General features: G+C 39.0%; 1 protein-coding gene across 3 annotated transcripts; it reads right to left on the bottom strand.

Moving 5' to 3' along the window:
• Positions 1-31,583: 31,583 nt before the first annotated feature.
• Positions 31,584-98,038, bottom strand: LOC149203509 (uncharacterized). Of its 3 annotated transcripts, none has more exons than XM_089403475.1 (9): positions 97,778-98,038; positions 97,423-97,583; positions 95,914-96,552; positions 91,764-95,332; positions 91,414-91,683; positions 91,093-91,173; positions 32,553-32,664; positions 32,202-32,268; positions 31,584-31,964 (listed from the first exon to the last, which is right to left on the bottom strand). In XM_089403475.1, exons 2-9 carry the CDS (start codon positions 97,520-97,522, stop codon positions 31,910-31,912), a joined length of 4,893 nt encoding a protein of 1,630 aa, XP_089259601.1. In that variant the 5' UTR covers positions 97,523-97,583; positions 97,778-98,038; the 3' UTR covers positions 31,584-31,909. The 3 variants fall into 3 exon arrangements, with proteins under 3 accessions (XP_089259601.1, XP_089259600.1, XP_089259602.1); XM_089403474.1 differs by having other exon boundaries at positions 95,836-96,552; XM_089403476.1 differs by lacking the exon at positions 95,914-96,552 and having other exon boundaries at positions 97,778-98,035.
• Between the last annotated feature and the right edge of the window lie 46,141 nt (positions 98,039-144,179).

Consider the following 144,179-nt stretch of genomic DNA (forward strand, 5'->3'; position numbering starts at 1 on the left):
CACAGCCCTTCAGTGACTCTCGTCGTCACCAACAACAACCCTCCAATCAACACAAGCCCCCTGTGACTCGTGCAAACCCCTACAACACTACGCGACTACCCTAGGCACATGAACAGTCTTCGTTAAGCCGATCAGGGCCTACAGGCAACTCGATCTCTCCTAGTGAGTCCTATCAACAAGATATCATTCCGCCTAGCCGTTCAAACAATTTTCATGCATTGATATGAGACCCTTCCGCAAGGTAACACTACGTGGGAGCTAGTTTCGCTTCCTAATGCGATTCAACCGTGTCTGCTAATAGCATGAGTCTGCTTCCCAACTCTCCTAATATGCCTGTGACTCCCCAGGTCGTGATTTAAATCTCTCATCTTAGAACCCCTATTGTGTCCCTGCTTCCATTTTTCACGAGCTACCAAACAAGTTTGCCCACAATCTGAGTTCGTCCCCCTTTGATGAATGGTGGAATCTAGCAGTTTGTATATGGACCAATGTTGCACGAAGCGGGGACGAAACGGAGACGTTTTTTGGAAGCAGGGAATCAGAAGCATCATTTTCCAAAAATCTCCAAAAAGACAAATGCAAAAACCTTAAGTGAATTCGATTTCCCTTTTTAAAACTCCCTTTGTTATTTTCCCCCTCTTTTCTGAAATTCAAATTACTTTTCCTGCTCATTTTGATTTTTAAGTGACTCCTAAAGTTTTGCACTTTTCTCAACGCCACTTTATAATGTCCTTTTAAAAACTATTTGACACCACTTAACAAAAGTTGCTTTAGCCCCATTGACCTTAAATAATTACTTAATTGCTTTGTCTTTTCCACCACATCTTGCAAATGCTCAAAATTGGGGACATTACAGTCCTCCCTTCCCAAGTATTGCTTGTCTTCAAACCAAATATAACCTATATGTCAATACCTAGATCCCAAATATGCCTATAGAAAATTCCCATATACCCCTGTTGTACCATCCTGACACCACTAAATCCAATATCCCTGTCATCTCTTGAACAATTCCTATTCCCATTTTCAAATTGAACCAGAAATTTCCAACTAGTATTTCTTATTATCCCCTCATAGTCAATTATCAAATTGTATAGGAATGTCATTACATTCTCTGTTAATGATCCTGATTCTTTCATTCCCAATTTTTGTCTGAATGGACTTTCTCTAGATGGTAAGTAATGAATAAATGTCTCGCACATAAAAACATGGATTGCTCTCATAATTGCGCGAACTTCAAGCAAATCATCTTCCTCATGTGGATCCCCCCCTTGACAATTTGAAAGAAGAGAACCATTAAAATGGAGGTGTGAAGTAAACCTTTCAAGCCAATCACTACCAATATTAGTCCTCTCTAAACTACAATTAAGATTATCTTCATCCTCACATGACATCTGCTCCATTTCTCCCCAAAGATTCATAGAAATCTGAATTTTCCTCTTTTATAATGCCATGGAGATTCAAGCCAGCGGCATTAAAGACCCTCGACACCATAGCACAATTCCAATCAATATTTATAGCTTGTGCTAAGAGCCTGGCAACAAAGGTCAAAATGCTTTTAACATCACTGGGATCACTTGCCCCTTCCTCTTTTGAACTGTTTATAATTAGCTTTCCAAAATTCATAGTATCTACCCGCTTAAGCACATGAGCAGCAAGTCCACCAACTAGCCTCAAATGGTAATCAGACTGTCTCAGTAATAATAGTTGTCTAGAATCACAATCTTTTGGATCTTCCATTGAAGTGTGTCCATCACAATTTAAAACTCCGACTCGACCGAGGGTAGACTCCGACTCAGTATCGACTCGGCCGGCTCGATTTCAATGACTCGATCATTGTAAAAAATACATTAAATATTTATTTTTTTATAAAAACACATAAATTTAAAGATTTTCATTCATGTTTCCAAACACACAACATTAGAATATAGATAGAAGACAACATATGATCAAAGTTGGCTCATGAATATATCCATTATATCAAAATGGCACCTAAACCACCTTCTGGTTCATTTCCCTCACCTTCGATTGAGGCACGCCATTCACACAGCAGGTAAGCTACCCAGTTTTGAATTCAATATTATTGAATAGTGAAAAGCGTGAAGCGCTAATCGAATGGGTCAGCTTGAGGCTGATGAGCATGAGGGGGAGCACTCATTCTATGGGCCACTTCTTGAGGCATCTGAATTAGGGCTCCAGTATTCGATGCCTGTCTCTGACTTCTTATTTTATCCCTCAGGATGTCGAGGGGATCTATAAGTGGGAGACTCTTGGAAAGCTGTGACCCAAAGAGATTTCAAGGTGGAGTCATGGGAGGTAGCCCCACCAGATATACTAGCAAGCTCTTCTAAGGCCTCTGGGGCATGGCCCTGGATGAGTGGATTCTGCGGATCTGTGTCCTCACCTTAGGTAGAAGAGGCACCTCCAGACTCTCAACACTTTCCAGTTGTCTGCTGCTCTGAGGGTGTGTCAATCCGGGCCTTCTTAGAACTTGCAGCTTCGACCTCCTCCTCTTCTCTCTTTCTTGTCATTTCTGCTCCTTGGGTCAGGGCCACATCCCCGACCTCGTCATGCTGTATGACTTCCTCCACCTGAGTGTTGCTCATCCCTCCTACCTCTTCCAATCCTTTCTCCTGTTGCTCTGTCCTACGCTCCTCTTCCTGCCCTACAGCCTCCTGATGATACTCTACAAGCTGCCTATATAGAGCCTTTTCTATCCAAAGCTACATCTAAGGTCATCAGTCACTATATTTTAGTACAGCGCCATGTGCCAAGCGAGCCCATCCAAAGACAGCATATCCATAGATAGTTGATGATGACCTGTAGCATCATACATAATAGATCCGTACGCCAATCTAAGACAGGTTGTACCAAATCAAAAATGCCTAATATGAAAGTGACTCTATATGAGAGTTAGTATGTTCTAAAAACGCTATCTAGTCTGTCTTAAGGGTCATATGCCATAAGCAATTGACCCATAGCTTCCCCGTTCTAATGGCCTCTCCTAAGAAATTGAGAAATGCAAATCAAAGGCACTTTGAAAGGGTCATTGCTCGCAGTAGGAAAGGAGATAACACCTGTAGTTTCATATATTGATCCCCTGAAATAGACACCCATTTACCCAATACACGCCCATGTACTCCCATCAAATTGAGGAAACTCACCCCGATGAGCGCCCGTGAACTAATTCCCAGCGACATTTGAGAAATTCCCATCTCACGCCCGTGTACTCCCAATATACTACCATAGAAAACTGTAGAGCGTACACATGTTTCAATTACACACCCCGCTATCCGACACCAGCCACTATGAAACCCTGACCCATGTGACAAGAGCCTGTACAAAGCGCGCGTCAACAAAGACAAACAAACGTGAGTTACGTCCGGGAGAATCAATCATGACTGAGAGCCGCAATGCTCCCCCAAACATATCATCATTATAAAGCGTAATACCCACCGGGCTTACCATCATGAGAACGAAAGCATGACCGACACCGAAAAAGACATCATGCAAGTATAAAGTGCGACGTCCCCGCTCCCTTAGAAACTGACAAACTCATGCATCTACTAATCCACTCCATGCCACTTAGGAATAAAGAGCCTCAATGCAGATTGGTTAATAACTAGCAGTACAGGAAGCATCCATCTGAACCACTAGTTCGAAAGCAAGCTTCAGATTCTCTAGTTGCCTGAGTGGAAGTATTTGACTACCATTATCTAAATTAGACTTGTGCTCATTGAGTTTCAAAGCCAATTTATGGAGGTGCATATCCAATCGCCGTATTAGTTGATGTGCCATGGGATAGATGATATGGTTTCCGCTATGTGTTTTGTATGGTAGGTGCTCTCGGGGCGGGGTCTCGTAAGGGGTGCTTTCCTCAGTCAAGCAAGTGGCTTTCGCCCTGTAGCTTTTCTAATGGTGTTTGTTCCAACCAACGTCAATCTGTCATATCTGGCCAGTGTTCGATTTGTCATTTCAAGTGTGCCCGTGAAAATGACGCCCTATCTTTTTTGGGGGCCACCCTATCTTTTTTGAAACAGCGTGCTCCGTTATCGAGTCCGTATCTGCTACATGAATGAGTTTCTGAACAATAGTGCCATTTGCTCTCATCCCTAGGGCGTTTCTTTTTATGTGTGTTATGGGTTGAAGTCCTCTTAATGGCATTGGAGCGAGTTGTGTGAGGTAGTAGTGCCTGGTAGGGTTTCTCTTGTCCAGGCTCCGATCACTGCCTATATATGTGTTCCCTGTGGTTCTTTCCCTCCTTATGTGCTGTATGTGCTAATGCTCAAATAGGTGTAGCTGCGGATTTGATGAGACAGACAAGCTAAAAGGTTCTCCACGGGTCGACCAGGCAGGCATGTAGTTAGATCCGAAGTAGGCGCTTCTAGAGCGGCCATAAGTCCGTAACGTACTGGTAAACAAGCCACCATACCCAGTCCATATAGCTAACCCAACGAATCCAGTCATATAATCCAGCAGCCGGTAGTCCCAGGTATGCGGTGACCTACCTCCCTATCCTACAGTTCCAGTCATCAGGTCAAGCCAACAGGTCTGGCCAACGGCTATTCTAGTCAGCGATTATCTACCGTAAGCCCAAAAGCCCATGCGGGTTAACTTCTTGTTATTCCAACGGCTAGCATTCCACCTTCAATCCTTCACTCCGAATCTCCCCAAGCATACTACTGAACACCCCTAACAATCTACACCGGAGGCACTATAATGATGGCCTACCGGATGTCGCACTATAACTTGATCTCTTACCCTTCGCAAACCCATAACCTCCTGTTATCCCATGTTTTGGGTGGAAATAATAGCAAGTCCTTTATCAAGCCAAAAGACAAGCTGCTATTGGTTCTGGCTATCGATTGCTACCAGCTCCGGATCATGCATTCCAGCCTGGAAAAGACCATGGCATTAGGGAGCAAGCATTCCATCAATGTACCAGCGGAGCCATGACCGAAACCATACATGTAGTCATTAGCGCTAGATCTTACCTACATTGAATGAAACAAAGAAGAGGGCCTTTTCCCCTCTGAGGTTTGCCGCATCACTTGATGGAACCTAATTTCTTTCTGAATCAAAGACAGAATCTTCTCTCTTTTTGGTTTTTGGCCAACTCCCTACGCCTTATGGCTGCTATTATTGCCTGGATTCACCTCGATCGAACATGACTGAAATAGGCGGCGAAAAAGGAACATGATGAATGTCAATTTGCTTTCCGAAATTGTGACAAATGGTAGGTGCTCCTGACAGCAATGGTACGGAATATACTAACGTGTTCCATATCGCGAAACAAGAGTTCAATGGATGGTAGGTGCTCATGCGACTGACCATTTGAGAAACGAGTAGGTGGTGCTTCGGAGCTGGACCAGTGAGCTATTAGCTATCTTGAAAGGATGACTGCCCGAGCCTACCTTCTGGTTGTCACTGCCCGAGAACTACCTTACAGGACTATCTCTGACCCTGGTGGGGACACGCCCGAAACGAGGTGTACTAAGGGGTTGTTTCACTTTGGGTTTTCTATCTCTTTTTGTTCCCCTAACCGGACCATAGTGGAATGGGTAACAAATGTTAGGTGCTCGTGACAGCGACGGGGGTACGGATTGATACGTTCCATATCGATCGAGCATTCCTGGAATAGGCGTCAAATGGCAGATGCTAGTTACCGTGGATAAGACTATGAATTCAGGCTGGTGACTCATAGTCCATTCCGTCGCAAAGTGGCTTCTTCGACTTTTGTCTCTCAAGTGTCCTAGTATACTAAGAACTAGTTCACCTGTGTCGGTTTGAGGCTCAGGTTACTACGCCCTCCCAATGCTTCGTTTTTTCTGGAAGTTGAACCTTGAATGCCAGATTCACTTTTCTGTCGATTCATTCAATCACGAGATGGGCCTGTTGGGTGGGAGATCCTATGGGTCAAAGGTGTCCCTGCCAAGGCTTTTAGTGCTCTTCTGTGTCCTGATCCCTGCAGGCATGTGCATCCTCCCATGCATCCAATGATTCTTCTCGGCATTTCCATTGGGCCCCATCCATCGGGACCACACCCGAAATGAGGTGCACTACACCAGATTTCACTTGGGTTTGTCCATATCTTTGGTCCACCCTCCCTAATGAATTCATTCTGTAGTAAAATGAATGATCTTCATGCAAAATCAGAATTGTTGTATACCTCTTTTTTCACCCCATTCTGCTTACTCCAGTAAGCCAATAGCTTACTCAAGTATGGAAGTGATAACCTTGTCTTATCTGGTCGGGCTCTCAAGAATATCTCAAAGGGAGGACCGACAGGGTGCGTAAGCACGCTCGACTAATAAGGCCGCCATCGGCTCGACTGATAAGGAGAGGAAAGCCCGTCCACTATATTAATAAGAAGGGGCCCTCCCGCTCCGCTCTCACTCGCTGGCGAAGTCCAATGGCGAAGTCCAACGGCTGAGTCCATCCAGCATGGGAAAGCCAGTCATTTATAGGGTGGAAAGCCTATCTAAGGTGGGCTATAGATGAGTGACAAATCTATAGATTAGTGACAAATTTGTGGGCATCCAGCGCGCTATCTAGCCAGTCTATCCATTATAGGCCGGTCATTCGTGGGCCTTGTATTAGCCAGTCATTCGTTAGTCATTCTCTCTAACCGGTCTAACACCCTTCACCCTTCACAACTGGGGTTATCCCCTTCACACATTGATCTATCGTACATCAATCTATCTCGTACATCGATCTATCATCAAGGTTTCTGAGAAAGGGACTGGCTCTCGTATCTGTAACTGATTAGCCTAGTTATTGAAATGTTGATGAGCCGTTGATGAACCCTTCACCCTTCCATCCATTTGGGCAAGGGAAGGAGATCATCTCTTTATCTCTTCATTTTGGCCTCCGATGCCCAAGCGGGGCAGGGGCAGCATACTCGTGGTATGGCCTGATGAGCCTGTCGGGGAAGGGTCTCTGATGAGCTCCCCCCGGAGGAAGACTTGATTGAGAAGGATAGAGTGATACATTTTGGTTGCGACTTGTTACATGAACTACTACCCGAAGAGTTTGAGAGGCGTTTGGTCGCTCTTTTAGGGGGAGGATAGCCACTCCTGAGGCATGTGTTTTTTGTGGATTGAACAATATCTCCATTTATGCCACACTGATTAGCGGGCGTCGAGAGACGAAAGCCGGCTCGCTTTCTTGGTTTCGGTTCGACCATTATATAAGGGGGGGGGTGTCTCTGTTCTTATTCATGTCACCGAATACACCCCAATATTTAGGCCAATAATTGAGTTGTTTCATTCTCATTCTTTATATATGTCATTACGCTTTAGCAAAGACAGACACAACTCCATAGATGTTTCTTATTTAGACCCCGCTCCTTATCGCAGGTCTCCCCTCGGTCAATTGCTTTTGGCCTTCGATGGGTGAATGCTTTACGGCTTGGCTGGCTCGCACTTCTCCCTGTGGAGTTATCCCTTCTGTTTTTCACCTTGTTCTCCTCATCTTGACGGGAAAGCAATAACGAACCTTTGTCAGGCGAGCCATCCTTCCTTACCAACTCCACCCCTGCCCCTGGTATTGGCTGGTATTAGAACCAACTCCACCCTGGAACCGAACCCTGCCTATTGGTATTGGAACCACTAAACCAACCCCTGGTATTGGAGCAACCTGACCCCTGACTAAACCCATTTATGCGCCTAAAGGTCCTCGACTAAGAAAGAAAAGGTCATTTATGCTTTAGGTCGAGGGAGAGGTCACACTTATGGATAGGTCGAGGGAGAGGTCATTGTAGCGCGAGCATATTACATTCATATTACATATGTAATATGATCGATAGGTTAGGTCTAGGTCAATTCCGATTTCTTGTGATTCCGATTCGACATCCTCCAACCAACCGGTCATGAATCACCCGCATTCAGGTCAAACTGATTTCTCGCGTGATCGATCATATTACATACGTCATTTTGATCTCGGTCATGAGCTAACACATGTTGGTCACCAGCTATGATGGTGGTGTTATGAGCTACGCTGGTGGTGTGATGGTGAAACCAAATAGACCTGAAGTCGGTTGAGTGCTCGATCTGGCAATCAAGCGTAAATTACCTGTCCCGATCAATCAAGCGTCAATGTCCTCGACCAATCCAACATGGATGGACTTCTCTCCCGTCGATCTGGGATTCATGCAGGTCATTCTTATTACTGAAATGAGAGAATTGCTACTAAATGGTATAGAGATGGACTACTAGCTGGACCACTAGGGACAGAATGCATGGTGGTACTGCCCTACCCCAGTGGTAACCCAATGCCTGTGAGAATAGGTATCGAATGCTAGGCGGTCCAGTGAGAATCTCATTCCAGTGGGTAAGCCAGTTATACACTTCTCCGGATTCATGCGGGACTGATGGATGTTGGCTGGATGGTGACATTGGATTTTCCGGATTGTTGCTGCTGCTACTGATGCCTCCCTACTTAGCTTTGTCCCTGTCTCTGTCTCTATCCCTGCTTACTTATGCGGGCTCTGCACCAAGCTATTGACTGACTGTGGGCAATGGCCTTGAAACTATTGGTTTTGGATTTGGATCTCCAACAAGGTGAACCACTGCCTATGTCCTTGCCTATTGTGCCTCTGTACCCACCTTTGTCTCTGCGGGATCAACGGGCTATGCTTCCACTCCGGCTGTGAACTTGGATTCTGGTTTTCTCACCTTTGGTGCTGGATCGACAGAAGCAACTGCTTCATTGACTGAACCAACTGGATCTATAGGGGAACTGGATCACGATGACGATCATCAGACTCTTCACCATGATCACTAAGGTCAGAAGAATCTCGATCTCTAAACTCAGTATCTAGATCTAGCTTTCGAAAGACAGAATCTGGCTCTGTAAGGTATGCTGCTAGGCAATATGGTTGTGGGTAAGCTACTGGATATGCCCATTTCCCTACGTGTGCTTCAAAAAGAGAATCTACTGCCTTCTACATATACCTATACCTTTGGTTCTACTCCTACCTATGCCTCTCCTGCTGCTGGAGAAACAATAGCTGCATGGCTTGGCTTAGATGGCTCTGTAGCTGGATCAACTGGTTCTGCCCAAAAAAATAGAGAGAATCTATTTTCTTATCCATTCTATCTTATTCGGATAGGATAATAATAAGCCCTACCCAGTTCCATGTCCCATGGTTGGTGAATAATGCGCATCATGATGTTTGGTAGATTATTGCAATTTCTGCCCTGCGGAAAATCTAAAAAATTAAAAAATGACCACCTAGCCCTAACCAAATTCCATGAAATTTTTTGTGCGATCTAGTATGGTAATATACATTAACCCTAGACACTATGACTCAACCAAGGCCTCACCACCAAGCCGTACCCCGGATTTGGGGTATATTTGGAGGAAAAAAACTCAATTAATTATCAAGTCCTAGTAGGTAGATGATAATTAATTAAGTGAAAAACACCTCCCAGAGTAATACTCACTTGATGAGAAGGTCCCAAGCTACCTAGGTATGTCACATTACTCAAAACTCATCATACTAGCATCACTTATTACAATTCCCTACAGGGGTGTGGAATCTGGGTACAACAGAAAATAGTAAGAAGAAGTAGAGTTTAAAAACTCTGATAATATGATGATGACTGATGGTATAAGCATCCTTTGGTACATCCTTGGTCATGGAGTCTTCAAATAATCCTCAGGTGCCACTCGAGTGGTCAATAGGCACAAAAACACTCGGGACAGAGGCCCACTGTCACCACAGCCTAAGTCCGCTACTCTTCTCGGATTTTCACCAGTGGGAGGAGTCCCAGTATAACTCACTTGTGATAAATGTCTCTATGATAGGCTTGAAGTGAGGTAGCTCATTCGATGGAAAGTTTCAACAAAGGTGCAAGCATTGGGAGAAGCTATAAAGACTTTCCACAAAACATCCATTTATTTATACAAGTGTTATGAATTCAAACTACAAATAACAAAGCCCCTCTATATGTCTAATGTGCTAGGTAACCCACCCATGGTTTTAAGCCAACCATGATAGCTTTAAAAAATAAATAAATCTCTCTCCTAATCCCACGCAAGGCTAATGCCATGCATGTGTGGGGGCTTACAGAGGCAACGTTGATGCCTCTTGTGCTAGAAATGTAGTAGAGGGCCTCAAAAATCATGATGAAGAGGGTGATGCCCTCCTGATGCTACAAAACATCTTCGGGACTCCTATTTTGGCTTTGGGGCTCCAAAATGGTCTCATGGGTCTCCAAATGGCTAAAAATCAAGTCGATGCTCCATCAATGAGGGCTAGAAGATGACACATGCCCTCCCATGTCTCCCTAGGAAAGACAACCTCCTCTGGGCCTTGGATTAGTTACAAAGTGTCGAGTGTAATGTGTAACCAGCTAGGGTTCCTGGTACAACTGCATCATCATCTCGAATAATTGGGCAACGAACAAGCAAAATATGGTGTTGAAGAAGCCCATGGTGTGGTGCTTGGATCCTGTATAGGAAGGCCAAGTACAATATGAAAACCCACCTGCAATCTTGTATATGATCCAATGTGTCTCCTCATTGTCAAATACAATGATTCATTAGTGCAATTGAGTAAATAAGCTCGTTAATCAAGGGCATAAATGGACACTTCATAGTGGGTTTCCCTTTCAAATTTGGGGCTTTGAACATGTAATAGTGTTACCTTCTTGGGCAGGAGTGGTTAATGAAGGACCCTATTAGGTGGTTTCAACCTTTAAGGGAAAGACAGGTCCAAGTTACATCTTTCAAATGGCAGGTGTCATGTGAAATAATGATGGAATGGAGTGGGGACAAAGGGAAGGCTCCAAGCCACATGTCATGGTACAAGGGTAGCTATGATGAGGAAAGCCCACACCTTAGGTACACGAATGTAGAAGGGAGCAATCTTGGCACATGAGTTACCATGGCCTTTTTATTCCACCCTTCTTCATATGCCTTTTTCCTTTCATTGATTTTTCTTCATTTTATTGCTCGAGGCTCCAGAGGATGAGAACATGATGCATATGATGTAGCCATGATTACCCCCTTAAGATGGGGCAGTTCATCACCCACCAGGGGTTGGGACATACATGGGTTTCTTAATGATTCATGGGGCACTCATAGGGGCCCTAGGAACCAAGGTGATGGCCATAGTGACAAGGGGTAGAGATCATGTTTGGTATTTTTCCCACGTGCTACATTGTATTGTCTCAGCCATATTTTGCATTTTGTTGTACATTTCCTTTTGTATGCGTCCATATTATGCTTTTATCTTTTTTTTAGCTACATCAACCTCTGGGGCATCGTTTGAGGCCCGACCCATACATGTGGACAAGGGGAGGGGGATACCAAAGCCTTGTGGACCCAGAGTGGGAAGACGATGAAATAGGGCATGTAAGGTGCGGAGGGGAGCGAAAAATGTGGAATAGGAAAACAGGACCACACAACCAAAATCAAGGTCTCCCATGTAGTGCCCTTCCTAAATCTAATGGCTAATTCAGGATTAACCCCCCTAGTTAAGGTAAGGGAATAAGAGTACAGTCAAAACCCTTCCTTCTTCCAAGTCTCCTAGTGATCCAAGCCCAAGTATGCCCAAGAAAAACAAGCATAAACACCCAATTACATAATGAAAAACCATAGATTTGGCATTGGATGGCCCACCTTCAAACATACGATCATGATAGATGAGCGAGGGTACACAACGGTTAGCTCAAGTGGCGGACATTAATTAGCACTTCAAAGCTATTAAGTGGCTATCAAGGGGTTCTTGTTGTCGGTTGAAGACAAATATAGGAGAAAAAATTCTCCTATGGGGTCACCCACAAGTGGTGGGTAACAAACACTCCTCCATATCAAAATATCATTTGCAGACTACGATCTCCCATTGGTATGTGATCAAAACGGTTCAGATCTCAATCGATCTATGCATGATTATGCCAAGACCCTCTTAGGGCCCAACAACTGCTTCAAACTTGTGCCAAGGCATAGACTAAAAATAAAAAATAAAATATTCTTGAAAATTACCAATGCCAAAACAAATAAATCACCAACCCTCAAGCACGCCCTTCCAACTCAGATCGATCCACAAATGTTTAATCACAAAATGACTCAAACCGATTTCACTTGACTCATAGTTGAGTGATTAGATGCATTTATTTATACACAAACTTGATGACTAACCATGAGCAAAAACCATCTGTGATCTTTGATGGTATTCCCAAACTGACCATGGACAAATTTAACCAGATCGATAAATAATCTTTAACTGGGGTGCTTGGACCAAATCCAAGTTACGATCTATATATATATATATATATATATATATACTTTTCTTGTGTTGTATTAACCTGATGGACCACAAACTCCATAATCAATGCATTTCCTTCAACAGATTTAACCATAAATATTTAACTATGATACCCACGTACTAGATTAATTAATGAGATAGTTCCTTTGGACCAGATTGTTCCATGAAGGTATTAAAGCAATGTGCAACCTTTGGACCATTTCCTCTTAACAATGATTAATATATTCATAATCCAAATCAATGATGCCTTAGATAATGTGTTCCATTCTTATGTACTTTTCAATCATTGGTGACTAGGCAAATTCCTATGCCAACCTAACTTTGCATTGCTTCTACACTAGGTCAAACATCAAGAATGCAACAGGACCACGAGCCAACCACAAGCCAACACCTAGTTGACATCAATGCCAACCAATCAACCATCCATAAAGCCAACAATCTCCCCCTTTGGCATTGATGTCAACCTACAGCCTCATCCACCAACCTGATCTTCTTCTCTGCAAGTTGATTGAACATTGTCCCCTTTTCTGCTAGTGGTTGTATCCAATCTCCCCTTTTGACATCAATGGTAAAGGGTGGTGTAAATCATAGAGGCTCTTGCTTTGAAGCACCATGCTAACAGACTGAATATATCAAGCTTTTGTCTCTATTGATGAAGCTCCCCCTAATCATGTAGTGGAGCTTCAATATTGTGCAAATATCACAATCCTTTGGCCTTGTTGCCATATGTAAGAGGCTACTAATGATATACAGGACATTACAAGGTTGCGTAATAAAATGAAATGGCTAAATCTTTGAACCAAAAGCGCATGTGAAATTATGACATGATCATCCCATGCATACATGAACTACTCTATCACTAGCCAATTGTCGAAAAGAGTAAACTTAAAGTACAGGGCTACAGTATTGCAGACATATGTGCTTTACATGACAGAAATATAGATAAGGACTATTATAATGTCAATGAGATATTGTTGAAGGACATACATATAAACAAGAATTAGTGAAGACTCTCATACTATCATCATACAATCGCCTCCCCCCGAGGTCATGCTACTTTGTCCTCTTTTGTTGATGTGTTTGTTGCTACACCTACCTTCATTATGCTGATGCCATATGCTCCCCCTGAGGTAATGTATGGAAATTATATTGGAGTTGATTATGGAAGAGAAGAAGCAGGAATCATCCCCAAGCATTGTCGAAGATATTTGAAGCAGTCACAGGGAAGAGGTTCGGTAAATAAATTTGCTCACTTGAAGGGACATATTCCAATTTTACTTTCTGATCCAAGACTTATTCCCTGAGAAAATTGTATTTAATTGGGATGTGCTTAGACTTAGAATGCATAACTGGGTTTTTAGATATGCTAATGGCACTGGTGTTGTTACAGAAAATACACATTGGTTGTGAACAGGTAACTTGAATATCTTGTAGAGATTGAATCATCCAAAGTAACTGTGCATAGCATGTTGCAGCTACAATGTATTCTGCTTCAGCAGTAGATAAGGAAATAGAGGTTTTCTTTTTATTGAACCCAGAAACTAAGCACTGCCCTAAAAAGAAGGCTCTTCCGCTAGTACTTTTTCGATCATCAATGCTTCCAGCCCAATATGCATATGTATATGCTTGAAGTGTAAAATATGTATTCTTTGGATATCATAGTCCAAAGTCTAGAGTTCCGTGCAGATACTCGAACATTCTTTTGACTGCTTTGAGACGAGTCTCCTTAGGATTTGCTTGAAAGCGTCCACTATGCCAAATGCATGCATAATATCTGGTCTAGTTCTTGTAAGATAGAGTAAACTGCCAATCATAGATCGGTATTCAGATTGATTGACTACTGGGGAGTCATCGTCTTTGCTGAGATTACACCTTGTTACCATGGGTGTCCTTACAAGTTTATAGTCTTCCATCCCAAATTTCCTTAAGATATCCTTGAGATATTTTGTTTGAGAAAGAAAGATGTCATCATTTGTTTGATGTACCTGTAATCCAAGAAAGAAGGTTAGTTCACCAAGTAGAAACATTTCAAATTCCTTTTGCATGGCTGTTGCGAACCCTTGACTCATCCAGTCAATATTGCTACCAAATATGATATCATCAACATAAACAACTACCACCAAGAGTTTATCTTTGTCTATTTTGATATACAGGTTGCTATTAGTGGATCCTTTCTTGAATCCCTGTTGCTGAAGATATTTGTCAAGACGGTAGTACCAAGCTCAGGGAGCTTGCTTTAGCCCATACAAGGCTTTCTTGAGTTTACATATGAGATCCTTGTCATTGCCAAGAATAAATCCTTCAAGTTGCTCACTGTAAACCTCCTCTTCTAGATCCCCGTTCAAAAAGGCGGACTTAACATCCATCTAATATACTTTAAATTTGCAGAAGCTGGCAAATGTTAAGAACATTCTGATGGCTTCAAGGTGGGCCACTGGTGTAAAGGTTTCTTCAAAATCTATTCCTTCTTGTTGTTCATACCCTTGCAGACAAAACATGCCTTATTCCTAATTACTTTTCCATCTTCATTTAGCTTGTTCTAAAATATCCATTTGGTACCTATTACATTTTTAATATGTGGCCTTGGAACCAAATCCCAAGTATGGTTTTTCTCAATTTAGTTAAGTTCTTCATGCATGGCTTTAATCCAACATTCATCTTGACTTGCTTGATGCACATTTTGAGGTTCAATTGTAGATAGCAAAGCTAGATGACTAGATGAACTGCCTTCTAGTTTGCACTCCAGCCTCTTTATCACCAAGTATTTGACTTTCAGGATGATTTTTCTACACATACCTGGATGGAATCTTTTCTGGATCATTTTATTCTCTATCTTCTTCCTCTAATGCTTCATCTTCTTCTTTCCCTATAATTTCTTTGATTTCATCATCTGGAGGTTCATCATCAGATTATGTTTGTCTTTTGGACATACAAATCCTTCATCTATTGTAACATCTATGCATTCAATAATTTTGTGAAGTCTTTTATTGTAACATTTGTACCCCTCGCTTTTGGAAGAGTATCCGAGAAGAATGCCTTCATCTATCCTTTGTTCAAATTTGTTAAGTTTACCATCATTTCTTTTCACATAACATTTGCTTCCAAAGATCTTACAATACTTCACTGATGCAGGTCTGCCTTACCACAATTCATAAAGTGTTTTGTCTTTGTTAACCCTCACATGGGCTTTATTGGGTGTGTTGACTTTTGTTTGTACCGCTTCTCCCCAAAAGGTATGAGGCACTCCAGATCCATTGAGCATTGCACGAGTAATTTGTTCAACAGTTCTGTTCATTCTTTCAACAACTCCGTTTTGCTGAGGAGTTTTGGCTATAGAGAACTGTCTTTTGATAACATTCTGATGACATAAATCAAAGAATTCATCTTATATGAATTCATCTTAGATCCATTTGATTTTCAACCAAAGCCTTGAATATCTTAAATTTCTCAAAGGCCTCATATTTAAATTTTAGCAAACTAACCCAACACATGTAAAAATCTCTGTTTTCCCACCCCGGTTTTCAGTTTCTCCTTATTTTTCCCATGTAGTTAAATGCCCATTCCCATAACCATACATTTAACAGACTGAAAAAAAAAAATACTGCTGAAAACACAAATTCTGGAAATTTTTCAGAATGCTGGAAATTGCAGAATTAAAAATCAGCAATCAAAAACAGCCATTAAAACACATTAAAACACTGATATTTTTGGTCAACTTGACCCTAGAAAAACCCCCTACAACTCTTGGGGAAAACCAGTTTGAGAGCTCTTCTTTATTTCTGAAAATTGCCTTTTTACAGTGAGAATTATTCAGCAAAAAATCAGCAAGCAAATTTACAACTTATCTTCTTTCTCGTGCCTCACAGCAATCTGGAAATTATAGCAAACAGGACAGCAATAAATGCTGTACGGCCTCCGTTTTGTGTGCAGAAAAATCAGCAAACTGCTCCTCGATTTTTGTGCAAAAATCTGCCTTTCACTATGTGCTGAATCAGCTGTACAAATCTGCTCAACTGCTGCCTTGGAATGTGTGCCAAGCTGCTGTCTCCTTCTCCTCCCTGCTCAGAAATCTCTCTTGCTCTCTTGCTCTCCTTCTCCCAATCTGCTCATGAAAGAATGAATGACCTTTTCCTCCTTTTCCTCCTTTAATATAACTCAAAGTGACTTTTGGGTGATCCAAGTGACTTTTGGGTGATCTCTAAATCCAATGGCTGAAATAGATTTAGATCAATGGCTGAGATTAAATGCTCATTTAAATCTCACTTTCTATTTTTTAGTTCACCCCACTTTAATAAAGACCCACTTAGTCATTTATTTCCAAAGTCACTTTTCCTTTCTAATTTTTCATTTACTTTAAGATTAGACTTAGTAACTTTATCACTTAAAGTCACTTTTAAATTAGATTTAACTTTATAAAATTATAAAATCACTTTAGGAGAAAAATTAAATTCTTTTGGACATTTTTCCCTAGGCCAAAGATCAAAGCCTAAGGGAACCACCTGTCCTCCGGTACCAAATTTCAACACTCCCTCTTACCGAGGAAGGTGTTCCTCAACACACCCATCTTGTCTCTGAAGTAGACATGCTTGCCCCGTGGTAAGGCTTTGGTAAGAATATCTGCAACCTGCTCATCAGTGGAAATATACTCAAGCTTCACAGCTCCCTTCTGAACATAGTCTCTGACGAAATGATATCTGATCCCGATATGCTTTGACCTGTCATGAAATACTGGATTCTCCGTGAGTTTAATGCAACTCTGATTATCACAGTAAATCACTGAAGGTCTCAACGGCTGACCAAATAAGCCAAACAACATCTTGCGAAGCCAGATAGCCTCACAACTAGCTAGACTGGCTGCCATATACTCTGCTTCCGCTGAACTTAGTGCTACTGATTGCTGCTTCCGGCTGAACCATGACACTACTGCTGAACCCAACCCAAAACAACACCCTGAAGTGCTCTTCCTATCAGAAGCACAACCTGCCCAATCAGAATCAGTGTATCCTGCCAATCTCACTCCACCTCCCTGCCTGTAGTCCAGACCATAATCCACTGTCCCCTGCAAGTACCGCAAAATGTGTTTTGCAGCCACCCAGTGAACCTTCCTAGGCTCACACATAAACTGACTCATCGTGTTGACTGCAAAACAGATATCTGGTCTAGTGTTGACCAAATACATCAAGGAACCAATCAGCTGCCTGTACAATGTGGGATCCACCAACTCGGAATCCGAAGCATGAAGCTTCTTCCAGTTGGTGATCATCGGTGTCGACATGGGTCTACAATCCTCCATGTGGAATCTGCTAAGGATGTCCACAATATACTTCCCCTGCCCCAGGAAGAAATGCCCCTCCTCCTGCCACACCTCCAAACCCAAAAAGTAATGCATCAAGCCGATGTCCTTCATCTCAAACTCCGCCGCAAGATCTCTCTTGCAGTGCTCTATGAGTCTCTCTGCACCTGTAATGATCAAGTCATCCACATACAGCACCAGAATGAGAGGCTCCTCACCAATCACAATAAAGTAAAGGTTCGGATCTGGCTCACTCTTTGTGAAACCCATCCCCTGCAAGTATGCATCTATCCTGGAGTACCAAGCTCTGGGAGCTTGCTTCAGGCCATAAAGGGCCTTCTTCAATCTGCACACATGGGACTCCTTCCCATGCACCTCAAAGCCCTGTGGCTGCTCAATGTACACCTCCTCCTGTATGAAGCCATTGAGAAATGCGGTCTTCACATCCATCTGGTGGATCTTCCAACCCATCTCTGCTGCTATCGATATAATGGAGCGGATCGAAGTATATCGAGCCACGGGAGCGAAGGTCTCCTCATAATCAACTCCCTCTACCTGGGAGAACCCTCTAGCCACAAACCTCGCTTTGAATTTCTCAATGCTGCCATCTGCAGCATGCTTTACCTTGTAAAGCCATCTGGAAGTAACCACGGATTTGCCCTCAGGCCTCGGCACCACCTCCCAAACATCATTCTTCATGATAGAAGAATACTCCTGCATGGCCTCTCTCCAGACCTGCTGGCTAGCTGCCTCCTCATAGCTAGAAGGCTCAGAGTCAAGGATGCTGGTAACCATCGCCATATAGCTACAAAACCTCTCAGGTGGTCTACTCTCTCTGACCGGCCTCTTCGGCTCAGCAACAGATGTGGCATCTCTCAAGGTGTCCTGAAGCCACTTGGGCTTCCTCTTCCCTGAGCGCACTTCTCCCACCAGAGAATGAAACTCCTCCTCATCATCATCAGTAGCCTGAACTCCTGACTGTCTGTCTGCTGTCCTCCTGCCTGCACCTGAACCTGTAGAAGCTGAGGTACCGTGTGAACTGTCCATCAGTGGACTCCCTAGTGAACTGCTCTGCATGCTGCCCGGAGCACCACGCCTCTGGCTCGGTGAGCCACTGCTCACTGATGGACCTGACATCCTCATAGATGTACCTCCGGATCCTCCTGATCCCTGCCCACTGGATCCCTGCGACTGACTCAACTGCTGCTGAGGGTCTGGCTGATCCAGATACTCTAACTCCCGTGACCTCCTAAAGGCCCTGTCCTCCTCGAACTTCACATCCCGTCTGACAACAACTCTCCTCTGTGCAGGAATGTAAATCCGAAAGGCCTTTGAGGTCTCACTGTAGCCCACAAAGATACCCTTCTCTGCGGTGGGCTCTAGTTTGGTCATCTTCTCCTTGGGTATATAGGAGTATGTTATGCATCCAAAGATATGAAGATGACCAATATCAGGCTTCTTCCCAGAGAAAGCCTCCTCCGGAGTCATGTGCCCCAAGGCACGATGCGGACTCCTGTTCTGCAAGTAAACAGCTGTGTTGCAGGCTTCTGCCCACAAGAACAATGGCAACCCCTGATCATGTAACATGGCTTTGGCAGCCCCTATGATGGATCTGTTCTTTCTCTCTGCAACTTCGTTCTGCTGGGGGTTGTAAGGAACAGTGAACTCCCTCCTAATGCCTGCCTCCGCACAATAGTCAACAAACTCTCCAAGGGTGTACTCTCCTCCATTGTCCGACCTCAAGGACTTGATCTTTCGACCTGTCTGAGTCTCCACAAGAGCTCTGAACTCTTGAAACCGCTTGAAGACCTCACTCTTGGTCTTCAAAAAATAAATCCAGGTCCTCCTGGAGTGATCATCAATGAATAACACATAGTACTCATATCCACTCAAGGAAACATGAGACATCCGACCGCTCACATCGGAATGAATCAAATCAAGTATCCCCGTCGCTCTGCTGTCACTGCTGGGAAAAGGGGATTTGGCAAACTTGCCCATCGCACAACCTCTGCAAGTATCAAAGTGATCAGTACTGAAATCTGGCACACCTGTAGTGATCTCCCGCAATGTCCTCAAGGCTCCATGATACATATGTCCCATCCTGCGGTGCCAAATCTCACACAGCTCAGAACTGCTAGCTCTGTTGTCGGTACTACTGCTCAATGCCAAAAGGGGTTGGAATGCAAACTTGTACACCTTTGCATGGCATACACCTATCACTCTAGCTGAATCAGCTGGAGTGCCCCTGGGATACATCAACACCTGTCCTCCCCTGAACAGTACCTCATATCCTCTGTCCTCCAAAGCTAAGACGGATATGAGGTTCTTCCTCATCCCTGGCACATAAAGAACCTCTGACACCTTCAAGGGAGGTTTGGACTCCCTCTGAAATGTCACTGTCCCCACCCCGACTGCTCTAACAACTCTGTCATCACCGAGTACTACCTCGATATCAGTGCCACTCTCTGAAAGCTCTGAGAAGTACTCACGGACTCCTGTCATATGACGTGAAGCCCCACTGTCCACATACCAAATACCTGAAGATGCTCCGCTAATCGAGGGAAAAGCATGCTCCCTCTGAACCTGTGTGGCAGGTGATCCTGCACTAGAGGACTCACACGTAGTGAACGCAAACTCCCGGTCAAAACGACCTGCAAAGTCCTCAATCTCTGCTGAAGCTGCCACGTCCTGGTTCTTCCCCTTCTTCTTCTTCTTCTCCGGACACACAACTGCATAGTGTCCCATCTTTTGACAATTCCAACACTTCACCTTGGAATAGTCCTTCTGTGTGTTCCCCTATTTACCTTTACCTTTGCCTTTGCCCCCACCACTGCTTGTGGAAGCCTGCTTCTTCCCTTTGCCTTTCTTGCCTCCTGCCACCAGTGCTACGTCCTCATCCTGCTCAACTGGCTTGGCTGCCCCAAGCTGTCATTTCCTGATCTCTGTCTGAATACAATCATCCCAAAACCTCTCCCATGTGGGAAGGGTTTCACGTGCACAAACCCCATCAACAAAGTTCAACCATGAACGGGGGAAGCCATTCACTGCAATACGCACCAACTCAGTGGATGGAATGGCCTCTCCAATCGCTGCCAACTCATCTCTCACATTGGTAATCTTTGTGAGATATCCAGCTGCACTATCATTCCCCATCTTAATGTTCTTCAGCTTCTCCTTCAGGACCATCTTCCGGTTCTCATTGGTACTCTGGTAGAGATTGGACAATGCTGTCCACATCTCATGGGCATTGCTCTTTCCTCTCACATGAGGAATGCAATGGTCTTTGATTCCGTCTAGAATCAGCCTCTTACCCTTATTGTTCTTCTTTTTATACTCAGCCAACTGAGTAACATCAGTGGGCACAACAATAGGGTTCTGTGCGGTATGCACCATGATATCCCAGACTTCTGCCTCCTCAAAGATACTCTGCATTCTCTCCTTCCAAACACTGTAATTTATATGCCCATCCAGCCTATCCTCCACCCTCAATCCCAATGACATCCTGCTGTCCTAAAACTGAAAAATAGCACTGCTGTAGTAAAGATAAAACTGTTGTTTATGAAAAAATCAGCTTGCTAGAATTTTCTGAGTGAAAAATCAGCAACTGTAATTTTTCCTTTTGCTGTCCCAAACTGCCCTTCAGCACTCAAGCTTTGATACCATGTAAAAATCTCTGTTTTCCCACCCCGGTTTTCAGTTTCTCCTTATTTCTCCCATGTAGTTAAATGTCCATTCCCATAACCATACATTTAACAGACTGATAAAAAAAAAAAAAAAAATATTGCTGAAAACACAAATTCTGGAAATTTTTCAGAATGCTGGAAATTGCAGAATTAAAAATCAGCGATCAAAAACAGCCATTAAAACACATTAAAACACTGATATTTTTGGTCAACTTGACCCTAGAAAAACCCCCTACAACTCTTGGGGAAAACCAGTTTGAGAGCTCTTCTTTATTTCTGAAAATTGCCTTTTTACAGTGAGAATTATTCAGCAAAAAATCAGCAAGCAAATTTACAACTTATCTCCTTTTCTGTGCCTCACAGCAATCTGGAAATTACAGCAAACATGACAGCAATAAATGTTGTACGGCCTCCGTTTTGTGTGCAGAAAAATCAGCAAACTGCTCCTCGATTTTTGTGCAAAAATCTGCCTTTCACTATGTGTTGAATCAGCTGTACAAATTTGCTCAACTGCTGCCTTGGAATGTGTGCCAAGCTGCTGTCTCATTCTCCTCCCTGCTCAGAAATCTCTCTTGCTCTCTTGCTCTCCTTCTCCCAATCTGCTCATGAAAGAATGAATGACATTTTCCTCATTTTCCTCCTTTAATATAACTCCAAGTGACTTTTGGGTGATCTATAAATCCAATGGCTGAAATAGATTTAAATCAATGGCTGAGATTAAATGCTCATTTAAATCTCACTTTCTATTTTTTAATTCACCCCACTTTAATAAAGACCCACTTAGTCATTTATTTCCAAAGTCACTTTTCCTTTCTAATTTTTCATTTACTTTAAAATTAGACTTAGTAACTTTATCACTTAAAGTCACTTTTAAATTAGATTTAACTTTATAAAATTATAAAGTCACTTTAGGAAAAAAAATTAAATTCTTTTGGACACTTTTCCCTAGGCCAAAGATCAAAGCCTAAGGGAACCACCTGTCCTCCGGTACCAAATTTCAACAACACATTCTAATGTTGTCATCAATCAACAACATAAAATATTGCTCACCTCAAGGAGATTGCTTCCTCATTGGTCCACATAATTTTGTATGGATCAGCTCAAGGGGGTATTTCTGAAGAATATTCTTTCACTTTGAATTGAACCCTTGACTACTTACCGAATTGACAGGTTTTGCAGATGCTATCTTCAAGTGGTATGATATTTGGCATGTCACGAATAGCACCCTTCTTGCTTAGTTTAAAAAATTGACTGAAACTGAGATGTCCCAGCCTTTTGTGCCATAGCCAGCTTTCTTCAATCTTGCTTAAAATAGCAATGCTCAATGTCACCTTCTAAGACATATACATTATCTGGAGTTTCAGTTGCTTTGTTGAGATCATTGATGTCAAGCCAAGATGATTGAGCATGAAGTTCAATAAACCAGGATTATGGAAGTTGTTCTAGAGATCTGTAAGAAATAGAACTGCCAATTATTGTTGGTGAATTTGATATTGGAAATCTTATAGATGCATTGCATGAAGATGAGAAAGGGGGGCATCCAAATCCATTTCAGTTGATGAGAGATATGAAGTGTGAATGATATGCCACATATCAACCACAGGTTATGACCAACCAGCAAAGTGACCAAGTCCAAAAATTGGCAGTAAATTTTATAGTGATCCATCTATCTAGATAATCGAATGTGGCATACTGTTTCAAAGTGTGTTGATTTCTTTATTCATCTTACGCGGAAAAATAGGTATTGGGAAAATGAATGCCTTTTAACAAATGGTGTTTTGAGTGTTAATTGCTTCCATAAATACATATAGACATTTTTAGGAACCGTGAGCTGAACAAATACATTAATTTCTCCAGGCTCAACAGAAAAATTATTTTCCCACGCTGCAGGTCTGCTTTTTGTTCTTACCTTTCATGGTTTCGTCTGAGCTGCACGAGAAGACCTAAGTCAATCAATTGATGTCACTCTGGTTACCACTTGTCTCAGATATATTATGATCAGGACTTCTTTTTGCCAATTGACAGATTGATCTGTCCATTAATTAATCGACTTCAACTTTGATGATTTGGGGTCAACTTCATATAAATCACAGGTCGGCTCCCAAAAAGTCACGACGATTCAGCCTGTACAAACTAATATAAATAAAAGACCTCTCCATTTGTTAACTAACCTCGTCTGAACAGGAAGAGTATATTTCAGATTTGAAGAAGAGATTTCAATAATCTGAAGAAGCAATCCAAGGAAAAGAATCTTAGATACAACTCTCTGAAAAGAACGAACAATTAAGACAGCAGAGGTCAACTCGTGGAGAAATGAGTGTTTTTGTTCAGACATTTGAATGATTTTTTGAAAAGATTTATGGCACAAAACTCGATCAAGGAAGAGACATAGAATTTGGTGACCTAAAGGAGCAGAGAAATTCATGGATCAACTAAGGAAGCAATTTGGTGAAGTGAATCACAGAGGAAGTAAACAAATTCGTGAAGGAAAAATCGCAGGGTTACCAAGAAGTTTCGACCTGTAACAGAAGATTATCAGTGGACAACTAATTGAAGAAGCAATAATCTTGGTGAAGGAGCAAAGACAAATACTAGGACGTGAGGAAGGAACATAAGTGCGAAGAACAAATCTGGACATCTATCTGTAGCATATTTTCTCTATGATACAGTGCAAAGGTCCTGTGACTTAGTATGCAGATCTGAAGCACCATTTCTGTGGCATCATCCTAATTTGGAAGCTGATATAGAGGACGTGTTTCAACTCTTTTGTAGACCTCATCCCTGTGACATATCTCTGTTGTATAGTGTGCAGTCTAAAGTAGAGTGGCAGGACACTCTGGTCCTTCTTAGAGGTCAAACCTTCTATAGTATGTCCTCTGTGGAAAAGAGCCTAGATCTGCAATTCTCTGTAGAAGGAAGCCTAGATTCTCTGTAACGGAGTCCAAGTTTTTGTGTGAATAAAGGTTGTAATCAAGCCTGACATCAAGTCGAAATTGATTATGATATGAAGTTATAATCTAAACTCAAGTTCCTGTAAAGTGAAGGTTGTCACCAAGTCCTAGTTGACTGTGACCTTGACCAAAACTGCTCAAACCAGCTTTTGAAGAGTTTTCGTAGAAAAATATTTATGAGCAGACCTTGTTGTTCTTAGCAGTGTTTGAAGGTCTTTGTTGTAGCAGACTTGGAGCATCGTTTGAGCAGGCCTTGAGGAGTGAGGAAGTTTTCAATTTAGCACACTTTGAACTAGCTCTTGAAGCAAATTATGGTCCAGCATTTTAAGAAGTCTATGGAATGAGACAAGCCTTGAAGCAGACCTTGTAGTATTTTGGAGTGACCCCAGATCAAGAACATTCAAGCAGCTGTTGGAGATCATGGAGCAGCCCTTTTGGAGACATTTGTTGAGGTAGATTTTGGAGCAGTATGTGAAACATTATTGGAGCTTCATTGGAGACCTCTATCTAGGCCTGTTGAAGAAGTGTTTGGAAATCTTGAAGAAATATTGAAGCCACCTTGAAGGATTGAAGTAAATGGAGAGGGTTGGAGCCCTGGAGGATTGGAGTCCCCATACAAGGTTGGAGCCTCGTTGAGACAAGGTACGAGCCTGGATTGATTTTTGAGGATTGGAAGCCTCATAAGAGGTTGGAGCCTCTTTGAGACCAGGTAGGAGCCTGGATTGATTTTGAGGATTGGAATCCTCATAAGAGGTTGGAGCCTCGTTGAGACCAAGTTGAAGCCTGGATTGATATTTGAGGATTGGAGTCCACATTCAGGGTTTGAGCCTTGAAGAAGTCTGAATTTTGTTGTATTTGTTGGAGCATGAATTTTTGTGAAGGTTTAGAGTAAAGGATTGGAATCCTCATTGTTTTTATTAATAAAATTAATTTTTATTCTATGTTTTGTGTCCTGGCGTAATTTGTGAAAAGATCTTAACTGGCATAATCTAACAATTGAAACAAATATTGATTCACCCCCCCTCAATATTTCCAACAGATCAGCTCAAGGGGGTCTTTCTAAAGAATATTCTTTCGCTTTGAATTGAACCCTTGACTACTAACTGAATTGACAAGTTTTGCAGATATTATCTTCAGGTGGTATGATATTCAGCATGTCACGAATAGCACCCTTCTTGCTTAGTTTAACCAATTGACTGAAACTGAGATGCCCCTGCCTTTTGTGCCATAGCCAGCTTTCTTCAGTCTTTCTTAAATAGCAATACTCATTGTCACCTTCTAAGACGTATACATTATCCGGAGTTTTGGTTGCTTTGATTACGATTTTCCCTGTGTCCAATTCTTTGACCACACATCCTTTGGACATGAAGATAACTTCATGTCCCTAGTCGCACAAGTGGTTGACACTCAACAGATTATGTTTTAAGCCATCTACAAATAAGACATGTTGGGCCTTGGTTTTACCTCTTAAGACCATAAATCATTTTCCTTTTATAGCAGCAGGAGAATTATTACCAAAAGAAACATTTCCTTCCTAAACTTCATTAAAGCAAACAAATTTATTTCTATCACTTGTCATGTGTCTCGAATAGCGACTGTCAACATGCCACAAATTCTCTTGATCCCTAGCATATAGACCTAAACCACATTTTTCTGAAGAGGAAGTCTTCTTTTCCCATACTTTAGGAGGTTTTGTCTTTCGATCATGCTGATAAAAAGGTATAATCTGCTTCTGCATTCACTTTTCTCGTGTCCAAAGTTAGTGCATATAGAGCATTCAATTTCATCCATAAGAGGAGAGAAATCATTATTAAGGGACTTCCTAGCCTCCATTGACTTATTTAGATCATACTTCGCTCTTGCTTCTCTAGTCTTAATAGTTTCGTATGCTACACAGTGAATAGCTTTGTGACCAAAATTATGACAAGCAAAGCAATGACCATAGAAGAAATATGAGTACTTGGGAGTAAAGAATTTCCTTGGCTCTTGATTGTAGAAAGATTGCCTTTTTTATCTTGGTTGCCTCCTTTGTTTTAAGTTTGTCTGGCTTGATTCTTCCTGCTTTTGTTGAGCCTTGTTGCTTTGACCATTGAATCCCTTTACGGCATTGGCATAATTTTTTGGACCTGTGTCTGTTGACATCATAAGATCTAAGTCTTTGTTGTTTTGATTCTGAGTTGCACTGTATCCAAGATCTATCTTGATTAACGGAGAACGTTGATCATTAATAATTTTCTCCAATGTTTCAAATCCCTTTGCAAACTTGAGATTTAGGTTTAGCTGAGACTTTGCTTTCTCAAGTTCTTTCCTTAGTCCTACAATTTTTTATAACAAAATTCTCGCAATGCCTCTCTTTCTCTTGAAGTTGTTTCCTTCGTACTTCCTGCACTCTTTTAGCTTCTTATAGACGAACCTTTAACTGGGCCATTTCTTCAACAAAACTACTCTCTTTCTCTTTATACACTTTGATTTCTTTTTATTGGTCTTTTTTAAATTTCTAAGCCTGTCAATTTCTCTCAATGCATCCATCAAATCATTTGAATCACAGTTATCTGATTAACTTGCTAATTGGTCATCAAGAGCCATGAGGAGTTTGTAATCAAGGTTAGAGTCAGGGTCATTATCTACCTCATCATCAGATGAACATTCACTATCTTCATGAGAATAAAAACTCTTCTTTTTAGAGAAATTCCTTTTGGCATTTTTCTTAGAGGTTTCTTTCCCTTTTCAACATTATCGTTGTATGACATTTAGCAACATAGTGACCAATCCTTCCACAATTAAAACACTTAAATGGGAGCTTACCTCTTAATTTTATGATTTTCGTTTGTAGCTTGTGACGAAATTTACCTCCTCTTTATTTGAGATATAGTTGGTGTTTTCAGATTCTTGTTTTCGTTTGCCTTTGCTTGTAGTTTTGCAGAGCATTTTCTCTGACTTCTGATTGGTCCACTTTTGTCCTCATCTCGTATGCTATCAGAATCCCATGGAGCCTTTCTTGGGATAGCTGGCTCAAGTCCTGCATTTCTTCAATTGCTAAAACGTTGGCATTGAACTTGGGAGTTAGTGACCTTAATATCTTCTCAACAATAATAGAATATTCAAACTTGTCGCCAAGAACCTTCATAGCTAAGTTGCAGGAAACGTGGCCCTAGGGGGCGTTTCGCCAGGGGAAACGAAACGAAATGCGTTTCCCCGTACCGTACGGCCTGGAAACGCGTTTCTGGCCGTACGGCCACGTTTCCCGAAACGGAAATTTGGCCGTACGGCCGGAAACGCGTTTCCAAGCCGTACGAGCCACGTTTCCCCAAAAAAAACATTGGTTTTTTAATTTTTTTTTTCTAATGTAGATCTCTTACATTTGTTTGCCCTAGTGTTGATATGCAGTTCATGGTAATGTTAAATTCTTAAAGTAAAAGTGATATTCTCCTTTATTTTTCATTTTCATCCTTTTACTTAAATTTTTAACATTACCATGAAATGACTCAGGATGTTTGAGAGTGGTTTCGCCGTCAGTGGATTTCATATGGAGAAAGTAGAATTTTAGATCTTGCTCAAAATCCAGCAGACTTATCTGTTTTTCAAGATTTCAGGATTGGGGGGATTTCAATGTTTCCATTGGATTTTATCATGTACTAGGGTATGGAACTTGTATTTAATCGAGAGAACAAAGCCCTCTATGCAGGGGAGACTCCCAATAATCAAGAGAATGTAGGGTACTAGGGTATGAAACTTGTATTTAATCAAGAGCACTAAGGTCATTCGACTATGTAGGAGGAGACTCCCAATCAACCACGAGACAAAAAATTAGAAATTTCTCGTCGCTGATTTTGGATATTTCTATTTTCATTATGTGATTATTCATGAGTAAATGTGATGTAAATTTAGATACTTATAGTCTATGCATTGACAATTGACAATTTTATCATAATGTAATAAATTAGAATGTATCATATATGCTTTATGATTGCACATATTTCTTAAATTCCTAATATATATATATATATATATATATATATATATATATATTCGCGTTTCCCCGTTTCCAAAATTTGGGGAGGTCGCGTTTCGTATCGCTTCCCATTTCGGAAACTCGTACCCGTTTCCCCGTTTCGTGCAACCTTGCTTCATAGTATTTACTACTTCATCTACTATGGGGAGAAAATTGGTTACACTTTCATCTTCATGCATCTTAAGAGTTTCATATTGAATTCTATATGATTGTTGCTTTGCACTTTTTACCTTTGTATCCCCTTCATAGTTTACCAATTTGTCCCACATTTCTTTTGCAGTTTCGTACTACATTACCTTCACAAATTTTGATTCTGCAAGACCTCCCAGAATAGCATTGACTACTTTGGCATTGTTTTCATATTTCTTCTTGCTTGCATCATCTGTTGGGGTGGATCTAGGCTTCTAGTACCCACTTTCTACTGCTTCCCAGACATTAGCTCCAAGAAATCTCAAATAAGACCTCATTCTAATTTTCCAAAATGTGAAATTCATTCCATTGAATAGATGTGGCTTGCTTGAGAGGGCTTCGTCCTAGCTGCCCATTTTGCAGGATCTTCCTTCTATGATCAAGTTATTTCTTGAAGGACCTACTCTGATACCAATTGTTAGAAATACTAAGAGGGGGGGAGGGGTGAATCAGTATCTCATGCAATTTAACTTTTACTCAATTTTCACGCCTTTTACAATGCTAACTGGCATCACATTATTGCAGTAAATAGTCCATGTAAATCATAAATATATGTGAACTAAAAGCACAACATATCAACAAGTCAACACACATCATCACATAGAGATATTAGATATTAGGTGGAAAACCCAACTAGGAAAAACCATTGTTGTTGTTGTCTTTGTCTTCTTTCTTATTATTAAAATTTGTCTTTTACATCATACACTGGCGCAAGCTTCTACCAGTGCGCAGGCTCCTACCTCCTAGAGGACACCACCTCCACTAATTTCTCCCTCTACTACTAGAAGGAAGCCACTACTACCTGATCAAATTCTGCGGCCAACACCGGAAGGAAGCTACCACTCCCTTACTAAAGGTTCCAGCCCTCGAATTCCCGTGGACCTCATTTCAAAATCTTTCACACTGGATCCACCTACAACAAACTCAAATCTTGTAGGCCGCATTTCATCCAATTTTCAAACTGGACCCATTTAGATTTTATAGCTCAATTACAATTCTCAGCGGAATCTGAAACCTCTGCTCACAAATACCAAATCAAACCAAGCTCAACAGCATCAAGTGAATACAAAACCAAATCCTCTCTTTAATAACCAATCTACTCACCAATACTGTTCATAGTACATACAAACTCTATGATATGAAACTTCTCAACAACAGACAAAAATACATATACTTTCTTTGCTCATGCAATCAATCCTCAGACACAAACTCTGTTACTCAACTCAACCACAGCTCAGCAGCATGCATCACACTCATCATACACAAGTCACTCACTAATACATCCATAGCATCATTACATCAATCAACTATGTTATCAAGACACCTCATCACTCATGTAGTATACATTAATAATCTGCCCATGAACCAAGACTTTGCCCTCTGTTCAAGACATACATCATGGTGATTCCAACAACACTGGACATTCAGTACAACGGCCATAAACAAGCTGTGCTACAACAAAACCCTGCAATAACACATTGTTAGCACATAATCATCAGGTATGTCTTTGAACTCATATGTAGTAGCAATTTACACCTACAATCTCTGCTCAGTAATGTGTATTGATCTCTGCACCTCTCAGGACAATGCTTAGCGCTCTGCCACGGCTCCCTGCAATCATACTATAAGAATATATGTTTTGCTACTAGGTCTCTGGATCAGATCTCCCGCATATTCTGAACCTCAAAACAAGGTTACAATTTATATCAACAACAACAACCAGCAATCTATACAAAATATATCCTTTAATATTTAGCCCCTGTAACACACTTGTCAGCTAGTCGAATAAGACAAACTCATCATACTGAGATCAACACATCTTCAAAATCATGGTAATTTACTCCTTCTAGGGACTGAAACGCCCCATCCAACCTGTCTTCATATTGTAGACTGCTTAAAAATGCTATCTTCACAAATCAGCCATGGCCACAAACCCAGTTGCAAAATTTTAAGAAAATAATTATGCTACCATAAAAAGGAAACTCGCTACTACAAACCCTCGTGATTTCAAATTTCTCTCTCAGAGTCTTCTAGATAGCTCTAATACAATGTTAAATTGCAAATACCAACCAGATTAATTTTCACACCAATTTATTTTATCCCCAACAATATATTTATTTACCCAAATAAACATTGAATCACCGAAAAATAAAATCACTGGTATTTTTAACTTCTAGAAATAAATATATGCAGTGAAAATTAAATCAGAGAGATCAATCATACATTGCAAAAATAATTCACTCGCAACAATTCTCTGCCATCTATTAATCAAGAAAATCTGGGCTTTCGACCCACAGAGATACAAGGAAAAAAAAATATCTGGAACTTGTAACTCAGCTCCCACAAAATGAATTCGGCCTCAAGGAATTCAACCTCCGGAAGAAATCGACCTGAAGAAATCGGCCCAAATACTCAGCGAGAAAAATTGACCTATGCCCTCCTTGTGTACCACTACTACGCACTAAGAAAACTCGGTCCTCCAGCAACTCAGCCTCCTCTAGATCAAATCGATCTCCCTCCAAAAACTCAGCCCTACAATCTCCTCCACTCAGCCTCCCGGATTCGCCCTCAATCCACTCGCACTTCCCCTTCTCTGTGCTTTAGTCCACTGAGCCACTTGCACTAGAGAAAAATTGCTCTCTATCCATGATGACTCACTCACTTGTGTTCTATGTGTCTTCACCTCTTCGCTAAGCTTCCTGTATAGTCTTCATTAATCCCAAATCCCTAACCCTAATCTCCCTTCTAGAACATCTAGGACATCAACGATTGAGATTATTTCTAAGTCACTTAAATAATTAAAAAATTTATCCTTAGAAAATGACTTAAAAGTTAATAGTACAAAATAATTAATTGACTTTACTTATTGTACTTTTCCTAAGTTAGACTTAGGAAAGAAGATATAAATCGCTTACTCCACCAAGCAAGCACCTAGAAGAGGCAATACATCATCTCCCACATGCTAAGACACCAAACCTATGCAGGAGACCTTCCAAAGCTACCACAAACTTCAACAGGTAGTTAGATGGACTTCATCAAATTCTGAACATTGTGCATTCACTTAAATTATCATAAATCTCATTTCAACAACCAGGGGAAGCAAAAATATATTTATTTATTTTACATTTTAAGATATAAGAGTTGAGTGCTATAAAACAGAAACCTATGATCAAAGACAAAACAGTTAAGTATCGAAATGTCAATGAATTGATAACTAAACGTTCCCAAATTAAAGAAAAGAAAACAGCAGGATTTTACAACATAAAACCTACAAAAAGGTACAAGATATGGAATTACTTACATAAAGGTAATTACAATCTCAGGGTAGAGGAACAGAAAGAGAATTATTGTTTGTACAGGCATACAAGCATACTGCTTGACAAAGGCAAAGACATATTTTACTTGCTAGCAACAAGCTGATCAAAAGTATTCAACTATACTTTTTCATAAACAAAGTTTTGCATATACAACATAATAGTTTAGAACACTCGAGCATTTTACTTGCTGTCATTATGACCGCTGCCTCGAATGCATTCGTTTCACATGATCTGTAAAAAGTTGATCTCTGTGGAAAAACAAACACCCAACAGATAAATGATACTTACCCTACTCAATACTTTCCATTTCCAAGCTACTAATAAACAAGATTACTTATGACATGTGAATGTTAATTTTTAAGAGATGTAGTTGATAAGACATGAAAGTCTAAGTGATAAGAAAATATCAAATGATTCAACTCGGGAATGTATAATCCAAAAGTCAGGAAAACCTTTAATAGTTCTTAAACATGGTCTTCTCTTACCTGGAAAAATCCAGACTCTGAACAACAATTCCATTCAATAAAAACTCAGGGGAGTAAACCCTTACACCTGCAGGATGAATAGTTCTCTTTAGTTTGTGCCAGCATGGATGCACAATGCACATGCTTACATCAAAGTATCAATCTACAATACTATCAATTAATTTAGGTTCTGAAGTCCCCAGAAAACAATAGTACTCTGTGATGATGCAGTACCCTGACAAAGACTCCACTGTGTTTACGTAAATGTTCTCAGTGGAACAGAGTTTTTCCATTTAGATCTTCCAACAATAGAAGCTTTTGAATTACCCTTAATTTCAGGAGCATTTATTGAATTTTTGCACTTTACCATACCTTTCTCAAGCAGAGGAATGCAAACTTCATAGTCTTCTTCACAAGAAATGGCAATTAAGTTCTCCATGTTTTCGTCTTTCTTACTAAAAGCTCCTTTCAGGCTATTTAAAACCTGTCATAAAATCAACATCAAAATCAACCCATTAAATCAAAGTTTATGAGAAGATACTTCAAATAAATTCATCCTCTGTCTTTAGTAGTAGTTCATCAAAGATTATTTGGATGGACTTAAACTCATTGATTAGCATCTAGCAGATACTGGATGAATTGAACAATCACTGAAAACTTTTTTATAGGGAAAACCTGAGAAAAGCTTCCAATAGTAGTGATGTGAATATCCAAATGGGGCATGTAATTCCTTGGCCTAGAAAGTTTTTTTTCCCTACTTTTGTATAGCTGAAAGAGTGCAGAGTAATTTACAATAAGAAGTTTTTCAGAAGATCAATCATCAATCCACTATCAGAAATTCTCGTCTAACAAATCAAAATCTATCTTCTGGTCCTTATCCAATTCAGCTACCAGTGCTAGATATGTTTTCAGGGTTTCTCAAAACATTCAAGCATGTCAACAACTTCTACTACTAGTTTTCCAACTTTAGCATTTTACATAGCCTCCCATTGCTAAAGCTGATATCAATCAATGGAGAAAAGCATCTGCAAAATTCACAAATAATTTGTATTGCCTTGTACCCTGCCTAGTAAATGACAAGCCGTAAACCCAGTTACAACATTTACCAACAACTTATTAAAAACACATACATTGCTGAAGTTCCATATACATTTAAATCTAAACTGTATTGTAAGAAGTAAAGCAAAATCATTGTTACTCTCATCCACATCTTCATCTCTCTCATTCTCATGGACTTTGAGACCAAAAATAGATCTAGAAAATCAAATAGCTTCTAATCAAATAAGGATGCAATTCTTTTTACCACATCCCTTAGAGTCTTTCCAAATACAAATGGCCTGCCCATCTCCAAAGATCTCTTGAATACCATTTGTTACATCATATGTTGTATGGGGTATCCAAGGACCAATTCATGACACTTTGCAGGACGACACCGATGGGCTTTCTATGTCCCAATTGCAGAGCTAGGGGACACTTTGTTATTGCACATGTTATCTTGTGCTGCCTTCATTGCTTACCTGACCATTGGCCAACTAAGGGGGAAGGTAACATTGTCACAAGAAGACTTGGCAGTATTATTTTCATGCTCCTTTAATCACTTCAGCTTATTAGATTTATTGGTCATATAGTGATCACTGGTGAAGAAATCTCCTATCTCCTTATCTTGTACTCATGATACTCTTGTTATTATTTTCCACTGTTGATAATATCGGCGATATTCGAAAAGATCGCGATATTTTCGGCAAAACGATATATCGCTGAGAAAATATCGCGATATTTTCTGTTTTGAAAATATCGCGATATTTTCTGTTTTGAAAATATCGCTATATTTTCAAAATATCGGCTATGTTTAAAAATTTGAAAAAATTATTTTTTATGCTTGCCGATATTGCCAATAAGATGTTTTCTAGACCCTCGCCAATATTTTGCCGATACCGATATTTTCAACACTGTTATTTTCTCTTATTTCATGTGCATTCAAGCCTTTCCTAGTTCTGGTGTCCTCTAGAGTCTAGCCTCGCTGTGTATTTCCTAGTAGTGTGTTTAAATACATATACCATTTTATCATCCATCCAACATTTGTGCCTAGGTACTGCTTATTATGTCATCACCTTTCCATTTTGTCCATAGACAATTTTCATATTGCACTCATATTCCATCATTTACCCAATCATAGATGGCACGATTCATATTCAGCCATTTCCATATAGTTTTCCTTCATAACGTAACTCACATTTGGCATATTTTAATAAAACCCCTTTTTCCATGTCACCGTGCCAAAGAGGATTGTTGATTAATTAGACCCAATCCCAAGGTTGAGGTGCTATGTTAATTGCATATGTTATTGTCGGATTTTCAACCTTATTCCCTCAATTCCAATTTAAAAAAATAACTGAAAAAAGACTAGGAAATATAACTCATTGTGCACAAGGAACACAACTTGAGGGTAGCACTCCCTTTTGGCGCACATGTTCAAGCAAGTCACATAAACAAAAAAGAAAAAAATTGGAAATTGGATGCCCTCATGTAAAATCATTGTGATTATTTCAGTCTAGTTCACGCATACACATGCCATTTGGATGAGTCATTTAATTCCTTTGGCATGCATATTGAGAAGTTTGTTGAGTCCAAACGTCTTTGAGGGTTAGTAATGCATGCACCCTCTTTTTCATGTCCACTTCCTATTAGTTTTTCCATGAACCCAGCACCCAATATTTAATTCCAAGCAATAAATTACTAAATAAACACAGCTAGATTCCTAACAAAAATATTTAGCAAAAGCAATTAACGATCTGAATCACATGAATCACAAACAAATTTATGCCCAACAAATCAATTCATCATTAATAAAACTCAAAACTTACTTGGGCTCTCGTCCTAAGATAATGGCCCAACTAAGAAAGTACAAATACAAAAATTACCTTGGGTCTGATCCAACAGATCTGCCCTAGATCGATGTTCGATCTCCCCGTAGATCTAAATCTCTAGCCTCTCTGCACTCCCTCAAATGCAACACACGCTTACTAAGATACTGCTCTCAATCTTGTGTTGTCATTATGTGTCTTCTCCTCTCTTCGGCCTTGCTTTCATAACTTTACATTGAGCCAAAACCCTAACCCTAATCTCATATTGATTGACAACAGAGATTAGATCTTGACTCACTTGAGATCGATGGCTAAGATTAAAACTTATTCACTAAAGTAAATTACTTTACTTTTCCTAAGTTTTATTAGCTCAATAAGCCAACATATTAATATGTGTTTTTTCCTAAGTTAGACTTAGGCTAAGTTACATTAGCAACTTTCTCAACCTAAAGCAAGTGTTCTAAGGAGATGTGGGAGACTTTTGCACGCCTAGACACAAGGTTTGTGCAGTAGTACCACCCAAGCTACAAACATCAACACTTCCACCTCATTAAATCACTTCGTTTATTTCCACATCTTCTATATATGCTATGTTAGGTGATGCACTCGACTAGATAGTCAACTCTTAACTTTGAATTGGTTTTGTTCACATATTGTTTTAACTTTGAAGAGGATATTTGGCATGACACTTGAGCAGCACACTTACTATTTTGAAAAGATTCTTCACAGATTCCTAGATTTGGATGGTGTAGTCATCACATGGATAGTATTATTTTAATCCATGGACTTGGCCACTAACTATTTTGAGAATAGTATGACTCCCTTGGCTAACTACTTTCTATTTGGAGACATTTCATTGTTGACAGGGCTTTTGACCTATCTTGGAGGGCACACCTGTTCAAGACCAGTGTTTCTATTTTGGGAGGTAGCTGCAATTGCTTGGCACCAAACCCTGTTGAAAATTTGGTAGCTCAGGGATGTGTTTCTAAAAATAGAAAGTCTAAAAATAAAATTTCTAAAAATAGAAAGTCTAAAAAATAGAATTTCTAAAAATAGAAAATCTAAAAATAGAAAATCTAAAATTAGAAAGTCTCAAGATAGTAGATCACCTTGCATCAATTGGTAATCAAGTATTGTAAATGAAAAATCACTTCTTATCATTAATCAATCCTAATAGTTCAATCTCGACTTAATATTTTATCATCAATATTTAAATATTACTATTATTCTTATGATACTATTATATTATTATTAAACATAAATTCAAGTCAATCGATCATGGCTCTCAATAATGTTCTCTTACACTCTCATTATTGGCATGGCATATTCCTCTTACACTCTCACTAATCCTCTTACATTCAATAAAAGCTCGCAACAAAAGATTCCTCTTACACTCTCATTAAAGCATGTCATGAAAGATTCCTCTTACGTACTCTTTAATGCATATGTTACACTCTCCTTCTTAATGGCATAAATTACAAGGACATGCATACCTTCTTAATGAGATAATTTACATTTCCTAAATGGGCATATGTTACTCTCCCTCTTAGCATGTGAGTTACTCCTCCTTTACGGCATGGATTCGTTGTTCCTCTTGTTGTCGCACAGAATGTCTAGGCACCGCAACAACGGCTCAGATCGGGAGTTGTCACGCTGATCCCCAATCACACCATTGGAGTTGTCTCCCAATAGCACACTAAGGGGGGTAGACCCTATGGAAATGGAAAAATAAAAGATTAGTTGGGAACCAACCAACCTAGGAGACACAGCTAAGCAACCAATACTTGTTTTAGATTGCACAAGATTTTAAGGATTCAAAATGATTTGAAGAAAGTGATATCAGTCCCTTGTGGAGTCAACTATCTTGTGAAGAAAATAGAGTTCAAGTAAAGGATGGGAAACTGTTGCTGAAATGACTCGACTGTCTCATATGCAAATGCAAAATTTAAAACTATGTAAAATGCAGGGGCTTGGTTAATTTTAGTTAAATGAGGGCCTAAAATTATTTCTGAAATATGTCTTAAATGTTACTTAACTTAAGGCTCATAAGGTTGGTGATCTAAATGTGAAAGCAAATAATTATATCAGCACTGCAATATGTAAAATCTGCACAAATAATTACTGAAATGCACAATGGACTGAAATGTAAGATGCTGGAATAAAACACCTTTAAATTCAAAAATTCATTTGCATGAAATACTCAATCAAGATCATTAGATGCATAAATAAAACTATATTAGTCCTACTTGCATAAGCATGTAAAAAACAAATGAACTTCAGAAATTAAACTAAATGTTTTAAACTCAGATCACATTAATGAAATATCAGTCTAATAATCTACTCTTACATCAAATGTTAAAACCAACAATATATTCCAAAACAGCAGTCCGGTAATCATGCAATATTCAGAAATTTCTATGTATAACAGCAGAAAAATTTTAAATGACAAAATGATAACTACAATTTAGAAAATTTATGAGTTTAATTCTTTTTTATCTATTGATGTATTTGAACTAAAAAACTCAAAAATAAACAATTGAACAGCAGTAAAACAATTTTCAGTAAATCTGTTGTTAAATTCAGAAAATTTCAAAGTTTAATTCTTTCTGATCTATTGACGTATTTGATCTAAAAACTAAGAAAAATACTGAAAACAAAAAAAAAAAAAAAACAAAAAACAGTGAAATAATATTCAGAAAATAGCATGCAAAAGTTTCTGAAAGTAATTATATTTTTGAAATGTAATGCAGTGAAAGATGCAAATTAATTTGCTGCTAAATTTCATATAACTAAAATTTTATGTCAGTAATAATCTTGCTTTCAATTAGATCAATGAAAGAGGTAAGAGTTTAAAGGATGTGCACCAGTCAACCCCTAGGGGCTTGAAGACACTTGAAGATGGGTTGCCCAAGTCACTGAAAATTCTCCAATGCAAATGCCAAACTCAGAAATTTTTTGTTAAAATTTGTTAAATTTTTTAGGGAAATTTATGGAGAAAATTTAGTGATGAAGGAGGGTGAAGAAAGGGAGGCTGAAAGGAGAATGATGGGAGGCCGTAAGGAGGTGGGAGATGGCCAGCGCAGGGCCTCAAGGCCCTAAAAAAATTTGCCCACGATCTTCTTGCAATTTTTCTTCAACCTGCAAACAAAATGGAGATGCCCTCTAGGGCTTAGATCTCTCTCCGAAATCCACAAAAATCACTTGCAATTTTCAAATTTTTTCCTGCACAAATAAAAGACAGTGTTGATCACTACCGGTCAACTGCCCATAGCAGTACCCCCCCTTTTCTTTGCAAAAAATGGTAGTGCTTGATCGACATGTCCGTGCCATTCTGCAGTCATCAACAGCTTGATCAATTTATGTTGTAAACCCAGTCTGCATGTAGAAATTGTAAATAATCTTAGCAGATATGAGTCATGTCTGTAAATTGCCTAGGTGGACCTAATTTTCTAAGTGATAATCTACGTCCCGGAAGGTTTTTCGTCTCACCGATCCATGATCGGCAGAGTTTTCCTTCAGCCTAACCCCAAAGTCGGGATGGATTTTGTCACTAGAATCTTAGGAGAATCCTAGTGTGTTAATCTGCTAGATTATAGTTATGTCGCAGAACTGGGTAGTTTATGAGGGTCTATGTCAAATGGGTTTTTCCCCTTAAGATGTAAAGTTGTAAAAGTCATTATGTAAAGTGTCTTGAGGGTTAGAAAATGTTTTAATCCCTCATAAGTTTTAAGTCTTAAGTCCTAGGTCCTAGGTGATTTTTCCAAAGGCTAAGTTCGAGGATCCATTTAATTAAAAAATTAAAAATTGAAAAAAATTTAAACAAATAATAAAATAAAATAAAAAATAATAAAAAATTAAAGAAAAATTATAAAATAAAGCAAAAACCCTAAAAATAATAAAATAATAATATTTTTGAGTAAATAAATGCAAAATTTCATTTTTTAATGAATTAACTAATTCGACGGATGAGATTAAGAGATATCTTGATTCTCATCGACGGTCGAGATCATTTCAACATGGATCACTCGAACTAGCCGTTGGGAATTTTTCCTTTAAATAGGGTGCTAGGGGTCATTTGAAATCATTCGATCTGTGAGTATTGTGCTGAAGAAGCTCTCTTGTAAATTCTTTTCTAGTGCTAATAAAAGAAGACTTTGGGGTTCAAATCTTGCTGGTGTTACTCTCTGGAAGTGCTGTGAGCTATTTTATTTTCTGCATATTTTAATTTTCAGCCATTAATAACAGCTTATTATAGAGTATTGTGAGCACAGGTATCTTGTTCACTCGCTAGGGTTTGAATGGTATTAGGGTTTCTGGAGTAATGGCAGGTATCTCCATTGCTTTTTGAGATCTAATATTATTTTCTCTCTCTTTACTGATGGTTGAAGTAAGCTGTGCAGGAAACCCTTATTGAAGAAGATTAGCGGTTGTTTGGGAAGTTCTCGGCTGAACCAGCCAACTCCCGCAAGCATTTTTTTTGCTAAGCCCAGCTGGTTTTGATCTTGGGTCTATCATTCAGTTTATTTTTCGGAATTTGCATGAGAGATTTTCTGAAGTTATTCATAATAAATCTGAAACTTTTGATAATATTTCTGCTGTTATTGCTAAATCTGGCTATTAAAAGAGTCAAACGCTGTAATTCTATTTAGATCATCTAGGGTTTAAATTTTGTGCACATATTATTAGGGTTTTTTCCTTCCTTTGCAGGTTATAGGTGCATGTGATTGAGAAGTTTAGGGGTTTCATCAGGCAAATTTCGAGCCGGAAATTTCAAATATAAATTTTGTGGAGAGCTGCAGTTTTTTGTTTCTAAGGCAATCTATTTTCTGTGGTATGGAGCTCTCAGTTTCTTTAAAAGTCTGGCTTTGGACCTGTGCTCCTCCATTTACTGTTGCTATTCCCCTCCATCTGCAAAATACACAGCCAGTCTCCTATTTCTACGCAGGCCTGCCATACATTTATTGTTAAGTTCCAGAGATCTCATTCCTGGTACCCTTATATACAGCTTTCTCCTGCGCAGGACCTCTGAAACTGCGCATATTTCCCCAGCATTCTTGGCATCTAGCTTGCGTTTAAGAAAAATGACCCGCAGCTTCCTCTGATTACCTGCGCAGCAAGCAAATAAAATTTTTGTTGGCTCGTTTTGATAGCTGGCCGTTTTCGTGGGCACTTTCTGGCGTTTAATCTTCAACGTACACCTTTTGGTCTTATCGTACCTCCAGACAACAACCACGCCCTGCCCTCCTCACCTGTAAAACTGCGTATGGATGTCGCTGGGAAAATTGTGTAGCCCTGCAAACGTTTAGGGTCTTTCCTTCGAGGTCATCCGCAGACAGATATGAGCTCATCTCATCATGCAGACGGTGCTTCACGCAGTGGGCGTGCTGTGATCTCAGGTTTTGATTCTCATTTATTTGTTCTGATATGGCGTGGACACACTGTGTGTGAGCATCAGGTAAGAAAAGCATCGCTTGAAAACCTTTCAACGTGAACCATTTCTCTCCAGTGAACGCCAGGTAAGAAATCCGATCTCAATCGAAATCGTTCCATTCAGCATGCTCAGGTGATTTTTAACGAAGTTTCGGTTTCCCTTTTTTTTATTTTATTTACTCTTTTATTTGAATATCGTAGATCCATTTCAGTATTTCGTTTCCCTTTATAAAAATTTCAAAAAATAAAAAGAAATTCGATGCATTTTAGATTTTTTGTGTATTAAATTTTCTAATTTTACTATTATCTTTAACTTAGGTTTAAGGTTTGAATTTTCTTTTAATTAGTTTTGGGTTTTAAAATAATTTAAGCTTTTAGGATTTTAAAAAAAGTATTGTTAGGGTTTAGAAATTTAACCTTTGATTTATTTTATTTTTTATTTTTAATAGTTAGATTTCATAAATTTAAAAAAAATAATAAAATAAACAAAAAATAAAAATTTTAAGTATAGATTTAGATTTTATTTAGTTTTAGCCTAAAATCTTTTGCCATATTTGAAAAGCATAAAATATATTGTGGGAAATTTTTTCCAGATTCAGTTTTTCTCGGGACATTATCACGTCATATTTTTCATGCTGGGGATTTAAATTTTCAATTTATGCACACGAATGATCATCTTGAAGATTTAGCTGCATGAATGTGATATCTGGTTAATGATTCATGATTTGCGTGGTTGTTTAAAGCATTCATCTCTTCAAAAAATTTAGTTACTGGATATCGTCATTGAGCTTTGGTCATTATAAGAACTTTGTGGTTTTAACAGATATCTTGCACTGTTCTAGTTATTTGATGACAAATGATTGTTGTTCATGGTTTATATTTTTACATCATCTAGCAAGTAATCGTTTAAACATCAATCTCATAAGGCACTGGTCTTTTAACTTCACAAAATCCATTTAGTGCTTATCATATCGTGTCTCCCAACCAACTGGTCGACAATTGGTCTTCATCACCTCATAGGGTCTACCCCCCTTAGCCGCGGGAGACAGGCTTAAACGGAGAGATCGGGGATCAGGGTGACAACCCCCGGTTTGAGCGTTGTCGTGTCAATCTGTGCAACAACAGACAGAAAACCCCAAAGCATGTATATACAAAAATATGAAATACCCAGAACCCCAATGAATTAGAAATTTTCTATTTACAAATCTACAATAATATTCTACATATCTAACAGATCTGCAGATCAAAGCCCTCTATTAGCCAGATTTAAACAAATTTTGCACAATATTTAGAAATAAATTTTAAAGAGGCACAAGCGCAAAAAAAACCTTGTAAGTAAGATATTCTATAAAATGACTTCAAAAATTAAAAAGACAGTTGGTTCTTTTAGATTCTGCAAACTAAGAGTCAGTTGGTCCAGCTGAGGACTTCCCCAAACGCCCAAATCTTGAATGATAACTTCTGCACACTTAGATCTGATTGTTAAATTAATAGAGATTTAAAAATGATCATAAAATCATCAAGAAATAGAGATACCTACTACTATCAAAATCAAAATCAAAATGATATTCTAAAAACCTAGAAATATCTGCAAGATACATGTACACAGATCAATCCTCAAAGGCTATTAACCAGCAAATGCAAATAAAAGCAGCAAAGTATTAAGAAAAATATTACCACATAAATCTGAAAGAGCAACACCACGATATAAAACCCCAAAGTCTTGTGTTTTATTAACCAGAAAAAGTTACAAGAACTTTCTTAAAACAAGCACACGATTCAGACATCAGATCCAAACAATGGAGAGAAGGCTCTCATTTATAAAGAAATTCTCCAACAACTAGTTGGTTTGATCCCTGTCAAAGCAATCTCAACCATTGATAAAGATCAAATAATATTTTAATCATAGACGTTGAAATGAAGTTACTTTTTGAGGAAATTCGAATTTCACTTTTAATTTCCTTTTAATTAACTCAAAAATGATTATTTTGAGTTAATTGCCGCAAAAAATTGACTTTGACTTAACTACTATGGCCCAAGGGTTCAAAATATCTTGAAATTTTCAATATTCCCTTGGCCGGGGACCTCCAAAAATTAAAAACTTTAAAACCCACGAATTTTAAATGTTGGATAATTTAATTTTTCCTAAGACCTAAATTAATTAAATTTCTGGCTTTAGCATTTTAATTTGTTTTAGCCAAAAAATTTAATTAATTGACTCATGAGGGGGTTATTAATTTTTACTACCCTCTAATATTTAGCCATGGTGTCTAACTATGAAGGACCATGCACTAAATATTTTTTACATGAAATATTACATTTCTAACCCATGAAGGGGGAACACCCGTTCGTTATAGACCCTCAATAATTACCCATTTCTGCGACACAAAATATGATCTAGTAGACTAAGTGACTTGTAATAAAATAATCTAACAAAATAGTTAGAATTATTCACAAATCACTTTTACAAAGACTCAATAAATAACACTAGGAATCATTTAAAATCCTGATGACAAAATCCACCCTAGCTTTGGGGTGAGGTTCGAAGGAAAAACTTTGTCGATCATCCGTGTTAAAAACACACATGAATCGGTGAGACTAAAAACCTCCTAAGAGAGAAATCATCATCAAAAAACTAAATTTACCTATGTTGTTACATACATTTGCCTTACTAGGATTACAAAATGCAGAATGGGTTTACAAAACTCCAGTGTGCATATAGCTAATAATGATGAATCTGTGGATCATCTGAGTGCTCATACATGATGCAAATCCATGCGTGAAATATGTATAGCTATGGGGAAGTTGACATGGAGTGGTCAACACCTCTTATATATATTTATATATATGTGTCTCATTCTTCCTCCCCTCACTACTTGTGCATTGTGAAAGAAGAATTCGAACTTGAAAGAGAGTTGAAGAAGATTGTAAGAGAGAGACTTGAGGAGTAAGAGCAGAACTTGGTGAGCCAAGGTTTATTCAGTGCTTCGGTGTTTCAATGTTGACCGAAATGTCTGAGATTAAAGTGGATCATGATGGAGTTTTCCAAGCGGTGTTAAAGAAGAAGCATTTCTTCTGCCAATGACATATGACTGATGGATAGTGGTAACTTATAGAGGTTAAGAGGGAGCTAACAGTTTCTTTCAATCCCCATTAAAAAATAAGTATTATCAAGTCTTATGTTTTTCTTTGTGTCACTGCTCTTGTTTATATTTAACTTTATAGATCATTGGTTATTCTTCTTGCATGAGTACTTGAATTATTCTTTCACTAACTTCTTGATGAGGATGCGATCAAGAAAAGGAGATCCTAAAAATCATCAGGGTGCAGAATAGTGTAGGAAGAGTAAACTCCAAGAGAAGTTGGCGCAAGGATAATGAAAAAGCCACTCTCACATCTAGAAAAGAAAGAAAGACCTACCCTCATCATCAGGCATACTTTCATTATGTTTGTTTACTTTGTTACTATTGCTCTTGCTCTTGTTTTGAGATCAACAAGTACATTTGATGAATGTGAGAACCAAGTCCTTTGTATCGAGAGTGAAGAAGATGTCGATCCATCCCATGACTTGAGTAGACATGAAGTGAACAAGAGCTCAAGACTTCTAAAAAGAAGTTGGAATCAAGAAAGAGACCACTATACCATATAACCCAGAACAAAATGGGCATTGAAGGATCTTTGACTGCCCTATCTATTTTCATATGACAACGGAAAAGAGTACCAAGCTAGAAGCTTCAGGTGAGAAAGGTATGGTTGTTGGTTATTGTGAAAATTATAAAGCTTATAGAATATATGTGTCTGGTAAAAGAACTATAGAGTTTAGAAGAGATGTAACATTTGGTGAAGATGCAACTCTTTGAAAAGTCATAACACTCCTCCTGCTAATGTTGAAAGACAGGATGATGCCTTGGATGCACAAGAAGATCCCGAGCCTGAAATTGATCATGTTGATGAGCCCATGGAGCCCATGGATACTTTGGATCCTCCTCCATGTGATCCTCCTGCTAAAAGGAGACTTTTATGGCTTCGTGACACCCTTCAGGATGCTGATAAGCATGTTGTACCTAGAGGAACCTTCAGAGAAAGCAAGAAACCAAGTAAGTTCCAAGGATATGTTATAGCCATGATCAACATTATTCAAGTTAAGCCATGCACTTTTGAAGAAGTTGTTAAGGCTCAAGTGTGGAAAGATGCAATGGCTGAAGAATATGAGTCAATCATTCATAATGATGTATGGGAAGTGGTTCCAAGACCCCAAGGTAAATATGTTGTGTCTTCTAAATGGCTGTATAATTTTTTACATGGTATTAATGGCAGTATCGAAAAATATAAAGCTAGATTTGAGGCCAGAGGGTTCTCTCAGAAAGAGGGAATAGACAACGATGAAATCTTTGCACCTGTTGCCCGTTATACAACCATCTGATCTATTGTGGCTCTAGTTGCTAGCCAAGGATGGTCCCTTCACCAAATGGATGTTAAAATTGTTTTTCTACATGGCTTCCTCAAGGAAGAAGTATTTGTGGAGCAACCACAAGGCTTTGAAGTACATGAGCGGAAAACACGTGTGTAGACTGAAGAAAGCCCTCTATGGTTTGAAGCAAGCTCTAAGAGCTTGGTATGCCTGCATTGATAGCTTCTTGATGAAGCTTGGTTTTAGCAAAAACAATGTTGATCCAAATCTCTACTTCAAAACAGTCCAAGGTATGCCTTTGACTTTGGTATTATATACTGATGACTTATTCTTGACAGGTTGAGAACCCTTTACCCTCCAACGTAAGAGGGAGTTAGCTTCTGAATTTGAAATGAAAGATCTTCATTTGATGCACTACTTTCTAGGTCTTGAAGTATGGAAGAAACTTGGTGAAATTTTCCTTTCTCAAGGAAAATATGTTGTCAAGTTGCTAGAAAGATTAGGTATGACAAAATATAAATCCATGAATACTCCAATGGAAATGAACTTCAAGAAGTTGTGTGGTGAAGCTGCAGGTTCTAATTTGGCAAATCCTTTTGAGTATCGACAACTGATTGGGGCACTGATGTTCTTAATGAACACTAGACCAGACATATGTTTCGCGGTCAATACTCTGAGCCAATATACAATTAAGCCATCACATGCACATTCGAATGTTGCAAAGAATGTGTTGAGATACCTGCATGGGACCATCAATCTTGGATTGAAATATACTATTGGTGATGTAAGACTACATGGGTACTCTAATGTTGATTGGGTTGGTAACTCTACTGACAGAAAAAGGCACATCTAGGTGTTTCTTCAGCTTAGGATCTGCCACGATATCTTGGATGAGAAAGAAGCAAAAGCTTGTAGCCCTCAACATGGCTGAAGCTGAGGCATTGCTGCAAACATGGCTAGCTATGAGACAGCATGGCTAAGGAAGCTCTTTGGAGAGTTGTTTGAGCATGTTATAAACACAGTTGTAATTTACTATGACAATAAGATTGGGATTCGACTTGCGGAAAATCCCGTGTTCCATGACAAATCCAAGTATATTGAGATCAAATATCACTATATCCAAGATATGGTGCAGAGAGGAGCAGTAAGGCTCCATCATATTGTGATTGATGATCAAATAGCTGACATACTTACCAAGCCTTTGCTGAAAGGGAAGTTCTTGGTTTTCAGAGCGCAGCTTAGACTAAAGGATCTGACCCTTCCTAGAGAGGGTGGTCATGGATGACGAGTCTTGGTTGTGTGAGATCCTTGTCATGTGTTGACAAGTGGACCCCCCCAAGCAAAGATGAGACTTGGTTGTGTGAGATGCTTTTCATGTGTTGACAAGTGGATCCCCCTAAGCAGAGATGAGACTTCGCTGTGTGAGATCCTTGTCAAGTGGGTTATCCCCCCAAGCAAAGATGAGACTTGGTTGTGTGAGATCCTTGTCAAGTGGGTTATCCCCCCAAGCAGAGATGAGACTTGGTTGTGTGAGATCCTTGTCAAGTGGGTTATCCCCCCAAGCAGAGATGAGACTTGGTTGTGCGAGATCCTTGTCATGCGTTGACAAGTGGATCCCACCAAGTAGAGATGAGACTTGGTTATGCGAGATCCTTTTCATGTGTTGACAAATGGATCCCCCCAAGCAAAAATATGACATGGTTGTGTAAGATCCTTGTCAAGTGGGTTACCCCCCCAAGCAGAGAGAGACTTGGTCGTGCGAGATCCTTGTCAAGTGGGTTATACCCCCAAGCAGAAATGAGACTTGGTTGTGTGAAATCCTTGTCATATGTTGGCAAGTGGCAATCCCCCCAAGTGAATATAGGGTGATAGATTAATCTCCCCTATTGTTGACGAATATAGGATGGTAGTCAGATCTCCCCTATGATGATTCTTCTTCATTAGAGTGAGACATCATTGGTCCAGATTATACAGAGTAGAGATGAATAGAGATGTGCAGAGAAAGCAAAGATCTTTTGTTGCAAAAAGAAATTCCTCCCTAGCTGAGAGGTAGTGTTGAAAATTTGGCAACTCGGGGATGAATTTCTAAAAAGAGAAAGTCTAAAAACAAAATTTCTAAAAAGAGAAAGTCTAAAAACAAAATTTCTAAAAATAGGAAGTCTAAAAAAATAGAATGTTAAAAAATAGAAAATCTAAAAATAGAAAGTCTAAAATTAGAAAGTCTCAAGATAGTAGATCACCTTGCATCAATTGGTAATCACTTATTGTTGATGAAAAATCACTTCTTATCATTAATCAATCCTAATAGTTCAATCTCGACTTATATTTTATCATCAATATTATCATTAATATTATTATTATTCTTATGATACTATTATATTATTATTAAAAAGAAATTCAAGTCACTCAATCATGGCTCTCAATAATGTTCTCTTACACTCTCATTATTGGCATGGCATATTCCTATTATACTCATTATTGCTCTTACACTCTCTTACACTCAATAAAAGCTATTATAAAAGATTCCTCTTACGCTCTCATTAAAGCATGTCATGAAAGATTCCTCTTATGTACTATTTAACGCATATGTTACACTTTCCTTCTTAATGGCATAAGTTACAAAGACATGCGTACCTTCTTAATGGCATAAGTTACAAAGACATGCGTACCTTCTTAATGGCATAAGTTACATTTCCTAGATGGGCTTATGTTACTCTCCCTCTTCGCATGTGAGTTACTCCTCTATGGCATGGATTCGTTGCTCCTCCTATATATATGTGCCTCATTCTTTCTCCCCTCGCTACTTGTGCATTATGAAAGAAGAATTCAAACCTAAGAGAGAATTGAAGAAGATTGTGAGAGAGAGATTTGGTAGAAAGAGCAGAACTTGGTGAACCAAGGTTGATTCAGTGCTTCAGTGTTGATTCAGATGAAGGGGAGGTTGATTTAGCGTTTGCAGCTGCTCTTCATGCTACAACTTCTTCAGATTTGGGTGAACTTACTCATTCTCTTGATCTCTCATTGTACTATGTATCTCTGTTGAACAATTGATTTCAAATAGAGGAAGAATATGGTTGGGTTTTTCCCTAGTCACTGGATCTAAATTCTTTGTGTTTCATTTTGTCTTGGTTGTCTTCTATTGTGCATTTGATTTATGTTCTATCTACAATTGCTTATCTAATATTATAGCATAAAGAAGTTTTGTAGTAAGTGATTGTTACAGCATAGAACTTCAGAATTTCAACAAACCCAAGGGCACACTTCTCTTGAGCATTATTTTACAACTATTTGGAAAATCTCTCTTAGGCATGCACCTTAGTGTAAAAAATTCTTAGGTCCTTGTAGCCCCTCCGATTTTAGTTTTTTTTGCACATGAATTTTAATGCCCACAACCTATTTAAATGTAGCTGATATATAAGCATAAGTGTGCATTCAAATAAAACACTGCTAGGCTACAACTACTCTTACATTTTGCTTTCAGCTGATAATAGACAACACAAGCACACACACACAATTTATGACACTGATATTTTTGGTCAATCTTTGACCCTGGAAAAACCCACAAGGGGAAACCAGTTTGAAGGAGTTTTTATTTGCTTATAATCTCCAAGAATTTACAACATTAAATTACACATCAACTACCTATCTCTCCCTTGAATGTGCTAACTTCCTAGAAGTTCGAGCCACTGTCTGAAACTTGTGCCACTTCAGCAATCTCTACCCCTAGAACAGCATGCCACTGTCAGACTTCTTCTCTTGAATTTTGTTCCACAAACCAGCAATGAATGCACTGGAAACTCTTTAAAAATCATGCTAAGACTCTCTCTCAACCCCTAGAAAATTGCACTAAAACTTTGCCTGCAACTTTTGGGAATTCGTGCCACTGGTTTGACTATATAGCCCTCGAACTTTGTGCCACGAGCTGATTGTTCAACCCTCAAAATTCATGCCACACGCTGCCATTTTTCTGCCTCGAAAAACTCAATGTCAGACCTGCTCTTCTTCCTTGATTTGTGTGTAATACAGTCTGATATTTAATGTTGTATCTACCTTGAAATTTATGCCCTCGGACCAAAGTTTCCTCCTAGATTTTCAGGAATGTCTCCTTGAAATATGGACCTATCCTTGCCTCGATTTTTGTGCAGGAAACTCTACTCTCAACCTGAAAATCTGCACCGGAACCCTCTACCTATGGTCCTATTCCTTCTCAGAATCGTGCTTCTCTTCCACCCTATAACTCAGCATGTTGATGGTCTAAGCCTCCTCGATTTGTGTGTTGTGGAATCTCTCCAAGTAGTTGTAGATTTCTCTCCTTGAGCAAATGGTTGTCTCAACCACTTCACTTCTCCTTCTCCTCTTAGCTATCTCAGCCTCCTCTAGTAGAAGCTATTTCAGTCTCCTTACTATCTGAGCCTCCTCTTGTAGAACCTAACTCAGCCTCCTTACTCTCTCAGCCTCCTCTTCTCTTCTTCTCTTCTCCAACTCTACACTTGAAGAATGAGAACTCTCCTTTGCTTTTTCTCCCTTTTTAGTCTCTCTAATGAAGAGAAGCCCTAACCCTATGAACAATGGCTAAGATTAGATCTCAGCTCTTCTTGATCAAGGGTGGAGATCTAATCTCTCATTGACCCCCTTTTCATGTTTGTCCCTTCATTAATGAGCCTCCCTAGTCACTTTATTAAGTCGTTGTACCTTGTACCTTTTTCCACATAAAGTAACTTTAATAATATAAGGTACTACATACTTTTTGCAACTTATAAAGTGACTAAAAGTCACATGACTTTAATAACTCATAAAGTCACACACTAAAAAGGTGTCTCATGTGTTTTCCTAGGCCAAAGGCAAAAAGCACTAGGGAACACCTTGGTACCCTTTTTCTCAACACTCCCTCTTACCGAGGAAAGGTGTTTCTCATCACTATCATCTTATCCCTGAAGTAGACATGCTTGCCCCTTGGCACCAAGTTGCCATTCACGGCATATTTGATCTTGTAAAGCCATCTAGAAGTCTCACCACTGACTGCCCCTTAGGTCTCAGCATTATCTCCCACACATCATTCTTCATGATGGAAGCATACTCCTCCACCATGGCATCCCTTCAAATATGCTAACTCGCAACCTCCTTGTAGCTAGATGGCTCGGTCTCCACAACACTCGCCACATAGCCACCCAACCTCTCTAGTGGTCTACTCTCCCCCACTAACCATTATGAACATGTACCTGTGGATCCGAAACATGTAGTGTGCTCCCCTGCTCTGAAACCTTTTGCTCTACATGATCATCCTCCCGTGACCTCGTCAAGGCGCTAGTAGGCTAAAACAAGAACTTGTAAAGTATACCATGACAAACGCCAATCACTCTAGCGCAAGCTATGCTAGATCCCCAAGGATACATAAGCATATGTCCATCCCAAAACACCACTAAATATCACCTGTCCTCAATACTAGACATTGAAATCAGATTCTTCTTTAAACTTCAGCCCTGGAACAAATAGGAACTCTGTCACTTTCAAGGGAGACAATGACTCCCTTTGAATGGATACAATCCCCACCCCTGCTGGTCTGACCTTGGAGTTATCTCCAAGCACCACCTCCAAGTCTATATCCCTCTCTGCAAGACTCATAAAGTGCTCTCTCACTCCAGTCATATGGCAGGAAGCTCCACTGTCTACAAACCAAAGACTAGAGGAAGTAACACTAGTGGCAATACTCACCATTAAAGCAAACTCTATATCAAACTTGGTGGAAAACTCATCCACCTCAGTTGATGCTACAACGCCCTTCTTCTTCTCCTTCTTGTTGGAACACTGAAAAGCATAATGACATATCTTATGACAAGAAAAGCATCTCACTTTGCTTATGTCCTTCTCGGACACCTACTCTCCCTTCCACTGCTTGGCGCCACTCGTGGACCCCTTCTTCTTCTTCTTGCCCTTAGCTGCGAGGGCAACATTCTCCTCCTCATCCCCACCACCATGTTCACTATCACTTGCATTCCTCCTGGTCTCCTCTTGGATGAAATCATCCCACATCCTCCTCCAACCAAGAAAGTGCTCTCTAGCAACAATGCCATCTATGAATCCATCCCACTACTTGGGAAAACCATCCAATGTCGTCATGACCAACTAGTCCTCAAGGATAATCTCTCCCACTGCAACCAACTCATCTCTCACCTGTGTGATCTTGGTAAGGTATGAGGTCACTGTGTCAATCTTGGTCATCTTGGTGTTCTTTAGTTTCTCACGCAACACCATCTTCATGTTCTCATTGTTGCTCTGGTAAAGTTTTATCAAGAATCCCACATCTCATAGGCATATCTCCTTGACACATGAGGTATAATGTAGTCTTAAATTGCATCTAGAAGGATCCTCTTAGCCTTCATATTCCGCTTGTTGAAATCTGCCAACTAAATTGGATCAGTGGGTGGTTGTATTGCACTATCTACAATATCCCACATCTCAACTTCTTCAAGAAGTAAGACTATCCTCTCCTTCCATGGGCCAAATTTTCAACCCCGCTCGGCGTATCCTCCACCCTCACAACAAAAACCATCTGACCCTCTCAACCAACACAACTTCCAATCAATAAAAATGTGCAAACACCTCCCTCTCAACCACAGATCTCTGTTATATAGGCCGGTTTTTTGTTTGTTGGCCACTGTTATTGTAGAAGGTTCCTTGCTTGTCACTTTTATCAGTTGTGGGTTCCCACTGCTTTGATACAATGTAAAAAATTCTTAGGTCCCTGTAGTCCCTCTGGTTTTAGTTTGTTTTGCACATCAAGTTTAACGCCCATGACCCATTTCAATGTAGCTGATATATAAACATAAGTGTGCATTCAAATAAAACACTGTTAGGCTACCACTACTCTTACTTTTTTCTTTCAGCTAATAATAGACAACACAAGCATACACACACAATTTAAGACTGATATTTTTGGTCAATCTCTGACCCTGGAAAAGCCCACAAGGGGAAAACCAATTTGAAGGAATTTTTATCTGCTTATAGTCTCATAGAATTTACAGCATTAAATTACACATCAAGTACTTATCTCTCCCTTGAATTTAGTGCCAACTCCGTATAAGTTCAAGCCACTGTCTGAAACTTGTGCCACTTCTGCAGTCTCAGCCCCTAGAACAATGGGCCACTGTAAGACTTCTTCTCTCAAATTTTGTGCAACTGACCCAACAATTAATGCGTTGGAACCTCTTTGAAAATCATGCTAAGACTCTCTCAACCCCTAGAAAACTGTGCTAAAACTCTGCCTGCAACTTTTGAGAATTCGTGCCACTAGTTTGAATGTACAACCCTCAAACTTTGTGCCACAGGCTCACTGTTCAGCCCTCAAAATTCATGCCACAGAATGCCCTTTTTCTGCCTCGAAAAACTCATTGTCAGACCTGCACTTCTTCCTTAATTTGCATGCCAGACAGTCAGATATTTAATGCTTTGTCTACCTCAAAATTTACGCCCTCAGACCAGAGTATCCTCCTAGATTTTTGGGCATGTCTTCTTGAAATATGGGCCTGCCCTTGCCTCGATTTCTGCACAGGAAACTCTGCTCGCAGTCGAAAAATCTGCGCTTGAACCCTCTGCCTATTCCTTCTCAAAATCGTGCTTCTCTTCTAGCCTATAATTTGGCCTGCTGATGGTCTGAGCGTCCTCAATTTGTGTGTTGTGGAATCTCTACAAGTTGTAGATTTCACTCCTTGAGCAAATGGCTATCTCAGCCTCTTCACTTCTCCTTCTCCTCTTAGCTATATCAGCCTCCTCTAATACTAATTATCTCAACCTCCTCTTGTAGAAGCTATCTAAACCTCCTTGTTATCTCAGCCTCCTCTTGTAGAAGCTATCTCAGCCTCCTTGCTATCTTGACCTCCTCTTCTCTTCTCCTCTTCTCCAACTCTACACTTGAAGAATGAGACTCTCCTTTGCTTTTTCGCCCTTTTTAGTCTCTCTAATGAAGAGAAGCCCTAACCCTATGATCAATGTCTAAGATTAGATCTCAACTCTCCTTGATCAAAGGTTGGAGATCTAATCTCCCATCAACCCCCTTTTCATGTCTCCCCCTTCGTTAATGAGCCTCCCTAGTCACTTTATTAAGTTGCTGTATCTTGTACCTTTTTCCAAATAAAGTCACTTTAAAAACATACAGTAACTTTAATAATATAAAGTACTATGTACTTTTTGTACCTTATAAAGTGACTAAAAGTCACATGACTATAAAAACTCATAAAGTCGCACACTAAAAAGGTGTCTCATGTGTTTTCCTAGGCCAAAGGCAAAAAGCACTAGGAAACACCTCCTTGGTACCCTTTTTCTCAACACTTAGGGTTTTTGACTCACATGAGAGGATAAAATAATTATTTGATAACCAATTCAAGAATTTGTAATATTATTTTTAAATGTTTGACTTATCAACACAATCAGCTTAATATTATTATTTTATTTGAGGTGGTTGTGATTAGAATTCTATAAATAAGAGGATCTGTTAATTTTAGGATAACAATGGTATGTTCTATGCTTAGAGCAATTTTACTTCAATTTCCTTTATTAGCCCAATATCATGTCCAGTATAGCAATCACATCAACATGATAGTAAAAATGCAGATAGAACATAAACAATAACAATAGATGACAAGCCAACACAAGAGGACACAAGATATGGCACCAGCGAGGGACAAACCCCAATGTGGGGAAACCCTTGATCAATTCTTCTTATAATTCTTCAAAAGTTCAACAGAGAGAGAGTACAATTTACAATATTCACTTGCCCAAATTGATCAATCAAAACAGCAGAAACAGAAAGCCCTAACCAGAAAGTCAACGCTGGTCAGCAGCACTGAAATTGTCCTCCAAAATAGCTCGATCAACCTTGGTCAACTCGACCTCCAATAGCGAAATAATGCAGCCCAAAACAATCCGAAAATAACCAGTCAAATCTGGTCAACAAAAGTAAACACAGCAACCTGAATTAGGGCAATCAACGTTGGTCAACATAGGGGTCAAACTGCCTCGATTTTTGTGCCCAAAACAGTGGCCCGCCCAAACAGAAGTCTCCCTCACAAAACCTAAGTCAAACAAGGTCAACGCAGGTCAAAGTCAGCCTCCTGAAATTTCGATCAACGCAGCAGCTAGAAAAGACAGTCTTCCTTTTGCATGTGTGGAGAGAGACAGGCCCAGAAATCTGTACCCAATCAAGATGTGAGAGAGAGAGAGAGATGAATGAGATGAGATGCCAAAATAAGGAGGCACCTTGTATTTATATGCAACGTTGAACGTTGGAGGAGGCTAATTTGATGGCTGGACGACATTGACAATTTGTCCATAATCAAAATAAATTGATAACTTCATTTGTACATGTCAATGGCATGATCTTTAGATCAATCCTACACCTCTCGGAAAGAGGAATCTAAGAAAAATATCAACTGCCTCAATCCAAGAAAAGTATACGGGACTACCAAAAATTCTAAAATTAGAAACATCAGGTTTCTTACCGATGAAATTCAGCAGTTTTGAAGTCCAATGCTTGGTGAGGGCATCGATTTTGAATGTATACAGCAATGTTGGCAACTTCTCCCCATAGGAACTTTGGAAGTCCTTGATCATGAAGCATGGCAGGAGTGGCTTCTATAATGGAATGATTCTTCGTTTCAACAACACCATTTTGCTTAGAAGTATATGCAGTAGTAGTCTCCCTCTTAATGCCAGCTTCCCAAATAGATCAAAATGAACCAATTGCAAAATGTCTGTGGTCTGGCTATCACTTGAGGGGAATGGTCCCCTTGTATGTTTTCCCTCGGCACATCCCTAAAATACACCTTCATGCTCTATTTTGACGTCCTTGCATTGGGTAGAGCCTTATAGTGAAGATGAGCAAACCTCCGGTGCCATAGTTCGGATTGAAGAGATGTGTCGCAAGACATGGCTCCCAGTGGACTTCCTCCAACTTGACATAAATTGTCAACCTTGAATCCAAGAGTAAATATTTCTTTGAAATTTCTTTTCCACACACATACCTTTCCATCGATGAATGCCACCTTGAATCCTTTGCCTTCCATCGCCAAGATAGACACTATTCTTCTTTAGATCAGGGACATCTAGTACTTCTTGAAGATGAACAGTGTTACCTTGATTCAATTGAAGGGTAACATTCCCAACTCCCTTCACGGGATAGGTGGCATTATCTCTATCAGATTTGAAAGAGCTTCCTTGTACCCGGTGAAGCGCCTTGAGGCACCACTATCGATCAACCAATTTCCCAAAGTATACAGAGGAGAGGCAGTAGAGAGGGCAGATATAAGATAAAATTCCTTTTGCTAAGAATTTACAACATTAGACTCATCATACCTGGAGTTTTTTGTTCTTTTAGAAGCTCGATCATTTCCAAGTTGAGTAGAGGAAGCATTCCTTTTCCCTTTGATGTTGAACCTGCCATTCCTTTGATTATTATTGTTGCCCCTAGAATGATTGTGATCATCATCATGAGATGTGTCCCTTCTATTTGGACACTCCCTGGCATAGTGACCAAACTTGTTGCAAACGAAGCATCTTCCCTTCCTTCCATTTTTGAATCTCGGTCTTCCTTGACTTTCCTTCTTTGAACTTGCATTGTTCTTCCTCTTGGCATGAGCGAAGAATGCGGTAGGATTATTCCTATTCGAAGGCATCTCCAATTCCATCATCCTTGTTTCTTCTTGAGAACATCTAGTCAGCAATTCTTCAAAACCTGGAATTCTGTCGTTATTGAGAATAGTAGTGTTGAACACATGTCATTCGGGAGGAAGACCTCCAAGGGCAATGAGAGTGAGCTCCCTGTCAGCAATAGCTTCACCAATCGAAAGAAGATCATTTTTGATCTCGGTAATCCTCATGAAGTAGGATTGAATATCCTCACCTTTTCCCTTCTTTATATCCTTCAGCTTGTTCTTGAGGAAAAGAATTTGATTTGCATTGCTAGATTTGAACATGCCAACCAACCTGTCATATATCTCCTTTGATGTATTCAAATCGGAGATGTAAGCAACTAAGTGCTTATGAATAGAATCCCTGATGATCTTCTTGGCTTTGACTTCACCCTTCTTGTACTTTGTCTTAGCAGCAGCCAATGCATTTGGAGACAGTTCTGGAATCTTTCCCTGCACATAATCCATGACATCTTGCTCTTCTAAAGTCAAATCAAGAGACATCTTCCATGCATGATAATCAAACTTATCATGAAGCTTATCATCAAACTTGAAGTAGGATGTGGAGGCCATTGAGACTTGTTCTTGATCAGTGATTGCTCTCCACTCTTGCTTGGGATTTGTCTTCACCTCCACTCTGATACCATGTTAATTTTAGGATAACAATGGTGTGTTCTATGCTTAGAGCAATTTTACTTCAATTTTCTTTATTAGCCCAATATCATATCCAGTATAGCAATCACATCAACATGATAGTAAAATGCAGATAGAACATAAACAATAACAGTGGAAGACAAGCTAGCACAAGAGGACACAATATATGGCACCAACGAGGGACAAACCCCAACGTGGGGAAACCCTTGATCAATTCATCTTATAATTCTTCAAAAGTTCAGCAAAGAGAGTACAATTTACAATATTCCCTTGCCCAAACTGATCAGTCAAAACAGTAGAAACAGAAAGCCCTAACCAGAAAGTCAACGTTGGTCAGTAGGGCTGAAATTGTCCTCCAAAACAACTTGGTCAACCTTGGTCAACTCGACCTCCAACAGCAAGATAATGTAGCCCAAAACAGTCTAAAAATAACCAGTCAAATCTGGTCAACAAAAGTCAACGCAACAACATGAATTAGGGTAGTCAATGTAAGGGTCAAACTACCTCGGTTTTTTAGCCCAGAACAGCAGCCTACCCAAACAGAAGTCTCCCTCACAAAACCGAAGTCAAACAAGGTCAACGTTGGTCAAAGTCAGCCTCCTGAAATTTCGGCCAAATATGGTCAACGCAGCAACTAGAAAAGATAGTCTTCCTTTCACACGTGTGGAGAGAGACAGGCCCAGAAATCCGTACCCAATCAAGATGAGAGAGAGAAAGATGAATAAGATGAGATGCCAAAATGAGGAGGAACCTTGTATTTATATGCAACATTGAACGTTGGAGGAGGCTAATTTGATGGCTAGACAACCTTGACAATTTGTCCATAATCAAAATAAAATCATGACTTCATTTGTACATGTCAGAATGGGATGATCTTTAGATCAACCCTACACCTCTCGGAAAGAGGAATCCAAGAAAAATATCAACTGCCTCATAAGAGCTATTAAAAGTGATGTTTGGCCCTAGTTGCCAAATTTAACAGGATCCCATTTGTAATAGTTGTTGTTTAGTGAGCAATGTTAATTTTTAGGGCTAGATTGTTCTTTGTTATAGATAATTGCATTTTCAAACCTTTTCATCATTTACATATTACATTCACCTTATAACATCATAACATCATTAGTAATTATGTAGAGAGAAAAATAACATCAACAATGTTGAGGAACAATAAAGAAACAGTAGAAGAAAAGCATGCACAATACAGACACCAAGATTTAGGTCAAAGACCAGGGCAAAACCCCACAAGGGGAAAATCCCAACCAAATTCTTCTTTTATTAGATATTCATCAAATGTCCAGCTGAGATACAAAGTACAATGAGACATATCAATCATATTAGGCCACCTAGGGCTAACCAAGGATCATACATGATCCTCATATATACATCTTTTCACTGTCATACTTGTTCTGCCATCCCTGTTATATCATCGCACTATAGATCAAAGTGTCACTACCATATACCATAGATCACTTCCATGTTAGGGGTCACTGCCATACATAAAGGATTACTATCATATCATAAAGGTACTCCCTCATAGCATTGTCATAGAGGAACCATCATAATTGTCATATCAAGGTTCTCTATCATGCAAGGTTACTCCCGTATTAAAGTTCAGGTCATTGTCATATTGATCAATACTGTCAACAAGGTCACTGTCTCACTGCCACTGTCTTAATACAGTCACTGCTACTAATTATTATTTTCACAATCATATGTCATTGTCATGTAAATCATAACAGTGACATAGATCACTGTCCCACTAATAAATCATTATACTGTAATCATTATCATTAGGGTCACCGTTAACAAGGGTTCTGCATAAATCTAAATTGTTATCATATATAATGAAGATCGTTGTCTTCTCCATCTAGGTCATTACCATATCGAGATTACTGTTGTACATGGATATGCTTGCCATATCAAAGATTATTTTATTATCACAAGTAAATACATTACTATATCATATCTTGACTGCTATATATGTTATCCCTCATTATTGTTATGATCATCGTAAAGGGTGCAAACAACACAATCTAGAGAACACATATTACTGCTATATGCCACTGTTCATTCATTATGAGAGTTATTGTCCAAACTTTAGTATCCAAAACTACTCAAGCAATACTACAGACATTATATGTGAATTACAGAGATAGATACACTCCACATATATGTGATAAGATCCATACATAAAGTGTGTACCAAAAGTATATGATGTAGGCACCAGATATATGCTATGATCCATGTATACAATGTGTACCTCAGGAAGTAATGTGAGCCATAAAACGAATACGAGCCCTTTCAAATTAGATGTGAGCCATATCAAATGCAAGCCATGCGGACCAAAAACATGAGTCATAGAACTACGTGCGAGCCACAAAATGCAATCCACAGCGAAAAACAAATCGACCACTGTAATAAATGTGAGTCCTATAATACGACCATTGTAAGAGAGAGTGACCACTGTAATGGAATCTGAGCCCTATAACATTGATATTGTAATGAATGTGAGCACTATGATGAAATGTGAGTCTTGTAATACGACCATTGTAATGAATTGCGAGCCCCCCTGAAGTATACAAACCATAAATAATATAGATATGAACCCACAGAGAGAAGAGCGAGCCCCAGAAATCATTTCGTGCCTCAGATACGAGCTTTTATCTGCCTCAGAAGATCATTGAATTGGCTTGTCAAATTGTGGAACTTAGATACCGATATATAGTTGATGGTTCATGCGAAGGGTCACGACTTTAGGTGAGCTGACTTGACCAAATTTGAAACTTCAAATTTAATGTTTCCCTCTTTGAATTGGAGCCGACTTGATGAAGATTTTAATAATTTGCTCTTAACCCCAAATAAATTTAATCATATCAATTAACAATTAATATTTGTTTATCTAATCAAGTGCAAGATCTCTATAGGTGATGCAGGAAGGGGTTCTATGGGAATTTCTCCCTGGCTGCCAATTTCAACAAGCAATAGTATTTCTCTTCTTCTCGGACCATGGTTTTGTAGTGTCCTTCTTCATGTGTGTCAAACATGTTGCCCCCTCACATCTATGAATAACTAGAGGATATGTTTCTCCTATGATAGTAACTACAAACAGTGATTCCATAGATGGCATGCATGGTTCTCCACAAATAGTTGATGAATGATGTTTCCCACATTTTTGCTTAGCTCACTCATGCTTTATGATTACGATGCCTATTACACATGAGGTACATTATTTCCTTGCTTCATATTAAGTGTTAATGCCTTATGTACTTGTCATGAAAGTGGTGATCATTAGTTGAATTGGATAATGGATCATGATGCTCTAAATTTTTGTGTTTCACCTAGGTGGTCATCATCATCTCCTATATAAGTATTGTCACTATTGGGTTGAGTTGTACTATTGGGGGGGCTTGGAAGATGTAGCATACCCATATCACAATACTAAACACTTTCCATCTTTCCCAATTTCTATTGTCATATTCATGCTTGGCTATCGATGTCACAAAAATGTTCATGCTTCATAGTCCCATGAGAAGGAGCTATAAGCTTGAAGTTGATGCAACTAAATATTAAAAAAAATTGCAAGATATTAAGGTCGAAATGCAAAATAAAAATGAAGGGATATAAAGAAAAATTCAAAGACAAAGCAAAGTTTGAGCAACGATGCCCCCTTGCCATGAGGCCATTACCACAAGTCCTATGCAATGAAACACATAACTAAAAGGACTAAATAAAATTATCCCATGTCCCATGCAATGAAAGGCATATATATAAAACAGGGGGGGGAGACTCAATGAAATGAAATAAAGAAAAAAGGGGAATAAAGAAAAACAAAGAAAGAAGCAAGTACAGGGTTAGTAAGAAACAATGCCAAGGAAAGGATAACTAAATGCATAAGTGCTCCCTCATCAAAGGCGTTCATGTGGATAAATACCTTAAACAACCTAACATGACTATGCAATACAATTCATCTAGTTATCTCCCCAAAACCATACTCACGACACCTAATCCTTGATGGGATTTCTTGGAAACTACTTCTCTTCTTGGGTATTGACACATGTAATAGGGGTAGATGATGCCACCACCATACCTACACTTGGTAAATTGTATGAATTCTATAAGTTATTGCAAAGTTTGAAAATGATGCTTAATGTGATCCACCTAATGGCATTTACATTTCACAACAGTCACTTTTTATGTTGCACTAAACTTGCGTATATGCTTATGGATTGATGACTGCATTGGATAACTTGAGCTTCTCTTTGGACGGCATATTTTGCATCAACATGACCTGGATTGAATCTTGGTCGTTCAGTGGGCATTGAGGAGGCCACTTGCACACTTCTTATTGAAGCCATCTCACTTCCCTTGGAGGATGTTAGGATTCTTGAGGACATTGCACACTTGTAGAGATAACATGGCACCTTTTGGAGATGATTTAGCACTCTCTAGATGAAATGTTACACCCTTTGGAGAGAATATTTCACTTTGGAAACCATACACATGACTCTTGACATCATTGAGTGAGTTGTCCACTCTTGGGAGGCCACACATGCCACACATATGACTTTGAGCATGCATTTATGGAGGACATCTTAGCATTTGAGCGATTCTACTTCATTTTGGAAGCATTGTTAGGGGTCTTTTGACTCATCCACTCTTGTATCATGAATATTTTATGTATTATGAGTCATGACCTTATCTCTAGGGTTTGTAAAGAGATAAAGGCATTTTTATATTATTATGACCTATGTTGCATGAAACGTCTAGGAACCCGATGCTTCGTGTGGTACATGTTCAGCTCTAGTTGGACTTGCTTCTTGTCTTCGCCTTGGTGAGTGTGTTGAATGGGTTGGATCGCATGCGTGCGCACAATGACATGAACCCCTTGCATGTGATCAACAACACTGCTCACCATGTGTTGGGTCCCTATAATACTAGTGATTACCCCATTACTATTGTAGTTATACCCCCTATTTATATTGTTGTGCCCCTATTACCCCCATATTGTTATTTCTGTGCCCCATAGAATCCCTCTATTGTTATTTTTGTGGCTTTATATTATTATTGTTAGGTCGGCTGGATTATATTGTGACTCCTTAGACTCCTATATATAGAAAGGAGGTTTTGTCATTTGTATCATCCAAAAATTGTTCATTTATGTAATGTAAAGGAGGTTGCCCCCTCGAAGAGGCTGAATTCTAAGGCGTGGATCTCTCTTTTCTATCTTTTTGTGAGCTAGTTTCATAACATTTGGTATCAGAGCTTTGGATTCTAGGGTTTCGCTGCTCCAAACAGGTCATCGTGGCATTTTCGCTATAACTTTTTTTTCTGTGACGTTTCAGAAGTCGCAAAAAAAACCCATTTGAGAAGAAATCGCGCTGAACCTTGAGTCCGAATTTCAGAGCTTTTCGCGCGATATTTGCGGAGATATGATCTGGGGAAGTTGGTCTTTTTGCAGACTCCTGAATTACATTCAAAACAGGTGACCTGGGGAAAATCGTCATAACTTTCTCTCTGGGGATCGGATTGAAATTTCGTAAGAAGGTACAGAAAGAAGATGGACTGTAGTTTTTTGTATGTGTGTTTCAGATTCAAAGGTTGAAACAGGACTCGTGGCACGTCGTACAAGTTCGCTCTATTGAACTAGTCTAAAAGCAAGTCACTGTGGGAGATTTCACATAACTCTTCCTTGGAGAATCCAATTTGGCTCAGACTTGTGGCATTGGAAAGAGGACGCATAAGGCTACTACAGGTAGCAATTTCAGAATTGGAGGATCCGAAATTACAGAGATACATCAGATTCAATATCAGGCTTCTATAAAGTGAAAAAAGGTGTGTAGTTTTTTTTTAATTTTTGTGTAAGCTTGGTTAACGGAATTCAAAGGGCATAGTAAAACATTATTATCGGTAACTGATGCCCCGAGGAAAGAAAATGCAAACACCTAGTAAGGAACCTGAAAGCTCTAGCATGACTCATGAAGAAGAGGAAGAAATGCTACATGATATATCAAAATTACAAGAACAAGTGCAACAAATGTCACGCTCACAAAAGCTAACAGAAGCTAAGATAAGTGGCGTGGAATCTAAGATAAATGGCGTGGAATCTAAGGTAAATGGCGTGGAATCTAAGATAATCTAAGATAAAGGGCATGGAAGCTAAGATGGATGGCATGGAAGCTAAGGTGAATGGCATGGACGCTAAAATTGATGGCATGGATGATAAGATGGATGAATTGAAGAAGTTGCTACAAGAAAGGGTCACTAATGGTGAAAAGGTAGTAAAGGAAACTCATGATGAGAACAAAAGAAATGTTAATCATGATTCCATAGACTCTAATGTTGGATCGAAGACTCACCATGTTCCAAAAATCGATATGAGGAAGTTTGATGGCAAGGATCCCGCCACATGGATATTACAGATGGAGCAATTCTTCGATCTCAATAATGTGCAAAACACACAAAAGGTACGTATGGCAACTTTATATTTGGAACCAAATCAGTTTGTATGGTATCAATGGCTTTGTTCTCGTAAACAATTTATCACTTGGGCAATTTTTACGGAAGAATTGATAGCACATTATGAGGATACAAAAAGCAACACTTTTTTTAGCCAATTGATAAGTCTCAAACAAAAGGGTTCAATAATGGAGCACATTGAGGAGTTCCAAAAATTGAACATAAGGGTAAAAGATATTCCAGAGGAGCATAGGATTGATGTGTTCATAGGGTCTTTAAAGGATAATATCCAACATGATGTGCGCCTTTGGGAACCTGATTCATTAGAGAAGGCATTCAGGTTAGCAAGAAAAATGGAAAGCAAAATTATGGCAACTAGGAAGCATACCGTTCACAACTATAAAGACGGAAGTGTTGTTGCCCATAGTCTTCCACAACCTACAAGGTTGACACCACAACAATTGGAAGAAAAAAGAGCAAAAGGGCTTTGTTACAATTGTGATAGCAAATACACAAAAGGTCATAAGTGTGCTGAGAAGAAATTATTCTACATAGATTGTGAAGAGGAAGAAGAAAAGGAGCAAGAAAGGTCAAAAGAAGAGGATATATTCCAGGAACAAAGCCTAGATGAAGAACAAATAAATCCGACCATATCTTGTAATGCATTGGCGGGAATTACCACTCCTCAAACCATCAAGATAGAAGGACAAATCAAGAAGAAAAAGGTAATAGTGTTGATTGATTCAGGAAGCACCCACAATTTTATTCATTGTAGGGTAGCAAAAGAATTGAATTGCTTCCTATATCCAGCACCAGAGTGTCAAGTGATGATTGCAAATGGAGGAACAATAAATTGTTCTGGAAAGTGCCATAATATCAAGCTATCCATGGGAGAATATGTATTGACTAGCCCAATGCTTTCCATTCCAATGGGAGGTGCTGATGTTGTACTAGGAGTCCAATGGCTACAATCCTTGGGTACAATAGCTTTTAATTTTCAAGAACTTTTCATGAAATTTTCTGTGGAAGGAAAGGAAGTTGAATTAAGGGGTATTGCAGGGAAACCAGGAAAGATAATCAGCTCTAATGGCATGACAAAGCTTCTAAAAAAGGAGCAAAGAGGTGTAATTGCACAATTATGTTCGCTAGATGTTTCCACATTGGAATCATCTATTTCTCCAGATCTCCAAAAAGTCCTGGACAATCATTCCAAGGTATTTGAGACTCCCAAAGGTCTCCCACCTATGCGTGATCATGATCATGCTATTCATCTGATTCCAGGAAGTGTTCCTCCAAACATCAGGCCGTACAGATATCCATATGTCCAAAAAAGTGAAATTGAACGTATGGTTGCAGAAATGCTAGAGGCTGGTATAATTCAACCGAGTCAAAGTTCTTTCTCAGCTCCAGTAGTATTGGTGCACAAGAAGGATGGATCATGGCGCATGTGTCCAGATTATAGGGAGCTCAACAAGCTCACTATTAAAGATAAGTTCCCCATTCCTGTTATTGATGAATTACTGGATGAATTGCATGGATCAATTTACTTCACCAAGTTGGATCTTCGTTCGGGATATCATCAAATTAGAATGAAGATTGAAGACATTCCGAAAACAGCATTTAGAACTCATGAGGGTCATTATGAATTTTTGGTCATGCCTTTTGGCCTTACCAATGCACCTTCAACATTTCAAGGTTTGATGAATTCAATTTTCAAACCATTCCTTAGAAAATTTGTGTTAGTATTTTTTGATGATATACTAATCTACAGCAAGTCTTGGAAGGATCATGTTGAACATGTTGACAGGGTGTTACAACTATTGGAGGAGAAACAATTATATGCAAAAAGATCCAAATGTTTCTTTGGAGTCCAGGAGGTGGAATATTTGGGTCATATTGTATCTCATGAAGGAGTTAAGGTAGACCCTAGCAAAATTAAAGCCATTAAGGAATGGAAAATCCCCACATCCATAAAGCATCTGCGAGGATTTCTTGGGTTGACAGGGTATTATCGCAAGTTTGTTAAGAATTATGGGAGAATAGCAGCACCTCTAACAACATTATTGAAGAAAGATTCATTTTCATGGACTTCGGAAGCAACAAAGGCCTTTGAACATCTTAAAGAGGCAATGTGCCAAGCACCGGTCTTAGCTACGCCAGACTTCACAAAAACCTTTATTGTGGAATGTGATGCTTCAGGAAATGGAATTGGTGTTGTTCTAATGCAAGATGAAAGACCCATTGCTTTTGAAAGTCGTCCAATCAAGGGAAAGTTTTTAAACAAAGCTATTTATGAGAAGGAAATGTTGGCAATACTCCATGCACTTAAGAAATGGCGACCCTACCTAATGGGAAGACACTTCAAGGTAAAAACGGATCATGATAGCCTTAAATACTTTTTAGAACAAAGATTATCCTCTGAAGAGCAACAAAAGTGGGTCACAAAGATGTTGGGTTATGACTTTGAAATCATCTACAAAAAAGGGAAGCAAAATGTGGTGGCAGATGCACTCTCAAGAAAGGATGAGGATGTGGAAGCATTGTTGTGTGCCATTTCTATTATCCAACCAGATTGGATAAACGAAGCAAGGGAGGAATGGAAGAACGACGAAGAAGTGTGGGCACTTATTCAAAAGCTACAACAAGATTCCAGTACTTCTGATACATTTAGCTGGCAAAATGATTCATTATGGTACAAAGATCGCTTATACCTCTGTAAGAATTCCCAGCTAAAACAAAAGATTCTTATGGAATTGCACACTTCTCCCTTAGGAGGGCACTCAGGATTTTTAAAAACTTACCACAGGGTTAAGAAGGAATTTTTTTGGGATGGCCTTAAATCAGATATTCAAAAGTTTGTGGCGGAATGTTTGGTTTGCCAGCAAAATAAAGTTGAAACAATTAAGACACCAGGTCTATTACAACCTTTATCCATTCCAAGCCAACGTTGGGAGGAGGTTTCAATGGATTTTATCACAGGTTTACCCAAGTCTGAGGGAAAGAGTGTCATCATGGTGGTAGTTGACAGACTTACCAAGTATGCACACTTTTGTGCATTATCACATCCATTTAAAGCCAGTACAGTTTCTACTGCATTTATGGAAACAGTTCAAAAGCTACATGGAAACCCAAAGATTATTGTAAGTGACAGAGATCCCATTTTCACTGGAAATTTTTGGACAGAATTATTTTCTTGTCTTGGTACTCAGTTAGCTCATAGCTCATCTTATCATCCTCAATCTGATGGGAAAACTGAGATAGTAAACAAATGTTTGGAAGGATATCTTCGTTGCTTTGTATCTGATAAACAGACACAATGGGTCAAATGGTTGCCTCTAGCTGAATGGTGGTATAACACTTCCTTCCATACAGCAACAAAAATGACCCCATTTATGGCACTTTATGGGTATCAACCACCATCCATCACATCATATTTAAGAGAAAATTCTAAGGTTTAGGCAGTGGAACATCACATCGAACATCAACAACAAGTCCTCCAACTCTTAAAGGATAACCTCGTGTTGGCACAAAATAGAATGAAACAACAGGCAGATCAACATCGCAGTGAAAGAAGTTTTGATGTAGGTGATTGGGTATTCCTACGGCTACAACCATATAAGCAAATGTCCCTAAAGCAAGCTAAGAAGGATAATAAATTATCACCAAAGTATTATGGTCCGTACAAGGTGTTGGAAAAGATTGGTACTATGGCATACAAATTGGAGCTTCCTGCAGCTTCTCGATTGCACCCAGTTTTCCATGTTTCATGTTTAAAGAAGGTTATAGGTGACAAGCTCCCAATTCAAACAATATTGCCAGAACTTGACGAGGAAGGAAAAATTATATTGGAACCGGAAGCAATCACAGAAACAAGAACTCGACAGCTACGAAATCAATCAATTTCAGAGTATCTTATCAAGTGGAAGAACTTATCCGCTGAAGATTCCACATGGGAGGATGAGAATTTTATGCAAAAGTATCCAGAACTGCTCAAGCGTTGAGGACAACACTTTTTTGAAGGAGAGGGGCATGTTGGGTCCCTATAATACTAGTGATTACCCCATTACTATTGTAGTTATACCCCCTATTTATATTGTTGTGCCCCTATTACCCCCATATTGTTATTTCTGTGCCCCATAGAATCCCTCTATTGTTATTTTTGTGGCTTTATATTATTATTGTTAGGTCGGCTGGATTATATTGTGACTCCTTAGACTCCTATATATAGAAAGGAGGTTTTGTCATTTGTATCATCCAAGAATTGTTCATTTATGTAATGTAAAGGAGGTTGCCCCCTCGAAGAGGCTGAATTCTAAGGCATGGATCTCTCTTTTCTATCTTTTTGTGAGCTGGTTTCATAACACCATGTCTGCTCCGTGCCAGCTGCTGGGATGGATCTTTAACTTGTACGGGGCGCAGTTTCATCCGTGAATGCATGTTGCGCCCACCACTGTTTCTGTTCCTACTGCAACTCATTCATCTGTCTGTGCAGCTTCATGTTCTTCATTGAGTTGCTGCTTCAGCACATGCAACTCCTTCTTTGTTCCATTCTTTGTCTCCGCGCGATCTTGACGTCATGTCGTCACCTCATAGCCTGAGTCTCCAAAGTTGCTTTCATCATTAGTGGATCTGCTTGAGCTTGCAACTTTGTTCCGCCTTTGTGTTGTCAACAACCTTCCTCTTGCATTCGTTGCATTCATTGCATTCGATATGTTACCTTCAGCTGTTGTTCATGATGCTACTCGTTGTGATGCTGTCGCTGTCATATCTTGATGTCCTTGTCTACGAACAACTTGATATCTTCATGAGTAGGAGTAGGCAAGCTCATAGACATTTGATTGACTGCATCTCCAGGTGTTCTCTAAACAGTGTCTTTGACTCTGCCCTCTTGGAAACCATTGTACCTGCACTGCTGAGAGGCAGATGAACACCTGCAATACCTGGAGACATGGCAACACTCATGGCAAGCAATCTATCAGTCGAAAACCAAAATGAACTTGAGAACTGACTTGCAACATACCTGTGTGACTGATCATGAAGGTTGCACAATTTCGGCCGGGAGGTCGGGAGACTGACTGCCAAGACTGCACAAGGCACAGTCTGGGCTACTGGGAGACTGACTGACTGTTGGAACTGTGCAATGCACAGTCCAGTCTGGCTGCTGACTATTGGAATTGCGCAATGCGCAATCTCAACTCGCAATGGCTACAGGCTCAGTGACTGCATTGCGCAATTTTCTGGGCCAACAGTCACTATCCCTCAGAAATGCGCAAAACGGTCCTTAAGGACAATGCCTGGGCAGAAATACACATTTCTTGAGAGGAAGAAAGAGCCTTCCCTCTCAGGATTGTGCAATGTTGTCTTGGTGAGGCTCTTGGTGAGGCAGAGTCTGTGCCAAGACTGCCCAGACTCGCCGACAAGCAACTGAAAGTGAATGTGAGTGTGAATGCATCGTGATACTGAGTGTAAGCATACGTGAATGATCATGCATGCAAACGGCAAATGACAGATTCAGAAAACGAAACAACATGCATGTGGGTGAGGCGAGTTGCCGAATCGGCAATCGTTCGTGAAAAACAGTTTCATGCATGCGACAGCAATGAGATAGCAATGAAAACTGAAACAGTTCTAGGACAAGCTAGTATACATGTAAACAATAGCAACTGTTCACCACTGTTTTACAAAACGGCCTGGTCAACTCGGAAACGGCCTGGTCAAACCGAGTCATTAAAAAAATTTACGACCAGGCCAAGTAACCGGCTAGGTTGGCCGAGTCAACAATGACCAGGCCTAGTCATCCAATGACCAGGCCGAGTCATTGTTGACTCGGTCAACCAGGCCGAGTCCGTCATGACCAGGCCGGGTCAATGAAAACCGGCTGGGCAGCGTAAATCATGTTTTTTTCAGTGGATCATATTGCATGTTGTGAGTTGCAGCAATTTTATGACAGCAGTTCCTTCATTGAAATGCGTGAATTTCTGTGTGCATCCTGTTATACTCATTGAACTTTCCTTCCTAAAGCTTTTTATGGAAGTTATAGTTGCTTATAGGAGAATCCCAAGAAAGTTAAAAAGAATTACCAATTAAGATTTCAGTTCCTCTGGCATCAATGTTCTGTTCCTTTATGCAAGTCTTTGTTTTTTAATTTACAAATTACAGCTCAAATCTATGCCTGTTACAATCTGTTCTGTTTCAAACATCAAGCAATGAATGTTAGAATTTAGAACCCAGAGCTCTTTTTGCTGCACTAACAACAGATGTGGTAGAATGCTTTAGTTTTACAAAGGGTATCATCCAAGCTGAGTTTGCTGTCCATCATTTACATTTGGAGAGCATTTTTGGACTTGTTTTCTCCTTTCATCGGATCTGCACTTTGGAGGACTTTGCTTTTGGATGAGGTAGATAAGGAGATATCCTTATCTTGCTATTTCATTTTCCAATAAGATTGCCTTCCTAGACCTTTTTGGACGAAGATGACGTTGGTTCTTAGAGGCCACTTTGTTTGTTCATTCCATGGACATTTCTATAAAATGTCTCCCTCCTTCCATGTTTAGCTTTTCTTGGTTTCTGACTCTGATCCAGAGCTTGGTCGAGATGATCTTGGCTCCTCTGGCAGTAGCCAGTAGTACTAGTATTGGAGTCTGGTCAGCATCACAGTTTACTTTTGTTGTAGAGGCCATTTCTAGCCTCCTTGGTTATTTGTATTTTGTTTTGAGTCTTTCACTTTGATCATGTATGACAGTTGACTATGTAGCCATTGGGTACCATTTTGATATAATGGATTGGTTCATGAGCCTACTTTGATCATATGTTGTCTTCCATCTATATTATAATGCTATGTGTTTGGAAACATGAATGAAAATCTTTAAAATTATGTTTAAAATATTTAAAATTATGTTTTTTTATAAAAAAAATAAATATTTAATGTATTTTTTACAACGACCGAGTCATTGAAATCGACTAGGCCGAGTCATTACTGAATCCTAGTCGGAGTCCTGGTCCTGGTTGTAAAACACTGCTGCTCACAGAAATCAAGCAAACAATACTCACACAAGCAAAACACAAAAAGCGATAAAAATGCAACATAAGAAATTGAAAGCGGGCTTACCCCAAAACAACTGAGTTGAATGTGCCGACTGCTCCTAGATGTGATGTGGAATGTCAGACCTGCAAGGTTGATGTGAGGAATGAGCTCTGCAGCGTCCGGTTGATGAGTTTTGATAACATCGAGGTTGTGACACGCATGCCACAAATCTAGGGAAAGCGACACTTGGTGGGAGGTTTCTGAAATGATCCTTGCATGTAACCTCCAACTGCTAAACATAGATCCCTGAAACAAGGGATACCTTTGCATGATGCCTTAGGAGAAGCAGCCCATGCATGCAAGTCTGTTTTGCTCGGTCCCAGAGGGAACCAGTCAACTCAGCTGCAAATGCAAGAGGTTGCTCAACCGCTGGGAGAAAATGTGCATTTCTGGTTGGAGCTGGGCTGGTTGCCCAGGAGTTGTGCGCAATTTCTGGGCAGAGCAACTGACTGCTGCCCAGATTTGCGCAAATTTTGGGCTAAGCAACGCTGCTGGGGAAAATTGCGCAGTTTTCACTGTGAGTGTTAACTGCCAGGATTGCCCAATTCTGGAGCCCAACAGGCTACCAGTCATGATTGTACAATTTTTGGAGGGAACGTTGGTTGCCCTCCAGAATTGCGCAATTTCTGGGGGGAACTGCTCAGCCTGCAGCTGGACCAAGTCCGGGTGATCAGCCTATGAGGGGAGTGCATCGGGTTATGATCGACAGGCTACCTTGTGCAAGCAAAACACTGAAGCTTGTGAACTTGACGAAGCAAGGCAAGCTACTGTGAAAAGTTGGAAGGGAGGCTCAAAAACGAAGCTAAGGCAAAATTTTGGAGGGTGGTTGTAGCCACTACAACAAGTGCATGAATTGAGCTAGTGTGGCAGAGATGAATTGCCAAAGATTGAGTACATAGTGTGGATTGCTATCATGGGAATCATTACTGCACGAAGATTAACTCAATCAAACTTTATCCTTGACCCAGTCAACATTGACCATTCAATAGTTGGGTGCCTTTATTTTATGGAGCGCGCATGGGAGACTCAATAAACATTGATCCTTGACATGGTCAATTTTGATCATCCACTTGGATCAATAAATATGTAATCACCTCTCATTTGAGGTTAATGAATGAATGAATCTGAGAGTGTTAGTGAGTATAACAACAAGCCAAAATGATATAAATTTGTGGGTCATAGATTGTGAGAGCAACTAGAGCAGTAATATTTCTTCAATCAGCCAGAAAGTCATATAACGGTGTCTTGGAGAGCCATTCATGGCAAATTTGCAGTTTTTTCATTAACTAAGTTAAATTTTCTGCAATCTCTAAGACCATTTTCAAGCTTGTTTTTGTCTTCAAAAGATAATCACCATTGGCGATTCATCTACAAGAAAGGAAAGGTACCCCTATTTGCCCCTTTACTCCTTAGAAGAGATTTCCAACACAGATGTTACATCGCACAGATGGTGTTGATTTTCATAGGCTTATTCACTCCTTCAATCTATTGACATTTCTATTCAGCATTTCCCTCCTTTTAGATATTATTTGGATGCCCTTAGCCACCTCCTGCCTCTTAAAGGGATGATCAATAAGGTCATCAAATAAGACATATATGACTATATTTAGATCACTTGGATCTCACACCAAAGCCCTTGGCCCTAATATGGCCTTCTAGCATGAGCATTTTTTGCAGCTAAAGGATGACTTCATTATCTGCCCCAAATATATTCGATGCCAATGGCAACATGGCCACCGGATTCCACTCGTACAACTAAGGGTTTCTTATCGCCACCTATGAGTCCATTTTGATCTCCTATCCTGTGGATGGGGAGAATTTGTCAAGTGTGCCATGTACAAGCACTAAGACTGAGGAGAACCTCATCTTCATGTGTCCCGTGTTTATGAGTTCTGAGAGACATATAGTGTTATGGTGGGTCCCTTGCTACCTTCTCTCATAATTTAAATCATAAGTGTGTGTCTCTCTACATACATGAGGTGATTAATCACAACACAGCACACCTCACGGGATTCTGTCCAAACCGTGCCCCACAAAAGTGATCAACTCCTCCTTCCAACCTATCTGATATGTAATTGGTGCAATTCTAACTGTATTGTTTACTATTCACTAAATATTTAACCCTCATAAGTACTCGCATGGAAATATTAAGCACAATTCAGTTCTGAGTAATTGGCATTGTCTGCAAAAGACTCGTGCAGATTTGCTAATAGCAGTAATCAGCAACGGGGGCATATTGTTTTTCAGAGCAATTGTGCAAGTTGAAAATCTGCAGTGGTATCAAATTGGTTGGGAATGATTAGCAACGCTTTAAGATTGTTGCTAACCCTTTGCCCAAAATATCTGTATCTTCTGAGCAGTTTTCCAAAAGCACAATTTTTTCAACACAATCCACTTACATGTGTAGATGTAACGCCCAATATTTTGTGTTTTTTGTTCCGAGGGCTATCATTTGATCTTTACTTCTATCATATTTTCTGCTATTATTTTCAATTACATCAGTAGTTTTTATCACAGTGGTGGTAGTAACAATTTACATCCAAGAGCACTGCAATTCCCTTCCAAACAACTAAGAAAGCATGCCCTTACAATCTTTCCTAGCTTCATAAATGGATGGAAGTAACAATAGAATGCATTCTATTGGTGATTACATTTAGCTAGTTTTAAAGGTTCAAATGATTTATAGCAACATCTTCCCACCTCAAAGTCGAGTATCCTTTCCTATAACTATTTCTGGCTTTCATTATCCCTCAAAAAGGATCACCATAAGCTACACTTATTTAGGTTTTGATGAAAAGGGTGCATTAAAGAAGATCTTAGAAGATAAATTTTGCACTCTACCAAAATCATATATTCCAGTTCTTCCATCAATACTATTCTTCTCTTGTTTGCACCTTGGGAAAGTATTTCCCAATTTTGGATGGAACTTTTGCATTTACCAAAATTATCATCTGTTTTTGAAGATTTCCCCATTCTAGACTCATTAAATTTCCATGTCAATAAACATCCAAGGAGATGACTGTTAATTTTCTAACCCCAGTAAATGACTAATTATTTCCTAGTAAATTTCCTTGCCGATTTCAAATTAAATTAAGCTTTACCGAATAAAAATTACCACTGAGATTTTAACTGGGAAATAAATATATAAAATAGGGGAAACAATATAAAACAACCAATTTCCACAGAAATATTTGCCCTTCAAAATCTGTCTTTCAGATAAAAAATTTCTAGATATACAAGGGCCCCCTTACTAGGAAAATAGCCCACTCAAAAAACAATTTAGCTAAAGCAAAATTCAGGGAATAAACTGGACATCTATAGAAGTTGTATGGCCTTCCGAAAATTTTTGAATCACCCACAAACTACTCATCGTGCGCTGATGTGACCTGTACAGCAATCGGTTGTACAACTGCGTGATAGTCAAATCTGCGCCCTAGTTTGCTATATGGGTTTATCTGCCCTTGTACAGCCACGACCTTCACAGTTGAATGATTTCCCTTTCTACCACACATTGCCCCTGTATTCTCCTGGCTACTACACACTTGAATGAATGTCTTTTACACAATCACTGATATTTCACTGCCTCACTGTATCTTGTGCTCAATAACATTTTCACGCTTAGCCCAACCTTCTTTTTATAAGTTTGAGTTATGACTAAATCAACAACCCTAATCTCCAAAATGATTGAAGGTTGAGATTAGAACTCAACTTCACTTGAGATCAACAGTCAGGATTTATCTAATTCACAAATGCAAATAACCTTAGCATTTCATTAGATTAACTCACTTTTTCTTATAAAAAGTAATTACTCTAAGTATTGGTTTAATTAAAGTAATTTGCTAAGTTAGAGGGTAATTAGTCAACTTCCACACATCTAGACACTTAAACCTATGCAGAAGTACTTGCTCGAACTACAAATACCAACACTCCCTCTTAGCAAGGAAGGTATCCTGCACCATTCCTAGTTTTTCCTTATAAAACACAAACTTCTCTTTCACCAAGGTTTTGTTGAGAATATCTACAATCTACTCATATGTGGAGACATATTGAAGCTTCACTACCCCTTTCTAGATCCCGCTTTGCGGAAGTGATTCATGATCTCAACATGCTTGGAATATCATGGAACACTAGATTCTCAAAGTGTTTGATACAACTCTGATTATCACAGTGTGTCATTGTAGGCTCCAACTCCTGACCAAATAATCCTACAACTAACTTGTGAAGCCAAATAGCCTCAAACTTTCCATACATTTTGACCTCTACCTCTACTAAATTGAGTGTCACAGAAATTTGCTTCTTACTAAACCCAAGAAATCATCGTTGATCCAAGACTAAAGCAACACCTTGAGGTGTTCTTCTTATTTGTTACATTCCCTACCCAATTTGAGTCTATATATCCCTACAACTTCACTCCATTACCTCCAAGATACCTCGGACCATACTCCATTGTACCTCTCAACTACCTCAACATATGCTTCGCTGCTACTCAATGTACCTACCTCAACTCCACCATGAACTGGCTCAAGTTGTTCACAGCAAAACAAATATATGACATGGTGTTGACCAAATAAATCAAGGACCCTATCAGTTGTTAGTACAACACTGGATCCACCAACTCTAAATTTGAAGTCAAGACCTTCAAATTGGTGATCATAGGTGTAGCCATAGTCTGCAGTCCTCCATCACCTAACATATGCCATACCTCTAACCCAAAGAAGCAATGCATCAACCCGATGTCCTTCATCTCAAACTCCACAGCCATGTTTGCCTTGCACCTTGCTATGAACCTCTCTGCACTTATGAGAAATCCACGTATAGCACCAAGATGAGTGGATCATCTCCAACAACTTACAAGTATGAAATAAAGTTTGGGATTCGCCTACGTTGGTGAAGCCCATGCTCTATAAATACCCATCACTCATGGAGTACCAAGCCTCGAGTAACTGCTTAAGTCTGTATAAGGCCTTCTTCAATCTGCACACATGAGACTCCATCCCATGTGTCTCAATTCCTTGAGGCTACTCTATATACACCTCCTCAATCACCCCTTGTCTTGACATCCATCTTATGTATCCTCCACCTCATGATCGAAGCAATCGATAAGACAACTCTAACAAAAGTATATCTGGCAACTGGAACAAATGCCTCCTTGTAGTCCATTCCCTCATTCTGAGAGAAGCCTCTCGCACAAACCTCGCCTTGTACTTTTCTATGCTACCATCTACAGCATTTGTGATCTTGGAGACCCACCTAAAACTCATCATTAACTTGCCCTCTAATCTTGACACTATATCCCATACACCAACCCTCATAATGGAGTTATACTCCTCCATCATGGCATCCTTCCACGCCTGTTGGTCTACTACCCCCTAAAAATTGTAAGGCTCAAAATCAATAATGTTGCTCATAAGTGCCATGTAGTTTGGAAATTTCCTCAAAGGTCTACTCACTTTGAATGTGCTCCTAGGAGAACCCACATGCTCCTGAGTCTCCCTCAATGTTTGCTCAAACCAACGAGGTCTCCTGACAAAACTAGTAGGAGGTGTTGCTGACTCCTACTCACCTGAAGTATGATTCCCTAAACTAGAAGTAGTTGACGAACGTTGCTCATCCTTTGGAGGCTCCTACTCCTCGTCCTCTATCACCGGAAGTGGATCATGAGACATCCTGGATGTTAGCTGCTCCTCGAACGTCACATCCCTACTAACCATCATCTTCCTCCTCCTCGAAATGAAGATTTGTATGCCCTAGAAGTCTCACTATATCCTACAAATATGCCCTTGTCTCCCAAGGTTTGTGGCTTCGTCCTCTTCTCTACAAGAACATGCATATACACTGGACAACCAAAAATCCTCAAGTGTTTTATCTCTAGCTTCATCCTTGTGAATGCTTCCTCGGGGGTCTTGTCCCCTAATATCCTGTAAGAACTCATATTCTGCACATATAATGTTTTGTTACATGCCTTTGCCCAAAGGAACATAAGCAGATCTTGGTCACGTATCATGGCATTGGTAGAATCAATGATGGACCAATTCTCTCTCTGCAACCTCGTTCTGCTAAGGGTTGTCTAAGACTGTCATATCCTCTTGATCCCTGTCTACTTGAAGAAATACTTGAAGTCGTTGGAAGTGTACTCTCCCCCATTATCTAACCTCAAGACCTTGATCCTCCTCTATATGTGGTTCTCCACCAGGGCCTTGAACTCTCGAAACCAACTAAAGACCTCATCCTTGATCTTCATGAAGAAGATCCAAGATTTCCTGGAAAAGCCATCTATAAACGTGACCCCTGTATTAATGCCACTAACATCAGTCCACACAAACTTGAATTAACAAGATCCAAGATTTCCTTCAACTTGCTCTCACTACTTGGAAAAGCAACATTGCAATTCTTACGAAGTGCGCACTCTCTAGACATGTCCTACTGCTCAATATTGAACTCTGGGAGACCACTGACTATCTCCCTCTAGATTAGCAATGCCCCCTATAGTGCATGTGTCCCATCCTCCTATGCCATGTCTATGTCACTATTGTGTACCAATATACTATGTAGCAAGGCTTATATTGGCTTCCCCTACAACATGTAAACATTGCCCTCTCTAATCCCAATGACTTATGTTGTGTCAAGACTAGCTCCCTTTGGACATATGAGTGTCTGTCCCTTCTAAAATATCACAATAAATCCTTTGTCCTCCATAGTTGAGACTTAGAGTAGGTTCTTCCTTAACCCTAGCAAATATAGCACCTCCTTAGCCTCCGGTAACCCTCCAAACTCGAGTTCAGACATGACGGTTCCAACACCCTTCACTGCATCCCTGACATCATTACCAAGCTCCACATGTACATATGAGTCTTTCTTTGCCAAACTGCTAAAGAGGTCTCATGTGGCATGATGTACCATTGTCCAAGTACCAAGCACTCCTACTCGTAGTGTTGGTAGATAGATAGGAAACCAATCAGAAGTCCTCCTCAAACTTTGTTGCAAGCTCATCAACATGTGTTGATGATGTTGTCTATTGCAACTTCCCCTTCCCCTTCTTCTTCTTCAGACATTGTGATGCATGATGTCCATTCTTATGCCAAATGAAACACAATTTATTGAAGTCCTCCTTCTTGTCTGGCTATGAGGTTGACCCCTCACCCTTGACCTTTTTGACAAAACCATTTCCTTTTCATTTTTTGGCATGAGTGACCAAGCACAGCGTCTCCTCTCCACCTCCTTGCTTGTTGGCCTTAAACTCCTCCTGAGCCTCTTCCTGGATGCAATCATCCCAAAGCCTCTCCCATTTTGAAAGGTGCTCCCGAGCGCAAATCCCCTTGACAAATGGTTCTCATGACTTGGTGAACCCATCCAATGCCACATTAACCAACTCTATGTCCTCTACTATCTCCCCAATGGCCACAAGTTGATCACGTATTTGAGTGATCTTCATGAAGTAGCTAGTCACATTGCCTGATCTTAACATCTGGATAGATCTTAATTTATTCTTTAAGATCATCTTCCAGTTCGAATTATCACTCTATAATAAATCCATTAGAGCCTTGAACATTCCCATGGTTGTCTTCTTCTCCGCCAAGCGAGGAATCAAGTAATCCTTCATGGCATCCATAATGACTTGTTAAGCTTTAATGCCCCTCTTTTCATTGGCCGTCAATAGTATTGGATTTGTTGGTGGCTGAATCTCCTTATCAGGAATCTCTCAAAGGTCATTCTCTTTCAATAGCATGGTAACCCTTGTCTTCCAAGGTAGGAAGTTAGAAACTACATCCAACTTGTCTTAAAACCTGAAACTAGTTGCTGCCATTTCTAGATCTGAACAAATAAATTGTCATGTGTTAATTCCTTCTAGCACCTAAAAGAATTTACTGTTGGTTTCTTCTGTGCAAACTAGGAAATCAACCTCTTCGTCTTTGGAGAAGCTTTCATACCATGTTAATTTTCTAATCTCAGTAATAACTAACTATTTCCTAGTAAATTTGCTTGCTGATTTCAAATTAAATTTCAGCTTTATTGAATAAAAAGTACCACTGGGAATTTAATTGGCAAATAAATAAATAAAACAACAGAAACAAAACAAAAGAACCAATTTCCACAGAACTATTTGCCCTTCAGAATATGCCTCACTTAATTTCTAGACATACAAGGGCTCTCTTACTAGGAAAATAGCCCATTCAGAAAACAATTTAGCTACAGCAAAATTCTGGGAATAAATTGCGCACCTGTACAAGCTGTATGACCTTCCCTAAATTACTGAATCACCCACAAACTATTTGTTGCCTGCTAATGTGACCTGTACGGCCTGTACAACCTCTCCAACCTGTTGTACAGGCGTGCTGCTAATCAGATCTGTAGCTTGGTTTGTTGTACAGTCTAATCTACATCTCAACCTGCTCGATCTACCCCTGTACATCCACGGCCTTCACACTTGGGTGATTTCCCTTGCTGCCACACACTAAACTTGTCCTAACTCACTGCGTTCGTGTTCATGTTCAAGTTCGACGACCTTGAAATTCGAATAAAGTTTGACCCATAAAATTTATATATATATATATATATATATATATAGATATAATTCAATTTTAAGCAGGCTGAAAAATAAATGTGACATTCATCTTTATAGATTCTATTGTATGTACTTTGGGCATATCTCAAAGAATTCTAAAAATTTATGACAGCTAGAAAAATTTGCATAAAATTTAAAGAACTACTCCATAAAAAGAATTATGAAATTTATAACAGCTAGAGAAATTTGCAGAACATCAATCAAATTTATGACAGCTAGAGAATCCAAAAAAAAATCCGAAATTTATCACAGCTAGAGGCTAGAGCCTAAAGCACATTCTGAAATTTATGACAGCTAGCTGCTAGAGCACATTGAAAATTCTGAAATTCCGAAATTTTACTTACAAACTATCCGGCATCAACCAAATAGATGTTTATTTCTCATAAAACAGAAATTCATATAACAAATCTGTTGCCATGGAAGGATGTAGAGGTGGGTTGTGGCATGTCAATTTTCAAAATCCACAATGCACATTGCAAACACATAGGATTATTGCTCAAACATTTAAATCATTTCCACATATAAACCATGAAAGCGAGTGTCAATAAACAACCAACTTCCACACAGTAAACAAGGTTATAAATTCATCAGACATTGGCACCCATATCAAATTAACAAAACAATGGGCCATATCAGATTTCATATATCGAAAAACAATCTGATCAAAAAGTATTCAAAATATTTAAGCTTTAAAGTTTAAAGTAGATTGGCAGTTTTAGAAAATTGTTCATTCAAAAAGGAAACTGGAAGTCTAAAACTGGAACACAAGTTTTATTCTTGACGTTCCCATGGCCTACTTGTTATATCAAAAAGTTATATATCATCGAGAGCAGTAGGGGATGGGAATCCACTAGAAGCATGTGCATTAGATTCATCACTCAATTCCCTGTCAATGTCACTATCAATGTGAAAATCAGTTTTATTCTTGATGCATTAGGAACAAGATCGATCCACGGAGTAGAGGAATTGGATAACTCTTTAGCCACATTCTTCAAAGCCAACTGCAAGTTACTACGAACATAACCAGGATCTTCTAATCTTCTAGATAACAATCTATTTCTTTTCTTGGAATGAATGTGGTCAAAGGAACTCCAATTCCCTTCACACGTTGATGCACTTGCTCCCTAGCTTAAGATACGAATTGCAAAATTTTGAAATTCTGGTGCCCCTGATCCATAAAATTCCCACCATATTGTTAGATCACTTATGCTCCTATCATACTTTGTTGATTGTGTTCCAAATAACCCTTCTTCTAACCTGTGTGCCCTCAACTGACATCTGGCCAAAGCTGCAATTGTTGGATCTGGATTTAGTTTCTCAATAGCATGGTTAAGTCCATTCATGGCTTCTTCATCCCTATGTCTTGATAACCCAAACAATCTAGGGTCAAAATAGCATGTTGCTGCATGTAATGGACTATGCATCATCTTCCATCTTTGATCCATTACCCCCCATATCTCCTAGTAATCAGCTTCCACATTATTAAAAGCACTTGCAATGGCCTCTTTGCAACGATTCATGCTTTCATAAACGAAACCCATACAAGGTTTGTCACCATCAACCATGCAAAGCACATTAACAATTGGGCCACATATTTTTAAAACCTTGTCAGCATTTTCCCAAAAGCCATTATTGAGCACTATTTGTTCAACATTTTTCCCCTTAGTTTCTTTTGAAAGGTGATTTGAAATGGTATAAGTTAAAATTGATGTAGAATTGATTAGCCATTATTGAATTGATTGTTAACTGAAAGTGCGGAAATTGAGGAAAATTGCTTGAGATGAAGACTTTACGACAGCTGATTTAACATAAGTAAGATGCATAACAGAAGTGAAAACAGTAAAAACACAGCGATACCAAACAGCAAAGTTGATTATGGAGTTCGTCGCTGATGGACTACGTCTCTGGGTCTGCTTTCAAGATGGGCGACCGCTTTATTAGGATTGAAACCAAGGAGTTCGATTACACAGAGAATATACCAGATTGAATATGCGCGTAGGCACTTCTAATCGCTGTCAAAAGAAAGCTCTTTGAACCAGCTTTCCAATCCTTGTCACGGCTCCCAATTCCGACTCCGGATGCTCCTGTTACACTGAAAACAAAACTGCCTATGACCTCTAGAATCTGCATACAAAAACCAAAATCTCCAATCTCCACTTCAATGAACAAAAACCGCCTCTTATAGGCCTGCAGGTACATACAAACCTCCTTTGGCCTAAACTTGGCATGCACAAGCTGCAATCTAGGTTTGAATTGGTTCGGTCTTGTCATGGTTGGACACTTAGGATTAGGTTTGCATGGTGGTTATATTAAAATAGCACAAAACTTAATTACAAAACCCATAACAGACTTTGGCTAAAACTCCGAACCGTTAACAGTTACTGTCAGCGCGAATTGGGTGGACCACTAGCATGTGACCAAGCGGTCTAACCCTTGGCAGCCACCTACATGGTTTATCCCCGTAGTTCCGGCAGCCAATCCGCTGCGGTTACACCTGCTCACATGAATGCCGGATCCGCTGCGATTATCTCCAAACTCTGTAGTGAAGCTCCGAGCCGTGGTTACATAACCTGTTCACATGTAATCACCACGGTTTAGACCCCGCTGCGGTTAGGAACTAGCATACACCTGGTGGTTATTCAAACTGTGTCAATACTCCGCTCGCATGAACCTGTCCCCTAACGGTTCCGACGCGGTCAGGGTTGACGATTTAAGGACTGTGTAAAGTTTTATATGTTTTATTGTTTATAACATATGTCGAGAGCGGGTTTTTAGAGCATAGGTTTGATATGTATAGTTTATTACATAGCTTGTAATGCAATTGAAGTCCGATCGTCATAAAACTTTAGGGCTTAGGTCTTTTGATGACTTTGTATTGAAATATGGTTAGGGTTCTAATGTATTGAATACATAGGTTGGTATTGTAATGTTTTGATAGGTTTAGAACCTAGGTAATAGGTCTTAGTGTATGGATTAGGGTTTAATACAATGAGTTAGGTTTAGGTGTATTTTTACAACACATTTGTCACAATGTGACATAAAACCACATGCATGTCGTCGACACAAGCGACATTTGTGACGACAACCCTTTGTCGACACCCAAAACCTGTGAGGCGAACGACAAACATATGTCGACGACCAAATCCTGGCAGAACTGACGACAACCACATGTCGACATCTAGGTACAAAACCATATCAACTGACACCATGAAAAACCATAAACATCACCTGATCAACCATAAACAACATTGTTGAATCTAACGAGACCGGACTGAATTGTTGACGACGACACTTAATTGAATGCTCACGACGACACTGAACATTGACGATGACCTATGCAACTGATCTGACGAGATCCTCCTGGATCAAAAGGGGAGACCTCTCCAACTCAATATTGTAGAAAATAGCTCTTAGGCTAGTTTTTTCCTCAACAACTCTTTTCAAAGTAATATAAAAAGTGGCAAACCTTGTATCACAAGGCCTCAACAACTCTTTAGATGCATTCTTCTTATATATGCTCAAAGTGAGACAATGGTTGATGATGATGTTTGCAATTGTTTTGGCTCTTCGGATTGTCTCATTGACCGAAGGAAATTTGGCTAAATCATGCAACATAAAATCCAAGCAATTAGCTGCACAAGGGGACCAATAAATGTTTTTATACTTTTCCATAATCATCTTCCCTGCACCAACACAATTTGATGCATTATTTGTAATAACATGGATCACATTTTTCTCCCCAACCTCTTGAATTGATTCATCCAAAATAAAAATAAAATAAAAAATATAACGTCTTCACTTGATCCATTTTATTAACTGCCTTCAAGAAAAGTACCCCTCGAGGACTATAAACAAGCACATTAATCAATGGGCAATGACACAAATCTGACCAACCATCACTCAAAATTGTGCATCCTGTATGCTTTCAAGACTCTTTAATATGAAAAGACTTTTTTGTCACTCTGTCTCTTGTTTTCTTTAGCAAAGTGGTCCTTAAAGCTTCAGATCCGAGAGGAACATAGCCCTTCTAGAAATCAATGGCCTTTTTTAATACATTTTTAAAATATGGACTCCTTGCCACATTAAAGAGAATTGCACATGCATAAAAAAATTCAGCAAGAACATCATAAACTTCTTGTCTCTCCACAGGTTTCCAGAATTGATTTAATGTTTTTGTTCCACCTTTTTTTGCTGAAGTAGAATTTGATCCACCAATGGTTGAGATTGAATTAATGGTGTTTGAGGAAGACAAGGCAATCTCCCTCTCAATTCATTGCCTATTATTCACCCCTTTTTCCTTTTCCATCCTTGAAGTGAAATAGTCTTTCTCCACTGCATTTTTTTGTTCCTCAAAGATCTTAGTGTAGCCTTCAACACCACCTCCACTTCCATTGCTCATACTGAGAAGGTGATCCACTACTCTAGTTAAAGAGCCAATGAATTGATGTCCACACAGCTGACACAAAAGACTTTTCCCTTCTCTTTTGATAAAATTCCATGCTACAACAGTTGATTTTGGGGGTGCCATTGAAATTTGAAGGTTTTGATTGTTGAAGTGAAGCCTGAAATTTCTGAAATTTTTTTTTTAATTTACATTTTAATTAGTTTTAAATTTTTTGCAGAATGAAACTGTAATTTATAAAATAAATTTAAACAATCTGGATTTGCTAAGGCTACCTAATTTGTATATATTAACTAATAATAATAATAATAATAAAAATGCAATTTGACTACCTGGACTGCTCACTGTTGTCGCCTGTACAGGTCCTTTGGGCTTTGGGTCATGACTGCCTCACTGTGTGGCGCGCCTATAGTTGAAGCCTGATGATACCTCGGTTATTACTAGGGAGGAACGAAACACCGTGAGCACTGAGCATGGCTATGTGGGTCGTTGTTAAAACTTAAAAATGTGGTTGTGTAGTCACTGCAATGTGGGCCTGTGGTTCTGAGTGTGGGCACGCCGCACTACCTGTAGTGCTGAGACTCTATGAGTCACGAGTCAACGACCCTGTTGTGAGCCTGTGATGCCGAGAGTCGAGGAGCACTGAGCACTGAGCGTGGCTACGTGGATCGTTGTTAAAACTTAAAAATGTGGTTGTGCAGTCACTGCATTGTGGGCCTATGGTTGTGAGTATGGGCACGCCGCACTACCTGTAGGTTGTGACTTTGTGAATCAAGAGTTTGCACCCTGCTGTGAGCCTATGACGCCGAGAGCCGAGAAGCAGTGAGCATTGAGCCGAGGGTTTGAGCACTAAACCGAGTCATGAGTGAGCAATAGCACTGAGCAAGAGCAGTCGATGGGTCGACCATCGAGCAGGTGTACGTGGTGCCAAGCAGGAGCCGATGGGTGACAGTGTGAGACAAAACTTAGAAGTCGGGGGCGCCAAAACATAAAAACCTTCATTATTTTTTTATTTTTTTTAATTGTTAATGCCCTACCAAAAACCCTAACATGAACAACATTGAACTTAAAGCGAATTTATTTTTTTCCTGTTCGAGTTTGGCATTCGATTCGGGTTCGTGTTCAGCATTTTGTTCGGCAAATAAGATCAAATTTATTCGGATTCGATTGAAGTTTGGCAAATTTCGATTTTGTTAATTTTAGGTATGTTCTATGCTTAGAGCAATTTATTTCAATTTTCACATTTAGCTCGATATCTTTTCCAGATTAGCAATCACATCAGCATTAAAGTAAATTGCAGATAGAACATAAACATAAATCGTAGAAGACAAGCCAACACAAGAGGACACAAGATGTGGCGCTAGCCAGGGACAAACCCCAATGTGGAAAACCCTTGATCAATTCTTCTTATATGTTCTTCAATAGTTCAGCAGAGAGAGAGATAGTACATGTACAACAGAAGTCAACACTTTGACTTATCTAGATAAGAGAATAGATCATCTCTAAGAAGATGATACATGAGATCAGTTGAAGACATGCTGCTTCAACTGATTCTCCAAGGTGATTCCTTCACCTATCATTGTGTTGCATCTCGTCATCATGCTACACCTCACCGTGATGCACCATGCTGCACCCATCATCACAATGTTGGACCTTATGACCATGTTGTACACATCATATTGTTGCATCTTATGCTACACTATTGTCCCAGTGTTTAGTACTGTTGTACCTTGTGCCACTATTGTTCCATGTGCCATACTATTGCAGCACCATGAACTTGTTGTTGTTGCAAATTTGCAATACATCATACTACTGCACCTCATTGTAGCATTTATCATCATTGTGCTGCACTTTGTTACATTTGTGCTGCACTCATCATTTCATCACTATACCCTTCATCATGTTGCAACATTCAACAGGTTGCATCTTATTATATCATGTTGTTGTACTTACATCAGTTCACTGTTAGGGGATTCTCTGATTGCCACATTGCTGGACTAGTAAGGGCATTCTAACAGCTGTTTGGACAACCTTCACAATATGGTCACAAATTGGTTAGGGCATCAATGGCAGTCCTACCAGCCCTCACACATCAGCGGCAACATCTGTCCCAAGGATACGATCACCTTTCTCCAGCATTCCTAAACCACACGTTGGCTTGTTATACCCCAACAGTCACAACCAGCCCTTACGCCCTCCTTGTTAGCCTTCACGTAGACCTGTAGGTGTATAAGGGACTGCAGCTTGCTACAACAAGCATATCCCTTGCTGCAGTAGCCCTTTCCAAGGGTTCTAACCCCACGAAACAGTTCCTCATGTCTTCGGCCCTCAAGAACAATCTGTGGCATCCAAGACAGCCTCTAGGCCTCCACCAAAGTGACCCAAAAACAAGCTACTGCTCCAGCAATTAACTCGGCCTCCATTGAGGAACTCAGGCCTCCTCCACGCTGTCTTATAGCCTCCCTCTCTTGCTGCGGTTAGGGCAATTTCAGAGCTTTCATTCTTCCATAGACTGCGTTAAGGTTCTAGGGCATCCATCTAGGGTAGAGACCCTTTTCTAGGTTGTGTTGAGGGCTTACATCGATGCCCTTCTTAACTACGTATACCTCTTCATAGGTTATGTTAGGGCTTCTCAATTGGGCAGCGTTAGGGCTTCTTTGTGGCTGAGATAAGGGTTGTCCTCCGTGACAACGTAGAGCCTTCTAGGGCATCTCCTATGATAGCGTAAAGCCTTCTTCATTAGGGCAACGTTGTCTCTTAGGATCTCTCCTCCCACCAAAACCCAAAGACAAGTGGAGAGGACGAGATCACAAGAAGTGTGTGTGTACAGATGACTTGCAAGCCACCTCTTTTTATACTAAAATATTGAGCACAAGTGGGGGCAATTTGGTTGTTGGCCAACCTTGACGAATTGTCCCATAACACAAATAAATGCATATCTCCATGAATACTTATCGGAATCGGATAATCTTTAGATCAACCCTACACCTCTCAATGAGAGGGATCCAAGAAAAATATCAGTTGCCATAAATAAGATGACCCACATGGAATTTGACCCTAGATGCCAATTTTAACACTCCCTCTCAACTAGGGAGAACTCCAATCGTTGATCAATATGTCTAACTGTACTATCTCTGCCATAAGTGCCCTGCACTACTCTGCTGAGCTCTGCTCTATTCTGCTCTACTCTATTCTGCTCTGCTCTGCTTTGTTCTGCTGAACCATGAAGAAGTAGAATTGATCGAGGATGTCTCATACCATTCTCTACTAACCCGAAGTTACTTTTATTAATCCCAGATCAATATCACAAGAAAGTGTCTCAAACCACTCATACTGATCCCAGATCAATGGAGGTCATCTTAGCATAGGGAGTACGGTAGATACAACGATGCGTCCATCGATAATACTACTATGGTCCCTAACCCCATTTCCCTGCTCATTGGCCAGATGAGAGGTACTTTCCATGAGTCCCAGACTACATGGGTAGGATGCCTCGACAAGAGAACCATTCATTCTGTCCCTAAGTCGCCTCATGGTATCACAGGGGAAGGTTGACCCATTCACCCTATACACAGTGCACCATTAGGGGAGGGTGAGTTGCCCTATGGTCACGTGTTGACCCATTCACCCTATACACAGCGCACCATTAGGGGAGGGTGAGTTGCCCTATGGTCACGTGTTGACCCATTCACCCTATACACAGCGCACCATTAGGGGAGGGTGAGTTGCCCTATGGTCACGTGTTGGTCCAATAATACCCCAAGCCCCCCGGAGCTCCTAGAGCTCAATGCATGCAACATGCAGGACCCTCATAAGAAGGTCTCTCAACGACTCCAAGTCGTTCGGGAAAGTCACAAATTTGACCTTTCCCCAGGGCTTTGACAGAATGTCTGCGACCTGTACATCAGTCTCAATGCGATAGAGCCTCCTCGCTCATCGACGTACCATATCCCAGATAAGGTAGTATCTGATGTCTATATACTGGAGCAATCATAGAATACGGGATTCCTCAACAATTGAATCCCCCCCTGGTTGACACAGAAGATCACAGTGGTATCCATCATGTGTACAAACAGCTCACTCAGGAGCTTCCACAACCAGGCAACTTCACACGAGATCAAACTCGTAGCTATCTAATATGTCTCAGCGATGCTCAAAGCAACCGTCTTCTGCTTTCTGCTCATCCAGGATATCAAACAGAACCCAAAGAGAATCTGCACTCAAAAGTGTTCTTGAGGTCCTCCACACTGCCTGCCTAGTCAGCATTCGAATAGTCATGCAATTTCATATTTCTAGCAGTGTATCTCAATTCATGAGAGGTTGTGCCCCGAAGATATCTCAGAAGATTCTTGGCACCAATCTAGTGAGGCTCAACCATATATGAGCTCATCATGATAACTGCAAAACATATGTCCAAACAGAAGTTAACCGAGAACATCAACGCAAATGAGTTTATGAAACTCAGAGGCATTTCCCAAATCTAGTCTGGCATCACTACCATATAACTTTTGAAAATTAAGATCCTCGAGGTAGTCACGGGCTTGCATTTTACCATTCCACATCCGAAATCCAACTCCCTCTTACTTCTGCAAATGAGAGGGTCTACACCTGTCAGAAATAGGTCGTCCTCAGAAGGTGTTGATATGAGAGGTCTATCATCCACAACCTTCGAACAAAGGTTTGGATTGGCTTCACTCCTAGTGAATCTCAGCTTCATCAAACAGCTATCATTACTCTCATACTAAGCCCGGGATGTTTTGCTTCAAGCCATTGAGGGCTCTCTTCCACCTGCACACATGAGATTCTCGATCATGAATCTCAAACCCCTCAAGTTGTTCCAAACCTGTGGACCTGCTACATGAGGGGAATGGTCCCCTTATAAGATTTTCGTTCGGTACATCTCGGACATGTACCTTCATGCTCTTCTTGAATTCAGGCATTCATTTCACCATCTAACTCACATCGGGTAGGGCCCCATAATAAGTAGACCTACAATGCTATAGATGAGATGTGACAACTGACATGGTCCCCAATGGACCATCTTGCAAGTTGATACAAATTTGCAACCCTGAACCCATGAGTAAAAGCATCTTAGAAAATTTTGTTTTCAAACACGTACCTTTCCATCGATGAATTCCACCCTGAAACCTTTGACTTCCATTGCCGAAATGAAAACCAGATTCTTCTTGCGATCAAGTACATAAAAGAGATTATGTAAATGAATCAAATTACCCTTATTCAATTGAGGGGTAATATTCCCTACACCCTTTCTAGGATAGGTGGCATCGGCTCCAAGTATAATCCCACGATTGTTTCCATCCCTACTAAATTAGAGAGATCACCCTTCTGTCCGATGAAGTGCCTTGAAGCACTATAATCAATAAGCTAGATTCCCACAAAATCTGAAGGAGAGGGTCAATACAAGATAACGCTTCTTTATCTTATCAGAAACAACATTTGATTCTTCATACCTGGGGTTCCTTGCTCTCTCTGAAGAGTCAGCCATTTCCTTGATGACATGCACTGTCATTTCTCTAATCATTGAAGATGTCCCTGGAATGGTTGTTATCATCATCAAGTGATGTGTCCCTGCCATTTAGACACTCCATCGCATAATGGCTGAACTTATTGCAACCAAGGCATCTGCCTTTCCTTCCACCCTTAGATCCGGACTTCCCATTGAAGTGATCTTTAGGTAGGCCATCAAAAGCTTCCATTGCGCCATTCTGATAATGTTCTTTGCTTCGATTTCACCCTTGGTGAATTTGGAGAGGGATAAGGAATCCACTGATCCTTTTGTTCTTTCCCAGCTGTCTTCGGTGATTGCTCTTTCACTCTTTCTTGGGCTTTGTCTTCACCTCAACTCTGATACCATGTTAATTTTAGGTATGTTCTATGCTTAGAGCAATTTATTTCAATTTTCACAGTTAGCTCAATATATTTTCCAGATTAGCAATCACATCAGCAGTAAAGTAAACTGCAGATAGAACATAAACATAAATCGCAGAAGACAAGCCAACACAAGAGGACACAAAATGTGGCGCTAGCCAGGGACAAACCCCAATGTGGGGAAACCCTTGATCAATTCTTCTTATATGTTGTTCAATAGTTCAGCAGAGAGAGAGATAGTATATGGACAACAGAAGTCAACACTTTGACTTATCTAGATAAGAGCATAGATCATCTCTAAGAATATGATACATGAGATCAGTTGAAGACACGCTGCTTCAACTGATTCTCCAAGGTGACTCCTTCACCTATCATTGTGTTGCATCTCGTCATCATGTTACACCTCACCGTGCTGCACCATGTTGCACCCATCATCACAATGTTGGACCTTATGACCATGTTGTACACATCATACTGCTGCATCTTATGCTGCACTGCTATCCCAGTGTTTAGCACTGTTGTACCGTGTGCCACTGTTGTTCCATGTACCATACTATTGTAGCACCATGAACTTGTTGTTGTTGTTGCAATACATCATACTATTGCACCTCATTGCAGCATTCATCATCATTGTGCTGCACTTTGTTACATTTGTGCTGCACTCATCATTTCATCACTATACCCTTCATCACGCTGCAACATTCAACATGCTGCACCTTATTATATCATGTTGTTGTACTTACATCAGTTCACTGTTAGGGGATTCTCTGATTGCCACATTGCTGGACTAGTAAGGGCATTCTAACAACTGTTTGGACAGCCTTCACAATATGGTCACAGACTGGTTAGGGCATCAATGACAGTCCTACCAGCCCTCACACATCAGCGGCAACATCTGTCCCAAGGCTACGATCACCCTTCTCCAACATTCCTAAACCACACGTTGGCTTGTTATACCCCAGCAGTCACAACTAGCCCTTATGCCCTCCTTGTTAGCCTTCACGTAGACCTGTAGGTGTATAAGGGACTGCGGCTTGCTACAGCAAGCCTATCCCTTGCTGCAGTAGCCCTTTCCAAGGGTTCTAAACCCACGAAACAGTTCCTCATGTCTTCGACCCTCAAGAACAGTCTGTTGCATCCAAGACAGCCTCTAGGCCTCCACCAAAGTGACCCAAAAACAAGCTACTGCTCCAGCAATTGACTTGGCCTCCATTGGGGAACTTAGGCCTCCTCCACGCTATCTTAGAGCCTCCCTCTCTTGCTGCAGTTAGGGCAATTTCAGAGCTTTCATTCTTCCATAGACTGCATTAAGGTTCTAGAGCATCCATCTAGGGTAGAGACCCTTTTCTAGGTTGCGTTGACGACTTACATCGTTGCCCTTCTTGACTGCGTATACCTCTTCATAGGTTATGTTAGGGCTTCTCCATAGGGCAGCGTTAAGCTTCTTTGTGGTTGAGATAAGGGTTGTCCTCCATGACAGCGTGGAGCCTTCTAGGGCATTTCCTATGATAGCATAGAGCCTTCTCCATTAGAGCAGCATTGTCTCTTAGGATCTCTCCTCCCACCAAAACCCAAAAACAAGTGGAGAGGAAGAGATCACAAGAAGTGTGTGTACAAATGACTTGCAAGCCACCACTTTTTATACTAAAACGTTGAGCACAAGTGGGGGCAATTTGGTTGCTAGCCGACCTTGACAAATTGTCCCATAACACAAATAAATTCATATCTCCATGAATACTTATCAGAATCAGATGATCTTTAGATCAATCCTACACCTCTCAATGAGAGGGATCCAAGAAAATATCAGCTGCCATAAATAAGATGACCCACATGGAGTTTGACCCTAGTTGCCAATTTTAACAGATTCCCAAGGATTAAATTCACGAAACCCGATGACTTAGCTCTTGTCTTCTCTTGGCTGCTGCACACTTGGATGAATGTCCTTCTTCACTCAATCACTGAGATTCCATTGTCTCATTGTGTCTTGTGCTCAATAATGTCTTCTCCCTTAGACCGGCCTTCTTTTTATAAGTTTGAATTATGACTACATCCACAAACATAATCTCCAAAGTGATTGACAGTTGAGATTAGACCTCAACTTCACTTGAGATCACGGTTGGGATTTTATCTAATTCACCAATGCAAATAACCTTTTGCATCTCATTAGACTCACTTTTTCTTATAAAAAGCAATTACTTTAATTATTGTTTTAATTAAAGTAATTTGTAAAGTTAAAAGGTAATTAGGTGACTTCCACACATGTAGACACTTATATGTGTATAAGTACCTGCTTGAGCTACAAACATCAACAATAACTTAGTAATTGTATATTTGCCCATCCCAATTTGCATCCATTCTCTTATCCTCTTCAATAAAGCATCTTACGATCATCTATTATTTTATCTAAGTCTTCGAAGAAATGGCTGCTCCTTTAGTCTTGTCAAGGAAGTTATAAGTGAGCAGAGAGTAAGACTTACCTGCCCATTAGCTGCCTTGACCAAAGATACAATTGAATCCCGCTCAGGCTTTGTACTTGAGGTGATAAATAGTCTTTTATTCTGCACAATAAGGTAGATTTCATTAAATATTATACATTAGTTTGAAGTAAAGGAATTAAAAATATGCATGCGCAGCGTTAGGACGGGAAAGTAAAATGCTAATGCACTATAGCAAAATATAATTGGTATCCTGAAAATTCCTTGAGAAGATTTAGAACTATTCAGCTCAAAACCCATCCATCTTAGATGCTCTTACAATTACTATCCTAATATGAAAGAAAGTTCCCATAAACACCATACCTGCAAGAGAGGCTTTTGTTGTGCACTCGCCAAAGAAGCAGACATGCTGAAACCAATCTCTTTCTCCTTCTTGGCATCCTCCAAAATGTATTTCTTTTCATCGATGAAATAGCTTGCTTGGCGAGAGTTCTCCAACCATAAGTATGTGACAACGGGTTTGCCAGCAGCCATTGCTTCTAACATGTTCCTTGTACGAATAAACTTATCTGTGACAAAGTGAGTACAATCTGCAGGTGAAGTTGTGGCTTGACCTCCGAGCTTTGTTAATATCTGCCAAACAGTCTCCCTTTGTAAGAATGACTAGACCAATACTTCTAAAATCATAAAAGCACTGAACACTCTAAAATTACCTTCTGCTGCTGTTTTACTAGATCATCATCCAATCCATGGCTAAACAAAACACGGACACTTCCTGGCTCTCGTTTCTTTCGGGTAGAATCTTTCAAGATAGACAATTGGCCTATCTCAGATGCATCCAACCTACCAAGTTCTCTTTTAAGAGTTGATTTTGGTGTCCCTTTCTTCCGCAGTCCTTTCTTAGATGAATCTGCCATCTCTGGACCATGTCCAGTAGAAGCAGGGGACCTAACATCCATGACATGTGAAGGAATCTGGAATGTACCGGGAGACCCGACATCTGCAGAAGTACCATTGACTTGTACCTCATCTTTACTAGGACTTACTAAACTACCACCATCTGTGAGTTGGTCCTTGTTTGGAGTAGCGGAAGTTGACTTTCTTCTCCCAGCCTTTCGTCTTTGAGACCTTGATTCTGTGACTGTGTGCTTAAGGAAAGAGTTATCTCTCTCAATATCAGTTGATGCACAAACAGCAGAATCCACACCTGCTCCCAAGTTGCACATAGCTTGCCTGGTCATGCGTACTGCTGCTTCATGTACTTTCTCATGTGCAACTTCTTCTTCACCTGCTCCAGCAGGCAAATCCTCTCCAGCTGATATTGGCTTGCTTGGCTTGCAGTGATTCTCATCTTTATTTCTCTGGCTTCTTTTACTTCTGACAGCTTTTACAGTGCCCCGCAACTTATCTGCGCTCTCATCTTGGTTTGCAGGTTTCTTGGAATCATTTTGTTTATCAAGCAGATTCTTTGTTTGTCTGGTTGACTGAATTGCTACTTCTCCTGCCTTCATGAATGTCCCTTCCCCATCTGCTCCATTTGAGTCAACTTCTCGAGGTACTTTTGATTTTGATGACTGATCAGTACTCCGAGAATTGCTCGCCTTGTGTGATATATCTTCTACATCTTCCTTCTTTCTTTTTCTCCCAACAATCTTTCCCGCATTCTTTGACTTTAACAAATCCTGAGCCTCTTCATTTGTACTCGAACTCTTTGAATCTCTCTGTGCTTCGAGTGTCTGCCTCTCCATTTGCTTTTGATTTCTTTGTCTGGCTGAATGTCTTGCTGAGGCCCCAGCCTTTGACTGCATCCCTTCCAATGCTGCCCAGGCTGGCTGTCTTACTCCAGAGGGTTTTGATAAGTGATCAATTCCCAATGTCCCTTTTTTTTTGCAAGCACTTAGAGAACCCTTTTCTACATCCCTCTCTTCATCATTTTTTGCTTCAGAACTTCCGGAACTAATTTTTGTTCCATGCATTTCCACTGGGTTCATATAGCTCATTCGCCTAGTAGAGCATCCTACTCCTGTGCCTACTCTAGCTGACTGAAGTTCTCCAATAGGTTTTGATGTGACCTCCACATTTGCCCCTCCTCTTTTCCTCCTAACAACCTTTGTGAGGTTCTGAAGCATATCTTGGTTCTCTTCATTAACTTCAGAACCCTTGGATTCAACTTTCTCTTTGCCATCTTGTTTGGAAATTCTCAGTATTCCCTGTTTCCTTCTCTCACCCTTTTGTTGGACTTGTCCTTCATCTTCTGCCCAATGAACTCTCCTGCTTTTTCCCTGAGCAGCCAAACTACTGCTGGCCTTCATTTGTTTTGCAAATGTTTCACCATTTTCAGAGTCAGTACTTGGTAATGTCCCCTTTCTAAACACACCAGATAGTTTAGTCTTCCTCTTTCTGGATTCTCCAGATTTTGTATGCCCTTTTTGTTCCACTGGATGTGTGTTTTCCTCTGTTGCTTGATTAGGGGAAATCTCTGATGGCATTGATTGCATCGCTTCAGCGGCCAATTCAGTGTCATTGGCAATATCAGACATGCTTGATGACTCTCTGCAAATTGGACTTTTTTCTATCTGTTCAGAAACATCTCCTAAATTCAAGGGTAATTTCTCAGCTCTGTCATTTTGTTTATCAGAAGCAATGTTCTGGTTCCTGGGAAGATCCTGTGCCTCATCCAGTTGTAACCTTCCTGAACGCCTGGAGACCTTAGCAGATTCTGACTTGCTCACCCCTTTAGATAAGGTAGCCTTTGCTCCTTGAACTTTGGTCGCCACTTCAATTTCTCGTTCATGTAGCACATCAGAAGGATTGGTCATGTTAGAATCTAAACCACCTGAGTTAGCTAGCTTTAGCAAGCTCTGCGACAGAAGTTTGCTTTTGTCTTTTCCAATTTTTACATCCTTACTCTTTGGAACTGAAGCATCCTTCTTACCCTTATAAGATCTTCGGTTGATTTGCTTGGATTCTGTTTTGACTTTATCCTCCTGAGTTCCAGATGATGGAACAGCCAAGCCATTCTTACGAAAAAACTGGCACCCACCTTCATCATGTTGGCTGTCAACCCAATCGAAAACTCCAATTTTTTCCTTTGGACTTTTGCATTCCACCAAGTGAGCAAGATTTTGAGTTCCCCTTGCACTCAGAGGCCTATAGCATGTCATTTCAGTCAACTTTTCAGGCTCAGATTCTTGGGACAACCCATTTGTATTGAGCCATACCAATTTGTCAACCATATTCATTGCATCAGCTTGGGATTGTTCACCTGGTTCCTGAGAATCAAGATAGTTTAAACCAGAATAGATAGGCCGGTTACGTGATTTTTTATTAAACCCGAGATCATATAGTCCTGTTGAATTAAGCTTGTTCATATTTACAATGTTGGAATTCTCTTGTTCTTTTGGAATTCCAACTTTGTCGTTCTTGACTTGGGCACTCGGTTCATCATCTTCCTTGTCACCAACCTGGGCTACCAGTTTCAAACTTTCACCATTACCACCAATGGCCCTTTCTTCATTTTGCTCATTTATACCCAATGCTCTTGGTTCATCACCTTCCTCCTTGCTGTCCCTGTACCTTCCTTCATCATCTTCATCCAGTCCATTACTGGGTTTAGACTTATCAACTTCCATAGCTTCAGTGTAGAAAAGTTTCCTAGCTGTTAGATTTTCAGCCCTCAGTTTAGCAGACTGTACAATGTCTGACCGCCCTTCATTGCGTACGTTTGCAGTTTCTTTGAGATCATCTGCCTCATTTGGTCCTGTGCCTTTCTGGGGCTTGTACGAAGGCTTATCCCCAGGCTGGTGGCCTGTTTTATCTCCTGCAGCTGGAACAAATTGAGGTATGCGACTGGAATCATGTTTCCCAACAGCATCATTTTTGGCATCTGTCACAGAAGTTACTTCTTTCGTTGTAGATAGCATCCTTGAAGCACGCAGTCCAGATGCCCGTAAAGATGCAACCCGAACAGAAGCAATGCTTCTAGGTCCAGATGTGGGAGTTAAAGAAAGGTCACTAGAATCACCAACGCTTGTCCTGGTGATACTGATAGGAGTGACACCCCTTTCTATCTTACGGCCTGTACCAACACTCTGAAAGGCTCTGGGACTGTTCAGAACATCTGAATTTAAATCCTGCTTCAGTTTATGGCCATCTTTTGTGCTCTTTGGATCAGGATTCTGGTACACAACCCTGATGTTTTCCAGCTGGTTATTAACCTTGGAAGCTTCTTGGCTTAAGTTTGTCATCGATGGAGCTCTCCTCGATGTGTGAGAAAGAACACCTGAATTGCCATTTCAATTATGTCAGTGGAACTTGCTTGAGACAGGATAATTGCACCAATTCTGCAGTGTAAAGAGAAACTATCTTTTGCAAACAATAAATGCAGCATAGGAGGAATCAACACATCATGTTGGAATCAAATTTAGAAGAAAATAAACCAACCTAGATTCATCTTAACCCCACATCTATCACGATTCACAATAGGGATCAAACCCCTCAAGGTGTAAACCATTTTTAAAATACAAAAATGAGGAAAGGTTTGCAACTTGAGGGATTTATCCCTCTCAATGCTTATTCCAGGTTAAGGTGGATCTAGGCTGGTATATATGATTTAATATTTTATTTTTTCAAAATGACTTTAAAATGCTTTCACTTTTTAATATAATTATTTTTAGATTTTATAACTTTTTTAACCCACATGTGTCAGCCTGGTAAGCATTACAAACGTGGCACATCTACCTGGGCTGTGACAAGCACAAAGAGCCTCTTAGTGCAATCAAATACCTTGTGTAGATCTTTGATTGTCACTGATGGCATGAACAGAATTATTGAGATTGAAATCTCCAGATTTTGGGGGCTCACCCACATCACTTTCATCTTCAGTTGAAGCATCTGAGTCCACTACGGTTTGCTGCTCATGTTGACGAGATGAATCAATACTGTTGAAGGAAGACCTCTTTCCTATATCAGTGGAATTTATCTGAGAGGTTTCTTTCCCGTGAAGAAAATCAGGAGATGGAAAAGTTTCCACAAACTGATTGCCTTTCAATTCATCCACTCTGCGAGGACTAGACCTACCATCAGATGCATCTTCGTCTTCACTCAAAAGTTCAGTGTTCCCACCACCTTCATCATCACTATCGACTATTACATCGAGATCCTTCTTATCTCTTGAACTGTGAATGGCATTATCTTCTTGGAAATCTTCTAGTAATTGAGTCTTTGCCTCTGTGTAGCCTTCTAGATTATCAACATTGACTGTATCTTCAGTCTCATTATCTCTGTCACTCTCTTCCAATAACAATCCTTTTTCTTCTTTATTTTTCTCTTCCCCCAACAATTGTGTTTCAAGTAGCACAGTATCCTCAAGAGGCACTGTATTCTCGAGCATCTGAGTGTTTTCAAGAACCAAAGTATTTTCAAGCGGCACAGTGTTTTCAAGCACCAGTGTACTTCCATATGGTAGAGTGTTCCTCCCATCATTTTGCTCTGAGTTTCCTCCTGAATCAATGAAAATTCATTTTAATTTTTATCATGTCTGCATTAACAACTTGAAAACAAAGCTTCTAACGATTCAACTATTATTTCATCACCATAAACTATTATGGTTCAGCTATTGTTTCATCACCGGAAACTATTATGGTTCAGCTATTATTTCATCACCAGAAACAAGCATAAAATTGGCAAAGGAATACCAGATATCCTGACATAGCTTATAGCAACACCCCATGATGCTAGGACACAACAGGATTCAGATTTATTTGGGTGGTCTCGTCAAACAATGTTTGTTAGTTTAGCCTGCATCAAGTCACGTTACTTCCAGAAGCCTCGATGCATTCGATCAAAGTACTAAACAAGCATGACAGAAACCTTCAAACATTCAGCTGATATTAAAACACGCGCGCACACACACAAACCAGGGGCCTTAAAAGCATTTACCTGATATAGAAAGCAACATAAAAGGGGCTTAAATGCATTCGGCACCCACACTGGGTCCAGGAAACCAGGGTATCCATGGCCTCACACATGCCAAAGTTTCCTTTGCAACCTTGTCTAGAGAAAAGATTGATTTATTAGGGTTGATGCATTGGCCCATTCCAACTGGTAGGCAGGGAATGGAAATTGGGACGGCTTCGGATCTTAAGTAACAATAGAGCTTGTGGTCTACTTTTATTGAACCTGTGATTTATTTTTGAATTGTTTTAAGATAGAGGCCTCAAGGCTGGTTTGCATAGAATGAACTTCCTTCAGCTTACATACTGAGGTCTTAGATGTAACTATTCTGCCTCATCTGGGAATTACACCTGGCTCACCATTACTTATACCCCTTACTTAAATAACTTAACTGTATTGTAAACAAAGCGCTCTTACCAATAAGATGTGATTCAATGAGTTGAGTCTCAGAGCCATCAGAAGGGCTCGAATGCTTGGTCTGAGCTCGTCTCCCTCTGCGATTCATTTTGCCCTTCATTCTGAGTACAATTCAAATTGGTACTCTCAAAAATTCAAGTAAGAACGTCCCTCGACGAATTCTACATCAAAATACAGCAGGCCATGAATACCCATAAACAATTTACAAATTCAAATTTTTCAGGGTTTTAGGTCCGCAATTCTAAAACCCACAAGCACATATGAGGTGCCCAAACACTGGGAAGTAAAACTAAATTTAGGAACAAAAAATAAAACAGATTCAAACAATGATAGGAATGATGCATGGTTTACTTACCTCGTCTCTTGGTTTAATTCCGGTTAATACAGGCATAATTATAGAAACAAGTAGTGACGGGTAATCTGCTAATGGGCATAAACTGCATCTGTGACAACATTAAATCTTACAGAGAATATTGTTTTTAAGGGTTCATGACTCTCTGCAATGGAACTAATCTGTGTTTGTGATTAATACAGGCAAAGCGTAGCGCAGAAGGATCCATAGCATGCTGTTTTTTAATAACAATAACTCACTAACTCAAAAATAAAAATATATTTGTATTGTCATTCTAGATGGGTTTACAAGGTGGAGACTTATCTGTCTCTCTTGAAAATTAATATATCTGGCAAGATATTGGATATCACAATCAATGTGATATAAATCGATAATTTATATATTTCTATTAGTGTATATTAGAAGTAAGGTCTTCTTTATAACTAAATCTCATTTAAAATTAAAATAACTTTTAATTTTTAATTAGTAATATGATTAAATTTTAATTTATATATATATATATTTAAGGTATGGTTACCTAATATAACTAATTTTTTTAGATTATTAAATTGACTTTTTGACCTTGGTCTTTAAGTCAAAAATTAGCCGTTGGTTTAGGATAGCCGTTGGAGGCTCTGCTCAGACTATATAACATGCAATTGCTGGATCTGTTGCTTCAACTTGTCCTGACGATGAGCCACACTAGTTGATTCAAAAAGTGTCGACAAAGATTTTTCTATATATGATTTACGCCAAAACTCTTCTTATAAATATAAATTTAAAATACTCTGTTTTGTTTTGGGTAATTGGCTATGGATATAAAGTACTTACGTAGTAATAACATGAAAAAAGGATGTTTATGAGGCTTGCAACGAGAGGAGACCAAAGGAAATTATCTCTATGTTTGTGATTAATGGAGGGAAAGCTTAGTCCACAAGAATTTTCTCATTGGTTTTTCAAATTAAAATATTTGACTTATGATTTAAATATAATAATAAATAAATATTATTGTCATGGTTGATGTGTTTAAAAATAATAATATTTAAAAAGGACAATAAATAAATATTATTGTCATTGTTGATGTGTTTACCGGTTGAAGACTTTTGTAAACATGTTATGTTGTTTATGGGATGACCGGAAAGATTATATAGTTGTTTATTGGTGTGGGATGACATGAAAGATTATATAATTGTTTATTGGTGTTATTGATAATGTATTTATTATTTATATATATTAAAATAAATTGTATTTGTTTTATTAAAAGTAGTAAAGTTAGTTATACTTTAATGGTTAATTTATAGTATTTTATTAATTGTTTATGTACATTGAAATAATTTGTTTTTTTAAGTAGTTAATTTTATTTCTCGATTGGGGTGATAAGTGATGTGGCAATGAAGGTTGGGGCTCACTACCTTGTTGTCTCTAGAAGCATTTAAAAGTGGGGGTGGCATGGATGTCTTGCCCCATGCATAACACATTTGAACTTTATTCTCATTTTATACGATTGACAATCTCCCTCTGATAGTTGGTCATGTGAATCAAGGCTTTGTTATGTGGCATTTTACGTTGGCTTTGGCCTCCCCCTCCCCCCGACCGCTAGTGGGATTAATTTTTTGGAAATCTAACAATGTTGGTTCGGTGCTTGGATGTAACACCTCCTCCCATATTTACCCAATTTCATTGGCCTATCAGAGTAAACATGAGATGAAGAATTACTATGACATGACCCGAACTCCAAGCTTCGGTTAAGGAAGTGGGGCCTACAAACTAACAAACTCACATCATCCCTCAAGGCTATAGGACACTCAAGGGCCAAATGACCACCCCAAGTGACCAAACCCTGAGATGGGGCTCTTTTTCATTGACCTAAACCCCCAACCGCATGCATGACAAGGCTTGGGTGCGGTTATAGGCCTCCAACCACATGCATAACACTGCCTCCATGTGGTTGTGATCCAACTTGCCCAGTTCAGAGGGTGTGGTCCCGAGATCTAAGCCACAATTTTAGGGCAGCCTCTAGACCACTGCCAATAACTGCCTGAGACTTTCCAAAATCATAAATGACATAATGACAAGGCTAAACATACAAACTTGAGTTAGAAACTTGACCTAGACAGACTAGAACATACTAGGCATTTCATCAAACACATGGTAAACAGGTAAGCTACAAGTCATGAATGCATATCTGAGTGTAAATCTTTGTTCTTTAGTTGTGAATCACCGAGAAGGTTTAATGCCCTCTCAAGTAGTTGCAACAACACTTGTTAGCCCATGCATTCATCAACCATTCATCAACTAATCAAAGCATAATAAGAGCCATAGCTAAAACATGTTATAGAACCATGCTTATAACTAGCATATAATCAAAATATTAACCATGACAAAACAACCATCAAAGCCACATAATAACAAGTATAAATGCTCATAAAGTACAATAGAAAAATAGCTCTTATTAACTTATGCAAAAGCCAACCAAGTCAGGGACTTCCACGTACCACCCAACCATAGATTGAGTTGAACTAAATCTTTCTTTCAGCCAATCACCCTTGTGTCATATTCCAAGCATGAATGTGGGATCTCATGGGATAAACCAAGAGACAACAACCAAGGGAATCCAAAGGTTAAACCACCTCCACCCTCAAACTACCACGATCTTGCCAAAATCGATCAAGAGATCACAAAACCAAACAAGCTTGGATGCCTCAGAATTCCTTCACCATACCTTCAGGAATTTTCCAGCCTCCACCCACCTTTCAAGGGCTTCTCGTAGAAAACCATCTCCACCCCCAACCCTTGGGAATATTTTTGAGACCACCTCACCCAGTTCCAAAATCTTCCGACAATCCAAAGCTCAACCAAGAAATGAATCCCATCACACCATGGTTATCTAGGAAATGGCAAGGCAAGGTTGAAAACACTGTCAAACTCGACAAAACCCATGCCAATGACAACTGATGAACCAAATAAACAAATGCATGTACCATGCATTCACAACTCAGCTTGGAAATCACACATGCAACCTGTTACCTACAAAATACTCCTGTTGAAGTTGTTGATCCAACCTTCTCCTTGCTTCCTTTGTTTTTCCTCTACCTTCCTTTGTTTTCCTTACTTTCTTCTCCTCATGCTCTTCTCTCTCTCTCTAGAACTAATTCCAAAGCTAAACTAACAAAAGCTAAAACCAACAAAAGTTGCGTATTGGTTCTCTTAAGCCTTTTTATTATTGATGTCATTATTTTCTTCATTTTCCTTCATTTTTCCTCTCATTTCCCTCTCATGCAAATTTGTGTCTCTTCACCTTCCTTTTCTCCAATTTTCCTTTATTTTCATAAATAAAATGTCAATTAATGCCATTGCTAATTTTCTTAGCCATAAATAAACCGAAAGTGATGCCCATTATAGTGCTTTTCCCAACATTCAGCTTGGAATATGTGTCTTGTGATATAATGCTTTTCCCAACATTCAGCTTGGAATATGTGTCTCATGACCTTGGTTTTATTCTTTTGCCTTTATATCCTTTATTACATGAACTTTTAACTTGAGGTTTATACATTGGAGGATATTTTGTAATTCAATGTCATGATTAAAGTCCGAACTAAGACGTGCAAATAGTTTATGTCATGAGACATGTGGAATTTTTGGGGGCTAAAGGCAATAGTTGTTGGCAATTCCACCTTGCACTAAGGATCTGTGAACTTGCTAGCTCCGACAAAGCGAGCCAGTGGTAGCAGGTTACCAAATTCTATCTCTCCCCCCATTATTTATCGTTATGGCTTTGAGTTTTTTTTGTTTATGTCTATTGGTTTCTTTCTAAATCCTTTTTAAGGTGCACTAGGCTTGGTTGATGTTCTTTGGCTCGAGGCAGTCTTTGTTTGGAGGTGGTTGTCTATGTTTACAATGTATGAGACGTCCTGGTCTTGTTGGCTTGGGTCACTTAGTATTCTTTGTACCTTTTGGGCCTCCCTTCTGTTTAGGTCTATTTCATTTCATCCTTCTCAACCTAGGTCTATTATGGATCCATTGTCTAGCTTAGTTTTTTCTTTTCTGTCACAACAACACATGTGTAATTGTAGGGGTGCTACAGTCAGAGGCCAGCAAGGCCGACCATGTGCCCAAGCACTCGTGGCCATTTTTCACTCTGCTACTCCTCCTAATATCCACGGGGAAATTTCCCAGCTCAGAACCCTCACCATCAGTGACCACCAGGCATATTCAGATTTTGAGATCATGGAGGAAGTAGTCAATTGGGTTCCTAACCCTAGTCATACCAAGGGAAGACGTAACTAGTACCTAAACTCTATCGCCCTCCATTGGCAGTTGAAAATTCTTGTGGGTAGAGTCTTGAAAGAGAAACATGAAGCCCAAAACGATATCATCTCTTCCTTGAATGAGATTAAGCAGGGGCTGTGACATCGATGCTCGTGTTTGGCAAGCTTGGATGCTCAATTGGTTCATGTGTAAATCCATCTTCAATGTGAACTCAAGCCTCTTGTCCCTCTCAGTACCAGTGCTCAAGAACTTGCTCTAATGACTTCCTCTGACTCTTAATCACTTGACATGATCTACTGTTGTTTTTCTCTTTTTTATGTAACTCAGTTTTCGTTTGTTTCAGTTGTTTTCAGCATCAAACACTTAATTTTGACACTTGCTATTAAAATTATCAGTCAACAAATATGGTTTCCCCTCATGGCAAATTAAGACTGATAATGGTATGCACTATGCTGACTAGGATGATAATTGTGAAATTTCGAGGTAATGCAAATTAGCTTACCAGAAAAAAGTAATTAATCTTATCATAATTTAATCATGGTAATGAGGAAAGTGATCACTTGTGCCTATTCACAAATGTGGGATGACTCATCACTATAATTTAAGGAAAATCACGTAACTTGAAATGCTCGCATAGATTGGAATAATTTGTTTTGTGTGTGTGTGTGTGTGTGTGTGTGTTTTAAGTGGTAGAATTTATCATAATTCAGTTGTCAATCAATAGTGAGGATAGCCATCACTTATAGCTTTTGTGATGACTCACCACCATAATTTAAGGAAAACCACATCACTTGAAATGCCCAAATAGATTGAAATAATTTGTTTTGTGTTTTGTTTCGTTTTTGTTTTTTTAAAAGTGGTAAAACTTATCATAATTTAAATGTCGATTGCTATTAACGATAGCCATCACTTGCAACTAGTTCTAAATTCCAAATGACTCATCACAATTATTCAAGGAAAACCACATCACCTAAAATGCCTACTAGTTGTGCATAAGGGGGTAGACTTTTACTTTTGTCAGAGGCTTTTGCATCTTGGGAAGTTAATTTTTTCCCTATGTATGAAGAAGTTGAGCTCTTAGCTGAAGCAATTTCAGGTCTTACTTTAGGACTAAAATGGAATTTTATCCTAGGTGATTGGGAGGTAGGAATAGAATCCTCCCCACCCAAGTTCAATTCTTGCAAGTGACATGATGGATGTTTACAACATCAACATAATATGTATGTTCTTTGTATGGAATATACAACCTTGTATCTTTACAATAATAATAATAATAAATGTTAAGTTATGGATTGTAATGTAAAAGAATTGACAAAAAGTGTTATGGTTCATCTCATATAAAACCCTAACCTATGGTTTGTTTGGTTGTCAAAGACGAGCCCCTCCATAGGAGGAGGCCATCCCCATCCTCACCTCTTGTTGAAAATCACGGCATTCAATGCCCTACTTGCGACTCAGTCCAACATTGAGAATCCTCCTCCATCTAAGTTCATCAAGAAGTTTGAGGAGATATTGAAACTCACCATCCCCTCTCAATCACAAGTGATGGCTCTTTGTCTTGTAGAAATGGAGCTTATTGGCCAATTTATATGCATTTAGCCCTCTCCTTAATCATTGGCATCTTGGGTAGACAAAAATAGGAAGTTGTTGATAAAATGCAAAATATTTATCCTTTTGCTAGAAACGGCTTCTTCATAATCCTATTTGAAGAAAAATAGGATAGAGATTTAATTTTCAGATGTAGCCCCTATTTCATGGTGGCTCGAGGTCTTTATCTGAATAGATGGAACCCAAATTTCAATCTCGAAAACAATATACCTTTGGTAGCTTTAGTCTGGGTCAAACTTCCACATTTCCCTCTTCACTATTAGAATGAAGACACTTGGAGAACATAAGAATGCTCTAGGGAAGTATATAGATAAAGTTGAACCTAAAGATGGAATGTTTGCGTGTGAAAAAATATGTGTTGAAGTGGATCTAGAAAAAGGACTACCAGAAGCCATTCAACTCACTCTAGACAACTGGACCTTCATTCAATAGGTGGACTATGATCAAATCCCATTTAAATGTAAAACATGTCATAAATATGGCCATTTTGCTAGAGATTACCCAAAGAAACCATCAAAAGAGTCACACATTGACCAAGGAGAGCAATGGAAGCAACCCAAAAGAAGAAGTGAAAGACAAGAGCACCATCCATATCCCCCTCAATATTCCCATCTCCCTCCTTCTTGACCCCCATGCCTCCCAACCAAGGAAAAACCTTATGTCACTTAGACTATAAAGCCCTATGTGTCATAAACCAATATATGTGAGGCCCTCTTTTACTCAAACAACCTTGAAACAAATGACCCAAAAATTTTCAAAGGCACAAATTAGAAGGAATCCCTCCATTATAAGATCCCACCTTTCAATCATAAAAAACTATCAACCCCCCTCGTAAGAAGTAAGTCTCGCAATCTATAAGAATATAGGGACCCACAGATCCAATATTAGTGTGGTTGATCCGAATGGAAAATGGCATCAGCCCATGGTATTCATCCACCCATATTATTCATTAACCCATGGAATTTACCCATGGTATTGTAAATGGCATCCGCCCGTGGTATTGTAAAATCCACCCATGGTATTCATTCACCCATGGAATTTACCCATGGTATTGTAAATGGCATCTGCCCGTGGTATTGTAAAATCCACCCATGGTATTCATTCACCCATGGAATTGACCCGTGGTATTGTAAGTGAAAAAAACTATAAGTAACAAGTCACATTTTGTAAAAGGACAGATTGTCCGCCACAATGTAGCCTTTACAGTTCAGAGGCATGTAGCCGCCACATCTCTTCTCAGGGATAAGCTACCATCGCCCTAGCTGGTTTATTTTCATTACTATTTTAAATAAAAGTTTCTTTGTGGTTTTGTTTATTGGGGATTCTCCTATTTTTCTTCTGGCAATGCAAGTTTTCAGATCTTTGGGGTCTCTCCTCCCAAGATCCATTTCAATCTTTAAGATCTTGGGGGCCTCCTCCCAAGATCCGAATCAGTGGTATCAAAGCAGGTTATGATTCCATGGGAACGAGGTTTTGATGCATATTTCAGTTTCAAATTTTGCAGCAATATTCAACAAACTTCAGGCATGTGCTACAACCTCCACATAGCACTTTCTTGGGTCAAGCAGGAAGAATTTTTCTTTTTTCATTTTTTTGCAGGAATTTTTTTGGGCGGCGACTTTTCAGATCAGATCTGAAACATTTGGTACAAAATTTACAAAAACAAATACCAGATCTAGATTCCTCTCGAAAAATCACCCAATTTCAAAAAAAAAAAAATGGGTTGAATCGGAGTTCGGATGTGGGAGATATCGCTGATTTAAAATCAGCTATTTTATCAGAATTTTTGTGACGGCGGAACTGTTGCAGTGCGAATCTGAGATCTCAGAGTGTCCAGATAAGGATTTCCAGCTCATGGGAAGATGCAAAATGATCCTTCTGTTTCTAAAAATAGGTTATAATAAATATTCTGAGTTATATTGGCCGAGTTGTGTCCATTTTAAGTCTGGAGCATCATTCGGAGTGGGTTCCCATTGGAGACGTGCCCTCCCACCCCACTTTAGTAGGCACCTGCGTCACATTCATCAGTTTCAACATAGCAGCAATTGGCTTGGGTTATTTGGAGATGTGCCCTCCCCCCCCAGGCTATGTAAGCACCTGCTACTTCATCAGCAACCAACATCACGGTTATGGGTCATCCACAAACCCACACTTCATCGAAGTCCATTTGCTAGGCCGCACACTGTTAGTATCACAGTTGGTCACAAGCATTACAGGGTATCTCTATCCTCGGATCTTCGTTCTTCATGGTTATGGGTCAACCGCATAAAATCCTTGTCATCGAAGTCCATTTGCTAGGCTGCACACTGTCAGAATCACAGTTGATAACAAGCATTACAGGGTATCTCTATCCTTGGATCTTCGTTTATCAGGGTTTTGGGTTAACCACATAAAACCCTTATCTTCAGTGGCTCTACATATTCCACAAAGGCTTCGCAGGAGGGAACTTTACGCAATGGGGACCATTGCTTCTTAAGGAGGGAGGAATGATCCGAATGGAAAATGGCATCAGCCCATGGTATTCATCCACCCATATTATTCATTAACCCATGGAATTTACCCATGGTATTGTAAATGGCATCCGCCTGTGGTATTGTAAAATCCACCCATGGTATTCATTCACCCATGGTATGTAAATGGCATCTGCCCGTGGTATTGTAAAATCCACCCATGGTATTCATTCACCCATGGAATTGACTCGTGGTATTGTAACTGAAAAAAACTATAAGTAACAAGTCACATTTTGTAAAAGGACAGATTGTCCGCCACAATGTAGCCTTTACAGTTCAGAGGCATGTAGCCGCCACATCTCTTCTCAGGGATAAGCTACCATTGCCCTAGCTGGTTTATTTTCATTACTATTTTAAATAAAAGTTTCTTTGTGGTTTTGTTTATTGGGGATTCTCCTATTTTTCTTCTGGCAATGCAAGTTTTCAGATCTTGGGGGTCTCTCCTCCCAAGATCCATTTCAATCTTTAAGATCTTGGGGGCCTCCTCCCAAGATCCGGATCAGTGGTATTACCATAATCAGATTTGTTAGAGGAATAGTGGCAAGATGAAGCTATCGGGGATTCAAGAGTGAGCAAACCCATAAAAAATAGGACTGGAAGCAAGCAGGAAAAACAAGCAGATGAGGATAAAGGAATGGGCATCAAGAACACTATAAAAGGATGTCATAGTAGAAACACTAAAAAATAAAAAGGTGGTTCATTCCATCCTACGAGAGGAGCACCCAAAACAAACAATATATGATGAAAACCATATCCCAAAATTGTAGGGGTTTGGAGAGTGAAGACAAATGGAAACTAGTGAAGAACCTAGCCAAAGAAGAGAATCCCCAAATTTTATTGTTGCGGGATATTATGTTGGAGGGAAAAAATAACCCTCCAAAAAAGTAAGAAAGTTTGGTCAAATAACAAGGCAAAAGAAACTAGTTCGAGAAGCATCAGGACAGCTATGCAAAATTTGGTCATTAACCCACTTTCATATTATTTAAGAGTTGTATTCGGTGCATTGGCTTGCAATTCAATTGCTCCACATTGCATCAGATAATGTTGTTAATTTTGTTATTGTTTATATGCCAAACTCATATCATAATATAATAGCTTACTAGAACTCTCTCTCAAGCTTAAAAGACACAATCTGGGAGCAAAACAATATCTTTGTAGGAAAATTTAACACCAAAATCCATGGTTAGGAAAAAAAATGGTGTGCTTTGGTAAGGGATCGTTTTAGAAAAATATTAGAAGACATCGTCTCATCTCTTGACTTGGTGGATCTTAATCCAGTAAAAGGAAAATTCACTTGGTCTAATAGACGAATTAAGCAAGGGCACATAATGGCTAGATTGGACAAATCCCTTATTCATAGTTCATTGCTAGAAGAAAACATCTTGCCCCTCTCTTAGATTCTCTGTTGGTCTGGGTGTGATCATAGACCTATAGCTATTGCCTTTCCCCACCTCTGAAAATTGTCGACCTCTTCCTTTATGTTATAGTCTTATATGGACTTAGAACCCATAATTTTTTGATATGGTTTTAAATATTTGGAATCAATGGATAAAAGGCTTGTAGATATACATTTGGAAGCAAAAGATAGAAAAAGGTTAAGCAGGTGCTTAAAATCTGAGCTAAATGAAATTGGGCAAAAAATATGGAATCCATTCCTACTTCAAAGCTTCAACTAAAAGAAATTTAGGAAAGAATGGAACAACAAATAGTCATCCAAAGCATGTTAATGAAAGAAAAATCTACTTTTCAAAAAATGTAATCCAAATTGAGAAATGAGGAGGAAATTTGGAAGCTCGAATCAAGGAGTATATGGCTGGAAGCAACGGGCAAAAACACAACTTTTTTTCATAAGCAAGCTAAACATGTTTGGAGAAACAATGTTGGCAAATAATTACATTAGAGGGGCAAACATTTCCTTCCGAAAATCAAATAAAATAGGTTGCAATAAAGCACTATGCCAATCTGTAGAGTGAGTTGTCTATATTGGAGGAAGAGGAAAAAGCAAGTATTTTGGAGCATATCCCCAACTCAGCAACTCAAGAATAAAATGATAAATTGACCCAACCAATTTAAACCATCAAAGTATGGGAGGCATTGAATTCATTCAATCCTGACAAATCTCCTAGACCAAATGGATTATCGATGCATTTTTACAAGCACCACTCATTTATAATTAAGAAGATCTTATTAAAATGGTGTCCTATGTTCACAAGCTCTCAAAAATTGAAGGAGGCTTTAATTCGACACTTCTTGCCTTGATACAAAAAGAAGTTAATCCACCCACCTTTGATATATTTCAGCCCATCTCTTTATGCAATGTCTCATACAAGATTATAATAAAAATAATCCCTAATAAAATATAACCTCTTCTCCCAAAACTTATTTTAGACAACCAAGGAGGATTCATCCACAAAAGGTAAATTATAGGCAACATTATCTTAGATTAAGAGGCAATCTTATTATAATCCCTAATAAAATATAACCTCTTCTCCCAAAACTTATTTTAGACAACCAAGGAGGATTCATCAACAAAATGTAAATTATAGACAACATTATCCTAGATTAAGAGGCAAACCATTCAAGAAAAATGAGAGGAGAAAAGGGAATTATTATCAAAATTGACATGGCAAATTCATTTGATAGCATTAGATATCGATTCCTCCTTAATATCCTCCATAAATTTAGTTTCAGTTGAGGATTCATGGCATGCATCTCAGCATGTGTTAGTTTGCCATGTATCTCACCTCTAGTAAATGGTTGATCAACAAGGTTCTTCAAAGCCTCTTGTATTCTTCGTCAAAGTTGTCCCTTGTCCCCACTTCTCTATATCTTATTAGCAATCTCTTTGAGTATGAAATTTGAGCATGAAAGAAGAACATGTATTCTTCCTATGATCTGAATAGTCGGGGGTGTTATGGCGGTAAACCACACACATAGTTCATGGCTGACAATATTCTACTAGGGGGAGCACTAGCAATAATAACAAATACGTTTATTGCAACAATTGATCAATTTGTTTAGGCATAAATGGGTTTAATAAATAAACAAAAAAACCTTATACTCACATGGAATGTCGGCTTATCCAAGGAATCAACAATACAAAGAAAACTTCAAATCCCCGCTGAAGAGGAATGGTTATCCTTCAAATATCATAGAATTCTAATTAGCTAAATATTGTCCTTCACAACTGGCAACCTGGCATGAATAAAATTAACTAAAACTTGTCTAATTGGGGAGCACAATGGTTGAATACAATAGGGATATTAGTTCTTCTAAATTTTGTTTTGTCTAATCTTCCTGTTTTCCAATTCTCTACATGTCTCACCACAACCTGAGTAAGAAATGCTATAACTCAAGAACTAAGGAAATTTTTATGGCAAGGGGGTAAAACATATACTAAAATATACAATCTGTTTAATTGGGAAATAGTCAAAGATCCCATTAATCATGGTGGCATAGGTGTGAAAGACCCTTCCCTCACGAATCTAACTTTAGGAGGCAAATTACTATGGAGATTGATTTCCAATCACTACAACTAGTGGAAACAAATAATCCACTAGAAATACCTTTCAGGGAATAGGAGAAGATGTCTAAATTATATTATCCATTTGAAAGGTGACTACTAAATTTGGAAATTAATCACAATCACCATTCAAGTGCTATAAGAAAAACTTGCTTGGATAGTGGAAAATGGAAAGAAAATTAAGGTGTGGACAAATAACATAATGGGAAACCCTCCTTAAAATCATGGCTTCATCATGCATGATGACCCTCTATTTATGATCTCTGGTTCTAGAATCAAGAAGGTAAATGGTGTGGATGGAATTTATTTTTCATCCCTCCTCATCTATCCTATTTATCATTAGAGTTCCAAAAAGCACTTGTAGGGAGTGCTCCTTTGTCAATTCATGAGAAGCAAAAAAGGGAATGGGGAAAGTCATCATATTTAGTGAAATTGGGATATAAATCCTAAATTGTTGCCACCTGGGGAGATTTTACACATGGGTGAATATTTGGAACCCAAACAATCTTCCTAGGATAAATATCTCCTAGTGGAAATTGGAGCATAAAAGATAATCTTTACAAAAATAATCTTTGTAAACGATAGATCCAAGGTCTATTAAGGTGCCCTCTTTGCATAAGCAACAATGAAATGATTAATCATCTATTTCTTGAATGCAATTTACAAATCAAGTCTAAGGATAGGTTGTGTAGGAAATGTTCCATAATTTAAAATGACTAAAGTCAATATTTCAATTATTTGAATCTTGGAACAAGCAGTATAGAGCCTATTTTAAAGGTAAACCAATGTTTAAAAGAATATGGATGGTTAATTCATCTGTTGGAAGATTTGGTTTGCAAGGAATAGAGTAATTTTATAGGAAACACAGGGGTGGTAGGAGGGGGAGGGGTTATCCTTAATCCCAATGGAAAACAAGTGTTGAAGTACTCTTGGGGGCTAGACAAGAAGACCAACAATCAAGCTTAAATGTATGGCCACTTGCTTGGGCTAAACTTGGAAAAGGAAATGGAAAATACTAAGATTGTGGTATTTGGAGACACTCTCCTCACTATCCAATATTTATATATAGGTTCTTTCCCTGAGGACAATCAACTTAAACTTCTTCTTCAAGGAATTTAGGGTGCCCTTAATCACTTTCATATTAAGGCCTTTTATCATATCCCCAAATTTCAAAATAGAGAAGCAGGTAAACAATCGAATCTTACGTGTCTCTTAAAATTGGGATAGGCCAACATCAATGACTTGTCTAGATGGCGAAATATCCCATGATTAAATTCTCTTCATTAGCTTATATATAAAAAAAAAATAAAAAAAATTAGAGCTGCTTTACAAACATTTATGGAAAATCATAGAAACAATATTGAAGGCCCCTCAACCCCCCCCCACATATCCCCTCCCTCCCTCACATTGGCAAAAATAATAATGTCTGCGACTCATATTCTTGGCATTTCATGCGGGTTGAGATGGCTAACAGTGAGCATGCAATCCATGCAAAGGTCTGCCTCCAAATGTATTCACATGCATTAAGAGATGTGGTTGGATGGTATTGCATTCAACACCCTGATCTTGCACCTAAAACTTTGATGTCTTCAAGGAGGTGGCTTATTATGGAATTTGATGGTAAGGAGATTTATGTTGCGTGTGGGTTCTTTGGCCTTGGGCCTAAATTCATGGATTGCGCTAGATTTTCTTGTATTTGGCTTTCACGGTGGTTGCATCTGCAATGGTGTTGGTTGAACACTTCTCTAAGTTAGGAGATTATTCTCACAAATGTTGGTGTCAATTTTCATGAAGGGGGGAAAATTCGGGTTGTTTGTTTGGTTAATTGCGTTGTTGGTGAGTGGAACTCACATTGTACTATGGGGGCGATTTGAGTAATTCAACCAATTTGAGGGTGTTGTGGGTCTCTTTGTTGACTTGTGAAGTCAGAATCCTCGTCATCCATGTTTGTGATAGTGAAATTGCTTTCTCTAGTTCATTTTGGATATTCTTGTTGGTTTGGGAAAGTAAATTTGTCACCATACCTGTTCGTGGGAGAACAACTACCTTCTTTAGTGCGTTGCAATCCACTTGCCTGGTTTAGGAAGCCACAATTCTCCATAGTCCTAGTAGAGACAATGTAATTGACTTCGGTTTTTGCTACCTTAGGATTCTCCATGGGCAACCTGACTCACCTCATGCTCTCAAGTATTTTTTAGCCTTTTGGAGATAATTTCCTTTGCTACTTGTAGTTTCCTTTAATCTTTCTTCCAATATATCTCTTAGCCTTTTTGGAAGAATTTTCCATGCCATTTGGGTATTCTCTTCTCTTTTAATTGTATAATCAGTAGCATGTGCCCTCTGGCCCTCCTCTCGCTCCTCTCTATGTTCTCAAGCTACTTCCATCCGACTCCCTTGATGTTCCCCTCGATGTTGGTGTTTTAGCCTTTCCTTGTTACCTTTGTTTTGGCCCTTGAATTCATCTACTCCTTGTCCACATTGCAAATTTGCTCCCTCTCCCCAGTAATTGTCCAATGTTTTCTAAGAAAGGGCCTCCAATAGTCGCAGGTGGAAGTAGGGCTAGAAATAAGTGTCCCCAACAATTAGAAGATCTGCACGTTGAGAATATGGATCTAAACTAGAAAATTAGACAACAAATTAATACAATCATCTTTCTAGTGGATGAAATTCAGTCACTCAAAGGTAAAGTGATGACGAAATTGATGCCTTGCGCAAGAAACTAAATGATTTGCAAATGCAAATGGAGATAAGCGAGAACCAAAGCTCTACAAGCAATGGACTTAGTCGATCTTCTAATAATTTGAAGATTGATCTTAACAGGTCTCTGATAGAAGATCCCAATCCCTTTTGATTATGAATTCGTACTCTAAATTTGTTCTTTTGTAAGGCCAATTTTGCAATATGTATGTATGTTGATCATTTGCCAAAGTAGGCTTACATGTTGATATTTTGGAACCACTTACGAGTCCTCCTCTAAAGGAGAAAAATAATGAAAAAGAAATGTAATCATTTCCATGTATCTTGCTGCATCTAGGCACAAACTTAATAGAAAGACTACTCATTTGTGTTAAAAAAAAGAGTTCTAGGAAACTCGGTCATTGTTAGACATCATAGCAAAAAGAGAAAAGGCCCTCTTCATAGAGAGTTTGAAAATCAAAGGCTTAAACTCTTTAGACCCTAGGGTTTGGGTAAGTATGAGGAACATCAAATATCCTATTTCAACTTCCATTACATATCCAATCCTCCCAATCATAAGAAACAACTTTGGCAATTATCACTCACAAAGGAACAATTTTAGTCTTAGGTTAACAACTAGAAATCCGATATGTTATGTTTTGATGGGGCATTAAAGAAGAATATAGGGGTAGCAGGCCCGGGGGGGTCCTTTATGGCCCCAGAGGAGAAACTAAATTTGAACGCTCATGGATCTTGGGTGAATCCTCAAATAATCAAGTTGAGATGTATGTACTATTTCAAGGCCTCCTTTTGGTTGCATCCTTATCAATAAGGCCCCTCCTTATTTTAGGCAATTTGACATCTAGCATAAGGGACCATTCCTTCTAACGCAAAATCATCTCACTCATACAAAATAAGTTTAGCAATTATATGGTCAAAAGCATCAAATTCAAGTATGTGGTTAGGACCTATTGTAGTAGCTACAACAACCCCTCATTTTCTCAAAGTGTCACCTCTACCTAGAAAACAAAAATGAGGGTCCCGCCTACTGGAAAGTATCATCATACCCTTACTAGGCTTTATTGAGCTTTCCTCAACTGAAATCAACCTTCTAATGGCCTTAGCACCCCTTGAGATGAAGTTTGAGTGAGATTTTGAAGTTACTCAACCCAACGATACAAGGGTTAGATGTTGCTTAACCCACTGATACATGGATGAAATGATGGTCGGTAAAGCGATATATCTCTGAGAACTTGGTTATCCTAGCGATGCACTACCTAAACAATTGCTCAACCTAGTGAGATGACACTCAGCGAAAATACTTCAACTCATGTTTTGGTCTTGCAAAGTTGTTTTTTCAAGCCCTGTATCAAACTGATGATGACTAGTCTATCAATACAACATTGTGATCCTCATTAGCCCAACAACACAACACTCAAGAGATGACTTTATTTAGCCTTATCTCTCTCAAAATTTCCTTCTCTAGTGGTGTATCACTCCAATGATGACTTAACCAATGACACTTGACACCACTTTTTTCCTTTGGCCAGTAATACGTCCCTTTAAAGTGGTTTAACTTGACATGTTGACTCCTCAAACTTCCTTCTTCCAGTGTTATATCACCAATATGATAACCATATCAGTGTTATATCACCTTGATGATGGCTATCTCAACCTTATATCACCCTGTGGAGGCTTATCTCAACCTTGTATCACTCTAATGTTTATTAGCCCAACAACACAACAACCACAAGTGACTTGACTTGGCAAAATTACCTTGCAAACTCTCCTTGGAACAATGCTAGATCACTCTATAAGTGGTCATCTCAATGCTATATTTCTATGATGATGGTTATCCCAATGATACAACTCTTCTCTTCTACTTCTCTCACTCAGATCACATTGGATCTCAGCTTTCGCTAGCATATGGCTAGCTCAAGTGACAATGAAATTTGACATAAAAAGGCATTTATTACTTAATTTTTCATGTTGAAACTCAAGTAAAACTTTATAAAGGGCCCCATATCACCCTCATTCTCCATAGTACTTTGTTCTTTCTTTCTCAAAATTGAAAGTATTTATTGGGAAAAACACTTCCTTAAACCTCATCAATGCCACGTGTCAACCAACTTAACTTAGGCATGGGCCAAATTATGCCCACTCAACTTCAAATTTTGTCTTATTTTTTTAATTTATGAATGAATTTTGCCCAAGTTTTTATCTTTCTCAATCTTAAACACTCCCTCACTCCTTTCTCTCTATCGACTATGAAATGATAACAATCATTTCAAAGAATATGGCTATGCCATCTTGTTTTCCATCAAATCGTAGCCTTCTCAAGCTTTCCGTGTATTGGAATCACCTTGTATAGCTCACAATGGCACCTAGAAAATGTTATTAACACAAGGAAAAGGACCTCATGATCTCCACCTTTCTGATCTCAACCAGTCTTTCCTCGATTTAGCCCTAGGGTTTTCCCTAAAAGGCATGAGTTTGTTCGTGCCCCCTAATCAATTTATTTAGGTCATTAAAAACCCAAAATCTTCAGAACCCTATGCTCTCTACCACTATGTCCTTCATCAATTCACCATCTTTGTCTCAAGCTGACCTAATCACCTAGGATTTCAAGTTCTATGCACCATATATGTGCCTTGGTTCAACTTTTTTATGTAAAATTTGGCCATAGTTTTAATCACTAGCATTGGTCAATTCTTCTCAAGGAAAATGAACACATGAACCTATCTCACGGAAACCCCTAACCTCACCCTCTACAATGTAGAGAAACATCTCTTTGGAGTGATATGGATCCATCTTAATCAAGATTGTGATTTTAAGAGTTGTAGTGTTATTCATAGTCAGACCTTAAGTCAATTTTACTAGTCTTGCTTTTCCCTTCACCACAGGGAGCTACAGGCTCTGGATTTGTTCAAAAATTAGAAGAGCAAATAATAGATAAACACAAGCAACCTCAAGCCTAGTCCTAAGAGTTCCTCGAATTTGATATTTGTAAGCTAATATGTATAATGGGTGTTATTTTTGAATCGATTGTGTAGGAAAACTATGTATGTGTCAAGAAAAGGGGCCTACAAAGCCCCCATGGTTGAGATCTCAGATGAAGAGCCACTCACTAGCTCACTTGGTCCTAAGTTCATGGACACTCAATGTTTCATTGATAGATATACAACACATGCATGGCCAAAAGTGTACCATCTATTCTAGAGAGACAACATAGCTCTAGATAGCATAGACTTAGAAATATAAAGGATCATTAGAAAGTCCTAGCTACACAAGGTGGTTGCTCATCCCCCTGTCTTTCCATGTGTAGAGGCAATTGAGTGGATTGTGAAACATGTTTATCCTGAGGAATCCATGACTAGGGACAATCATGGAAAGTTATTGCCGCATTCAATGCTTGACCTTGGATGAGTACTGACTATCATATTTCAAGATCCTACCCGAAGATGTACTAAATACATAATGGACCAACAAAGTAATCTTCAGGTCCCTGCCAAACAAGGAGTATCTTACCAATTTGTTGAAGACTCCCTTTCAACTAGTGGATGCCATGTTATGTAGGTTGTATGGTCAACCCAATGCAGAGGCCTTATATGAAGGAAGGGTTCCATTTATGTATTCTGCAACAGTTGAAGGAATAATTTTCATCTGGGTTGATATCCTCTGTCTCCTTGATGGAAAATATTGGGAAAGCTTAGAATCCAAAGGAAGGACAACAACCTCAATCCTTCATGGCCTCCTACCTCTTGAATATCATCTGTGTGAAGCATGCATTCCCAACAATGGGTTGGAAATGGATAGTTTTGGAGGAGCTAGTTCACATCTACTACAGAGTCTTTTGGGAGTCTCACTACATCCAATCTACACCAAAATATGTCAGTATTTCTTGTTCCCACTCTATGAAATCTCATTTAATGTACCTACTTTGTGCATTTATAAAAGAGCTAGGTAGGTGATGTCCATAATTGGTTATTGGTTTGTTGATTAGGATGGCACATATCTGAAGATCTTTGGAGCAACCAAGCCTCCTAACCTACTACCCAAGTTTGTAACTAACCGAGTGATATTGCAAGAAATACTATATCATGTATGCATATGGGTAGGAGGAGCACTATCACGGGACAAGAAGGCTCTATGGCCACACATGTCATTGTACTTGGGCTCCTATCAGTTGAAAGACATGAAAGAAGACAAAGCAAAATATTACGCCTTAAAATTCTTTTGTTTTGGGGATCTGACATTCCATAAATATGATCACAACTATGTGGTAAAAAATCATTGCAAGGAATGCAAATATAGATTGGAATACCAAGAAAAAATCCTTAAAATTATCAGAGGTCATTTTCAGAATAGGTTATAATTCTTCTCAATCGAAAAATGGGAAATATCAAGCCGAGAGAAGCCCTTTCCCAAACGCAGGTTGCCCAACATAAAGTAGCTAGAGTTGCACATCAGGAAAAGCTAAAACAAGAGCAAGAAGTAGCTCAGATAGTCGAGGAACTTGAGCGCAAGGAGAAGAAAGAGGAAAATATGAGGAGGGAGAAAGAACAAAAGAGAAAAGTAGAAGGCGAAAGGAGAAAAGAGGAAGAAGAAGAGAAGAGACAACCACAAGTAACCTATAAATGTTGTGAAACTCCTAATGGTAGGGACTTTATGGGGATCTTGAGTAGAAAGACATGATCTAGGAAGTTGGTGCATTTTGTATCTATTAATAAATAATATCGAGAAGCCTGAGAAGGCCAATGCAAGAATTGTGACTCAACATGCATCATGATTTTGCTTTAGACTAATCTCACGTAGTTTCATTTATGTGCACATTCTGTGAGATTTATTACTATTGGTTAATGGAACATTTTGTGAACTAAATAGTTGTTTCTCACATTGTTACTATTCCTTTATTGTTTCTTTCTTCGATGACTACTTATTAGAACATATATTAACTATTCTTTATTTTCTTTGATAAGTTAAACATTTCAATGCCACGAAATCAACTAAATATTTTCTTTATTTGACAATTGTCATGTTTATTAGCTCATATCTTCATGTCATCCTCTATCTTTCAACATTTAGTTAATTTACAATAGTTCCATTTTTGCAATTGGATAGTTTTTAGTTTAGTTTTCACTTTGTCTAATTTGACAATCATTCAATATCTCACAACATCCAAAAAATTAAACATGGTTATCGTGCTAGAATCTAGATGGGTCTCTTGTCCCAATAGGTGTGAGGTCTAATTGGGACTTCACACCAGAGAGAACCCTTGTGACTATTGTCGGGTCATTTATCCTTGTCAACAGGACACTCAACTGTGTAGCTAACCATTTAGCCAATCAAGCTTTTCTCTTGGATCCCTAGAACCATGACAATCAATGGAATTTGAAGGGAGGCCCCAATCCTGTAACAAATGTTCACGAGTCATCACTTAAAGGGAAAGGGGTTTAAAGGTGCCACATGTGATGATCATGGAAGTCATGTGAAGAATCGAGAATGCATGAAGTTGAGTCACCAAACAATGGAAATTAGAGGCTCTGGAGACAGGTCTCAAGTCATGGTGATGACCTAGCATACCAAGCCTTCAATCTTGCAGTAGATATGGAATTCCATGTACAATAGGTAAATTATTTCATTTGGTTGGAGTGGGTAAGTCAGGCCAACACAATGTATTTCAACAATCAGCCTATGCAAGCTCGCTATGGAGGATTAATGACACATAATGGGAATGTGTCATTGTGGCTAAGGAGGACCAGAAGCTATAATTCGACAATGATACCTTGTGTATGCAATTTGATCCACTGAATGCACAAGGAAGCATGGATGACATTTTCTTCAAGGGTGGAAACAACATTTTGTTTACAGATTTAGAGAGGAAAAATCATAGGGACATTTTGTAAGGGTGATAAAGGGGATCCAAGCAATAATAGATAGAAGACTTGAGGCTCAATTCCATCAAGGAGAATGGAGGAGACCAAAGAGAAGAAGCGATGTGCAACCCTTGAGGCCCTAAGAACAAAGGATGAGCTTCAGATGGAGATAATCATGGTTAGCAAGAAAGTGGATAGGATGACAATTCAAGTGGACACCTTGACAAACATCTTGTCTTCCCACAACCAATAACTTTGTGAATTCAAAATTTAACTCTAGTGCCTTCAATCCCAACTATAATTTGTCCTGGTAATGAAATAGGGATAAATTTAAGTTCTAAGAGTTCATGAATCATCATCTAACTCTGTGCAACTAGGCCAAAGCCGTGGGCTTGATCTTAATTGATAGTTCCAAATAATAACTTCATCATTATAGATGATTAGTTAATCAACATAGAGAAAAATTTTGGCATATGTTGTTTAAATGTGGATATATTTTAGCCCCAAGGGTTACCTCAAGTGGTCTAGAGCTAGATGTGAAGTTCTTTGATATTGTTGCTAGTTGTTTCTAATCGTGGGTGTAACTCTCTTCAATCCCTGTGGGGTGAGGCCCTATAATCAGGGTCGACGATTTACCTAATTTACTATCCACGAAATGTGGGGAAGTACTATGGGGTTTTCCATGCTTTCATTCTAAGTAAAAAAAATGTGGATATATTCTGGCAGCTTCTTCAAACTAAACCCATATAGGCAAAATTGGTGCATAGTAACAGAGTATAATAGAAGTTTGAAAGGACAACATATATTAGCTTTAAAAATTCTCACTGTATACAATATTAGGAAAATACAGATATACCTTTCATGTACTTTGGCACAGTTTTGCTAGTATAAATCTATCATGCCATCGTTAAAAAATAAGTAAAATTAAATTAGATAATTATAAAATCATTATATAGGCAAATTACCATATCTACAAAATTAAGGTGTAGTTTATTGTAGAATACTAATGAGATGTTTAATGTAATATAATGATAAAAATTAAAATGAAAAAATAAAAAGGTTCAAAACATAAAAGCGAAAAATGAAAGTGAAAAAGTTTCAATTATAGTAATAGTAAATATTGTAGTAATAAAATAACAAAATATATAGAGTAGTGGTTATGGGGGGATCTTGTCTGAGCCCATCAAAGTAATCAAGTTAACACAAATTCTAAGCAAAATGACTAACAATAACCACTATGAGAAAATTCACCAAGGACAAAGGAAAAGGTAAATTCACACAATTAGACTTTCTACAATCATAAAAATGCATGCCCTACATTAATTATGCACTCCTGACAGATCATAGGTGTGAATAACATGTGATCATTGTGATATAATATCATGTGTGTTTAGAATGCACACATAAGTATTAAGATTAAAGTAAGAGTTGATAGATTGAACTAGGGGCTTAAAAATAGGGTGTTGCATCAATGTGATTTGGATCTAAAAGTGCACTATAAATTATATGCAAATATTCATGAGGAACTATAAAGATTCATAATTAAAGTAAACTCTACAACCCCACTTTTCCATATTTTCCCATGTTGTCACCACATGCGAGCACTAAACCTACAAAAATGTTATTTTCATTTATTTGCACACTTCATAGGCCGAGTATATTAATCTTTACCAAAATGCACACCAAAACCAAACCAATGACGATTTTTCTGATATGAAACTTGCTAGTTACTCCTTCTAACCTAACTGACTTGCCTAGAGTGTCATATTTTCATTTTAAACCTTAAAAATCTATCCTTTTACAAAATGTAATAAAACTCCTCTTTCCACACTAAAGTTAATCAAGCCAACATGGTCAAAGTAAAAATGTATTGTAACTCTAAGAAATGTATGCATGTGGAAAAATAAATGTACTAGACTAGATTGTACATGGTTAATAACCCCTCATATCAATATTTCCTCAACATATCTTCTCATGTAAGATCTAGATCTACCAAAATCCCAATTTTAATTATTTTCATTGTTTTTGTAATGTTAGAGAAATGCACATCGACTTTACAAAAACGTAGCCTAAGCTGAATATGAACATAAACCATGATATGAAAATTCTATAGGATTCTTCATGTCCTTTGTATTTCCATGTGGTTATATTTCATAAGTGGATCCCTAAAAATCCCTATTCGAATCTAAATGAACACGATTGCGTGAACTAGGATAAAATGCAAGCCATAATTTAAAAAAATGCATCCCTATGGCTATTTAAACTTGCCAAAATTTGTTGGCTCCTATTGAAGTCTTATGAAAATATACTAATCATATCCATAAATTCAAAGTACATACAACATAAATTTTAATGACTATGAATCTTGTATCAAGAATCAATGTCTTCCCCATTAATGCTCCTATGTTGTGACCCCTAATTGGCATGTTGTAAGAGTACTCGATAATAACAAAATCTATTCACAATACCCATTTATTTTTCTTTATGTAAAAATAGTTGAAGAACAAAGCATAAAATTCACTCAAGTTAATGGATAATGAGAAAGGCCTTCATACAATATCTACATCAATAATGGAATAAGAATTAAAATCCCTAACCCAAGAGATGTAGAAAATGCGGTGATTGGGTGTTTATGAAGGCACTCCTTATATGAAGTTTGTCAATTAGAAACCCCATGGGTTAAAAAAAATCCATCCATGTTAACTGTTGGTGTGGCCCAACTTGAGTACTACCCCTTGGTGATTTTGATGGTGTAGATGCCCCTAGGTCACAGTTTCTTCGCCAAAGACTAGTCCCGCAAGTCATGGACAAACTAGAAAACAAACAAATAAAAATAAATTAAAACCCCTACACCCACAACCAATGACTTCAATTCATCAAATCCAATTTTACAATTTCATATTATAAGTTTCCCTCAGTGGATATCTTCAATCCATTTCACTCTAATGTGATTAGATCTTCTTTAAAGATATTCAATCTTCCACCTCTAACCTCCTTTTGATCTTTGAAATGATGGGTATCTAGATAATGAAATGAGAGAAATTGTCATAACTAACCCATCATCAACAAACTCCTGGTTTGGAAATTTAGACTTATTTAACTTTTAATATGAACCCATAAACATAAAATGCATCATTTATATAGCAAGGAAAAACATCTAATCTCTAAAAAATCATGAAACATATGATCACAAGTTATAAATTATCATGATAATTACAACTTAGCCAAATTTGCAAAATTGGACCTCTTGGCATAAAACAAAGTGTCATAATGGCCTTAATTAGGTGGCTTAATGAAATGCACACATAGAATGTTCAAATATGTGAGCTGTAATATCAAATGGTACAATTGTCGATGGTTTCACCTTTCCAACAATTCATTCTTTCCATAACTTCCATAATCGTCACAATCTACAAGCATTAGACTTGCCAAGATGCCACTTTCCTTGATTTTCACTATTTCCATCCCTAGTGAACTCGTCTTCACCAAAATTGATACCCCATATCAAATCATTGACTATTATTTTGATCTAAAACTTGATGATTGTTTCTCACAACTCTACTTACCTTAATCTAGTGTTATGTTTTCAATTTCAATTGTGAAACCTCAGCTTTTACAAAATATCAAAACTACTTTTGTTACATGGGATGCATATTGATTCAACATGGCTATAGTAAAACACACTTTAACCTCCAAAAAATGCGTGCATGACTAAATATAAATGTACTAGATTGGAATATTTAATATTTTCACTCTTTTTGATAGTGTTGAGAAAATACACTTTGTCTTTACAAAAATACATGTTGTAAGTTGAAAATGAAACCAAACCACGATCTAAAAATTGTATAGGACTATCAAGTTCTTATTTATCTTTCCATTGGGTTCTATTTCATTAATGGTTCCAAAAATATTTTGATTCTAAATGAACATGCCTTATAGAAAAAGGTTGAAATGCAACCTATAATTTGTCTAGTTTTACAAAGTGCACACCCAAGCTTCTTGAAGACTCCAAATTGTGATTTCAAGTTTTTGAATATTTAAAAGGACATTCCACTCCTTAATACACTATTATATTTGCACCCTGAATCTTATTTCCAAGGAAAAATAGGCATTTTATATTCCAATGAGAATAAAACCCATTCTTTAGGTGCCTTATGCATTGTTACAATTATATGGAATATGAAAGAGTTATGTCCAACTAAAAAACCATATAAAGGCATCTAATAGACCCCTCTTAGCATTGTCACTGTCTTCATCTAGTTCCAAGATGCTAGAAACTTCACAATGCTTAAATATCGATGTATTACAATCCTCCAAATATACATATAATAAATGATCATCACAACTCCATGTCATAAAAAATACTAGAAATGCATTCATCTGGTCTAGTGACATAACTAAACCATAAAGTGAGAGTGGATTATGAAGTGGGCCAATGGAATGTTTCCTCTAGCTAGAAAGACCCTAGTACTAATTATAAAACCTTTTTTGAGAGTGTATCAATTGTGTTATTTAGTTCACAATAAACATGTGTGAAGTAAATCCTCTCAAATAGTTTTCAATTATCCATGACTAAATCTACCAATGGCTATGATGCAACATTACAAATAAGATGTTCATTTTTCATCCACCTAATCACCAAAAAAGAGTCTCCCTATACCTGAAGCCTTTGCTTATCTTTATCCAACAAAACCATTAATAGGATTCTAATTGTCATAACATCAGCATTGCCGTCGGATCCACTACCAAGGTAGGCTTTAAATATGATGACATAACCCTTTAAAAAGTATAAGATACCTCTGAAGCTATCTGTGTTCCTAGGACCTTCGCCAACACCATCAAAGAACCCATGGGGAAATTTTTTGTCAATGTGAATCTCCCCTATCTTATGAGATGATTTTTTATGCTTATACCTTAACATAATTACAAAATACCACAAATTTGAGAAAAGGTTTGGAAAGTAGGGATTCTCCTAGCCTAAAAGAGAAGGGCATCCTAAGAAACCCAAACACCACCAAGTATAAACAATGGGATAACTCTCAACTCATCAAGACCCCGCCTCTTAAACCATCCTTTTAGATATTTCTCAATATTTTCCTCTTTCCAAATATTATGAATTCCTGACCAGGCGTTGTGTTATGAAACCAATTCACAAATAGATAGATCAATGACTTAAAAATTATCCTCTTCAAGGGGGAAACCTCCTTTACATTACATAAATTAACAATTCTTGGATCATTCAAATGACAAAACCCCATTTCTATATATAGGAGTCTAAGGGGTCATAATATAATCAGAGCCAACATAACAATAATAATTTAGGGGTACAACCATAACAATAGTGGGTTTCTATGGGGCACAATAATAAAAATATGGGGACTACTGTAGGTTTTAACCCTGTATAAAAATTACCTGCATATGAATTCTAAAACACAGAAAATAAACAATGCGAGATCATAACACATAAAACACATATACACAGAGATTTTCCCCTGGATCCCAAAACCGGGACTACCAGCTTGATGTTCCATTTATTTTACTTTCAATGTTACAATACATATTTATACATGTCGAAGCATCCAATACCATGGACCGAAAACCATTGCGTCCAAAAACCATATGCGAAAAATCATGCACAAAGCCATAGGTAGGTTCGCCCAACCTAATATAGGGTCCAAAAACAAAATTTTCACCCCATAGAGTGGGGTTACTTGCACCCCTCAAACCCCCTATGACTCCCCCCGCTACGCAATCGACACAACGAAGGGGGGCCTCCACCCCCCTTCTAACCTCCTTGTTAACTACATGGGCTAGTTGTGGAAAGAATATAACACAACACAACATTCTCCCACTTGTTGTTTTCTTTCCACAGGGGGCTCCAAGAGAGCTTAGTCATTTATCCAACCCTGCAATGCCCATTGTTTCTGTACACCAAGTGAACTTATCAGAGCTCACATATTTTGTCAATGCATCTGCAATATTCTTCAAAGTGTCCACCTTTACCAGCAACACCTTTTTGTCTTCTATCATATCTCTCACAAAGTGATACTGAACATCAATGTGCTTTGTCTTTAAATGATATGCAGGGTTCTTTGCTAGGAAAATTGCACTTTGGCTATCACAGTCTATCCTTATAGCTCCCTGTACTAACCCCTTACTTGAACACAATCTCTGCAACCAAACTGCTTCCTTGCTTGCATGAGTGGCTGCCATGTATTCTGCCTCTATAGTTGATAGTGCCACTACACATTGTTTCTTACTCATCCAACTGACTGCACCTCCAAATAAGTTAAACACATACCCACTTGTAGATCTTCTCTGATCCAGATCTCCAGCCCAGTCTGCATCAACAAAGCCATAAATATCCAAAACTCTGTCCAATCCTGGTCTTCCTTGGTAGCACAAACCATAATCACTAGTGCCACGCAAATACCTGAAAACCCGCTTCACTGATGTCCAATGCTCCTTCCCTAGTTTTGACATAAACCTGCTCAATACTCCCACTGCATGTGCAATGTATGGTCTAGTACATACCATCACATACATCAGGCTACCAACTGCACTTGCATATGGAACACGGGACATGTCCTCTTCCTCTTCTTGCGTCTTGGGACATTGTTCAGCAGATAACTTTATACCTACAGGAATAAGAACCTTCACCGGTTTACTATCCTGCATATTAAACCTCTGCAATATTGTCTTGACATACTTCCTTTGGTTTAACCAGAGCTTCCTCTTTGTCCAATCTCTTTTAATTTCCATGCCCAAAATATAGTTTGCAGCACCAAGATCTTTCATGTTGAATTTGGAGGACAAATGGGTCTTCAAATCCTGGATAATTTCTTTGTCATTTCCAACCAGGAACATATCATCCACATACAAGACCAGATAAATAACACAGTCACCAATTAATTTAAAATACACACAGTGATCTGCTTTGCTTCTGGTGAAGCCAAGTCCCCGTATAAATGTATCAAATTTCTGATACCACATCCTTGGTCACTGTTTTAACCCATACAGAGACTTCTTTAACTTGCATACCAGTTCTTTCTTACCCTTCACTGCAAAGCCTTCAGGTTGCTTCATGTAGATCTCCTCTTCCAGATCCCCGTGAAGAAATGTTGTCTTCACATCCATCTATTCTACCTCAAAATCAAAAGCAGTATCAACAAATAAAAGTAATCTAATAGAAGTTACCTTGGCAACAGGAGAAAAAATATCACCAAAATCAATTCCCGACACCTGGGAATAACCTTTTGCTACCAACAAAGCTTTGTATTTCTCCACCTTTCCTTCTGCATTTGTCTTCTTCTTGAACACCCATTTGCTGCCAATGGGTTTCCTTCTAGCCGGAAACTCCACTAGATCCCAAGCCTCATTTTTGTGCGAAGATCCCATTTCATCAACCATGCCCTCTTTCTAGAGTTTTCCATCCTCTGAATCTACTGCTTCCTTCACAGTTCTGGGATCATCATCAGTAATAGATAAAGCAAAATTTGAACAGAAAGCAGATGGACTATACCTTTTTGGATGCCTTCTTTCTCGAACTAATCTTCTCACACCCAAAGTTTGTGACTCTTCATCTTTAGATTCCTCCTCTACTATAGAGTTTGATTCTTCCTCATTTAGCTCAAAATCTATCTTCTCAGGTTCCTTTGGTTGGACTTCATGTTTAATAACATCTTTCACCTCTCTGAACACCACATCTCAGTTGTACACAACCTTCCTTGTTACCAGGTTCCAAAGCTTATAACCCTTTAAACCATCCTTATACCCAATAAAGATGCACTTTTCAGTTTTACTATCCAACTTGGTTTGTTTCTCCTTTGGAACATGTACATATGCATTACATCCAAATACCCTCAGATGTGAAAGAGAGGGTTTCTTACCAGTCCATACCTCTTGTGGAGTCTTATCCTACAACACTGATGAAGGTGATCTGTTGACTAGATAACATGTTGTCTCCACCGCCTCTGCCCAGAATTCTTGTCCTAACCCGACACCACTGAGCATGCTTCTTGCCTTTTCTATCAACGTCTTGTTCATTCTTTTTGAAACTCCATTTTGCTGAGGTGTATATGGAGTAGTCTTCTGCCGTGCTATACCACACTTCTTACAGAATTCTTGAAATTCCTTACTGCAAAACTCTCCACCGTTATCTGTCCTCAGCACCTTTATATTCTTCTCTGTTTGGTTTTCCACCAGAGCCTTAAATTCTTTAAACCTGTCAAAGACTTCAGATTTCTTTTAAAGGAAACATATCCATGTATTCCTTGAGAAATCATCTATAAATGATACATAGTACACAAACTTACCCAGTGATGGAACCTTCACAGGTCCAAACACATCACTGTGCATAAGCTCTAATATATGTTTCTCCCTCTTACCACCAGAGGGGAAACTCACCGATTCTGCTTCCCATATACACAATTTTCATAGAAATCAAAATCCAGAGCGATATTACTCATACCTTCCACCATACCTTTACCATGAAGTATTTGAAGGCCCTTCTCTCCAATATGTCCAAGCCTTTGATGCCATAGCATGGTCTTCTCTCCAGACACCACTAGATTTTCTACTCCACTTTCAGGAACCACGTAATTGTTGCACCCATTAACAACAATGCTACCTTGCAGCTTGTATAGAGTTCCAATTTGAACTCCCTGCACCAATACCAGTGCCCCCCGAACCATTTTGCAGGTATCCTTCTTTAACACTGTTTTTACACTTGCATCATCCAACTTGCTTACAGAATTAAGATTTTTGGCTAATGCAGGAATATGCAAAACACCCGAAAGTGTTCTAACCCTTCCACCTTGCAACTTCAACTTTACTTTTCCGTGACCAACGATTCTAACCTTCCTGTCATCTGCCAAGAAGACATCACCACTATCATATTTCTCATACTCGCAGAACCACTCTCTATGGGGAATGAAGTGAAAGGATGCACCTGAGTCAATCAATCATGCCTCATGATCTACATGTGTACTTGAAGAAGCCAGTTACACATCCCCACCTTCATCTGAGGTGGTTTTCGCCTCTAAAAAAGGAGCATCATCAGATCCCTTTCCTTTATCAGGAGCTTTAGATTTACAGTCCCTTTTGTAGTGCCCTTCCTTTTCGCATTTCCAGCACACCACCTTTACAGGTTTTCCTAGAGATTTAGATCTCCCTCTAAATTTAGATCTCCCACTCGATGACTTATTTTTGTTTCTGTTCTGGGACCGTCCTCATATAGACGAGGCATCACCATTCTGGCTCTCCATATTTTTCTGTCTCATCTCCTCCGTCAGCAAGGATGAGACTATTTCATCAAACTGCAAGGCAGTTCTATTGCTATCTATTGCAATAACCAGACTATCCCACGAATCTGGTAGAGAACACAACAAACTGTTGCACTTATCTTCATCTGAAATCTTAATATCAACAGATAATAACTGACTTACCACAGTATTAAATGCGGTCAGATGCTCTTTCACCGAGTCTCCATCTTTCATCCTCAGGTTACACAACTTTTTCCGCAGGAACAATTTATTCACTAGAGACTTAGATTGGTACAAAGTCCCTAACTTGTCCCACAAAGCCTTAGTCGTAGCTTCCCCTGATACATTCAACAATACTAAATCTGAGACACACAATCATATTGTGCTCTTTGCCTTTCAATCTAACTTCTTCCATTCTTCATCGGACACTCCCATTGGTTTAGTACCCGGATCTACCACGATCCATTGATCTTTATCCACCAACAGATCCTCCATCTTGAGTTTCCACAACTCAAAACTCTGACCATTAAATTTCTTGATCTCTATCTTTCCACTGCTCGCCATCTTCTTTCACCACCAGAATCAATCTTGCAGATCTCCCACTGAATAGGGTCTACCACAGGCTCGAGTGAAACCCCTCAGCAACAAAGGCGTCCCCTTGAAGCCAAAATTGCTCTGATACAAAATGTAGGTTTTAACCCTGTATAGAAATTACCTGCATACGAATTCTAAAACACAGAAAATAAACAATGCGAGAGCATAACACATAAAACACATATACACAAAAATTTTCCCCTAGATCCCAAAACCGAGACTACCAGCTTGATGTTTCATTTATTTTACTTTCAATGTTACAATACATATTTATACATGTCGAAGCATCCAATACCATGGACCAAAAACCATCGCATCCAAAACCATGAACCGAAAACCATCGCATCCAAAAACCATGTGCGGAAAATCATGCACAAAACCATAGGTAGGTCCGCCCAACCTAATATAGGGTCCAAAAACAAAATTTTCACCCCATAGAGTGGGGTTACCTACACCATTCAAACCCCCTGTGACCCCCCCCCCCCGCTACGCAATGGGCGCAACGAAGGGGGGGCTCCACCCCACTTCTAACCCCCAGTGAACTACGCGGGCTAATCATTGAAAGAATATAACACTACCCAACAACTACATGGGCACAACAATAACAAAAAGGGGGCTACATTGCCAATAACAATGAGGGAATACACTAGTATTATAGGGACCTAACATTCCCCTCTACTTCAAAAAAGTGTTTTCCTCAATGCTTGAGTAGTTATGAATGCTTCTGTATAAAATTATCATCCTCCCATGTGGAATCTTCAGTGGGTAAGTTCTTCCACTTGATGAGATACTCTGAAATTGATTGATTTCGTAGTTGTCGAGTTCTTGTTTCCGTGACTGCTTCAGGTTCCAATATGATTTTTCCTTCCTTGTCGAGTTATGACCATATTGTTTGAGCTGAGAGTTTGTCACTGTTGAGTCCCAAACCTGCATCTTCCCTATACACCTTTCTAGCCTTCTTTTCCAGTTACTTGAACCACCAAGCTGTCAAATAATTGCATACTAGTTTAAAAAGAGCTTATAAAATGGTTTCCTAACTATGTCTTGTGACTGCTGTTTGATTTAGATTTTTGCTCAGTCAGTTGCGGAATCTTGTCAGTTTCCGCAGCCATTTTGTTGAAGTCTATGTTACAGGTGTCTACTAGAGAATCCGGCCACATGGGCAAGCTGCAAATGATGTGTACATGGAACGTGTCCCCTTGGTTCAGCCGAATCACTCACAAAAGGCCATGGTCAAGGATAGTCAAAGCGGTGGTCAAGCTAAGAGTTTTGCGGTGGCAGGACTCTGTTTTTCACCACGTGAAGACTTGCGTGGCAAATTCCTCAATCTTAGGAGGTGTGCTAACACCTGTGGACTGTTCCGTGAACCCAAATCCAACAGCCACCACTCCTTGGATTTAATTGTCATGGCTACCATATTGCTAGATCTCCGGACGTGGTTATTCATGTGTTTGTTTAGCAGCGCAGAATTTAGGAAGTAGTTATAGCATCCTCAGTTATAAATAACGCGTTATCATACGCTTGATAGTTAGCTTGATATATGTAATTTTGACTGTTTTACGAGCCCACTGTGCCGTGCTCTATCTTTATCTTATGACTGCATTTTAATATATGAGAAGACAGTGTTCTTAAGTTCCATTTTGTGACTGATTGCTGATTGGCCGAGGTTGCAGAGGGCCCCTGTACACCAAGGCTCTGTAACTACTGTATAGTTTCTTGCTTTTCTCTATTATGTTACTGTTTTCATAATCGTTTGCTTGTATATATTACACTATTTCTGATATTCATGTTAACTGCTGTCCATACTTTCTTTTATGCTTTCTCATGATTGTTAACTGATCAGTGTTTTTCTTTCAGGTTCTTGTAGACAGCCCAGGCAATTTTACATAGCTTTTTAATGACTAATGACATGAAATCATCTTGTCCTTCTGCTGATTTATTTTCTGAGTTTTAATTCCAGCATTGTTATTTCTTTCAGTTTTGTTTTGTTCATTTACTTTTATGCAAGTTAGAAATCAGATTACTCAATTTGTTTATGATTGCCTCCTATAGCCAGAGCGAGACTACTGGTGAGGGGTCAGAATATGAGTTGAAGTGATATGATTTAGTTTATTTTTCTGCAAGTTAGTGATTAGATTACTCATGTCATTTTCAGTTACCTCCTATAGCCAGAGCGAGACTACTGGTGAGGGATTGAAGTATGAATGCGTAGTTTGATCTTAGTTTCATTTTATGCAATTTAATTTTATGCAAGTTAGAAATCAGATTACTCAATTTGTTTATGATTACCTCCTATAGCCAGAGCGAGACTACTGGTGAGGGGTCAGAATATGAGTTGAAGTAGTATGATCTAGTTTACTTTGCTTACAGTTTTTGAATTGCTTTAAGTTCAGTTTTTCTCTTTTTCTTTTACAGCAGCAAGGATACTGGGCTTCATTGTCACTAGCTCACTGTTTGGTACATTTTTATTTTCTCTTAGAAATTGATTTCATCATTGCAAGTTTTGAAACCTTTTTGAGAACTTTGAAGTTTGGAAATCATTGTAGAGGTCACCACTGCCTTGAATAATTATAACCATATTTGAATTTTTGCTTTGACATCTCACAGGGAATCAACAAAAGATAAACCCAAAACAAACCAAAAAAATCACAAACGACAAAGAATTAGGAAATCGGTTATCTTGCATATACAGTGCACTTCACTTCAGCAGTTTATGACTCCCGGATTGACAATTTATATAGCAATTTAGGACACACTAAATTGACCAAACATTTTGGCGCCGTTGCCAGGGAAGTGAAACTAGGTAGCCAATTTCTTTAAAAAAAAAACAAGAAAATTTCAAGGAAGGTAAAAATTGATAACTTCTCAAAGTATGCTCTCCTCTTGCGCCTAGTGTGATCTGGAGGACCAGAAAAGAGAGTTATTGGTTTAGTAATTTCTTAAGTATGCTCTCTTCTTGCACCTAGAGTGACCTGGAAGATCAGAAAGAGAATTATTAGCCCGACTTGAAGAAAAAAAAAAAAAAATGACATGCATAGAGCAAGAGATTCTAGGGGAAGGTTTTTAGCTAGGGCCAAGAGTTCGATTTTTACAACTCCATCTACTTCAAGGAATAGACAAGAAACACCTCCATCATCTCCAACTCACACTCCTAGCCTTAGGATTCCTGGAATTCAAGAGGCAGTAGCTGAATTAGGAGACTCTCCCACACTATCCACCGAATCTGAGTTAGGAAAAGACCCTTTCTTTACTTCTACAGGAAAACACATTGTAATTGAGGAAGTAGAATCACCTGAAGAGGAAGAAGGAGAAATTCCTCCTCATTCGCCATTAGTAGAAGAACCAGAGGATTCTGAAGTCTCTGAGGAAACTATCATGGCAGAGGAAGTAGTAAACGGATTTGGAGGAGGTAGAGGTAGAGGAGGAGGAGGAAACAATGGAGGAGGTAGAGGTAACAATGGGGGAAATAGGGATGGAGATAACTCATTTGGATTTCCTATAGTTGATGAGGAATCTCGAACAACAATGAAAAACATCTCACCTTCTGTTCTCCCAAACTTTCATGGGTTGCGAAGTGAGGATCCTGAAACATTTCTATTTGAGTTTGAAGTTGTGTGTCGAACTTATGATTATATGGAAGACTCTCAAAAACTCAAATTGTTTCCTTCAACATTGAAGGGAGCTGCTTTAAAATGGTTCATGGGATTAGTCACTCAATCCATTAGGACTTGGAATGATATGAAACAAACATTTTTGGATAGATACCTGGACTATTGTATGCCCACCAATCACAAGGATGAGGTATTCAAAATGGTGCAAAAAGAAGATGAAAACTTGGAGGATTTACTTGAAAGATTTCAATACAATCTAAAAAGAGCAAAAATAAATAACTTAGATGAGGAAACCTTGAAAGCCCTTCTATTAAAAGCCATTAAAGATGAATGGATATATATTTTGAACATGATGGGAAAAGGAGATATATCTCAACTTCCACTTCATGATATAGCAGAGCTATGTGTCCATCTCTCAAGGGGAAAATCTAAAACTGGGAAAGGGCCTACAGATCCTTCTCTAATTAGAGCAAACAAATCTGCAACTGGATCAGTAAGTAGGGCTGAGATTGGCAACATGCTTGATGAGTTCAAAACTGATATTTTAGGAGGTCTTAGTGAGCAACTAGACACCCTCAAGATACAAAACAAGCAGAAGCTGAAGCTTTGGCCATCTTTTGTCCGAAATGTAGGAAGAAACATGCTCTAAGGGAATGTCCCTTGGATGCAAAAGTTGTAGAAACATGTGTGATTTGTTCAGAAAACCATGAGACCAAGGATTGTCCTTCAATTCCTGGGCTCAAAGCTGTCTTTCAAGAAGATCCAAATTCAATTGAGTCTCTCTGTTTTGTTTCAAGGAGACCTTGGCAGGGGCAACAAAATCAAGGGTTTAACAACCCTATGAACTTTCAACCCCCACCAAATTGGAATCCTTGGCAACAACCTTGGTCCCAACCTCAAAATCCATTTCAATCATGGGTACAAGGTATGCAAAATCCTTATGGGAGATTTGCTCAATTTTATCAATATCCTCCATCTTTTCAAAATCAACAAGCTCCACAACTTCCAAATCAAAATCCACAACTTTCATTACCATTTCCACAACAACAACAACCTTCTCAACAAAATCCAAATTCCCAACTCTTGCTTCCATTCCAACAGAAGACAAATCAACTACCTTCCCAGCCATTGCCAAACCCCAATAATAAAAACCCTCAAAATGCTTACATGGTAGAAGGACAACAATTTCCTACTTATATGATTGTTCCTCTCAATGATGTACAACTCAGATCTGGTAGAGTTTTAGACAAGCCTTCTATAGATGCTCAAAAGCAAAGCATTTCTGAGGAAGATTCTCTTGAAGCCAATAAAGGTTCTGAAGCATCTCTTCAAAACCCAAGCACTCAAAAAGAAAAAGAAAAAGAGTCAACCCCCACAACTCCTATAGTTGAGCAACCTGCATCTTCATCTACACCTCCTTTTCCTGAAAAATTACAAATTGACAAAGGGGTGGAAAAACAAATCTTGTTGCCTGACTATGATTTTCTAGATGAATTAAAGAATGTCTGTATCAAGATTCTCTTGTTACAAGCCATTAGAGAAATTCCTATTCTAGCAAAAACAATAAAGGAGTTGAGTCTCAAAAGACTAGGAAGGAAACCAAGAGATACAAGAAGAATCCACCTGGTAGGAAAAATTGCAGATATCATGATGGGAAAAATTACCATGCAAAAGTATGTAGATCCTGGTAGTCCAATTGTCAAAACACATATCAATGGGGTAGAAATTCCAAATACTTTGATTGATTTAGGGGCTGCTATCAACATTATGAGTAGACAAACTATGGAACAGCTAAAACTTCTTAATCTTCTTTTTACACCTACTTTACTGCAACTTGCAGATCGATCAATTATCAAACCAGATGGTGTATTAGAAGACATTTCGGTCTCCTTAGATTCTTGGGAATATCCAGTAGATTTCATGATTTTAACTCCCAAGAGTAATCTAGGAGGGCACCCACTCATTTTAGGAAAACCTTGGCTAGCCACAACTGATGCTTTTATCAGTTGTAGATCTGCGAATATGTATATTTCTGATGGTAATTCAACAAAGAAATTCAATCCGTATCCTCCAGCAAAAGCAATTACAGAAGTAGGAGATAATGAATGGGTCGATGATGAGGACATTATACAACCTGTCTTTACCATTTCTAAAATCAATGAAGATAGTCAAATTCTGAACACATTAGAAAATTTTGAAACATCTTTAGAATATGACCACACACAATTTCAGTTAGATTCTGACATTGAGTATTTATCATCTACACAAATGTCTCTTTACTCTATGGAAGAGTTTGGTAGTTTCGCTATTGAGATCTTTCCAGGTAAAACATTGAATATCAACAGAAACTTGGAAAAATCACAATAGGGAGAGTTAACCAAAATCTTGCAAAAACATTCTACTGCATTTGCATGGGAGTATACTGATATGAAAGGTATTGACCCTAAGACTTGCATTCATCACATTTACATCGAGGAAAACAATAGACCAATCAGACAACCTCAGAGAAGGATGAATCCAAATCTTAGGGAGATAGTGAAAGAAGAGCTCCAAAAACTACTCAATGTAAACTTCATTTATCCAATTTCAGATAGCCGATGGGTTTCTCCTTTGGTTATAGTACCTAAAAAGAATGGTAAATGGAGGGTATGCATTGATTACAGGGAATTGAATAAAGCAACTTTGAAGGATCACTTTCCTTTACCCTTTATTGATCAGGTATTAGATACTTTAGCAGGCAAAAAGTACTTTTCCTTTTTGGATGGCTTTAGTGGCTATAATCAAATTCAGGTAGCACCTGAAGATCAAGATAAGACCACATTTACCTGTCCATGGGGAACTTTTGCTTACCGAGTGCTTCCTTTTGGATTATGTAATGTACCCACAACATTTCAAAGGGCAGTACTAGGAATTTTCTCTGATCTAATCCATGATTGTGAAGAGGTTTATATGGATGATTTTATAGTTTATGGTGATTCATTTGAAGAGGCATTAGAGAATTTGGAAAAGGTCCTTATAAGGTGTAAAGAAACAAACCTTTCATTGAGTCATGAAAAATGCTTTATGATGTTTACTGAAGGTATTGTTTTGGGACATCATATTTCAGGGGATGGGATTAAAGTTGATAGATCAAAAGTTGAAGTCATCTCCAAGTTGCCTATTCCAAATTGTCAAAAAGATGTTAGAAGTTTTCTGGGATTTACTGGGTACTATAGAAGATTTATAGAAAACTTCACCAAAATAACATCTCCACTCTTCAAATTACTTACAAAAGATTGTGAATTCAAATGGGATCCTGATTGTCAATCAGCATTTGAAACTTTGAAGGCAAGAATATCTGAAGCACCCATTTTGAGAGGACCAAATTGGAAACTTCCTTTCCATATTTCTATAGATGCTTCAGATACAGCTCTAGGAGCTGTGTTGGGTCAAAAGGATTTAGTTCCTTATGCCATTTACTATATCAGTAAAAATTTGAATCCCACTAAGTTAAACTATACTATGACTGAAAAAGAGTTCTTAGCTATTGTTCATGCAATCAATAAGTTTAGACATTATATAACAGGCTATGAAACTTTTGTCCATACTGATCATTCTGCAATTAGATATCTAATGAACAAACCTGTTATTAATGGCAGAGTTACAAGATGGCTCTTACTTTTACAAGAATTCAATATTACTGTGTTGGATAGACCAGGGAAACAAAATACAGTAGCTGATTTCTTGTCTAGGATCCAAAATACTAACGAAGACTCTCCTGTAGAGGATAAGTTTCCAGATGAATATTTATTTGCAGTAACTACTAAAACTCCTTGGTATGCAGATACTGCTAACTATTTGGTTACAGGGAAGCTACCTCCACATCTATTTCCTAGCGAAAAAAGAAGAATTATTCAAGAGAGTTCAAAATATTCATGGATTTCTAACGAATTGTTTAAAACAGGGCCAGATTATGTGATCAGAAGATGTGTTCGGGAAGATGAAATGCCTGACATCCTTAAGGCATGTCATGATGAACCATGCGGTGGACACTTTGCTGACAAAAGGACGGCCTATAAAATCCTTTCTTTAGGATATTATTGGCCTTCCCTCTTCAAAGATACAAAAGAATATGTCAGAAGGTGTGACAGCTGCCAAAGAGTAGGGAAACCAACTCTTTCAAATGAAATGCCATTACAACCACAGGTACTCATCGAACCCTTTGAAAAATGGGCTTTAGATTTCATTGGACCCATTAATCCACCATCTAAACAAAAGAAGTATATATTGGTATGCACTGATTATGTCACTAAATGGGTAGAAGCCAAAGCATTACTTTCTGCTACTGAAAATTCAGTTGTTACTTTTCTTTATGAGGATATTTTTACTCGCTTTGGTGTCCCAAGAGAAATTGTGACAGATTAGGGAAGTCAATTTACATCCAACATGATGGAGAAGCTGATGGAGGAATACAAAATCAAGCATAGAAAATCTACTCCTTACCATCCGCAAGCAAATGGCCAAGTGGAGTCTATAAACAAAGTTATTGAGAGCATCATCACCAAAACTGTTCATCTACACAGAAGAGATTGGACAGAAAGGCTTCCTGAAGCCTTATGGGCCTACCGAACTACATGGAGGAACACAACAGGACATTCTCCCTATGAACTTGTTTATAGGAAAGAAGTCGTGCTCCCCATTAAGTTTCAAGTCAAAACTTTCAAGATGGCAGTTCAATTCGGGATGGATCTATCAGAAGCCCAAAAGCACAGAATGGAGCAGCTGAATGAGCTAGATGAGATCAGACAAGACGCAATCCTAAGAACTGATCTTCAACATCAAAGAGCTAAGTGGCATGACAGATACATCAAAGAGAAAAAGTTTCAAGAGGGAGATTGGGCATTACTATTTGATTCCAAGTTTAAAGACTTCAAAGGTAAATTTCAGACCCATTGGCTTGGGCCATATGAAATTGACAAAGTCTTTAGCAATGGAGCGGTAAGAATCAAGACCATTGATGAATTTCAGACTCCTCTTATTGTGAATGGCCACAGATTGAAAATTTATCATAAGCCACTCTCAAAAGAGGAATTTTTCAAAATGTTTCAAGAAAATTCTGCAATAAGGCTGGTGAAGAAGAATCCTTCTTCCCCACTTGCCTAGCTTTTGTTCCTTTCAGTTCTTAAAAAAGAAAAAAAAGAAAAAAGTTGTATAACCCTGAAAACCAATCACTGATTGACAGTCTTATACAAAAAATGTAGAGTGAAAATCAGGGACACCTGACACTCTATATTTTCCAAAAAAAAAAATCTCTCATTCTTTTTCCATTTTCACTTCACTTCATTGCCATTCCACTCCATTTCCATTTCATTTTCATTTCACTCCACTCCACTTCATCTCACTCCATCTCATCCATTTCATCAATAAATGTCTCTTTCATGACCATTTCCATTCAGTTAGTTATTGTCTAACTATCTTTGTTCAGCCAAGTGGGTGCTGTGTCAGTTTCCGCAGCTGGAATCAGTTTCCGCAGCTAGAAGCAGTTTCCGCAGCTACCACTCTGTTTTTCAAATTTACAGTCAAAATGTCAGTACAATAATCATAAAAATGCAGGTGTGACTGAGCATATGCTATGAAGACATGGAGCATCTACAGACACCAACAAGGAACAGTTGAGTAAAGGCTAATGGACAACAAAATGACAAGGATTCCAAGGTATGTGCAAAAATTTCTTTCAAATAGCAATTAAAGGCACAATTTTACATAGTTATTAAACCTTAAAGCTCAACTATGTGCAATGATTATCACGATAGCTCCATTACCCATTACCATTCCATGACATTATTCCATAAACCATGCATTTATTCCCTAACGGTCTCATGATTAAATTTCGGGTTTAACTCGTAGATGACTGCACTTTCATACTCCACTTGTAATCATGAGATGTGACCTATTTCATTACGGCTCCTCTCCACCGCATTTTTCGCAGCCATTCCATAAACGTGTAACCTCTCGTACGCAGCCGTTCAATTCAAAATTCCGATTTCACTCCACTACTCTGCCATTCTGTTAAAGCCACCTCATTCACATACGTCTGCACTTCATTTTGTGAACTCACCTCGGCTGCTCATCCTCTGTTTCCGCTTGCAGTTCTTGAACACTTCCGTTCCCTGTTATCCATCTTCCAATTGTAGCCACTGCGTTTTTGCCATAAACCCTGCAACCTAGCCATCTTACCTCTGCTAAACCCTCACACGCAGTTGAATTTCAGTTGAATTTCAAAACAGAGGAAAGGATGGGACGATTACTAAGGGCAGAACCGGAAGGACCTAAGTATTTAGAAGGTTACCCCCAAGTAAAAGATTTGTTGAAGAAAGCAAAATGGCTACGCTTCATTCAAAAATTTAAGGGCCATAATAAGGAGGTAACGAAAGCCTTTGCACGGTCTTTCGACGGCCAGATGGTGGAAATTGGAGACTTAAAGCTCACGGTCACTGAAGCATCAGTAGCAGCTGCCACAGACTTGCCCCGGGAAGGTGAGCGTTGGTTTAAAAACAAAAATGTGGACGAGCAGGCATGGAGAATCATGTTACGTAACCCAGGTATGGACGTTACTATATTTACAAAAGGAATTCTTGTTCATGCATTGAAAGAAGAATGGGCCAACTTACTGTTAATCATCCAAAAGTTTATCACTTGCGAAGGACGCTTTGGAGCAATGTACATGTATCATGCTAGGTTATTGATGAACTTCTTAGAGAGTCAAACTCTTAATTTGCCTTATTTCTTACTGCTGAGTTTGAAAAAGATGAGTACCACAGTCCAAAAGAACATAGGAAATATAGAACCTCATTTATATCATCATGGACTTGTAAGGATTCTCATTGAAGACCAACTGAAGAAAAACAAAGATACCTGGGAACGGTTCTTAGTAAGAAATTACTTTCAAGAGCCATCTGAGGCACCTGAAAGCAGTACACCAAAGACACCGAGAAGGAGTAGGAGAAAAGAAAAGAGTGCCATAATCCAAGACTCTCCTATTATCAAAACTAAAGAAGTTGGTCAAAAAGAAAAGGAGGAAAGAACTAAGGACAGAAAATAGAGAAAATTGAAAGGCAAAAGAAACATAGAAGAAGTCTACCAATCACCAGAGCCATCTATAGAGGAAGACTATCAAACATTGTCTGAGAGACTAGTGCATCTTCAAAAACAAGCTGCTACAACCAAGAAGAAGGAAAAAGGAAAACAGAGCATGGAAGAAGGGAGTACTAGCCCACAGTATTTAAGAAGAAGCAGCAGGCTTAGAGGAAAAGGGGGAAAAACACAAGTAAAAAGACCCCACTTCATCGACTTGGGTGGGGAAACACCCGAGAAACCTCCAGCTGGCCGTAGTCCACCTCATTCTCAGCCAAATGTTGAAACTAGTCCTCTAGATGTTGATGTAAGTCCCTCTCGGCCGGAATTAGAAAGCAGTCCTCCTCCTCAACAAGACTTTGAAGTCAGTCCAAGAAAAACACCCGAAATAGATCCAAGTCAGCAGGAGGTGTATGATTACCTCGAATCTTTAGAAAAGACAGCTGCAGGCCCGAGTACATCGTCCACTCTGCCCCACATGACACAAGATGCACAAGTCCAATCCTTAAAACAAGAAGTGTTTGAATTAGAGGTTCTAAACAGGCATATTAAACAAGAAAATGAAGCACTAAAGGAGCAGAGCAAAGTGGACAAAATCATTCATGATAATACTATGCTACATTTGGGTCTATGGCAGAAGAAGAACAAGAAACTAAAGAAAAAGTGCAGAAAGTTGAGCAGGGAATTAATTAATCTCAAATTTAGATGTTTGATAAGGAAACCCAGGATGGTGGTAGCACCAAGAAAGAAAAGAAGAGGACTGGATGTACTAGCAAAGGCTTCAAAACATATGGACTAAAGGGGAATGACTAAAATTTTGGTTGCATGAGGACATGCAACACCTTCATAGTGGGGGTATGTTGAGTCCCAAACCTGCATCTTCCCTATACACCTTTTTAGCCTTCTTTTCCAGTTACTTGAACCACCAAGCTGTCAAATCATTGCATACTAGTTTAAAAAGAGCTTATAAAATGGTTTCCTAACTATGTCTTGTGACTGCTGTTTGATTTAGATTTTTGCTCAGTCAGTTGCGGAATCTTGTCAGTTTCCGCAGCCATTTTGTTGAAGTCTATGTTACAGGTGTCTACTGGAGAATCCGGCCACATGGGCAAGCTGCAAATGATGTGTACATGGAACGTGTCCCCTTGGTTCAGCCGAATCACTCACAAAAGGCCATGGTCAAGGATAGTCAAAGCGGTGGTCAAGCTAAGAGTTTTGCGGTGGCAGGACTTTGTTTTTCACCACGTGAAGACTTGTGTGGCAAATTCTTCAATCTTAGAAGGTGTGCTAACACCTGTGGACTGTTCCATGAACCCAAATCCAACAGCCACCACTCCTTAGATTTAATTGTCATGGCCACCATATTGCTAGATCTTCGGACGTGGTTATTCACGTGTTTGTTTAGCAACGTAGAATTTAGGAAGTAGTTATAGCATCCTCAGTTATAAATAACGCATTATCATATGCTTGATAGTTAGCTTGATATATGTAATCTTGACTGTTTTACGAGCCCACTGTGCCGTGCTCTATCTTTATCTTATGACTGCATTTTAATATATGAGAAGACAATGTTCTTAAGTTCCATTTTGTGACTGATTGCTGATTGGCCGAGGTTGCAGAGGGCCCCTGTACACCAAGGCTCTGTAACTACTGTATAGTTTCTTGCTTTTCTCTATTATGTTACTGTTTTCATGATCGTTTGCTTGGATATATGACACTATTTCTGATATTCATGTTAACTGTTGTCCATACTTTCTTTTATGCTTTCTCATGATTGTTAACTAAGCAGTGTTTTTCTTTCAGGTTCTTGTAGACAGCCCGGGCAATTTTACATAGCTTTTTAATGACTAATGACATGAAATCATCTTGTCCTTCTGCTGATTTATTTTCTGAGTTTTAATTCCAGCATTGTTATTTCTTTCAGTTTTGTTTTGTTCATTTACTTTTATGCAAGTTAGAAATCAGATTACTCAATTTGTTTATGATTGCCTCCTATAGCCAGAGCGAGACTACTGGTGAGGGGTCAGAATATGAGTTGAAGTGATATGATTTAGTTTATTTTTCTGCAAGTTAGTGATTAGATTACTCATGTCATTTTCAGTTACCTCCTATAGTCAGAGTGAGACTACTGGTGAGGGATTGAAGGATGAATGCGTAGTTTGGTCTTAGTTTCATTTTATGCAAGTTAGAAATCAGATTACTCAATTTGTTTATGATTACCTCCTATAGCCAGAGCGAGACTACTGGTGAGGGGTCAGAATATGAGTTGAAGTAGTATGATCTAGTTTACTTTGCTTACAGTTTTTGAATTGCTTTAAGTTCAGTTTTTCTCTTTTTCTTTTACAACAGCAAGGATACTGGGCTTCATTGTCACTAGCTCATTGTTTGTTACATTTTTATTTTCTCTTAGAAATTGATTTCATCATTGCAAGTTTTGAAACCTTTTTGAGAACTTTGAAGTTTGGAAATCATTGTAGAGGTCACCACTGCCTTGAATACTTATATCCATATTTGACTTTTTGCTTTGACATCTCACATTAGGGAATCAACAAAAGATAAACCCAAAACAAACCAAAAAAATCACAAACGACAAAGAATTAGGAAATCGGTTATCTTGCATATACAGTGCACTTCACTTCAGCAGTTTACGACTTCCGGATTGACAATTTATATAGCAATTTAGGACACACTAAATTGACCAAACAGTCACCTATAAACTTCTTTAAGCAGGAAACATGGAAAAATGGGTGCACTCGAGAAGATGCAGGAAGCTCCAATTTGTATGCCATAGTACCAATATTTTGCAACACCTTGTAAGGACCATAATACTTTGGTGATAATAAATTATCCTTCTTAGCTTTCTTGAGGGACATTTGTTTGTATGGTTGTAGCCATAAAAATACCCAGTCACCTACATCAAAACTTCTTTCGCTGTGATGTTGATATGCGTGTTGTTTCATTCTATTCTACGCTAAAGTGAGGTTATCCTTTAAGAGTTGGAGAACTTGGTGTTGATGCTTGATGTGATCTTCCACTGCTTGAACCTTAAAATGATTTTCCAAGACTTTTTGGAGATCTCGAGAAATAGATGATTTTGATGTTTGAACCTCTAGTGAACATAATTGTGTAGTTACGTGCCATTGTTCTTTATTTAGAATCTTTCTCATGCCATTAGAGTTGATTATATTTCTTGGTTTCCCTGCAATACCCCTTAATTCAATTTCCTTTCCTTCCCAAAAAAAATTCAAGAAAATTTCTTGAAAATTAAAATCTACCGTACCCAAAGATTGTAACCATTGGACTCCTAGTACAACATCAACACCACCCATTGGAATGGAAAGCATTGGATTATTCAATAAATATTCTCCCATGGATACCTTGATATTATATCACTTTCTAGTGCAATTTATGGTTCCTCCATTTTCAACCATCACTTGACACTCTGGTGTTGGATATAGGAAGCAATTCAATTCCCTGGCTATCTTACAATGAATAAAATTATGGGTACTACTCGAATCAATCAACACTATTATCTTTTTCTTTTTGATATGTCCTTCTATATTGAGAATTTGAGGAGTGGTAATTCATGGCAATGCATTACAAGATATGGTCGGATTCATTTCTTCTTTCTCTGGGGTTGGTTCCTGGTGTATATCTTCTTCTTTTGATGTTTCTTGTTCCTTTTATTCCTCCTCTTCACAATCTATGTAAATTAATTTCTTCTCAGCACACTTATGGCCTTTAGTGTATTTGTTATCACAACTGTAACTAATCCCTTTTGCTCTTTTTTCTTCCAATTGTTGTGGTTTCAACCTTGTAGGTTGTGGAAGGCTAGGAACAACAACACTTCCATATTTATAGTTGTGAGTGGTAGGTTTTCTTGTTGCCATAATTTTGTTTTCAAATTTTCTTGCCAACTTGAATGCCTTCTCCAATGAATGAGGTTCCCATAGGCGAACCTCATGTTGGATGTTATTCTCTAAATTCCCTATGAATACATCAATCCTATGCTCCTATGGAATATCATTTACCCTTGTATTCAATTTTTAGAAGTCCTCAATGTGCTCCACCATTGAACCTTTTTGTTTGAGATTTATCAATTAGCTAAAGAAGGTGTTTCTCTTTGTATCCTCATAATTTGCTATCATTTCCTCCATAAAAATCGACCAAGTGGCAATTTGTTTAGGAGAGCAAATCCATAGATACCATACAACCTGATTGGGTTCTAAATATAAAGTTGTGATGCGTACCTTTTGTGTGTTTTGCACATTATGGAGATCATAATATTGCTCCATCTATAGTATCCATGTTACGGGATCCTTGCCATCAAAATTCCTCATATCGATCTTTGGAATATGGTGGGTCTTCAATCCAACTTTAGAGTCTATGAAATCATGATTAACATTTCTTTTGTTCTCATCATGAGTTTCCTCTACTACCTTTTCGCCATTAGGAAGCATTTCTTGTAGCAACTTTGTCAAATATTTCTTCAGATATTCCATGTTTCATTTCAATTTTTCTTCTATACCATCGATCTTAGCTTCCATTCCATTCTTCAAACCATCCATCTTAGCTTTTGTTACTTTTTGTGAGAGCGAAATTTATTGCACTTGGTTTCGTAATTTTGATATATCATGTTGCATTTCTTCCTCTTCTTCATGTGTCATAGTAGAGCTTTCTGGTTGCCTAATAGGTGTTTCCATTTTCTTTCTTCAAGGTATTTTGAAATCAAACAATGATATCTATGCTTCACTATGCCCTTTGAATCACTTCAAACTGATTTTTCAAACAAAAATTATGCAATTTTTTTAAGAAATACACACCTTTTTCTTGCTTTTAGGAGCTCAATCTTGAAATGATTGTAACTCTATAATTTTGGATCTCCAAGTTCTGAATTTCTTCCTGTGGTATCTCTCTGAGTCCTCTTTCCAACCTAACAAGTCTGACCGAGATTGGATTCTTCAGGAAGGAGTTATGTCAAATCTCCCACGATGACATTATTATGGAATGGTTTAGTAGAGCGAAGTTGTATGGGATGCCATGTGTCACTATTTCAACCTTCAGCCTTGAAATTTCTACACGAAAAGCTACAATTCGTTCACTTTTATCCACATTTTATAGAATTCAAATCCAATTTCTGAAATGAAAGTTATGACAATTTTCCCTAGGTTTCCTGTTTGTGACAGAATTATGGAGCCCGCCAAAACCCTAGCTTCCTCAGAGCATATCTCCGAAAATATAGTGAACCAAGATCTGGAATATTTACATGAAGTTCTCTGTGATTTTGGCTCCATGTGATAAAAGTTTCAGCTTCTGAAGCCGCATATAAAAAAAGTTATGACAATTTTCTCTAGGTGACATGTTTGGGACAAAATTCTGGAGC

Source organism: Pinus tabuliformis, chromosome 2_1 (assembly GCF_031772625.1).
Source record: "Pinus tabuliformis cultivar Carrire ecotype Pingquan chromosome 2_1, CPIR1, whole genome shotgun sequence".
Lineage (NCBI taxonomy): Eukaryota > Viridiplantae > Streptophyta > Pinopsida > Pinales > Pinaceae > Pinus > Pinus tabuliformis.

Bases quoted from the DNA above. Each gene is read 5' to 3' on its own strand.
- LOC149203509 (XM_089403474.1), bottom strand. From the start codon at position 97,522: ATGAAGGGCAAAATGAATCGCAGAGGGAGACGAGCTCAGACCAAGCAT. The intron at 95,333-95,835 runs GTATTTGATTGC...ATGGCAATTCAG, and splicing joins CAATCAAAGATCTACACAAG to GTGTTCTTTCTCACACATCG. The intron at 91,174-91,413 runs GTATGGTGTTTA...CTTATTGTGCAG, and splicing joins AACAAAAGCCTCTCTTGCAG to AATAAAAGACTATTTATCAC.